Source organism: Amblyomma maculatum, chromosome 6 (genome assembly GCF_055883805.1).
Source record: "Amblyomma maculatum isolate TAMU_Amacu chromosome 6, ASM5588380v1, whole genome shotgun sequence".
Taxonomy (NCBI): Eukaryota; Metazoa; Arthropoda; class Arachnida; order Ixodida; family Ixodidae; genus Amblyomma; species Amblyomma maculatum.
In genome coordinates, this window is record NC_139349.1 from 161853765 (window position 1) to 161997943 (window position 144179).

The 144179-nt window shown below is 46.4% G+C and overlaps 2 protein-coding genes across 2 annotated transcripts; one reads left to right on the forward strand and one right to left on the reverse strand.

Moving 5' to 3' along the window:
* Nucleotides 1-6242: 6242 nt before the first annotated feature.
* LOC146187324 (cytochrome P450 3A24-like) lies at nucleotides 6243-78060 on the reverse strand. The gene is made up of 14 exons (XM_084607639.1): nucleotides 77869-78060; nucleotides 69337-69433; nucleotides 69096-69148; nucleotides 32168-32264; nucleotides 31920-32036; nucleotides 30854-30942; nucleotides 28998-29143; nucleotides 25253-25371; nucleotides 24830-24968; nucleotides 19894-20054; nucleotides 18933-19024; nucleotides 8617-8760; nucleotides 7183-7345; nucleotides 6243-6350 (listed from the first exon to the last, which is right to left on the reverse strand). Exons 1-14 carry the CDS (start codon nucleotides 77931-77933, stop codon nucleotides 6258-6260), a joined length of 1575 nt encoding a protein of 524 aa, XP_084463765.1. The 5' UTR covers nucleotides 77934-78060; the 3' UTR covers nucleotides 6243-6257.
* Nucleotides 9707-15608, forward strand: LOC146187325 (uncharacterized). Its single transcript, XM_084607640.1, has 3 exons — nucleotides 9707-9823; nucleotides 14139-14915; nucleotides 15490-15608. Exon 2 carries the CDS (start codon nucleotides 14185-14187, stop codon nucleotides 14599-14601), a length of 417 nt encoding a protein of 138 aa, XP_084463766.1. The 5' UTR covers nucleotides 9707-9823; nucleotides 14139-14184; the 3' UTR covers nucleotides 14602-14915; nucleotides 15490-15608.
* Nucleotides 78061-144179: the final 66119 nt, after the last annotated feature.

Consider the following 144179-nt stretch of genomic DNA (forward strand, 5'->3'; position numbering starts at 1 on the left):
CTCTTTTGTTTGTTTTGTTGGGGATTTAGTCTTTACCACGAGTCGTTTTATAAGTGGCTGATATGTAAAATTCGTGCCCCGTTAATATGACATCCGTTAATACGGACAACCCGAATTATGGACAGTTTTTCTGGGGGCGAAACTTTTTCAATGTATTTATGCCTCGTTAATATGGAAACTCGCTGTCTGAAAAATGGAAAGATTAAGAATGCACACAGCCCACTCGGCCCATGTATGTTTGTCTCGTTAATATGGACACCGTTTGTAAAAAGCAGGGGAGTCCGAACGCAAGTTAAAGAAGGGTGCGCAGGCCGGGAACCTATGCGACAGCCGATGCGGCCGGATGCCTGAACGAGTCCAGTGCAGTTGGAAAGAAACAAAGCGGGCATGTTGTCGTTTTAGGAGGGGGAGAGGGGGGGGGGGGGCGCAAGAGCAGAAAAAAGCGTAAATAGCAAACCGAGGGTCAGCTGAAAGGAGGGAACCGGCAGATTTCTGGGTGCAACGGCAGCGCCACAATGAGAGGCCGCAGTCGGGAAAACAACAACATGTGCTCGCAATAAATTCTGCTGAAAAAAATTATAGGAAGAAAGACAAGCGCCAGAAGTGGCGGTGGGAACTAAAGTCTTTCTATCTCAGAACACAATGTATGTTCCATGAAGCCGTTCACGTTATTCGGTCAGGGTTAGGACACACTCACGAAGTAAAACGACAAAAAAAAAAGGCGACGAGCACGCAACCAGGATCGGGAGTCCCGTCCTGGACGCCCTTCCTTCTCATGCTCCTGGTTTTCGTCACTGTTACGCTGCCAAACTGCCACATTTTGCACCCCAGGCAGTCCGCATGTCGGCTTTGCTTTGAGTCAAAGATGCGGCCTTGAGAAGGTCTGAGCTCTTCGTAGTCGGCTAGCCATCGTTCTAAACTGTACTTCAGCTTGCAGTGTTTGTTTCATAAGAACGCATACAAACGGCACAGAAAAGGGCTAGTTCGATAGCCCTCTGTATAGTAGCCTGCGAACTTGACTGCCTCGCTTCCCACAGAAACAGTACAAGGCAAAAACGATAGAGTCAGGAGAACGCAAAGGCAGGGAGCTTAACTAGGCAAAAAGAGTGCAAAGAATCAGGAGCCTGTTAGCCTCATCTTTCGCCTCACTTTTGGCATGGCGAGAGTTAAACGCAAAAGAACGGTGCTGAACATAAGCGCGAAGCGGGAAATTTGTGAATACAAGCGGCAAACGCCATCTCAGTAAATCCAAGCTGTGAGGGACTCTACACAAGTTCAACTAGGCCTCAGACTCGCCAGGTCGACGGTAGCATCTATACTACAGGACTCCAATAAATGACTCAACGTCCGCATCGCAGTGTCAGCCACAGACCGACAGCGCCCAGCACAGTTCGAAGAAATGGAGTCAGCCTTGTTAATGTGGTTCGGGAATGTGCATGCGAATGGTGCTGTTGTCAGCAACGAAATGATTCAAGAGAAGGCTCGTTGCCTCGGCAACATTGAGTGCGTACCGTTCTTTCTCCTCCGTCTTGATAGGTTTTACCTGTGATGACTTACGGGATTTTTGTTCAGTAAAATAGGGTGATGTTTACTGAAAAATAATATTCTCCGCTCTCTCTAGGCTTTACTGACTTCAGCTACTCAAGAGGCTGGTTGACAAGGTTTAAAAACAGACATGACGTTTCGGGTCGACGGATTCATAGAGAAAAGGGTAGCATCGACAGTTCGGCTGTTTTTAATTACAAATTTATTTAAGAAAGCCACCATAATTTAGAAATTGTTTCTCACTTTTACTTTTTATACATGACTCGTTAGTATGGCTCGCCTTATGATAAGCTTTGGTCGGAAACCAAAGCGTCCATACTATCGAGGCACGACTGTATTCCTATTTTTTTCATAATTTAATGTATTCGGTCGCAAGACAATGTATAGTGTATTAAAAAAAGCTTGGCAATCAATTTTTTTTTTCGAATTAAAGAAGAGCATATCGTCATTGTTGTCATCGTCACTAGGGTCAACAGTATTTCTATTTTCAGTATATATTAAGAACCTGCTTGTTTTATTTCTAATACGAATCTTAATAATGTGGGTCGGATGGGATAAACTGTTTGTATTGCACTATTGGCCTATGCGTAGTAACGTGGTACCCATGTAGGCCTTAGAATGAAAGCAACCACAAAAAGTTAGGAGAAGGATTGCCACTTTAGTGCAGAGTTGGGCATGCAGTCTCCGGAGTTTTTTTACTTTTATCCGTAATATTAATTGTTGTATAAAATTAAGAGTAAAATGCAGCCTTCATACGACAAAATTCTGGCTTGCCTATATATCCCAAGATTACCTAGAAATGTATATTTGCTTTAAGTTACGGTTTAATTTAATAATTCTTTTTTTTTTTTTGAGGTCGACTGCCAGACCTCAACCTCACATTTTGAGTTTGAGGTGAAGTTGAGTGAGGTCGCCAATGGTCACCTGAAAAGTGAAGTGAGGTCACCTGGCAGACCTCAACCACAATTTATAAGGTTGAGTGAGGTCGCCAATTATTTTTTGAGTTATAGGTGTGGTCGAGGTTTATGGGGCCAAAATTTCTGTATGCAAAGCCCCTATACATAGCATTGATCGATTATGAAAAAGCATTGGGTTCAGTAGAAATCTAGGCAGCTGTGCGGGCACTACGAAATCATATTTATATGAGCCAAATGGGAAAACGCTGGTATATATATATATACCGGGAGTCCCAGCTAACTTGAACCAAGGGATACAAATTAATATATTTGAGATAGGTCAGTGAAACCAATTGCATACAACTGCCAGCCTCCTTGCGCACTACAGGCATTTTTTTGTTTTGAAAATACTTAATTAGCTAATTATGTTTATTTTTCTAATTTATTAAATATCGACTTTAGACCAAAAATGTGAATTGGAAACTTGTAGGACACCTTCAGAAACCCCCATTCCATTAATTTCGATAAAGAAAGTCTCACGTGTATCTTTTTTTTCTGGGCTCAAAGGAAGCCCGCGAAATACAAATAATACCTCGTGTCTAGTGCATTCGTGCGCCGCGATTGTGGTGCTCTCAGTCATGGTTTGAGCGAACGAAATTAGCTGCGGCCGTGTCTCCTTGGCCCCGTTAAAGCGGCAGGCCGATATGCCTGCGATGGCTTCTTCGCCCGCGTCAGACAGTCGGCCCACGTGAAGGTGCAAGTAGCAGAGAGCGGCGAGCCGACACCACCGGGATTCTAACAAACCCTCCATCTCTCCCATCAACGAACTTTACGGCAAACGGATGAGCGATAAAGTATCAGCCACTGAATCTGCGCATACAGGCTTGGCTAAAGGGGCGAGATCACATCATATGACTCGACTAAAATTAGCGCTGCACCTTCATTTGCCGGTTCTTTATCGTCATCCGCCTGTCGTCATCATGTAGGCTGCTGCGGTGCACAGGCCTGGCCAAGATCGCGGTGGCGAAGGGTGAGCTCGAGCTCTCCCGTCGCCACCGCGATCTTGGCCAGGCCTGTTCGAGCTCGCTCCAACCATCGCCAACATTTCTGCCTGCCGCTGCAACGAGACCATCGGGTCACGGCCGCAGCTGATTTTGTTCGCTCAAACCACTGAGAGCACCACAATCGCTGCGCTCATATGCGCTAGTCACGTGGTATTATTTGTATTTCGCGGGCTTTCTTTTGAGCCCGGAAAAAAAGATACAGGTGAGACTTTCGTTATCGCAAATAATGGAGGGGGGGGTTCTAAAGGTGCTCTACAACTTTCCAATTCACATTTTTGGCCTAAGGTGAATATTTATTAAATTAAAAAAATTAACATAATTAGACAATTAACTAATTGTAAAACAAAAAAATGCCTGTAGTGCGCAAGCAGGCTGGTAGTTGTATGCAACTGGTTTCACTGACCTACCTCAAATATATTATTTTGTAACCCTTGGTTCAAGTTAGCTGAGACACCCGGTATATATATATATATATATATATATATACATATATAGTGGTTGCACAAAAAAACATCTTTCTGCACTGCGAAAGTAACAAAATTCGCATAAAGAAAGGTGTTAGACAAGGAGACACGACGTCCCCAGTATTATTCACAACTTGCTTAGACGATGTATTCAGAGACTTGGAATGGGAGCAGTTAGAGATAAGGGTTTATAGAAACTACCTCAGTAATCCACGAGTCGCTGATGAAATTGCCTTGCTGAACAACTACGGAGATGAACTGCAAAGAATGACAGATGACCTAGACAGGAAACGCTGGAATATGGGATTAAAAATTAATATGAAGAAGGGTAAGGTAATGTTCAGCGGTCCCGGGAAGGAACAGCGGTAGCGAACACTGGAAGTTGCATGGGAATATTTCTACTTAGGAGAGGCAGTGATCGTGGATCCGGATTATGAAAATGAAATAAATTGAACAAGATTGGGATGGAGTGCATTTGGCAAGTACTCAAAGAATATGATTAGAGCATCTTAACGTTATCGCTCAAGAGGAAAGCATACAACAGTTGCATTTTACCTGTAATTAACTGTGGGGCGCAAACGTTGAGACTAACGAAAAGGGTTCTAGTTGAGTTGAGGACAACGCAGAGGGCTATAGAATGAAATCTGGTAGGGTTAACGGTAAGATATAGGAAGCGTGCAGAGTGTGTCAGAGAAATAACAGGTCGTAATGACACTCTAGTTAAAACCAAGGAGAAGAATGGGCATGGGCAGGGTATGTAGAGCGAAGAGAGGACAACCTACGGTCGCTTAGGGCACCAAACCGGATTCCAAGGGAAGCAAAGCGTAGCAGATGGCGGCAGAAAGTGAGGTGGGCGGATGAGGTTAAGAAGTTCGCAGCAGTCAAGTGTATCAAACTAGCACGGAACTTGGTTAATTACAGGTGGGCAATGTTTTAGGCCTCCAGTTCACACAGTTCGACTAATGAAAAAGTAACTACTCATTACTATCCACTCTGACACTCCAGTGAGGAAACCATGTGAGCACATTGTAGTGATTTCACTGGCAAATATGTTCATCCGAGACCTGACGGTTTTAAAGATATGACTCATGTGCAATTGTTTTCAAACATTGCGATGCAACACAGGGTCGCGGCCTTTTCACATGGAAAAAAATGCTCCCTTGTGACCGTTTTACTCCATAGTGAAATCGAAAAGAGTGCCACATTGAGCAAATGTGTTAGCAAATACTGGATAAGATGTTACGAGTGGAAATGACGCACCGATGGGTAGCACCAGTCTGAAATCGATGGGCACCGCTTAGCCGCACAACTCAACACTGAACGTAGTCTTCGTTCCTACCCCCAGACACTTCTTTCTTTACTTGCTGAATGCCATTATGGGACACCACATAACATTAGCTCCGCCACAGAAGCACAGTCCCGGTGCGTTGTAGGTAAGCGAAGCAGGGCGTGAATAATATGGCTTGAGTCGTGTCACATGCACAATGTCGGAAGCTTGTGGTGCAGAAGACTTCAGCTTCAAAGGTTCGATTTCGTATGAGACGTCGGTGACTAGGCACAAGATACGGTAGGGGTCTGTGTAGCGTGGTAGAAGTTTTTCGCACAAGCCCACCGGGCGTGATGGGAGCCAGAGCAAAACGAGAGAGCCTGGGGCGCAGTGCACATCGCGATGGCGACTGTTATAACAGGATTGCTTGGCGCCTTGGGAGGCAAAGAGCCTGTCGCGAGCAATGTGGCGAACATCTTAGCGTGGGATATGGCATCACGAGCGTAAGTACTAGTGGCGGCGTCAGTAGAGGGTAGCGATGCATCAAAGGGGAGTAATAATGGGCGTCGGCCAAAGAGCAGATAAAAGGGAGAGTATGCAGCGGTATCATGACGAGCAGAGCTATAGGCAAATGTTACAAAGGGTAGACGGACTGATTATTGCCAGACGGAATAGAGGTTATGCGGGAAGCCATAATCGTTGTATGTGGATTCAAGTGAGATACTTTGGGTACTATAACTAGCATTGCAATCAGATTTTCCGACTAGTTTGCTTCTCAGTTGTGTCCAAATATGGTGGCTTTGGACGAGACCGAGTAGGTATAACGTCTTTCTCAGAAGGAAGGCGGCACAGGTATAATACTGACTTACCACGCAGCTAAATATTTTATAATAATGTGTTTCGAATCATTGTTGCTTCGCGAGAAAAATGTTAATAATGGTGAACATTTTATTTACTTTTTTATATCTGAAATAAATTCCACGACGCATTAAAGTAAATTGTGTGCTTTTGGAAGAACCGTTTATTGACACTTCTGCTCAGGTCTTCTACGTACTCCAACGGTGAAGGCTTCTGCAGTCAGAACACCTAGACCTTTCTTGAATGTCAATGGTGCCTGCACGAAATACATCTAAAAGTTAGATGTGTGCTTCAGGAAACTTCAATCTGTCAAAGGTCGCTTTTGTGGTGCTCTTCAGACGTTTGATCATTTTATTCATCTGGTTTATCATACGTTTTTGTTTGTTTGTTTTTTGTATCGCAGTAAAATTTGATTTTGCCTTCCATGCATGTTGAATTCAGTGAACAAAGTTTGGAACAACACTATTAGTACCTGAAAAGGTGCCACCAAAAAAACTTTTTTACAGCGCAGACAGCTGTAGACACCACAAAAAAAAAAAGCATTATCCGATATCTCGCTCTTATTCAAACGAGTGTTCTTGGTCGACTGGCGAAATTACATGGGCATTAACGTCAGTTATTCATGGCGCTTTTTAACACAAAATTAAGTCCGAAACGTACAGTTATTTGACAAATACACAAACCACGGCTTCGGGAGCAATATCAGTTGTTCGCCGCGCCGCGGAGCAACCGGGCTCTCGCTGCGCACACTGCGTGATAATGTAACCGCCATCACTCGCGCGAAAACGTGGCACACTGGGTAGATTTCATGAGTGGCTGTCACCTCTCCCATCGCTGGCGCTTGCTACGAAGAAAGGCCCAGGGTTCTAGTGCTTTTCTAGGAGTGTCACCTGAGCGCACGGCGCCTATGCATATACGGATGAAAATTGCGCCAAGGCCATGGAGTGCTGCTTTCTCGTGCTCTTCATGCTTTTCGGAACTTTTATTCTGAGATAACGTACAAAGTCACAGTACAGGGTAATCGTTCTGACTTAAGAACTTTTCTTTGTTCATTAAATATTCCCTCCTCCTTCTAATGTTTCTCTTACCTGTGTTTTCTCTGTACGCACAAACTGCACGTTGTGCAGGGAGTGAAGCAGACAGAGCTTGACGGACTGCAGAGCCAGGCGCATTCCGATGCAGTTCCTCGGCCCCGCTCCGAAAGGAAGGTAGGTGAACGGCTTGATGGCCTCAACGTTCTCAGCGCTGAATCTGAATGACGGTTGAAAAAAAAAAGAACACCAAGATTTACCGGAGTAAGCATTTCATAATAACTCTTGGATTCCTTCAATAATGGCGCGCAGGTTAGCAGCTCCTGCAGAAATACAGCCCGTCCGTATATTGAAGTGGTCCAAAAGATGACATCACCGCCAATTGCTATCATATAGAGGGTAAATAATTTACGTATTATTGTGCTTCCTAAAGAACACAGGCGGGAAACGTCCGCAGCGAAAAATACGGTCATCGGTTGAGGTCTCCTTAGCATTGCTGCAGCAGCCGCTCTCACGGACCATCAAACTACTGCATGGGGCTACACGTTAATTCTTGGTCGGTAATACTCAAGCTTTCCGCCTGAACCCTTCAGTTCATGTTTTCCGAGTAGCACATGTTAGTCCACATTGACGACTTCTTGCACTCTTAGTTCTGTGCTAGGCGCTGCGCGGCAATAATGAAAGCAAACCTGTACGACATTTGCACTTACACGATAACCCGAACGTAGAAGGTGCTGCTGTAGACCTCGCAATAAATAAATATTCATTACGTACATTTAAAGATTTATCTTCATTTGAAGGACGCAAAATGAGTCAACCAAGGTTTTCTTAGTGCGCAATCAGCCAAATTCAGAGTTTTCAGTTTTAAGCTATTGCCTAAAAGGCTAGGCTTGCGGCTATAAGCTAGCGTCGCTAATTCCCACTTGACTGTCAATGAATATTTATCTTATTCAGATTAGGCTTCAATAATTGAACATTCTGATTATTAACATATTTCTCCGTACCAGGCAATTAGCAAGAGACATATATGCTGAAGACATTTTTTTCACAAACGTCAGGTTTATTGGTTACGAAGAAAGGTTGATATAAAAAACAATAACCATTAGTCGAAGATAATATAAGCCATTGTAGCGGTAACAGTTAGAACTATCGCCTTTATCAGGACTTCTAATTCCGAACTCCCTTCCAGAAGGCAGATGAAGCCAGTGAATCTAGCTTTAAATAACTGGCTTCTTTTCTTACCCACTACCTTTTAACTCCTTGTTTCTGGATATAAATCAGATTAAGTCTTATCAAATGTGATTTGTCGCGAGTTTTTTCTTTAAATGCGGAGTGTTCACAAAACGTCATAGGGCCCTAATTAGGTTGAGGTTTCAGTATTCAGGGTAGTAGGTGTCTTCCGCTTCTCTTCGATGGTATATTAGAGGATAACTTTCAATCTCGGCTCATTGTCTAAAATCTCTTAGGCGCAATACTTATATTCATGTCTACCTCTCCGGCTTGAAACTGTCGGGGTTGGGAAACACCTCAGGATCACGATGTATTGCGTAGACCGGGATCACAACTGAGCATTTTTTCGGAAGCTTGATGCCTGTGTCACCAAGAACGTAGTCATCGTAGCCGGACCGTTCTAGCCTGGTGGAAAAGAACAGAAGGGAACATGTATTTACAGCACTCTTCTCAAGCCATCAGAATTGTTTACTTTATAAAGATCAATGTTCTGTTGGTATAAAGAAATATTTGCGGAAGTTCTTCAATACGCCACTTTACATACGACAGCAGATTTATTGTATGCAGGGTTATGAAGCACGTAAAGAAGTAAAAAAAACTTAAAAAATTGCAAATATGGATTTGTAATTTTAGAATTAATTGTTTTAGACGGGAAGATAAAACGTTTGTCGTGCAGGTGGCAAACAGTGTGTGGAGCAAAAGATGCGGCTTCAAACATATGGGTAAAGGACTTTATACATTTCATTGTAAGTGAAATTCGCTCAAATATTTCAGCCTTGTATTGGTAACCAGGCATATCTCCTCCACTGGAGAATAAACCGTTGGACTTGTTCGAGCCCCAAGAAAACGACGTGTATATTTCGCCTGTCCTGTTATTTTAGTGTTGCTTCCTTGTCCTCGTCGCTTTCGCGCCGTCTTCATAATCCACTTCAACCATGAACCAATTAGCCCAAAGCAAAGTACTTCTTGTGTATATTTCAACATTAAAATATTTTGGAGTTTTCATTGTAGCCTACTGGCTGGGTACCAAATGGTTCTTAATACCATTATTTAAATCACATTTTCTGAAGGTTTCGAGATTTAAGTAAACTATTTGCCACGCTAAATATTAACTGCGAACTGAACTTTGAAATATACGAGAAAATATTCGGAAGATGAAATCATACTTTTCAGTTGAGCTCCGCAGCCCCTTTAAGAGGTGTAAGCCGCGCGCGCGTTTTCCTATTTGTATTGTGTTTGCGGGGGCAGCACGAGTGTGCATGGGCGATCAGCTAATCTTGGGGGCGGAATGTTAGCGGCGAAGAGACTAGGGTAGATAAACTCGTCGGAAGCAAGACGCGCGATCTTTTGCCCCGGCGGGGCGGCCAGCGAGCGTCACGGGCCAACGGGGTGTGCACAGACGACGGAAAGAAGACCGGCGACACGAAGATGGAAGGAATGCCTGCAGAAACGGCCTAGGAGTGTTCGCGTGAGTTGTTGCCAAGCGAGAAGCAATATCTGTTGTGCCGCTGTTAGTGCATTAGCCCTATCCGTCGCCCTGTTCTCGCCGCAGTGTGGTTTATTTGACGCGGTAAGGCCCCGCCCTAGTTAGGTTTTATCTTTGACAGTGTATCGTCGTGCGAGTCGACAGCATGCCTCCAGTGCAGTGGCGTTTCCTTTATTTGTTGCCCCTTTTATTGAATCATTTTGCGTTTAACCGGTAATAGACCGGTGTTTTTAAAGAATACTGGAATTGTCACAGCGGTGCAGCGGTGGCGTAGCGGTAGAACATCCGCCTCGCATGCAAGAGGACCGGGGTTCAAATCCCGGTGCCGCGCAATTCTCCACCGGATGAAAAAAAAAAATCCGCGTGTTGATGGAATTGCATAAACAGGTTTGGGGTGCGACCTGGTGCCGGTGAACACCTCCGGCAACGCACTCCCTCACCAGAACAGGAGTTGGCCACCCTGGTGCAGTAATTGGCCACTACCTCCTGTGATAAGCTCCATAAAACCCCGGCCCTCAGTCACCAGCGGCTGCGGAACAACTGACCACGGCGGCGGTCAGACCTGTGACGCAGCAGGGGTTGCTAAGAAAGCCTGGCTCCGCTGGACAGGCCGCCATTAGAAACTGACCCTGGCAACGTTTAATGCTAGAACCCTAGCTAGTGAAGCTAGTTTAGCAGTGGTGTTAGAGGAACTAGAGGGTATGAAATGGGATGTCATAGGGCTTAGTGAGGTTATGAGGCCGCATGAGACATATACTGTACTGAAGGATGGGCATGTACTGTGTTATTGAGGTTTACCAGAGAGGCGACAATTAGGAGTAGGTTTCCTTGTCAATAAGTATATAGCGGGTAATATAGATGAATTCTATGGTATTAATGAGAGGGTTGCTGGCATCGTAATTAGGCTTAATAAGCGGTATAAACTGAAGGTTGTACAGGCCTATGCACCTACATGTATTTATGATAACCAGGCAGTTGAAAGCTTCTATGAAGATGTAGAATCGGCAATGCGAAAAGTAAAGACGCAGTATACTGTACTAATGGGCGACTTCAATGCCATGGTAGGGAAAAAAGAGGCAGGAGACAAGGTAGTAGGTGACTATGGCATTGGTTCTAGGAATAGCAGGGGGGAGTTACTAGTTGAGTTTGCAGAGCGCAATAACTTACGAATCATGAATACCTTCTTCAGCAAACGGAAGAACCGGAAATGGACATGGAAAAGTCCTAACGGAGAGACTAAAATGAAATCGACTTCATAATGTGTTCAACCCCCGCCATTGTGCAGGATGTAGAGGTAATCGGGAAAGTGCGATGCAGTGACCACAGGATGGTGAGGTCCCGAATTAGCCTAAATCTGAAGAAGGATCGCAACAGATTAGTAAGAAAGAAACCCATCAACGAATTAGCGGTGAGGGGGAGGGCAGAAGAGTTAGGATCTCGCTACAGAATAGGTATTCAGCTCTAACTGAGGATGGCGACATTACCCTAGAGGCAAGGAACAATAATTTCAGAGATATCATTACTGAGTGCGCGGTAGAAGTAGGCGGTAGGATAGTTAGAGAGGATACCGGTAAGCTGTCTAAGGAGACGAAAGATTTGATTAAGAAACGCCAGAATATGAAAGCTTCCAATCCAACAGACCAGATCGAATTGGCCGAGATATCAAAGCTAATCAATAAGCGCAAGGTGGCCGATATAAGGAAGTATAACATGGAGAAAATTGAGCATGCTGTAAAGAACGGGGAAAGCCTTAAAGCGGTAAAGAAGAAATTGGGCATAGGCAAAAACCAGATGATATGCGATAAGGGACAAGGCGGGCAACGTCATCACTAATATGGACAAGATAGTCAAAGTAGCCGAGGAGTTCTATACAGATCTCTACAGTAGCCAAAGTAGGCAGGACCGTAATGAGATTGGCGGTAGGGAAAAACAGTCAGACGTTCCACCAGTGACGAAGGACGAGGTCAAGAAAGCACTAGAAACTATGAAAAAGGAGAAATCAGCTGGAGAGGATCAGATAACTACAGATTTGCTGAAGGACGGGGGGGATATTGTGCTAGAAAAACTGGCCACCCTGTATACGCAGTGCCTGGTGTCATCGACGGTACCGGAACCATGGAAGAATGCAAACATTATCCTCATTCACAAGAAAGGGGACTCTAAGGACCTTAAAATTACAGACCAATCAGCTTACTGTCTGTTACGTATAAGGTATTTACTAAGGTAATCGCTAATAGAATCAGGACAACCTTAGACTGCAATCAAGCAAAGGATCAAGCAGGGTTTCGGAAACGGTTCTCTACTATCGATCATATCCATACCAGCAACCAGGTAATAGAAAAATGCTCGGAATATAACCAGCCCTTATACATAGCATTCATTGATTACGAAAAAGCATTTGACTCAGTTGAAACCTCGGCGGTGATGCAGGCATTGCGAAATCAGGGGGTAGACGAGCCGTACGTGAAAGTGCTGGAAGATATATATAGTGGCTGCACAGCAACCATAGTTCTGCATAAAGAAAGTAACAAAATTCCCATAAAGAAAGGTGTTAGGCAAGGAGACACAATCTCCCCAGTACTATTCACAGCTTGTTTAGAGGAAGTATTCAGAGACTTCGAATGGGAGCAGTTAGGGATAAGGGTAGATGGAGAATACCTCAGTAATCTGCGATTTGCTGATGACATTGCCTTGCTAAGCAACTCGGGGGATGAACTGCAAATAATGATTGATGACCTAGACAGAAAAAGTAGAAAGGTAGGCTTGAAAATCAATATGCAGAAGACTAATGTAATGTTCAACAGCCTCGGGAAGGAACAGCAGTTTACATTAGGTAGCGAAATACTGGAAGTAGTAGGCGAATATGTCTACTTAGGACAGGTAGTAACCGCAGATCCGGACCATGAAAAGGAAATAACAAGAAGAATAAGATTGGGATGGAGCGCATTTGGCAAGCACTCGCAGATTATGACTAGCAGCTTACCGGTATCGCTCAAGAGGAAAGTATACAACAGTTGCGTCTTGCCTGTACTCACCTATGGGGCTGATACGTGGAGGCTAACCAAGAGAGTTCTACTTAAGTTGAGGGCAACCCAGAGGGCTATGGAACGAAAAATGGTAGGGGTAACATTAAGAGATAGAAAGCGTGCAGAGTGGGCCAGAGAAATAACTCAAGTTACCGACATTCTAGTGGAAATTAAGAAGAAGAAATGGACATGGGCAGGACATGTAGTGCGAAGAGAGGATAACCGATGGTCGCTGAGGGTAACAAACTGGATTCCAAGGGAAGGAAAGCGTAGCAGGGGGCGGCAGAAAGTTAGGTGGGCGGATGAGGTTAAGCAGTTCGCAGGGGTCAAGAGGATGCAGCTAGCACAGAACCGGGTTAGGTGGAGAAATATGGGAGAGGCCTTCGCCCTGCAGTGGGTATAATCAGGCTGCTGCTGCTGCTGCTGATGATGATGATGATGATGATGAATTGTCACTCGTCGGTCGAGACTGTGGCTCGCGGACCCATCTTTTGAAGGCGAGAGCTTCATCTGGCGCCCCACGTGATTCTTGCTCGAGCTTTATTTCGTCCCGCGAGTCTGAAGTGAGGTCGAGGTTTTTGAGGTCAAATGCCCACCTCTGGTGACAACATTCCTCACTTTCGTACGGAGCTATGACGGATTACCTCAGCTTACCTGGCGCAAGTGCCCAGTTGACGACTGAATTTCCGCCTACCACCCATGCCGGTTCTGCGCATAAACAGCTACAAGACCGGAAAACCGATCCGTCGGACTTCGATAGCAGAATGTTGGCCTACTGTCCCAGCTACTTGAATCCAAGGCACAATTCAGGGAAATTGTGGGAAGTGGGCCAGTTTCGTTAGCGCCCACTCCATTGTATCGCGACAACCAGCTGCAGCTTAATTTACCCATGCCGAGGTTTGAATGATACGCAGACAAGAAATCCGCTTGCAATTTTCTTCATGAAATTGACGACTATCAGTTGGCAATGGCAATTTCGGACAGTGCCCTTGTCACGCATGTGATTCCTGTAGGCTTAGTAGCTTCCGCAGCAACCTGGAGGCGTAGACAGCGGCCATTCAAAGCAAAGCAGGATTTTATAGAGCGTTTTCGAGAAGTGCTTTTGCCGCGTACGTCATCCGCATAAAAGATAAGCTTTTCGCTACGACGCAAGGCGAAAATGAGGGTTTGGTCGAGTTTTTGCGCAGTTTTCAAGAGCTGCATAAGCGGCAAGATCCTAGAGCTCCGGAAACAGAGAAGGTGGCTCATGCCATACATCTGTCCCATTAAAGGTACCAGCCATACCTCCGGCGCCGCCTGTTCCTGGACTTCGACGACATGGCCAGGGAAGCATCCCGCATGGTGGTATCTTCACTGGCGGAGCTCCACTACGATCCACCTCCCCCAACGGAGACCTGCCTCGAGCCGTCCTGTACGTGGCTCGGATCATCGGTAGTACACAGGAGGGTAACCCCCAGCTGCCCTACGGAGGCAGGCGACTTCCACGAGGTCGCAGTTCCTGGTGCAGCTCCTCCGGTGGCGAGCCGACTGCACGGCATGGCAGGCCAGAACGCGCCCCCTCCTGCTGACGGAGTTGTGGGTGCAAGTCGTCGTCCGCCCCCTCCTGCTGACGCAGTTGTGGATGCAAGTCATCATCCGCCTCCTCCCGCTGACGGAGTTATGAGTGCAAGTCGTCGTCTGCCCCCTCCTGCTGAGAGCTGCGGGTGCAAGTCGTCGTCCGCCCCCTCCTGCTGACGGAGCTGTGGGTGCAAGTCGTCGTCCCTCCCCCCTCCTGCTGACAGAGTTGTTGGTGCAAGTCGTCATCCGCCCCATTACACTGATGGAGCTGTGGGGGAAAGTCGTCGTCCGCCCCATCCCGCTGACGGAGTTTGGGGTGCAACGCTGGCCGGGACCACACCACGAAGCAGGGTATTTTGGTCGTCGCACCATCCTGCTGCCAAAAATACAACAGCGAACTACCGCCGGTGAAGCAGAGACGGGAACCGCTCACCCGGCCCACATCAACGTGGGAGCCACCAGCATTACTCAAAAAACTTCAGGACCAAACGGTGAGTGCTGTTCCGTCAACCTCTCGTTGTAATAATACCCACCTTGACAGTACGCCGCTGGCTGCAGTGAATGTGGCCAGAATAGAAGTGCCTGCGCTTTTAGACACAGGCTCTACAGTTTCAGTTTTCGGCGATCGAGTCAAAAACGCCTGTGATGCAAAACACCTGCGGTTACTGAGTCTAAGCACCAACCTGCGTATGGCATCTGGCCAAGTAGTGCCTGCAACCTCGGCAGCCCTTTTAACAGTCACTTTCAATAGGCGAAATAATAAACAGCGCTTCCTGCCCCTTCCCGGTCTTTCCTGTCCAGTGATATTGGGCCGTAACTTCATAGCCAAGGCAGGAATCCTGATAGACCTTCGAAACCAAACTGACCAGTACGGTATCAATACTGGGGCATTCAAGTTCGCATCACAACCAGGTGCTTTGCAGTCACAGTTGCTGGCCACAAACAACCATTCGGGCACCGCCACTGGGAGTGGTATTCTCACTGTTTTGAAGTTTTTCAAGGGGTCACTAGCCGAAAGATGCAGAATCGAGAGGACACTGAGGATCTTCGCTACAATGTTCACAGAGGCCCCTGGGAAGGCGAAAGTTCTGACTCAAAGGACCCACACCGGCGGTGCTCTTCCGATCCGGTTCAACCCGAGGCCCTTGAGCGGCCACAAGCGAGCACTGTTGGATGGTGCCCTATACAAAATGCTGGGCAATGGTACGGTGAGACCCTCAAAAAACCCTTGGACATTCCCTGTTGTTCTCGTGCCTAAGAAAGATGGCACAGCACGGTTGTGCGTCGATTATCGGCGGCTGAACGCTGCAAGAGTTCGAGACTCTTACCCTTTCCATCAGTCGACTCGGTCATGTATTCACTTGGATCAGCAAAATTTCTCACTACACTTGAGAGTAGCAGAGGCTTTCTGCAGATCCCGATTGACCGTAATGACATTGAGAAAAACTGCCTTTACTTGCATCGAGGATTGTTCGAGTTTGTACGGCTACCCTTCGGTTTGTGTAAATAACCTGCTTCTTTACAGCGAGTAATGAATATTGTGCTCGTAGACGCTATGTTTAACTACGTTATGGCCTACATGACTGATGTAACAGTGTTCTCGGATAGTCTAGAAGAACACTTATTCATCTAACCAATGTTCTTCAGCGAATGCAGAATGCAGGTATCACCATTAATACTAGCAAAGTCCACTTGGTGACAAACAGAATCAACCTCCTTGGTTTCGTAGTGGAGTCAGGCACAGTCCGCCCAGGTGATGAAAAACTCCAGGCCATACTGAAATTCCCACCTCCGACAGACGTCAAAAGCCTCAAGCGCTTTTTGGGCATAGTAGAATTCTACCGACACTTCATCCCGAACTGCGCCGACCTAGCATGACCCCTCCTTCAGCTCGTTCGGAAAGGTGCCCATTGGTGCTGGACGGACACTGAGGATAGGTCATTTCGAGCATTGTCCGCAGCCATCGCGAATACGGCACGCATAAGGCTTCCCGCCCTAAACCTGTCATTCACGGGGCAAACGGATGCAAGTGAGTGCGGCATAGGTGCGGTACTGCTCCAAGTGCATCAAGGGAAGCTTTGCCCTTTGGCATTTGCAAGTCATACCCTTACGGGGCCAGAGCGCAACTATAGCGTGAGAGAGGAGGCGTGTCTAGCGATAGTGTTCGCTCTGAGGAAATTTGACATGTTTTGGGATAGGGCTGATTTCACCATTCAGACATACCACCAGGCATTGGCATCGCTCTCAAAGTTGCAAAACCCAGCCAGCCCCTTGGCCCGCTGGGCTCTCGCTCTCCAAAAATACCATTGCAGAGTGGAATACCGCAAAGGAACCTTCAATAAAGTAGCGGACGCCCTGTCCAGAGCGCCACTTCCCGAAGAAGGGGAGCAAATACCTGCATTCCTGGCTGTAGCAGCGCCTGCAGATGCCTGGGGAATATTAATTTCTAGGCAACAGCTCCTAGATGCCCAGCGCAATGATGACCAGTGCATCCACATACGTCAGTGGCTGAGCAGGTCCTGCACAGTACCAGCAGACAACTACGACAGCTACATGGAAGCAGCTGATGGCCTACCTTTGCGGTATATACCTGCTGCCGATGCGTACGGTGGTGAGCCCCCCTTTCGGGTCGTTGTCCCTAAGACCCTTCGCAAGGCCTTCCTAGAGTACTGCCACAACATACGCCTAACCGGGCATAGTAATGGTAAGAAAAAGTATGACAAATTGTGTCGTACCGTGACATGGCCCCGCTTTAGAAAAGATGTCCTGTCACACATCCGTACTTGTCCTACATGCCAAACAGCGAAGCCGAAGGGAGGCAAACCATCAGGCCTCTTGCAACCTGTGGAGATTCGTTACCCGTGGGATATTGTAGCCTGTGAGGTAATGGGCCCTTATCCTAGATCAGTAAATGGAAACCGCTACTTGCTAGTGGTCACTGACCATTTTTCAAAATGGGTAAACTTATACCCGCTGCGTAAGCTCGACTCGAAGGTAATCTCGGATAAGCTCCTAGACGCATTCACTAGGTTGGGCTTCCTGGCGCAGCTTATCAGTGACAATGACACGTATTTCACGGGCAGGGTATTTGCTTGCACCTGCAAAGCTCTCGGGGAACAGCACAAAAAGACTACTCCCTACCATCCGAACGCGTCAACCGAAGCCTGAAACCAATGCTTGTGGCTTTCACAGACCGTGACAAAGAGTAGGATTCTCGTTTGCAGGAGATGGCCTTCGCGACAAGGACCGGCTGGTTTTACGCCGGCAGCTATAGTTCCCTGTCGTGAGCTTTGATTTTCTGTTGAACGTGCCCTTACCCATGATTCTGAATTACAGGCTCCCAGTTATTCTAAATTCACCAAGGACCTCTCTAATCGTCTCGATGGAACACTAAAGGAGGCCAGGGAGAATTTGGACCTTGCCCGCATGGAGCACAGCGGCCAGTACAACAAGGGCAGGCGTCCTTTGCAGTTCGAGGTTGGGATAAAGGACTCCGCCACTCGCACCCACTAAGTGATGCCAAAAAAAAAGGGTTTGCCGCCTCTCTAGCTCGTTGGTGGACTGGCCCTTTCGTGGTAATAAAGCGTCTTTCGCGGCTCGCTCACATTTTTTGTCATGTGCAGGTCGGTTGGGAGACCGAACCAGTCAACGTCGCCGACCTCGGAAAGTACTACGAGCGGGCAGAAAGTACGTAGAGGCACTCGGTCTAACAGATGTGAGCCACCTGGAACATCGTCCGAAGAATGTCTATAACCCAGCGAATGCCTTCAAGCGGGCACCTAGTCAGCATCGGAATTGTTTTGTACTCCTCCCCGTCCCCTTGTTTCTTTCTTTCGTTGTTTGACGCCTCGGGAGGTATCCCGTCTTGAGAGGGGCGGTATGTGAGGCTCCGCAGCCCCTTCAAGTGTTTTAAACCGCGCGCGCGTTTTCCTATTTGTATTGTGTTTGCGCGGGCAGCGCTAGTGCGCATGAGTGATCAGATAATCTTGGGGGCGGGATGTTAGCGGCGAAGAGACTAGGGCAGATAAGCTCGATCGGAAGCGAGGCGCGGGGTCTCTTGCCCCGGCGGGGCGGCCAGCGAGCGTCACAGCGTGTGCGCGGACGACGGAAAGACCGGCGACACGAAGATGGAAGGAGTGCCTGCAGAAACGGCCTAGGCGTATTCGCGTGAGTTGCATTCCACGCGATGAGCAATGTCTGTTGTGCCGCAGTTAGTGCATTAGCCCTATTGCTCGCCCTGTTTCCGCCGCAGTGTGTTTGTTTGACGCGGTGAAGCCCTGACCGTAGCTAGGTTTTATCTTTGGCAGTGTGTCGTCGTGCGCGTCGACAGCATGTCTCCAGTGCAGTGGTGTTTCTTTTCTTTGTTGCCCCTTTTATTGAATGATTTTCCGTTTACCCGGAAATAAACCGGTGTTTTTAAAGGAGACTGCAATTATTTTTACTCGTCGGGCGAGACCATGGCTCGCGGACCCCTCTTTTGAGTAAAGATTACCTATTTTGCTACTCACCTCGTTGCGGGGGGAAACAATCGAAGGGTTTCTGATACCACGCAATGCATGTAGGTCAGCCTAGATATGACGTCCAAGTTCGGCTGTGAACCCTGCGGAAATAATACGATATAATGCATTCAAGTTAGTCACCCCATTCCTGCCTCTCATACTGCAATAATCTAATGTTCTTTTTAAATGTGCTTGTAGGCTATAGGTGGCCTCATCCGCTGGTGGCGATTATAAAGCAATGACTATTGTTTTAATTCCAGATATTCGATACAAAAGTAAACACTCATTGAGATGGAGAGATCTCCGCGATGTGCAAAAATGTAGCTTTTTCCTGCTCCTTTTTTCCCCACTGCATGTTTAACGAATATAGGAATATTGCGTTGTTCTCCGACCTCCTAGAAAAAACCATTCGGCGTCATCTGAAAGGCATAACAACGTAACCATGTGTGGGACGCACTCACACAAGTGCAATATCACTTTTTATTCCTGGTGTTCCACAAATTTTGAAGCCGATTATTGCATCTCCCGTGCACGCACGCACACACGCATGCACACACGCACGCACACAAACACACACACACACACACACACACACATCGCATATGAGCCTAAACACAAGTTAGCCTCTGTGCTGAGGAGCCTACAACACCGCAAGCAAATTAATCAAGACGTATTTATTAATTTCGCTTTGAGGCAAACGAAGCATCGAGTGCATGAAAAATGCTACTAGTTTAGCTTTTACTGAGTGTAAGCTAAAAAACAGGCGCGTTCAAGGTCACATTTGCGGCCTGGCACAGGTGTACTTTTCCGGTTGAAGATAAAAGGAACCTGCTGATCTTTTAAAACACTTAGGTCTGAAGAAATCCATCCCCTTGTAGCGTCCTGAGACATCTGTTCACGGTGAAAGAAACAAAAGGAACTCGCTCCTTCGCTAGAACTAATTCAAGCGCAGACAGATGAGGACACTTGCATGTGTGGCAATGCAGTCGTCCACTTCTTTCCGGAGCTTCTCTTGAGTTTCGGGGTGAAGAGCGAGCAGGTAAGCGGCGAACGCCAGCGTTGACGAAGTGGTCTCCAGTCCGGCAAGGAAGAATAAGACGCATTGAGCCAGCGCCTCTAGTTCGGTCAAACCTTGTGTATAGCAACGAGGAGCGAATGGCGGGGAGAATCAGCACATGTTGGTTGCAAAGAGCTTGATGCGCACACATCACAACTGAAAGCAAAAAACCTGCCTCATAAAGTGGCAGTTGGTGTACACTACAAGACCATGAATATTTTGCACTGCACTCTGCTGTCCTGCATACTGTAAAGTTATATTGCATTTAAAGCTGGACCTCTTATAGCTTCAGTTTAGCCCGTTAGCTATAGGAAGTAGTAGGCTGTCATCCGCGCGGTTGGCGGTATATATGTGCATGGTCCATTATACAGTACAAGGGCGCATTCATAACCTGTTCGACGGAGGTATATAGAAACCACGCTCTCAGGGCCGAAGGGAAAACCCGCTGCTGAGAGAGAAAGAGGAATTTTGTTGAAGGCTGTCATCGCATTTACCCTCGTGATTGTTGTTTCTCTTGTTGCAGCATAACACTTTGGGTGCCTTCTGTGCATGAAACTAGGAGCGAAAGTTGAACACTGCAAAGAAGATGGTATCGGCATTGTGAAGATCGAGCACTATATGCGTTACCCTTGAATTATTGAGAAGAAAAGGCAGGGAACTTGAGGGACTTCATTGTTAGGTACATATGAAGGGAGCCAGTGGCCATGGACGCAAAGAAATATATAGGATTTCTTTTTTTTTTTTTGGGGGGGGGGAGTTAATGAATGTGAAGTAATAAATAAACGATCAGATAATTGGCGAGTGCCACGTTTCCTTCGTGACAGTATCACAGGACCTTCCGCGTCCACAGGCTATGCAGGAGAGTTGCACCGGCGAACACTTTAAAGAAAAATTGGAGGGGGCACTTTAGACCACTAAATTACATTGAGGCGAAAGCCTTTATAGCGCGGTTGTGGTTCAGTCCTTTGCGCGATGATTACTCAGCCATGGGTGTCTGCTTATTGACTCTTTAGAGCCTGTTAAATGGTTTGACAAAGTCTTACATTACAGGTTTATAACGCTTATTTATGCATGGGACACGTTCTGCGGAAGAGCTCTCACACACGGACGCACACTCATGAGCCTAAAAAGGCAATCGCTTTGGCGCGCGTTCGTTGCAGTGCAAATTCAAATGTTGTATTGGCGGTATGGCGTCGCTCCTACCGTGCGGCGTTCTCATAGCCACGCGACATTCTGGCACAAGCCTCAAGTGCCTGAATCGGATTCGACGCATATAACCATTCTAAATTTTTTCCCATCGCACCGCCGCCTTCTTCTATTATATCACGTTGTTGCTAGGATGTGTCATGATGTTAGCTGCGGCAGTCTCCAAGTAAACCGCGTTGACATGGCGTTTAACAAGAAAAACGTGCCCGAGGTGATTTGGTATAAATAGTCTAAAGGTTTAAATCAGGTATGGTAAGAGGGCGCAGTTTGGTCCCGGATGTCTGTCAATGAGCTTTTGTGCGTTGTGTGGACTCAATCTGCCGTGGCGTGTAGCAACCAGAATGTCACGGATTACGCAATGTTCAAACACTAATTCAAACCTTGATCATCTAATTTAGCCACTTTTGTTTGAGCAGTAAGGCACAAAATGCAAGTGCTCTTTTGGCTGCGCATAAAATGGCAATCCATCCGTCTTCATATCAAAATAATAGCTACCGCTTATTTCACTCTCCCGTTACGACCATAACGGGCAGATGAGAAGTCAGTTCAATTCTATATAAATGAGCCAGATAAATACACTCTATGCTTGCTTGAGGATCGAAACGAAGATGCAGTTTAAAAGGGCATAAATAGTTAAAATACAACAAGTTTATTCTGCACATAGCAGCTATCACATAACTCCTCCAACACCGGGCCGGCAGAGACAGACGCAAAGTAGCATCTAGCTCTCTGTAATTCTCTGCCCTTTACTCGGATTGCATCATTTCAGTTTAAGTCCATTCATAGCCCTATTTGACGCATAGAGCCGTCTAAATAATCACAACTCCGTGCATTTTTCTCAGTTGGTGCCCGCAGGTACTGAGTCGTTTACTTACAGGGTGAAATTTGAGGAGGTAGTTGCCCTCTTCAAGGCACAAACAGCGTGCTGCACTGCCGCATATCACCAAAGTGGCACAGGCACGGATCGAGAGACATGGAGTAATTGCTTCGCAAAGGCTGTCATTTTGCTTCGGTGCGTATTCGGGGAGATAAACTGGATCTCCGAAAGGATTGAACACGTGCTGTCGTGTTCACCATAAATGCGGACGACCTTGTTCATGATCAATCACTCTTAGTGTGAACGCGAGCAGGCTCTGGCTCTCTTCAAAGCACCATTGTGTTCGACACGGTCGGTCAGAGCAAATTGTCTCAAGAACGGAGGGATTGAACGTGATCGCCATGATCGACTGACCTGCTATTTAGTTTTGGTAGGGTGCTGGGTCAGTCACAATGCCACTCCAAAAAAGCGGCCGCATGCTCGCGTGTTTCCCTTAAAAGTTGACGACTATGTAGTACATTGGCACAACACAATACTGAGTGTGTGAAAGGTTATGAATGGGTTCCTCATAATTTCTCTCGTTCATCACAGCTCATGTTTTGGATGTTTTGTTGTCCTCAGGCAGCTCGGCGCAAATGTTTTATTAGGGACTCTGACCCGCACTTAGGTAGCATCTTCTGATAAAAGAATACTAACAGGAAGGAGGGGGGTCTGAAGGGCCTCACATAAGGTTCATGATAAACTATAATACAGTAGAACGCTGAGCTAGCTGGTCTTCAGACATAATGAAACACACAGCTGAATGTTTGCTTGTGTGCCTCTCCTGTGCATTGTCTATTCAGTTGCGTTTTTCATCATGTAATAATAAACCATATGTTGTGTTTTATTTCGTGTATCCAACTGGTTTTATTTAGTATGAGTATTATTGCCAATCACTACTAAATGAATTTAGTAATTCTGGTAATGGCTGTGAATACCTGCTGGTAAACGTTATTATTTGGCACAATTAAAGTAGCTGAAATTTGTGGTATTCATACCTAAGCATCAACCACGCCGCGATGGCGCAGTAGTTATGGCGCTCTACTACTTCACCCAAAGACGCGGCTTCGAACCCGTCCGCGGCGACCGCGTTGCGATTGAGGCGTAAAACAAGGCCCCTGTATACTGTACGATAACACTTTATGTTGGACGACTTCAATACGGCGTGCCTTATATCCTGAGTCGCTTTGGGGCGTTAAACCGCATGAATCAAACAATCTACATTTGTAAACATCAGTTGTAAATAGTTCTATTACGCGAGAGCCCACTGGGCTCATTGTACCGAGAAGCTGTTACTGTTTCCCATTGCCGGTGGGAAATTTGGCATCATTCCAAACGTGCCGGGGATAATACGCATGTGACTTTTTCCTCAAAATTGTAATTCAACTGTTTTCTATGAAGCGTTCAGAGCAATGATATACTATTTCGCTTTTAGGCATCAAGGTGCTGGTCAAGTTGGTGGCTAGTTTGTGACAGGTATTCGAGCCGATGACATGCCTGCCTCATATTATATGCTGTTAATTGCATGTGCAGGTTTCCATCGAACCTGAGATCCCAACTTAAGAAAAAACAACTTAAACATAAACTATAGCACCAATTCCCGGTATGAAAATGTGGTGTTAAAGGTGTTGTGGTGTCTTCTATTAAGAAGCTTAAGCGTCCTCGTAATTGTTTTATAATAGTGACTAAGTTTAGTTATTAGTTATGAGTTGTACTATTTCCACCGGTGATTGTTGCCGATATATTGTGTTGTTATCGACTACAAATTAGCTGATATTTAATGTTCTTGCAGGCTTTGTGACGCCACCATATATGCCAAACCGCAAGGCCATCTGGCTTCAAAAATTATAAGTTGAACTGCCCTACTGCACTTCAACTTCATCAGGTTACAACAGCTACAGACCACCAATCTAGAAATTGATATCGTCGTCTTCATGAAGTTCCATCTGGCCCGCTACTTAATTTATCGAAGTAAATACGGCATTGACATATGCCATCTTGGCGAGTGCGACGAGGCCCGCAAGCATAGTGTCGGGCGAATCCACCACGCGGCGTAGCGTAAAGTTACTTCCGCTTTACAGAGAACGCGGCAGCTCTAGACAGACTTCCAAAAACCCAAACAACGATAACCTATACCAACGCGTCCATGAAGCATACTAAGCGCTGAAGCCTGCCAAACATGAAGCGGCAGCAGCGACTGCGGATGTTGGTGATGGCTGAGCCTAATGAAACTTGGATCAAGGAGAGTTGAAACACTAAACGCTTTTCCAACATCAAATTTCGATGTCCCAAACTCATGCAGTGATCTCTCTTTAATAAACTATGCGACTCTCACTGCTTGTCAGGGCAAAGACACCAAAACATGCAGCCACTCGCGAGAAACGGTGGCACTTGAATGCCCACTTGTGGAACATAAATACCGTAACCATAGAGCAAATCATTAGCTCCAAAGCCCAGGCTTGTCATACATAACCGCGAGGACTGCATAGACACATTACGTTAGACTTGGTTCAATTGCCTTGCACTTTGCTTATTCAAAGTTATGTAAGGCTACGTTAGGATCAGATGGATAATCTCATGGATACGGATACCCTTGTGGTCCAGTTGCAGCCTGATAAATATACACATGGTGATCATCGATGGGTGATGCATAGATGATAAGTTATATGGGTGAGTTTGAGAGCCCGGCTGCCGTCCGTGTCTGTGCCCCCTCTCACCCGACACAAGCTTCTTTTTCTTAGAATTAAGAAAATTGTAAGAATTCGCCGAAAGTAAAATTATGTATACGTTTTGTTGAAGTGGTCTCTAGCTTTGCCACTGAGTCCACATCGAACAGCTTGCTTTCCAGCTCGGCCGAAGACTCAGTACTCGCAGAGAGGCTGCCGTCTTGGGCGTCCATCATGAGTTGGAGGAAATCATCTTTGCGCTGAAAAAACAAGGCCAATGTTTTGTATATTGTTTCATGCACCAGTGCAGTGAATACCAATCTTGTAACAAATACCAAATATCAATTTTGAATAGCAATTTTTAATGCCACTAAAAAATGATTAATAAAATTTTGATTCTGTTTTGAAATACTGCTGGGCATTGAAGTATTTACTTAACGATAAGTTGCGTTCCAGCTGACCTTTAAGTGCAAACTATTACAATATTCATAATAAAATTTTTCATGGATGAAGGAAACGAATAGAAAATTAAGAGCTGCTATACCTGACCATTCTGACGCCTCTGATTGATGATGCGTTTTGAAACGTTGCTGAAGTATTCAAATGGGTCACTTCCGCTCCCTAACCTGAGACGAAAAGCTTTCGCCAGCCCAGGAAACAGCACTGAAATAAGATCACACACACACACCCTGTTAAAAGCAGAGATTAAAATGCGCTGTTATATAAAGTTTGTCTTTAGATGCTTCTCAGCTGAACAAAAAGCTCGAATATATTTAGGTTTGTTTCCAAACGTAGACCTCAGCGCAAACGCTGTAAAAAAGAAAAACAAAACATCAGACGAACGTTTCACCGCCAGCCTTCATATTTGCGCTGCGTTTTAGCATGAAAATTGACCGACACGACAAACCCTCGGCCTACTCAACAATTGACACTCAGTGTCAAACTGGCTACAAGTAAAGAAGTCCGGTGACAGCTGTTACGCATTATGGTGGTGGGAGACTCATCCAGTGCAAAGGATAATCCGCACATTGTGAGCTGAAGCCTTATTTATTCAGAAAAACAACAGTATTTAGGCGTGGTTATGCTTTTTAGTCTTTAACGTCTCAAATCGCTTCAGGCTATGAGAGACGCCGGACATTTCGGCCATCTGGGGTTTTAATGTGCACTAACATCGCACAGCACACGGGCTCCTCACTTTTCGCCTCCGTCGAAAAGCGGCCGCCGTGGCCAGGATGCTATCCTGCATCCTTGGGAACAGTATTCGAGAGCCTGAACCACTGGACAGCTGCGACGGGTTAGCTATCATTTTAAGTGTACTGAGCTACATTGTCAGTTTCCGCAATAAATCCGTATTCACATCGGCGCTGAAGTTAGTTTCATGATGCCAGCTTGTCACTTCCACAGCTGAGACTTCTGTGCGCTGTGAGAAAGGTGTTTACCTTGACTGCTCTTTACTTCTTATGGCTTCGAGCACGAGAGCAAACCACGCTTAAGGCATCTCCAGAACTCAAGGGTAAGCACACCAGCACTAGGCTTATCTTCTGAAAAACTTTCGTCTACTTTTGTTTATGGTTATTATATACGCAACCTTACCTAGTTTAACGAAGGCTTCTGCATGACCCCGGTGTAGTAGCTCAGTAGATAGGTCTATGAACCACTGCAATGACGGCTGCATTTCGGTGGAGGTAAAATGCATCCGTGTACTGTGCAATGCCAGTGCACGTTAAGGAATGTCAGTAATCGAAACTTCAGGTGCACTCAACTACCGGGAGTGTGAACTGTTTTAAGCCATAAACTCAAACAGAAGGTGTGATCTAGCTCGCGCCAATATTTGGTTTATTCGTATGCATTTAGCGAGCTGAATTTATAGGGCTTATTGCTTTACAATTTAGTACAATAGCTGCGCTAGTGATACAACGTCCGGCAGGACAGCGAGTCGAGTGCCCTAAACCGTTAGCGCGAACTCTGAGTGTTTCTAGCCTATTATTGCGGCATTGTTGCTTGCGCAATTAGTTTTGTTTTTCTATGTTAGCGTTTCTTAAAAAGCAAACAGTTGTATAGTTTATTCCGAGCACGTGTACGCTGTATCCTCCCTCCGCACGAGCATAGGTTGCATACGTTTTCCTAACATGTTTTCTTATCAATTCCTACTTCAGTTGGAAAGGAATCCCTTTTCTTGAGGACTTGTCAGGTGAGGTTCACTTGATCTTTATTATTTTGTTTATTTGTCGATCTATCCTTCTTGTGGGAAGCTTTTGAAAACTGTCCGCCGCCAGATGTATTCTTTATCAGCACCCTCTGGAATGCCTCCCTCCTTTAGAAAGCCGAGTCAGCATCGAACCTGTTTTAGGCGCTCACTCATCATTCAGCCCGCATTGTATTTTTCCTTGTGCTGTCGCTTTTTATTTCCTTTTTCAGGCCACGGGATCACTGGTTCCATGCTCAGAAATATATACCCAAGGAACATCTTTTCGCTCCTTGCCCTACTTATCCCCCCTCCTTCATCCCTCCTCTTCTTCAAAAGTAAAAGCGTATTTCAGCCCCTGCCAGTGATGATCGCACTTCCCAGACGAAAGCTTGTGAACTGAGGCTTCCCCTCTACTTTTTCTCAGTGTCCTCTCATACTGTGTAGCCATCTTCTTTCCCACGTTCTGCCCTGTATCTTATGCTAAATAGTCTTTTTTGGAGCGACGTCTGCGTGGTTTAGGGTGTATGAAACGTGCGTACGTGTGGGCACAGCTGGCGTCTTGCCCATTCTTCGGGCGCTTTCGTTCTCCTGAGATTCGTGAAACAGTATTGATGCTCCCTAGACACCTGTCAAACATACCTTTACCCTGTTGTTTGTTTTCACCCGGTCACCTCTTTTTTGTCGCTTTACCTGCTCTTGATCTTTTATCCGGACAGAGCACCCGCCTACTGACAACACATTCTTGACACAAGAACCTGCCACAAGTTAAACGTTTGCTCCTTTTATTATTTTTTGTTTCTTCTCATACTTTCAAGTGGATGCAGCTAGCACAAAACCGGGTTAAGTGGAGAAATATGGGAGAGGCCTTCGCCCTGCAGTGGGCAGAGTCAGGCTGATGATGATGATGATGATACTTTCACCCTCTTCGTTGCTCTCGTTTGCCTTTTTTTGCCAGTTCATATCTTATTAGCTGCCATTGCTGATGAGATCAGCAAGTGGCGTTTACTGCAGCACCGTTTTGCGCAGCAACTTGATTCTGTTTGTGTTTTTGTGGGGTTACGTTACATAATTCTGAAAAAAATCGCGAGTTGGCAGTGAGCGCCTTTGTTGGGTTTTTGTTTTATCCTGTGTCAGGGCTCTTTTAGAGCATAATATTATATAAGCCAAACTGTTCATCTTCTAGACTTTACAGTATTTCTATAATTAACGTAACAAACTACTTATTTGTGTGATATTGCTACAACATAGTAGCATTCGATATGTTGTCGCCGTACACATGAATCGTAAGAGCAGCTTTCTTCCCAAAATTGTCGCCATACCATTTTATGCCGTAAAGGGAAAAAAATATAATTTTTTAGGGATGTTAAAAAGGTTTTTATTGCATTCTTGCTCACGAAGAATTCTGCCCAAGAAATTGAATTATTCCGCGAGAAGTTGGAGAATGTATTCAATGCGTAACCCTTGATCTAGCTAATTTGTGTAAAATGCTACCTGTTCCTTTCCACGTGGCAGCAACAGCGCCCTGAAATCTAAGCGTTTTCTTTGCATCTCATAAAGAATTTCTAACTGCGGGGATTCCCACTATACATGGTAACCGCTTACATCTTCATTTGGAGCAGATGCGCATTCTATGGGCATGTAGTACATCCCACCACAGAAAAGTACCTCGTGCATGCCGAGAGAAGCGCTATTTTATGCGTCACGGAAGGATCGAAAAGAAAGCGTAGGCTCATCGAATGCGTAAACATGGCACTGGGGGCCACCGGCGTTCTTTCTCAAGATGTTCAATGAACCAATCAATCAATCAATGATTTCTGCAATCAGTGCTGCAAAATAATTGCGGTCTGATATGGTTGTTTTAGAGCATTAAAACTATAGCTGTTCCCAGGTCGCTGCTCATTTGAGATATCACATGCGCTCTGTATGGAAGGATGAACATATTGAATTTCTCTTCCTTTTTCGTTGTTGCAGCACAACTCTGTACGTAGAGCGGTCTTCACGACGTCTTATTCTCACGTACTGGTGCTTTGTTTACAGGCGTCAGTTGTGTCGTCTTTAACGTGGAGGATTGAATGTATAGCGTCCGAACACCGCACTTTACCTGCTACAAGCACCTTCCATGACATCCTAGCCGAAAACGCCTTGTTGGCTTGTGCTACGAACTCGTTGGTAGCGTCCGTGTGCGAGTCGACTTCGGTCCCGAAAGCGCACCTCGCTATCACGTCCAGCGAGTAGTGGCCATAGAACCTGCACGATAGGTGCCTCAATGAGCATGGCACGTAAAAAATTCGCTTTTCTGAAAGCCCGAATTTTCACAGTACCACAACCTCTGTTTTTGTGCCTATGAAAAGCAAATGAACGCTTTGCCATAATAGTGAATAATAAAAAAAAATATTTTCATTCAGTACAAAACGATTCGCTGCAGGCACTTAGACCACCGCTAAGCGTGGTAACGTGAAAGTCTTTCTTACTTACCTTTGCACTCCTGCTTTTTACTCATTTTCTCTTTTGCTTCTCTGGTTTGTGCTCTTCTTTGTTCTTTTTATTTTTTGTTTCTTGCTTTTTTCTTGTTTACTTTCTCTAATAAGGCGGAAAATTGGGCGAGCTGGAAAGCATTGTCCATATGTGTTCTTTCTAATGTCCTTTGTGTCTTAAAAAGCGCTAGCAAATATGATTTCGAATACCCTCTCTAGTTTTTTTTTAGGGGGGGGGGAGGGGGAGGGGTTCATCCTATTGTTTCTTGTTCTTACTATTTTTGTCTTGCACTACCTTTCCCAGAGTTTCGACACAAAGTTTCGATTTCGCACAGTTCCGACTTCATTGGCTGTTTTCACGTCCAATTGATTTCTATTACTTTTTCCTTCTTTACTCTTCGCTGACTGTTTCGATGTTGTTATGCAATGACGAGGCATGCCATTACAACTTTGGAACAACGTTTTTGCACGTATTTTTTACATTTTACACGCCCGTGGCTGTTTTGACGTCTGCTCATTATTTTGGCATCTTTGGCTATGCTTACGTCAAATTATCATTTGTCTCAAAGCAGTTAATTTCTCCACATCAGCCCTGTACCTCATGAAGCCTTTTTTTACTAAGCAAACAATTCATTTCTCGACTATTCCGGCCTGATACACTACGCGTAAGCAGAAATCCTGTACGCACTCAGGAACCTACAAAGGCTTTCGTGTCAAAATTATCTTTTGGGTTAGCGCCCGATGATGCATGGTGTATCTAAATGGATGTGTAATCAAAATCTTAAAGAGCAGAGTTAGCCTTTCGTCATGAGCACCTTTGTGACTGCTTCTGGGTAGTGAGTGGAAGGCTTGTAGCAAACTAAGATGCCCCGCTGACCTTAGGGCAACAAGCTAAATTGTATTCTTTTCGTTGGGATTAAAAGTTGGATCCTAGGGCCGAAATAGCTCAAAGGTGAAAACCCCTAAATTGGTATATCATGATGTTATCAGTCTTAAGGACCCATCTAAAACAGCGCACTTAAAAGAAGAGAACACAGAAGAGCAGGACGAACAAGAGCGCACTAGCAACTGATGTGTTCGAAGAAACACCTCGCACTCGGTGATCATGCGCCAGGAAATTCAGCACGTGTCTAAAACATGTCTTAAGGGCGTAAAGGGGCTAACAGGTCCAAGCGCATGACAGACCGAGCCAATTGCGTGTGAAGGGCGTCTAACCAAACATGTCGCCAGGTCAGTAACTCAAACTTCATTTGCGATAGAAACACTGAAGTAAGGGATGGTAAAATGAACTGTGCAATGACTTTTCAAAGCAGCAAGCTGTACGGGGCCCTTAAAGAACAAATTTCATCTTCCCAGGTTATCTTTTCTGTATCTGTAGTATACTCCATTCTCTCTTTACAAATTCATCATAATGGTAAGTCTAAAAGCTCTGTTTCTCAAAACTACCTGTACCTTTTCGTTTCGAGACTCAGACTTCACTCACCGTTTCACATCAATATCCTCATTTCTTTCAGCGGCAGCCTTGAGATGAGCACACGTGATTCTTGCACAGTCCTGAATCAAAGCGTTCATCTGAAATCAATTCAGCAAGGAGTCATATATATAGAGATACCATTTCTTTCTGAAATCGTTCAAGTCATTGTTCGTCCGCTATATTATTTCTACTCCTCGCTTGGACTCTGGTATTGAGCATCCTACCGATAGGTGTTGAATTTAAGGAACAGAAAACTGTTATTCAGGGAAGAAATGTGTTAAGTAAGGAAATGTTCGTTATGTGTTTTAATGCTGCTCTGAGGTCAAAGCGCTGAAATTTGATCTTCATTGGGGACATTTGTAATTTCTGTCTCATAGCATAGACTACTTACAGAATATGTACGGAAACGATCTCGCATTTTCCGTTAACTACTCATTGTGGCTGTAAAAGAAGGGACTAAATTTATGCTAAGCCGCAAGGGAGATACTGCCGGTATCTTTGTGTCGCCAGAGCGCTTTCACTGTTTCGCTCGCACCTGTGATTGAACATTGTTGTACTATTCGATGTAGGTACACGTTAAAGAATGCCAGGTAGTGGAAACATAATAACCGCCACTACGCCGCCCTCATAATACCTGATGCCACTTTGTAACGTAAGACCTACAAACCAACCTAACATTAAAGAAACTCGTAGCGGTGGGCCTTAAAATGAATTAAGCGAGTATCTTAGACGTTCCTCCTACTGCTTAGGGCGCTTTCTAGACATGGGCTCAGCACATGATGCATGCGCTATGCATTTCTCCAAATCTCTTATGACTGGCTTCTTGTCCACCCGTATGAAATTTCAACCGATCGGTTCCCGTGGGCTTACTGCAGGCGTAACACATTTTAAGCGTATTTTATTTAGCATTACCGCCTTTCCTTATCGGGGCGACAGATAACGCGACATTTCCCGAGCCGCCAGCAGCGAGCGAAACCTTCACCCTGCGGAAGCACCAACCCACCCATAAGCGTACCTCCCCTCTGAGGCCACAGCCACCTACCAGAAAGGGTAGATCAGATTGGAGCATATATACCTTGCGTAACTTCGCTGTTGAAAAAGCCGGACTTGCGGCTGGACGAATTGACCGCCACCGCTCCACGGTTGCCAAAACCATCATGTTGTCGACGATAGGGTGTGAGCTGCGCCGGTGCTGCAAGACAACGCCAACACCAACAAATCTGAGAAGTCTATACGTAAACGATTGCAAAATGGGGTGAAACACGTTTCGAGGCAAATGGTTGGAGGCCTGCCAAGAGGTCACAAGCGCTGAGCTTCACTTACCATTCTGTTTGGCAAAAGCTGGAAATCCTTCACCAGAACCTGCTTTATCAAATCAGGTTCGGCCACTACCAGGGCAGGCTTCCCTCGTTCGTAGATGCTGATGGAAAGCCACAGACAAATTTTTACACTGCGCTGTCACTGTATTTTAAATATATCAATAATATTTATCTAAAGACTCCATTTTTTTAAAACGGAAGTCGTTTCTTGGCTATTTACGCCCAAAAGTTGTATTGGTGCCTACGGTCTAAAGGTCTATTCACACTTGCGACCAGAGGAGCTGAGCTCGCCACTACCGATGTTCACACTTGCGACTGTCGCCTTCTCGTTCTGTCCTCGTTCCGAACGAGAACCACTGGGAATGGCGCCGTCCGCGCACTTTTTCCGACTGCTTCGACGCGAAACGCTTGCGCAATCCTTGCGCTCGTCCCGCATATTTCTAATTTTGCCCGCAAAACACCATGTTTGAAAATTCAAGTGAGGAGGAGGAGGGCGTCGTCGCCGTTTTTATGTGCGCTGCGGCCGCGCGAGCAGTTGCAGCGCGCTCGGCGCAGAAACAACGACGACGACCCTGGAAAAGCTCTTTTTGAGCGCTATCAGCACCACCTGCCTCAGGTTCACCTGGTTCAGTACGTCAGGCACAGTTGGGAGCAGGAGAGCTGCTGGGCGATGACAGCAAACGTCGGTAGCAGCCGCTTGCCAGACACTTCCAGCTTTTTCAGGCGAGCCCGTGCGCATGCCGCGCTCTCGTGTTTCCAGGAGAAGGCCGACGACGAATAGACGGTGTCAATCACAATGGTGTCAATATAAAATGTTGCGCCTGAGTGAAAAACCCATTTCTCAGAAGTTCATGGCACTTACAGGATAGTCCGAATATCTTTGCAATCTCCTCCCTGGCCATATCCTTCTCCCTGCCTTTGAATTCCGAGTGCCGTTTGTTGAAAAGGTAGGGGTATTTAATTGCATTGAGAAGGTGCTCGATCGAGTACTCCGGAACCTCGCTGATCGGTGAAATGGTTTGCGACTAGTGGTCGCGCGACTAGAAATTCGAGCAGTGCCCGATCGGCCCGCGGCAGTCGCTTTTCGACCGACGCGACCATTTGCGACTGTCGCGTTTCGACCAAAACGGTCGCGCGACCGCTGCTAGTCCCAAGTGTGAACGGGCCTTAAAAAGGTAATCTGCTTTAGATTATGTTTTAAAATATGCTTATCAAAGGGTTATGTTTCATTTACAGCATGAAGCTAGTTCTCTGAATTGCATTGCCGTGAAAACATTTCTTAAAAGCTTTGTAGCTGCATGCCATTACGGAGAACGCAAATGCCCCGCTAATATTGACTCCACGCACATTTCCACTAGCACCAAGCGCGTTTTGTGTAGGTCGCTGCGCCTTTCAGCTTTGAGGTCAAAATGCGAGCCAAATTACTACGCGGATTTGGTATACAACGCGGCGGCCATCGGCGAGGCCGCGGGCGAAGCGAAATCGAAAACGAGTCCCCGCGTGTCCGTCCGAATTTCAGGTAACGCAAGTAGCGCGACAAAACATCAGGTCGGGGTTATAGAGAGATAATTATTAAAATCAGATGTTCGGAGTAATCTGGCTGACATAAATGAGTTAGGCTCAGCTTGACCCCCAACGAATGGAGGGCGCAAACAGCGCGCGCGAGCGGGCAGAGGAAAAGTTTGCAAGAGGGTACGGTAGTCTTAGTGGGCGGCGCCTTTTTTTTGTGTGTGTGCGCAGAGAAAGAGAGAGAGAGAAAACTTTATTTCAAAAAGAAAAAGAACAGAGAAAGGAAAAAAGAAAAAAGAAAACAAATGGAGGGGGGCAGTGAGTGGAGTCTTCATTTCAAGACCCCAGTGGCCTGTGCTGCCGCTCTTGCCTGAGTGTTACCAGCCTACGCTGGGTCTCTAGATCATAGCATTGCAGAGTGGCCTCCCACTGCGCATCCGAATGGTGCATGTTTATGTGTGGAGGTTTGGGGCCTGAGCACCCCCATGTGACGTGGTAGGCGGTAGGCTGGTCGTTGCACCAAGGGCCTGTGTAGTGTCTGTGTAGTGTTCTGGGAACATTATGTTGTATTGATGTAGGTTGGGGTAAGTGTTGGTTTGGAGGTGTCTCCATTCCCGCATTTCTTGTGCATTTAGACCCTTGTGTGGAGGGGGATAAATCCTACGTTGTCCCCATAGGTACTTACGTCGCTGGGACAGGAATGCTGGTGGTGAGATCGGGATTAGTGGCCGCTCGGTTTGTGTGACCTCGAGCTAGCCTATCAGCGACCTCATTGCCTTCCAATGCAGAGTGCCCCGGAACCCAAGTGATCTCATGTTTAAGCTGTGAGTTTGTAGCCAATGGGGGTTAGTTGTTAAGCGAGCTAATTTTGTAGGTATTCTGCCTGCAAGAAGGAGCCGACACGCCGCTTGTGAGTCGGTGATTACGTGAAGCTCTCGATTGTTCGCGTCTCCGTAGGTAATGGCAAGCACGATCGCCGCCACTTCCGCTTCTGTGATAGTACAGTGCGGGATGGACGTGCTGGAGACTTCTGTGTATGAAGAGCCCACCACCACGGCTGCTGCTGCGTTCGATGTATGCTCGTATAGAGCGGCATCCACATAGACAGCTCTCAGACTGCGTTCCACTGCACGCTTAAGATAATTCACTCGGGCGTGTCTTCTGCCTTCGTTGTGGACTGGAGACATATTCTTTGGGAGCGGGGACACATATACTCTTGCCCAGTACGGAACAGGAATGTTAGTCGTTGACTGTATAGCTTGTACGTCCGAAGGATAGCCAACGCGCTCGAGAATGAGCCGGCCAGTCTCAGTTGACAGAAGGCGTTCCCTTTGGGACAGGAGGACAGCCTCTTGAATTTCTTCAAATGTGTTGTGCAGTCAAAGAGCTTCCAATTTGACGTTGGAGGTGTATGGTGAGAGGCCTAACGCGTTCCTGTAAGCTGCACGTATCATTGCGTTTACTTTGTTGAGATCTCTTCGGAGCAGGGTGAGGTAAGGTAGTCCATAGGAGAGGGACCAGCGCCTGCACCAGACGGATCGTGTCTCCTTCCCGCATGCCTTTTCTGTTTCTGGCTACCCGGCGGATCATTTTAGAGATCTGCTGTGTTGCATTCTTGAGGAGGTAGAGCACGTGGTCTGCTTTTCTATCGATTTGGAGCCAGAGACCCAGGATTCATATGAGTGGCACTTCCCGGATTGGGACCCCATGCAGGAGGATGCTAAGATTGCCTGGTGATATATAGTGGTACCCACGTATGCGGATGACTTCAGATTTATCTGGGGAGCATTGGAGCCCGCATCGAAAGGCCTCTGTTTCCACGCAGGTTGCGGCTGCTTGAAGTGTTTCTTCTTTCTGGCCTAGAGAGCCGGTGGTTGTCCAGATCGTAATGTTATCAGCATATAGGGTGTATCCAATGTTCGGAACCTATTGCACAGCCCTTGCGATCCTAATCATGGCGATGTTGAAGAGGAGCGGGGAGATGACCGATCCCTGTGGCGTGCCCTTGTTTCATCATCATCAGCCTGGTTATACCCACTGCAGGGCGAAGGCCTCTCCCATATTTCTCCACTTAACCCGGTTCTGTGCTAGCTGCATCCACTTGACCCCTGCGAACTTCTTAATCTCATCCGCCCACCTAACTTTCTGCCGCCCCCTGCTACGCTTTCCTTCCCTTGGAATCCAGTTTGTTACCCTCAGCGACCATCGGTTATCCTCTCTTCGCACTACATGTCCTGCCCATGTCCATTTCTTCCTGTCCATGTCCATGCCCTTGTTTGGCATGTCTTAAAAATCCGATCTCATGTCACCCATTCCTATCGTTGCCGTTCGGTTGGACAAACAATTCTTGACGTATCGGAAGGTGTGTTCGCTGCAGTTTAGGTTATTGATCTCGGATAGGATTGCCTCGTGAGACACGTTATCAAAAGCGCCTTTTAGATCTAGCGCCATAATGAGGTGCTCGCCTCCTCTCGGAATGTTAGAAAGTACCTCCGCCTTAAGGAGAAGAAAAGCGTCTTGAGTGGACAGGCCCGATCTGAAGCCGATCATGGAGGGATGGAAGAGACAGCTATCTTCTATGTAGTGTTGAAGTCACGTCTGGATTACTCGCTTGTAGAACTTGCCCAGGCAAGAGGTGAGTGATATGGGTCGTAGCGTTTTGACCGCCGGCTTCATGCCCGGTTTCGGAATTACGATTATCTCCGAGCGCTTCCACTCAGAGGGAATTGCATTCTTCTCCCACAGCGAGTCGTTCAAATACTTATTGTGGTCGCTGATTTGTGCCTTGCTGAAGTTGCGGATTATGGCGTTGCTGATCTTGTCCGTTCCCGCCGCCTTGTTGCGGGTGCATGATCGAATGCAGAACTCGCATTCTGTACGCCTCTCTTGGTCTTCAAAACGGATCTACTATAGTTTGTCAAGACGCGGCAAGGTAAGGGACGTTTTTTTTTTTGCCCAACTATGGTGCATTTCAAGCGTATATATATATATATATATATATATATATATATATATATATATATATATATATATATATATATATATATATATATATATATATATATATATATATATATATATATATATAATAAGGCTGACCACAGCAATTGCTGCCTTCAATGTCAGAGCTCAGTGCAGGATCTCAATTGCAGGATCTCTTTCCGCGGGATTGCCGACTGAGGGATCGGCGACTTCGGCCTCGCTTGCGTGCTCTATGAAATTCACCCGCGCGAACCAAATGTGTACCTTAACGGGGTCAACTAGATGCCACGAGAACGCAGGGAGGCTCATCGCACCCAGCAGATAGATGGGGTTGTCTTTCCACTTTCCAATGCCAGAAGCATTATGGGTAGAAGGTTCATTTTGGAGTGCATGCTTGGTCGAACGAGTGATGCCTTGGTCGAGAGGCTGCACAAGTGTCTCGGTGTTGGCTGGCGAGAAGAAAAGCTTGACTGCGCCCAAGTTTTCCAATTCAAAATGGAACGTTGCATTGTCAAGCATTAGTAGGATATTGCTTTTTTTTTCTGCCCCAAAACACCGATTCAACAGCCGGACGTACTATTAAAAACTCGGCAGTATTCACGCTTTCTGATTGCTCCTGTAAATACCGCCTTAGGTCAAACGACCACATTTAAAGCATCTTGGCTTGCCGTAGCTTCGAATCACAAGGAGTATAACTGCTGGCTGCCTGCAATGTTGATTGTAAAAGCAACCGATATTCTTTCTTTTGCAAGCTTGCCACTGGTGGTGTTTTCCCCCTTAAATGTCAGCATTCTGTTGGGCAGAAGTCGGTAGAAGAGCGCCGAGTTTAAAACGTCTATCGCGGCGTAGTTGGCTGTTGTTCCATTAGCCTATTCTGCCATTCTACGGCACCCTCCTTGTCCGCGTATTTTGCCGCTCCACTCACCACCCTTGTACTTATATTGTAGCGAGCATTAAGTCTAGCTAAAGCAATCGGTGCTGCAAGAAAAATTTTCGCAATTCAGCTGGGTTGCAAACGCTTCAGCTTTCCAGCAGGATTTCTGATCTAGTTTTTTAAGCCACAACAAAACTTTTTCAGCGTCATGAAAAGCAGACCCCTCAAGCGGCGTCTCTTCATATTCGATGCAGACCCACTTTTGAGCTTCTCCCGAGCATTCCAGATGCCAACAGAATGTTGCCAAGGGCAAGTTCCACGCACGCGCTAGAGCACTCTTCGTGGTTCCATTTTCTATGGAATCAATGACGTCCACTTTTTTCTTAACAGTCAGTATGCTTTACATAGGTCGATTAGGCTTCGACATAGTGCCAACCGTTCACGCACACACTGACGCAACAACCACTCGGCGCTGCGCACAGCACCAACTCTAAACAAAAGCAAGAAAGGTCGCCCACAAAAAGCAAGTTGCCAAAGGTCAGCAACACAACACACGCAGTCGCACTCAAAGCGAAGTCGGCAAGATTAGTCCCGCGGGTAGGGTTGGTAGGCAGTAGGCTTTACGGCGTGGCGGTGATGGTTACTGCAATAGCTCTAGCAATTACCCAGCGACGCGTTCGCATCAATGTTTCTGGTTCTCATGCAAGAACACAGAAGCAGCCGATACTTTCTAGGCTCCCTTTGACATGGACATCGACGCACTCGTCGGAACATGGCCGCGACAGCGAAGCCGGAGGTCCGCACTTTGACAGTGCTTTTCGGAAAGGCGAGGTACGTTTCGCGTCACAGTGCGGTGGAAGCAAACGTGGACGGCAAGCAGGCGTTAAGCGGTAAGCTCTTCATGAGCCACAACGTCCAAGCGGTCAGTCAATAGATGGGGTTTAATGGTGCCTACGCTAGAGAATTCCCACAGGTACGTTTTATAAGCAAATAAGTGCTATGCGGGTACATATTAACGAGGTTTTACTACCTTTACCTCCCATGATTAATCCTACAAACCCCGGCCCTCAGTCACCAACGGCGGACAGACTTGTCACGCAGCGGGCGGTGCTAAGAATCTCTGGCTCCGCAGGACAGGCCGCCATTGGAAACTGACACTGACAATTTTTAACGCTAGGACACTAGCTAGTGAAGCTAGTTTAGCAGTGCTGTTAGAGGAACTAGAGGGCATGAAATGGGATGTCATAGGGCTTAGTGAGGTTAGGAGGCCGAATGAGGCATATACTGTACTGAAGGATGGGCATGTACTGTGTTATCGAGGTTTACCAGAGAGGCGACCACTAGGGGTAGGTTTCCTTGTCAATAAGTATATAGCGGGTAATATAGATGAATTCTATAGTATTAATGAGAGGGTTGCAGGCATCGTAATTAGGCTTAATAAGCGGCATAGACTGAAGGTTGTACAGGCCTATGCACCTACATGTAGTTATGATGACCAGGCAGTTGAAAGCTTCTATGAAGAGGTAGAATCGGCAATGCGAAAAGTAAAGACGCAGTATACTGTACTAATGGGCGACTTCAATGCCAAGGTAGGGAAAAAACAGGCAGGAGACAAGGCAGTAGGTGACTATGGCATTGGTTCTAGGAATAGCAGGGGGGAGTTACTAGTTGAGTTTGCAGAGCGCAATAACTTACGAATCATAAACACCTTCTTCAGCAAACGGAAGAATCGGAAGTTGACGTGGAGAAGCCCCTAACGGTTAGAATAAAAATTAAATTTACTGTGGGTGGCAGGCTGTTGTACGTCTATGTCTGGTGTGCGTGAGCTTCAGTACAGCCTGAGTGAAGCGGGCCCTAAATGCAGCTCCACAGTCGGTAGCGATAGCTGCAGGAGTGTAATGATGCAGGACGATGTCGTGGACACAGAATTCGGCGACTTCAGCAACAGTACCGTTTGCAAGTGACGCTGTTTGAGCGTACGGTGTCAAGTAATCTGTCGCCACCATAATCTACCGTTTTCCAGTGGACGACTTCGCAAAAAGGGCCGAGGAGGTCTATGCCAATTTGCTGAAAAAGGGTCTTTGGAGGTGTTAAAACAGAAGCTTGGGCATGTTGGTAATCCATTGTGTAGAACAGCGCGAAAAAAACGACAGGGACGAAGGAAGACGACAAGACGAGCGCTCACTTTCCACTGACAAGTTCATTGCATGCCTGCATCCATATATATGAACACGTTCACACAATAAAAGAAACAAGAACAACTAAACAAACACCGGAAAGTGTAAGAATGCAATCGCACCATGTGTCATCCAGAAATTTCACAACGCATCATTTTCTCGTGTTCATAAACCTTACTTCACGTTCCGATAAAGCTATAGACGGGCTGCTGATACAAGTTTCCTTTATCTTGTTGATTTCTTTTGCTTCTAAAATCTTCCGAACTGTCTGGTCATTATGCCGATTGATTATTTTTTCTTCCTCTAGAAATGGCTGGCAAGCCTCGCTTTTACAGTCCCTGCAGTGTATGCCCATGGTTTCTTTTACCGTACCAAAAACATTATTGTGATGCTCCATTAGTCTTTCTTTAATACAACCTCTCTGTCCGATATAATGTTTTCCACAAGACAGTGGAACTGAGTATACAACCCCCTTCTGGCAAACCACATAAGCGTCTTTGTGTTTTATGGTACAGCCCTGACCTATGCTTCTCGTACCATTAACTTTTCTGCATATTTTCCCTAATTTATCGGGAGCCGAAAGGACAACTTTCACACCTGCCCGATTTCCTATACGTTTTAGTCTATGCGAGAGGTTATGGATATACGGAATGACCGCTATCATTTCTTTCGTCCGCTGGTTCGTGGATAAGCTCTCCAGGCTCGCCTGAGAAGATTTTATACTTGATAAAATAGTCTCCGCTACCGATACCAACAGCTGCTACATTGCTTGATACATTGATACATTTGCTTGGGATATCAAAACGCAGGATATCCCAAGCAAATGTATCAAACTCGACGGCTTCAAAACGCAAAACGCAGGTAGGATAGGAAACGTTTGTAACCAGAGGCGCCCCCTGGCCAACCGCCCAGAAGGTTCTTTAATGCTGGCTACCCAGCATAGCGAGTGATGATCACTCACAACACGAAACGGTCGCCCGTAGATGTATGGTCGGAACTTACTCAGAGCCCAGATGACGGCAAGAGAGTGTTTTTTTCTGTCGTCGAATAGTTCCTTTCCGAACGAGAAAGTGTACGGCTCGCGTATGCGATGACCCGTTCTGAACCGTTCTGCCACTGTATGAGGATCGCTCCGAGGCCGACATTTCTGGTGTCAGTGTGGATATCTGTGTCTGCATTCTCATCAAAATGAGCTAGTATTGGTGGACTTTGGAGGTGGCGGCGGAGTTCTTTGAACGCTTCTTCTTGGGCACTCTCCCATAAAAAGGTTGTGTCACCTTGAGTCAAGGTTGTAAATGGCTCAGTTAGGCGCGAAAAATCTTTAACAAAGCGGCGGTAATAGGAGCAGAGGCCCAGAAAACGTCGGAGGGCCTTCTCGTCGGTTGGGCATGGGAAACTGGAGACGGCGGAAGTCTTGGCGGGGTCTGAGAGAACACCTTGTGCGCTGACCACATGTCCCAAGAAACGGAGCTCCTCAAAGGGAAAATGACGTTTCTCTGGCTTGATAGTTAGTTGCGCAGACTGGAGAGCTTGAATGACATTGTACAATCGCTGCAATTGTTGCTCGAAGCTAGACGAAAAGATTAGGACGTCATCCAGGTACACAAGGCACGACAGCCACTTCAGATCAGCTAAATCAGTGTCCATCGTGCGTTGAAACGTGGCCGGCGCAGAGCAAAGCCCAAACGGAAGCACCTTAAATTTGTACAGACCGTCGGGTGTCACTAAAGCCGGTTTCTCGCGGTCTCGCTCGTCCACCTCGATCTGCCAATATCGATCTAAGGAAGAGAAGAACCTGGCGTCTCGGATTCTGTAAAGCGCATCGTCGATCCTGGGGAGTGGGTATACGTCCTTTTTAGTAACATTATTCAGTTTCCTGTAATCATCGCAGAATCGTAACGTGTGGTCTTTCTTTTTGACCAGGACGACCAGCAACGCCCACAGACTTGTTTACCGCTGTATAACAACTTCTACCAGCATTTCATCGACCTGTGTTCTAATAGCCTCCCGCTCTTTAGGCGAAACACTGTATAGACGCTGACAAACTCGTGGCGTGGTCGAATCAGTGACGATGCGATGCTTGGCTACCGGCGTACATCCGACCTTGGGGGTCGTCGCGAAGCAATCTTGAAAATCAAGCAGCAGGGACGACACAAGGTTCTTCTGATGAGGTGACAAACCCGCGTTGATTTTAACCTTCTGAAGGGCGTTACATGGTGTAGCATCGTCATGAATATTCACCTCAATGGGGCACAGATTCGGCAACCCGTCCACATTGTGAAGAAAGGCGACAGCCGTTCCCTTGGCGAGGTTATGAATTTCATTGGATAAATTCGTCAGGAAAACTGTCGCACAGCTGTCATTCAGTTTGACAAGACCGCGCGCAATAGCCACTCCCTTCTTCGAGCAAAAGCGAAGGGTCACTGTCCGCAATACCTACGTAGTCGTGAAAACAGTTGTTCTTCACTAATACCAGCACATTGAACCGCGGTGGCAGCGTTACGTCGTCTTCGACAATATGCAGAGCATTGACTCCTGGGTCCTCTGTGTCACTGTGCGCCACGGCTAGCTTTATCGAAAAAGTGACGCGCGCATCGTGTAGGTCGATCACAGCCCCGTTTGCCTGTAGAAAGTCGAGGCCCAGGATCAAATCTCTCGAACACTCGCGCAAGACGACGAATTCACCGACGTAGACGAAACCGCGGATGCCCATTTGTGTTCTGCAACTTCCGGCCGGGGTAACTAGGTGACCTCCAGCCGTTTGAATGCTAGGGCCCAACCATGGCGTCAAACCTTTGCTCACGTCCTGTGCAAGTCGAATAATCTGCACCAGCATCAAATAAAGCGGTAGCGTCAGTACCGCAAATGGTCACACAAAAATCAGAGGTAGCGCGTGGGATGCTGTCGCTACCTTTGAGAAATCAGCGTTTCGGCGTCCGCTGGTGGCGGGTGTGGAGCGCAGATTCCGTTTTCTCCCGGCAGTCTGCGTTGGGGAATGTAGATAGGAGTCAGGTGGACAAGTTGTTCTCGTGGTTCTCGAACCATGTCCTAGCGGAGTCTTCAAGCGCGAAGAAAACATGTTATGGAACTTACGGTCGTCGCTCCAGTCGTTGTAGCTGGCGACCCGCTCAAAGGTATCCAGCCAGTCCTCCGCATCTTCGTATACGTCGCCGTGAAAAGATTGCGGTGTCCGCGGTGTGTAGTAGAGGATGGGCGCCAGGTACCTACTATCTGTGGCCATTTCCTGTGGGACCGTCGGTCGAGGCTGCGTCTTCCTCGTCGGGGTGGCGAGAGGTCCGTATTCAGGGGACTGGCCGCGGAGGCGCTGGCTAGGGCACTGATAGACCGGTGTGAGCTGAGTGGTCTTATTTCGTAGGCGTATTGCCGAGAAACCATCAAAACTGTATTAGTTGTGTTTTAACAGCCGCCGGCCTAAAGGCTTATCAGTCTGATTCTGGATCACGTATCAGTTCCGTAATCTTTGTTTGTTAATGCTCGATGTCGCTAGTCACATCTTTATCAGTTTCGTTGTAGCGTAAGATGCACCGAGATCTATCTCGAAGATTCCGGCCACTCCTGTGTCTTTCCATAATGTTCCAGCCCGTGCTGGTAGCTGTTTGCGACGTCATCCAGATTGTTCTGAGGAGCCTTTAAATTGAGCGTTGAGGAGTGTGACGGGCATTCTTTGTTTGACGATCGACCAGCACGTTTGTTGCTATCGCCGCCGCCGAGGTGCTTAGTTCTTCTGCGGGCGCAAGTCAGCACAATAAAGAGTTAATTTCAGTACCATCAAGCCTGTGTCTTCTTTTGGTGTCAACGGCCTTGTCACCACTACGTGACATCTGGTGGAGGTGCCTTTGATCCTTCAAGCGAAGATCCCAGCCTTGTTCCTGTCGCCCTGGAAAACCAGCCTACGGGTCACCGAGCCAGCCGCCGACTCCAAGGCCTACAACCCGAACACGGTCTGCTGCCTAACTCCATTCGATCTCGGAAGGCATCGACGCTGACAATGGCCCAGCCTACAGCACCGGTTGTTTTCGTCAAACCCCGTGAGCCCCCCTGCTTCCATGGGCGACCGGATGAAGATGCGGGAGAGTGGATGGACCTTTTCGACCATGTGGCAGAATTCAACGGTTGGAACGACGCTGCGAAACTCAGGCAGGTCTACTTTGTTCTTCAAGGACATGCCCGAGTTTGGTTTGAAAATCACGAGATTTCTTTCAGGGAATGGGAGATATTCAAAGCACAGTTCTTGATGGCCTTTGCAAGTTCTGTCCGAAAAGAGGGAGCTCAGGCCCTCCTCGAATCAAGAATTCAACTACCAAACGAGCCCGTCCTGGTCTACGTAGAGGAGATGAAACGCCTGTTTCGCCGCGCCGACCCTAACATGACCGAAGGTGAGAGAGTGAAATTCCTAATTTTAGGCGTTGAAGAGTCGTTTTTTGCGGGGCTTGTCCGGAACCCGCCGAGAACTGTGGAAGAATTTGAAAGTGAAGCATCGACCATCGAGAAGACGTTAATTGGACACCCGGATGTGCCACTACGAGCGACCACTTCAGCGAGACTACTCATGCCACTACCTCAGCGCATCTGCAAGCGGAGGGAGCCTTCGGGACCTCATCCGGGATATCGTGCGAGAGGAGCTCCGCCGAATGCTGCCATCATCGCAACAACCCCAGGTGGCGACGCTCGCGGACGTCGTCCGTGAAGAAGCTCAGCAGGCGATGGGCGTTCCTAAGGCGACGACTCCGACGGCTCCAGAGCATGAATCAGCAGCGATGGACTGTTCTGCTACATTGTGTCGTCCTGCCCCCGGACGCGACCTCCCAAGCCCTCGTCGCTACCATCCTGCTTCCGAAAGCCACCCCTTGGACCCCGCCCGCCAAGTCTACCAACGATCTCCAAGCCCCAGGAAATGCGACGCCCGAAGGATATCTAACAACCGACCGCTCTGTTTAAATTGTGGTGAGGCAGGACACATACTCCGTCACTGCCCGTGCCGGCGGATCGGCCTCCGTGGTTTCGCTGTCGATGCGAGAGGGAGAAGGGGCGCCTCTATGAGTGTACACATTTGCTCTGAGTGCAGGGATTTGTGGCACCTTTGTACTGGTGGGGTGCAGCAAAGAGAGACAGGTGTACGATAAGGCAAATAAAGCCGGTAAAAGCCACACAGGAATTAAAACGGCGGAGAACAAGGAGAAAAAAATCTAAATCTGTAGGGATAAACGAACATATATCACTGTAAATGCGGCCTATACAACTTTATACAACTTCCTGGATGCCTATCACTGCTTTTATCTGCCATATGATACACCTGTGGCTTGTTGCTGCACCCCAGCAGCACACAGGCTCCGCAAATCCCTGCATTCCACGCAAATGTGTACACCCATTGAGACGCCCCGTCACCCTCTTGGGTTGCTGACCATCCACCCTTGGTTGTTGAGAGCTCGTTTCCACCTTTTTGTGCGCGCATCCGCTTCTTTTTTGTGATCGCCCCCTTTTTGAGTTCGCGCGGCGGCGAAAGCCCCTGGGTTTTCTTGTTTCTTTTTCCGCCCCTCTCGTCAATTTTTTCCAGAGATTTCCCTTTCTCTGGCTTCTGTCGCTGTCATTGTAAAACCTTTAAGAAGGCGCCTGAGTGCACTATAAAAACATTCTTGAGAAAGGTCGTGCTAGGATCAAAACGTCGAAATAAATATGTTTTAAATTTGTCAATGGAACTCTGAACATACTGTGTGTGTGTGTGCGTGTGCGTGTGTGTGTGTGTATGTGTATGTGTGCGTGCGTGCGTTTTACTGCTAGGGGCGTCCGAGTACTAAATGGACGAGTTCAGTGATTTCAATTTTATTTACCTAGTTGTGTTAGAGAGCGGCTTGGTTAAGAAAGCATGGCCGGGCTTTCCTTGCGCAGCTTGGATAATGAGGTCCGGCATCCGTCAGCCTAAGTTCTGTTGAATAATTTATCTTGTGCCTTCTTTTACGTTTTCTGTGTTTTGTTAGCGTTCTTTTTTCCTTTGTGGTCGGCTGTTTTTGCCTAAATTGTATAGCGCATGACCACATGTTCAACCACTTGCAACACGTGGCGGTGTTTGTGCTATTTAGTAGCCCATTTATCGAGGCGCGGCTTCAATCAGCCTAATTGCCTATCTCGAAAGTTATTTATTAGCCTCTTTTTCGTTTTGGTGTTTTGTTAGCGCTTTTTTCATTGGTGGTTGCCTGATTTTGTATAAGATATATAGCGTGTGAACGCGTATTCAACCCCGTGTACCACGTTTCGGGTTTTTGTTTTTTACTTTTGCGCTGCGTGGTTATTTTTTTACAAATGAACTTGTGCGTGAGCCGACAATGTCATGGAAAATGATTAAGGTGAAGGGTGAAGGGTGTGGCGATTTTAAGATCAACAGCCAGGCTGATGACTGAGAAGATGAGGACAAATACCTATGTTTGTAAGCAGCGTAAAATTGAGAGTAAAATGGACGTATTGCTCAGCCAGCACAAGATGTTGTCGAAACATTTTCGGCAGCTGGAAAAACGACAGTAGACTGAGAGATATAAGACAGCTGTGGTTTAAATGAGGTAAAAGAAAGGAGAGGACGAGCAATTCTGATACTTTGTTGGGCGAGCTGGTGAACATCCCTTGTTAATAAAAACAGCGCTATCAGGAAGACACAAGACACGATAAAATGAAGCTACATGACAAGCGCTAAGTCACAACTCAGCCTCATCTTTTACTGCAAGGCCCAGACAAAAACAAATGTGATGAAAACGATGCTTTCGCGTGAAACACCGCTGGGCTCATCTGCTATGCAAAAAGTCACTCAAAAAAGAAACCTCTTTGCTTGAAAGAGCAAGAGAAGCTTCTCTTGCTCTTTCTTTTCACCCTTTACGGGTGAGAAGAAGAGGAAGGTTGCGGTGGTACCGTATGTGCATAAGATTTCTCATGGCCTAAAGAATGTTGGCTAGACGTATGGTGTTGATTTTGCATTGACCGCTCAAGATGAAGATGTGGACGGCTATTCAAAGGGAAAGAGAATAAAAGAAGCAGGAATGTGGAATTAGACATAAAGACACATTTGTCAGCTGCAAGACTGGTGTCGTGTACAGGATTCCACTCTCTTGTGGAGCCTGTTATATAGGACAAAAAGGGCGGTGCATTGACAAGAGGCTACAAGAACACAGAAAGAACTAGGAAAATGGCAAGGACAAAACCTTTCTGGTCTCACATTGTCTTTTCTGTGAGACAGTGAAGTTTACTCCCCTATTTGACCGGGCCCTATTCTCGACACACATGGCCGCCGTTCGGAGCTATTTTTTTTATCTGATTGGTTTTCAGAACAGCCACGTGTTTCACTTTGTGGTGCGAAATTTCGGCGTGTCGAAATGGGTTTTTGCGGTGACGTTAAAATGACGTGAGCGTGAAAACGGATTTTTAGCAGCGGTATTCGTGATGCATGGATGGTATTTATAAGTAATTGTGGAGGGAAAAGAGATGTATATATGATAGAAAGGAAAGCACTTACGCTTTTATTACGAATGGGCTGAAATGAACCGCCCACTGTGAATAGCCAACTCCTGAAATCTGATTGGCTGAAGTCAAAATGACTTTTCATTGCGCAGAGGATGTTCTGTCATTGCTGTAAAGGAGCAGAGTTGGGCGCCGCATTGAACCACTTAAGGTGGCCGCTGGCGAATTCAACGTGCAGTGTAGGCGGCTGTTAGCTCATCGAAGTTTGGGTAGAGAGTTTGATGGGTGGTGAAGTAAGCTGACACATCTTGTTGTAATTGCAGAAAGCACTGAAACTACGTCATAAGGGAAGTTTTCAGATGCGTCATTTTTTAGAAGATTAATAATGAAGACGCAAATTTACAGCCGCATGAGGGTCTTAGCTACCCTACCGTTGCAAATGTTTTGCTTTCATAGAGAAACCATTGATTCGTACCGTCGCTGGCAAGCGGAGCAATGCGACCCGCTAACTCTAGCGGTTGATCTGCGCGAGACGAGGCATTTCAGACAGCAACAGATGGGGAAGTTGGGCGAGTTGTAGGTTGTCCATGATAGTTTCGTGGGCGCTCTTTAACACAGAGACAGCGAAAAGAAGAGAAATAAAGGTACCAGTACCGTGTTTTCTTCTCTTTGTCTCTGTGTTAAATAGCGCCCAGCAAACCATCATGAATTTCAAAGAGCACCGCAATGCTTTCTAATTATCTGTTTGATCGCTTCGTGAGTACAACATGAGGGGTCATATGGCTCGATGGCTGTGCAGGAACTTCACGGGACACGAAACGAGGGATCATCAAAGACTTTCTTAAACGTCGGCCCTAAACACTGCAATGTTAATGAATTGAACAGCCTTTCCGCGATGGGCAAAGCAAACAAAATTACTCAAAGCTTTTATTTTATTAAAGGAATGCATGTTTCATGTACATGGCACATGTTTGCTTGCCACATGTGATGTGTTTCATAAATAAAGTTTTCTTTTAATATGCATGCGGGCTCACCATTTGCTTATCTTTTAGAATAAAATAAGTACTCCATGTCACGTTGTGACGGTACTCTCTACTCATATGATGAGTGACATTTTGTGTTGATTGCTTTTTTTTAATACAGTGTGAAAACAATCTCCCTTTATTGATTTGCATTTTGCCGTTTTGACAGTATGGAATACGCGCGCGGCGCCGCCCAAGCTTCATATTGTGATATCTTCAGTCATATTTAGCTTTCTTTCCTTATTCTCCGTTTATCCTCATCTGCACGTGTACGGCAGCCTGCGAATCGCCTAATTAACCTTCCTGCTATTCTGTTCTTCTATTTCGTTCTCTTTCTCGGACATCTTTTGCGTTTCGCAAGAGCTTTTCGCACGCCAGCGCATGAAAATTTAACCGACTCGGTGTAACGCCCAGCGTATGCTTTCCACTTCGTGTGTGTGTGGAAGACTCTCTTTCTCTCTCTCTGTCTCCTTCCATCTCCCACTCTGCGCGTCTTTCCGCGCTCTAAACAACTCATGCCGACAAAATATGTTAGAAACTTTAGCAGACTTGGTGGGCTGACGGTAGCTGGTCATAACGCGGCTTTCCGAAAAAGGTGGGCAGCGCAGCCTGTATCTAATAGTAATTGATACTTTGAGACTGCGAGAGTTGTCCTCAGGGATGGACATTAGCGACGGCCCCGGCGCCGTTTCGTGAGTGCTGGAGCTACTTTGGAAATCTGTCGATTCGTTCTGTTTACGAACAAGTCCTTAGACGTTTCAGTTCCTGTATTTAAAAGCCACTGATATTTAACTTGTGAGGCCATCGGGGCTTATGAACAGCAATGCTACTTTCCGCTCCCATTTTGCACACACCCACTGCGAATATTCCATTGCCATTCTTGCTCTTGAGCTGAAACTCGTGCACCCTTTCCGTGTGTAGTTGATGCCGAATGTTCGGCAGCAAGTATGTCATAACACACTGATACCGCAACGCCACAACATACTTCACTCGCCTCACTGCAACCCGAGGCTTCCGAATCACGGAATGCACCGCAGAGTATCGGTTCCTGCAGGAGCACCGTCGTTTTTTATACTTGGCGCCCATTTATACTAGCAGACGATAGCGCGCTTTTTTCTGTCTCTTTATTTCTCTTCTTCAGAATGCGTAACCCGATTGTGTGCTTACGTAACCTGGCACCGTCCTGACACACACGTCACGCGTACGTCAAAATTTGGACAAAATGGCGAATTGTCGAGATTAGCGCCCCAGGTTTGAATTTTGTATCGACACAAAGAAAAGCTGAAGAGAACTGGTTGAAGCATAATTTATTTCAAGGGACATCAAGTACGTCAGCAAGATTTCTCTTGCTCTTTCAAGCAAAGAGGTTTCTTTTTTGAGTGACTTTTTGCATAGCAGATGAGCCCAGGGGTGCTTCACGCGAAAGCATCGTTTTCATCACATTTGTTTTTGTCTGGGCCTTGCAGTCAAAGCTGAGGCTTAGTTCTGAGTCAGCGCTTGTCATGTAGCTTCATTTTATCGTGTCTTGTGTCTTCCTGATAGCGCTGTTTTTTTTTTTAACAATGGAGCAATTCTGAACAAGCAGGGCAAGGCGATAAAAAACGCGAGTTGAAAAGTTATGCAGGAGTCACGAGGACAAGCCAAGGCGAGGGCGATGACCCACAAAAGAAAGACAAGAATGAGAGCACCTCACAGAGGACGACTCACAGGAGGTAGGTCAGGAGTCAAATGACCACGTTATTGCCGTGGGCTATAACGTGGTCATTTGAAGCACTGCAAAGGAGCAACTGAAAAACGATGCGCGTGTCAAGGTCGCAGCATTATCAGACGGGACCGTAATCATGGTCCATGCATTATGCCACTGCAGAATAAGAAAAGGGCAAGACCATGTAGTTTTCGCAGGGTTAAACAATGTTCTCTGTGGGAAACGAGGCGGGGTGGCAAAGCAGATAACGAGAGAATTGAAGGCCTCTGAGAAATGGCGCCGCGAGTGGAAATCGCCGTATGCACACTACTAAAGGTATGTTTCCAGGCCGTCCGCGTGGAAGACGAGATTTTGGCTGGAAGCTAAAATATTCGGAAGCTGGCATGTGCAATGCTGTTTAGGATGGCAGAAACTAACAAGGAACTAACAAGGAACTGCGAGTAACCGGACGCAAAAAATGCTTCCGATGGGATGGAATTCATTTCAACTATGGCATGGACGGAACAATAGGATGGCGCCTTGCGGGTGGAGCTGTAGCTTTTTTAGAGGGCTCGAAAGCGCCGAAGAAGACGGGCAGCTTCTGTCACCTAATTGCTGCTCTATAGGTCATTTAGCTGAGCAGAACAGATGACCTGAAAAACCATGCAACCAAATTGAGATTGAGACGAGTCGTAAAAAATGATGGAGGAATATTATCACAGTTAACCATATCGCTTACGTAAATATGCGAGGAGGAAGATGAGCTGTAAAATGGCTTTGAATAAAGCCACAGATAGAAGGATGGGGTTTTGAGATATATGGCTTTACAGAAACGCACCTTAGGTATCTCCGCTTGTCCCAGGTAACAGTTGGGAAGGTTGAATATATAGTGTGGAAATAGCAAAGGTTTTGGTATAGGAGTGTTAATTAGACATTGACGTAATTCGCAGCGAGTAATCAAAGGATGCGAGGAGCATGTGTGTGGTACATATAACATGGCAGGCAAGGAAGTACTGTTAGTAGTGTACTTGTGGACAGGAAGCAACAAAAGGTAGCGAAACGAAGCTTTGATGAAATGTCTATCTGAATATATCCGGCTAATTCGAGGCAAACAGGATGTACTCATAATAGGAGATGTGAATGCTCACATAGAAGAAATGGAAAGGTTTGCAGCCTGGCCCGGGAAAATTATGTTGACAATGTGTCAGCAGCATGACCTTATTAATGTAAACAGAAGCAAGAAATTATGGCGTAATCGCGTGGGAATCTGGCTTTTCAGACTTCAGCATTGACTACTGCTTAATGACACGAGCATTAATACCGTTTCTTGGGCTAGTTGGTTCATATTTCTATTGTGAAAAACTGCGCCGAAATAAACACACCACAAGACAGAGGACGGGACAAAGGCGCCTTTGTCCCGTCCTCTGTCTTGTGGTGTGTTTATTTTGGCGCAGTTTTTCACAATAGAAATTAATGACACGAGGTATATATGAAATACTAAATATGTTGAAAATAGACGAGGAAAGCATAAATAGTATTGGGCGCGACCATGAGCGGTTATTGGTAAGGTTTGGGTATAGCGGGAAAGATAACGCCGGACTTCGAAAACCTGACATAAAGTGCAAATTTCTTTATATGAACGACCAACATTTAATGGTTGCTTCAGAAGAGGTAGAGAAGCGCATAAAAAAGGGGGAAATTGGTCATGGCTGTAAATGAAGTAGAAGTCATTTGGACGTAAATAGATTTGTTGCTAAAGAAAAACCAGTGGAGAGGCAAAAGAAGCGAAAATGTTGGCGGGGCGTACATGTTCAAGAGGTAATAGAAAGCCGCCAAGCAGCTTCCAGGGACCGCCGAAAATAAAAAATAAAATAAAATAGGCCCTTACCTCAACTTAAGCAAAACTGAGACGAATGCAAAAAACAAAAGAATGATGCCCATTTTGTGTTACAAAAGAAAATAATGCTAAGTAGACCGGTGGATGACCGATATTTGAGAAACAATAAGCAGGCACCTAGAAAGTCCTGCAACCATCTGACCATCTGTAGCTAATTGGCGAGAAATCAGAACAGACGCGCCACCATATAAAGGACAAACACGATGATGTATTAGAAGCTTAATACGGGTCATTACAAAGAGAAAGAGAGAAAGTTTTTAACAGCGACATTGACAAATTGGATTGGGAAAGAGCGGAGAAGGTGCCTTTGCAAACAGCAACGGGTTTGCCGTTGCCATTGGAACGAAATGCCAATGCGATTAATTGTTGTACTGCGTAAGGAAATGAAAACGACCCTATAATGCATGCAGTTCCATGTACACATAAAGATTTTACATTTTTCGGAAGCGCTACAAAACATGGACGGATAAGAAATAGACAGGGACAAGTACTACTTCCAACTGTTTATTTCGTGAAACCTCAAGTGCTATATACAGTCCACAAAGGCTTCAAGGGCACGGCAAAAGTGTGCACGTGCGCGATAACAATGTAGCTGTTGGAAACCAGAAGACACGCGCAAGATTACGTCGATACACTGAGGAATACAAGTTCTTTTTTTTTTGACAACGAAAACGAAGGTGCGCTATTTTGCTTCTATTTTCTGGGCTTCTACAATCTCTCGGATGAGTTGATCCTCACTACTCCCGATGATATTGCACTAATTTAACAATGGAGCACAGTTATGACACTTACTGCAGTGAATCGCTAGATTGCTTCGGGAAGAATTCCTAACGTTATTGTTGCGTTTAGACAACAATCAGTTTTCCCAACATAATTTTTGCCACCAGATAGAGGGATGCATTACACAACGCAATCTACACAGTCCACGTACGCTGTTTGGTGTTTAATGTCACATGCTTGTTTGAATGAAGGGTAGGGCTGCGTCAGCTCACAAAGCTTGTTTAGCTTATGAGGAGGCGTAAACAAGACTGAAACGTCTTCTTTCTGCGCTATATCTTCAAGTTGTGTGAAACACTAAACACGAAATACACGAAAAGGGGGCACTAAAGGCATGTCATTCGCTTTTTAGGTCAGTGCCATGGGAACGAACTCCGGTTAAACGGAGCACTGAACCTTGTCAACCTCGAAGTCACTCCATCTGGCCTTCCGCGGAGCTCTGGCGGAGGTTGGACGGAGCTCTGAATCCACGACTTAAACGGTGCATAACAAATGAAAGTACGGCAGTTGATATCGAGAAAGTCCGAAGTGACGCTGTGTTCGGCAAGCATACGCCAGTGGCAAGTACGCTTCTTTGCGTATTTGTTTTATCAGTTTTGCCTTCGAAGCGGCAAGTTTTGTTTGCGGCGAGAGATGCACTCAACAGAAGAGACCGAGAGAGAGATAACTTTATTTAAAAAAAAAGGGGGGGGGGGTAGTGAGGGGAGTCCATTTCAAGATCCGTGTGGCCTGGGCTGCCGCTCTTGCCTTTGTTACCAGTGTACGCTGGGTTGCTAGATCAGAGCATAGCAGAGTAACCTTCCACTGCGCCTCCGAATGGTGTGTGTTTATGTCTTCAGGTTAGGGGCCCCTGCATCCCATGTGAAGTTGTGGGTGGTGGGCTGGTCATGGCACCAAAAGCATATGTCTGTGAAGCGCTCTTGGAAAATGATGCTGCATTGATGTAGGTTGGGGAAAATGTTAGTCTGGAGTCCATACCCGCGTTTCCTGTACAATTAGCTCCTTGTGTGGAGAGGGGTATATCCGACGTTGTTCGCGTAGGTGCTTTAGTCGTGCGCCGTAAGCCGCGGGGACAGGAAGGCTGGTTGTGAGATCGGGGATGGTGGCCGCTCGGTTTCTGTTACCTCGAGCTAGCCTATCCGCGACCTCGTCACCTTTCATCCCGGAGTGCCCCGGGACGTAAGTGATCTGATGTTTTGAGCAATGAATTTGTAGCCAATGGCTTATTTGTGAAGTGACATAATTTTGTGTGTATTTTGCCTGCAAGAAGGAGCCAACACGCTGCTTGTGAGTCAGTGATTACGTGATCAAGTGAAGCAACAGCAGACGGCGCAAGCATCGTGTTGCGCTCCGAGCGAGGCTAATAGTGCCGCCGATGCAAGCAACAAGCCTCGTAGGCCTGTCATCTCGAATTGCGCCGCTAAATGGGGCCCGGCCGGCTGCACGGTTTGACTGCGGCTTCTGTTGAAATAGTGAACTAGAATTAAAACTGCGGCCTCTGTTGAAGCAGTTATCGTGAGCGGCGCCATCCTGTTTTCATTTAACGAGTTCAACGTGAAACTGGGAGTGCAAAGACGCCTGCGCGAGTGACGACGAAGATTGTGTTGCACCGGGTAAAGCGGACGCTGTATAGGGGCAGGCCTAAAGTTCTCGAATGCTCAGCGAGCTTCGCTAAGGATACGTGAGCGGCGGCACCTTCGCGTCAGCCTCGAACGGTTTCCAAGTGCTACAGAGAATGAAATGACGCCTGCGAGAGTTGTTCACTTGAGTGGACGTTATGGACGGTGTGTTGGCTTTTGCTTCGCTCTGACACGACGTCGTTGTGCGCGTACCGGTACAAGTTCGCATTTTAGGAAAACGTAGCGCAAAGAAGACAAGGACAAAAAGAGAAGGAAACAAAAATGCGAATGCACCAACTCGCCCAATTTAGCATTCTTGTGCGGTACAAGTTCTGGTTCGTGCTTTGTCGCGCGCCTTACCTGCGGAATATTTCTGCCATGATATGGCAGCTCTGAAGCATGCGCTTAATTCAAACCAAGTCGTAAGTCTTTCTGAACGGAAAATATCATCGTAAGTGTTTTTTCGTTTGTTTGTTTTGGCGGAAAATCTCATTTTATGCTATTTTTTCGTTTTGCGTCTTAATCCCGTCGAGGCGGCAGCTAAGAGCGCTTCAGGGCTCTACAGAAAAAAGGGGCGTTACGAGCAAGTATAGTGGTGTAAGGACTCGTTGCTTTTGTCATTTGCTTGATTATACGTCTGCGTTCGAACGACGCATCGTTAGTGCATTGCCAGTCAAGTACCTGCGTTAAATGTTGCCGAGCCCTGCTGGCGTGCTCTGTCCTAGTCTTCCCATATGTATGCACTGATGTTTTGCTATTGCCAGCGGAGATAGCTATTTGGCATGTTTATTCAACTAGACAATCTCAAGAGGAATTATTATTTTTGTTTCCGTGAATACAAGTAAAATCTACAGCCATTCGCAGCCTTCTTGCCTGATCGCATAACTAGGGGCACGCAATGCTAGTACTTACTGTTTTGAACTAACATTTTTTTTTTTTTTAAGGTGCAGTCTCCGGGGAAAAAAATGTTTCTTCTGTGCGTTACCCGAACTGTTTTTTGTCTCGCAAGGTGCTTCTGAAGCGTGTTTTTGTGGCTTTCAACCAAAAACTGCCATGCACACGGGAGGTGAAATATTCAATTAGCTTTGTATTGACCATAGCTTCCTGTGGCAAATTTCTTGTGGAAAATTGCGTTTAAGAATTACGCATCACTGTCATGAATGAAACTTATCAATGTCTTAATTTTCTGACCAAAACAAAATTGCATTTTTGCAGCCTTGCCGCTTCTTCACGCTGGTTTTCTATATTGACGCATTGTGTTTCGGCATTAGGCGTTGATTTGTTTTTCTGAAATGCAATTCCAGTGTCCCGAGCATAACATTGGGAAACGCGTTTTAGCTATCAAACTGCTGTTGCGCCTTATAGCAAACGAAAATTAGGAAGCATTTTGTATACATTTGTTACCTCGTGACACTTGGGAATTAGCGCGTGAAACTAAAGAACCGTCGTATTTTCAGTGCGGAATATTTGAGAAAGTTTCGAGCGTGGTGCCTAAAATTTTTGCCACAACTTTTCATGTTTGCGTGCACTTGGAGTATCATTTTTTTAATTCGGCGTTCTCATATTATTCTTGTGGTTTATATGCTGTTTGAAATGGACGGAAAATGTGTCTGGTTCAGAAACTTCATACTGAGCCCGACCCTGTACTTATTCTGATTGGTACTTTTTGCTTAACATTTTTTGTGAACACGTTTAAATAAAAGCGCTTTTTACTTAGTTTCTAAAGTTTTTCTTTTTTTCTTTGTATGATTTGTGTAATGTTTCAAAACCAGGCAGTATGCGCGGTAGAGCGGGATCGAAGGTAAGTATGGAATGTTTAGACGGCAGCCATTTCCACTGCTCTTATTTTCGATGGCATTTCGTATTTACAAAGCATAAACTGCCGCCACGGGCCTCGCTTTCTTTTCCCGCTGAATACGGTGATAGGCTGAGCGTGGCTACGACGTGGTGTTTATGTATGGCATCACAATGTAACTAAGCCAGCAGTTATAAGGATGTGTAAGGCAGCTATCCGACGCGCTTTTCTTTTGAAGTCTTTGCTCTGTTCCTTGCAACACTACTTCTGCAAGATGTTGGTTGAATATATCAAGTTGATATACCCCACATTCTAGGTCCTTTTGCATATGAAGTCTTACTAAATGGAGCAGTTCTACCTATAATTTACGAACAGAGTGAGAACGCCAAATGTCAAGCGCATCAGATCGTAGGCTTTACTTATTTGAGGACGTCGGTGCATGGGGCAAGATCGTGGCGCCGTGCACATACATGAAGCCGTCATGCACAGCGTATCCCTTGCTCGACAAAAACGAACCGCTTCACGTGACGGCGACTAGCCCTCTGTAATTGCAAAATTGAATCTGGCCTAATATCATTGGTAAGGGCTGCGGTAAAACAACTCACATTAACCGCAAATGAACGTATTGTTCGCAGTGAGCATCTGCTCCCTATACCAACCGTAAGTGTTCCGCATATTTGGGATTGAAAATCTACTCCGTACAACCTCCCCCTGCATGTCGTGCATGCTTGCTCCGTTCTTGAAGAGTGAAAATCTACCCAAATTGAGCTCCCGCGACCACCCACAAGTGCTCCCTTTTCTTCAGGTAAACTTTTACTCTAATCCAGTGTTCTAAATCGAATCTCGTTTAAGGAGAACGTCAGAGCAGAAGCCATTTACTTCATTTTGGGTGGATTTGTGTTTAGTGTCTCTACGTAAGGAAGCACGGCCACCTTTTTCCTTTCTCTATATTTCTGTGCGTTTTCTGGACGAGAGCTAAGGTTCTTAAAGATGCGTTCTGCTACGGATACTTGCAGCGGGACAGGTAGCCTTAGTGTATCGACGTAATCCTGCCCCCGTCTCTGGTTTCCGTCAGTCGCGGCAGCTATATCCTTTGTTATCGCGCACGCCCAGACGCCTGCCATGCTATCGAAGCGTTTGAGGACTGTATATAGCACTTGTGGTTCTACGAAATAAATCGTTGGAAGTAGTCCCTGTCTGTTTCTTCTCCGTCCATGTTGTTTTAGCGCTTTCAAAAAATGTCAAACCTGCACCAGTTAGCACGATCAACCACCGTTTTGATGAAGAAAGATATTCCAGCAAGCTGGCGAGAGAGTAGAATCAGCCTTGTATACAAAAGAAAATGTGAAAAAGATAACATCAAGTCTTCTAGGCGGTTAACAGCGACAAGGGTATTGTACAGAATGACAATGCAGGCAGTCAAAGATCAATTACAAGGTCGGACTGGGGACGGGGAGGTACTACGAGAACTGCAGAATGGCTTCAGGGAAGGTCATAGATGTCAATTTCTTCGCAGTCACACAATGCATTGAAATCGCAACAATTGAAGAACGACCACTATAAATTGCTTTTTTAGATATCAGATGAGCTTACAATAACGTTAACCACGCTCTGATATGGCAAATTTTAGAAAATGATAGTATGGGCAAGGAAACGATAAGTTTATTTGATTAGTTTTATAAGGAGAATAGCGTATCACTGAAATCGCTTGGGTGGTGCAAAGAGAGTTGCGGCTAAAAGGGGACTTAGGCAGGGATGTCCTTCATCGCCACTTCTATTTATGGTCTTCATCAGAGGGATTGAACGAAAGTTAGCCTTGAGCGGATTGTGTTTTACGATGTCATAGCGGAAGGGGGGGGGGAGAAGGGGTGAATAGAAATTAAAGTAGCTGCATAAAAGGATTGATATATGCAGATGTAGACAGAAAGGCCTCCAAGACTTGGCAGATAGTTGTGGAAGCGAGGCAGAATTTTAGAGATTACGATGTAGCGCAGAAAAATCGGGAGTCGTGGTTTCTAATGATGGGCACGCACAATCACATTACGAAACTAAGAATTATCCAGAGTTAATGCGTACAAATACCCTGAACACTGAAAGTGTGGATAACTGATTGAGTTGGTATAATAATTTCAAGTTTTTGAAGCTGCAGGATCAGAAACAACAGGCACGCAGACGGAAACACACAGGATGAGTACAAGCTGCATAATGCATATCCTTAATGCACAATGCATATGCTTAATTTGTACTCCTCCTGTGTGTTTCTGCGTCCTCGTTGTTTTTTATTCTGCTACTTCAAAATTTTGAAACTACTTTGGTATTTGGATAAAAGATGACTACTTGCGGGATCACAAAGAGGAAAGTGCAAAGAAATAAAGAAACGATGCTGTCATGAAACAATGCGGGCTCTGGGAACAAAACAAACATGAAGTTATTCGAAGGATCTGGAAAGGCGCATTGGCACAAGGGTTAAAGTTTGTAAACGCTATGCTGTGCTTGGGATCTGCCATAACTACGGCGTTTGAAATAAAGCAGAGGGCAGTCAGCAGACTTGCATTGGGGACGCACGGAGCCACTACTAAAGAGGCAGTTGAAGGAAATATGGGATGGTCGATGTTCGAAGCGCGGGAGGCGAAAAGAAAGGTGTACTGTGAAGAACGGTTGAGGCAAATGAGTCCGAGGAGCTGGCGGCAAAGATTTTCAGTTACCTGTATACGCTACAGTATTCATGCGACATGAAAGAGAGCTAGATGCCCAGCAAAAAAAAAATCATGGAGAACCAAAACGATTGAATAACCACCTTGAAACAAAAACTAAAATCCTCAAAAAATTCCCACTGCCACAAGGGAAAGCTGACAAACCGACGATGGAGCATTTATAGGGCGTGTTACGTTTCGCCACCGACAAGTGTGACAGCTGAGGCGGTCACCGCGTAGCAACGGGCAAAGAAGCGAGCGTTTCGGCCATTTTGGCGCCGTCCAGTCGTCCGCCCAACGCTTCCTCCCGCGGGCTCGTCTCGGCATATCTGTGCCCCGCGCCAAATGTGTGTGTGTGCGTGTGTGTGCAAACGCTGGCCAAGCCCGGCGCTCTAGAGAGAGAGCGTCGCCCTCGCCCGTCTGCAGGAGGTGGAGGAGATGTGGTCGCGCCACCGAAGATTGAGCCAGCTCGTCTTGTCTGAACTTGCAGGGCTCTCCATTCCCCTCTGAAATGACAAGCCTATAAAAAGCAGCGGCCGACTCCGCTGCGACAGAGACTACTTTGGAGACGTCGCAGAGGTGACGCTAGACACCAGCTGTGTGAGTGTGTCTGTATTCTCTCTGGGTCAGCTTCTCTGCCCATTCCTTCATGTTGTTGTGGTAAAGGTTGTTTCCTTAGAAGACGGCTCGTCTTTGCTGGGGGCGTTGATGTCGTCCGCCGAGCCACAGAGCCGCCAGGCCAACGCTACCGAGGGGCCGCGAGCAACATTTAACAACTGGCATCAGCAGTTGGATGAGCCACGCGAACCCCGAATGTAATAACAGACGGCAGCGGTGCGATGCTCACGTGAACCCACTTTGTAATAGGCGGCTAAGACCAAAATTCAAAGGGGTATTTATTTTGACAATTTCAAAACAAGCAGTTTACTTTGTGAGGCTAGAGCTGGCGTCACTCGTTAATAATTTTGAGCATTATTAACGATGCTACCTTAACGGTGCGCACACCGCCAGACACCCTTAGAGTGAGTGGGGGTAGCTGTTCCGGTCGCAAAGGAGATGCCCTCGACTTGCGTGGCAAGTTCAGCCGGAATTCAAGTACCTTGTAGTGACAGAAGGGGGTGGCCGCTTGGTACCCAGCTTTCGCCGGTTCAAGTCAGAGTCAGAAGTAACAAACAAAACAAACTTTATACACAGCAAGAGCAGATACAGAGAAATACACACGAGCACTAAATTGCACAGACAAGAGCCTCACAGAAAACAACGCTAAGTATGCAACTAAAGAGGTATTCAATACCACAGAGGCTTTACAACACAGAACAATACACGAGAGAGTCAAATAAACAAACACCAAATAGTTCACCGTGCACTATTGCAGATCGACGCCTCGAGAGTCACGATGTGGCCGCCATGTAAGATGAGCGCCGCTCCCTCGCAGGTCTGTGGGTTTGCCTGTAGCATGTGATCCACGGGAGTCCTGCCGTCGCACTTGCGAACACGCCTCAATGCTAGTTAAGCACTGACAGACTCACTAAAGCGACGCGACCTCCATAAAAAGGGCGCGCCGCGTCTGTCTGTTCCAGCGCGCCAAGGCTAGCGCGCACACACTTAGCTTCGCTTGTTGAAGCGTTCGCTTTCCCTCCCGTTGAGCCGCGCGTCGTCATTGGCTAGTCGCCGTCGAAAAATCTAGATGGGATGAGCACATTCCGGCCGGTTGAGTGACCGTCGTCGCCGAGTGATGAGAAAAAGGGTAGCACCTATACGTACAAGGCTACGCGCGCTCTAGCGCGGAGAGGGAGACTTTTCTCGAAAGACGTCAAACCTTCGAGGCGGCGCCGCGCGGGCTAGACGCCGCACCAGTTTAATAAAAATGTGCGCCGATTTCGTGACAGCTGGGGGCTGGAAGACAAAATGCTACCGGCAAAGATTTGACAGCACAGATAACATTTACTGCAGCTACATGCAAAGCAGAGAAAGGATTGAACATATAGAATGTCAGGCACAGACTGGCTTCCGTAAGAGCGAAGACGGAGACGAGTATCAAAGAGATCGATCAATGCACTGGGACAAGTGTGTCGGCTCTACGGGGAATTTTTGAAAAATTATCGCATGTATCCTTTTGATGTAGGTTTGCACAAAAAATAGCAAGAGCGGACTTCAACCATCGCGAGGACGTCAACTGGGCACTATGAAACAGACGGACTTCATGACGAAAGTAATATGTACAGACGAGGCACGGTTTGCCGGAACTCCTTGCAAACATAAAATTTGGTCATTACTGGTCGCACTTCAGCTCTTTTTGGCTACGACAGCACAACTATCAAGTTACATGGTCGCTAGTGTGCGGCGCCGCATGCATCTTTGGCAGTAAAATACTATAGGCCGTACGTTTGCATAGGAGCACTGACTATAAAATTTGTCGCAGACAATTTTAATGGGAATAATGATTGACTTTTCTTGGTCTTCCACTCAGCGGGGTAAAATACGTCTGTCAGTGGGTTCCGCAGCACATCGATGACTCCAGCTAACTCGCCTTTCGTCTTCCTGATGCAGTTATGCGTGTTGCTTGGCCTGGCTGGTGTTCCGCCTGGCCTGGCCGATGCCGGCCCGAGAGGAATCCTGCCACCTAACCTGCACACTTGGCCTCCCGGAACGTACCGCGTCGAGTCACTGCATGCGGGATTCGGCGCACTGCTGGACGGCTTCTCAACAAGATTTACCCGACCCGACCAACACCCATACCCTTATCTGAAGATAAGATTACCTCGACGTTATCAGGCGACGGGCGTCACAGCTGACCAGTATATAAAGCCAATTCACCCGGAACTGCCTTTCAGTGGGTTCGGCAGCACATCGATGGCTCCAGCTAACTCGCCTTTCGTCTTCTTGATGCAGGTATCTAACCGGCATTGCCTTTTTGCTAAAAAAAAAAAAACAAGTTTTAGAGGTATTGTTATGCTGCCGAGCCCACGCTGTTTGCGCAAAATTGTTTCTGACAGTGCTCGAGTGATAATGAACTTGCTCTTGCTTGCGGGAGACGTCGAGACGAACCCAGGGCCTTTTAACTCGAGTGACTCTTTTTCTCCTGAACGGGTCAAAGTATTACAAGATCTGCAGAGCGGGCAGTCAGAGATACCTGGCGAGTTTAAAACCATTAATGCAAAACTATGTGACCATGACAAAATCTTCGAAGACCTGAAAACCAGACTAGAGAAAATTGAAACAGAGTTCATGTCTCTACCGTCCTTGAAGTCCAAGTTGAGCGATGTGAAGTCGGCAACAAATGAGTGCGTGGCCCAGGTATCTGCCCTGTCCGGCCGCGTTGTAGATGCTGAAAATAGGTAACGCCGCAACAATCTAGTATTTTACGCTTTGACGGATAGCCCAAATGAATCTTGGTCAGTAAGCGAGAAGCTAATCATTGACGACTGTCATCGGTTTCTTGACGTTGACTTGCAGTGACGTGATATTGAACGTGCTCACAGATAGCGCACCTACTCAAATGGCAAACGCAGGCCGATCATTGTCAAGTTTGGCCATTACAAGGACAAAGATCAGGTATTTTCTTTGTGCAAAAATTTTAAGGGAACGAATTACAGTGTCAATGAAGACTTCTCGCCTGAAACACGTCTTGCACGAAAAAAGCTGTATCAGTGTGCAAAGGAACACGACTTTAAATTAAACTACGACAAGACAAACTGATCGCGAACAGCATGACATTCATTTATGATGATATCGATCAAAAAGTGGTTGAAAAATCATAACGCGAAGTGCAAGTACAACGCAAATTTCCCAATGTTAGTCATTCCCCGATAAATTTTTGGTGCACTAATATTCGCAATATTATACCAAAACGTGATGAAATTTGCAGCCTCATATCTTCTTCTTCTTGTGATTTGCTGCTTCTTACAGAGACATGGCTTAATTCATCAATAACTGACCTCGAGATTTTGCCTTCATTTGTTGTAATGCTACCTTTCCGCGCCTGCTAATTGGTGTTTGTCACCGCCCTCCATCTAATGATGAATCCTTTATATCTTTATTTCATGAATCGCTGCAAGCGCTAACGACTATGTATTATATACCCCCGTCGTTATTTTTGTGGATTTTAATTATCCTTCCATAAACTGGATCAATCCCGCTTCTACCATGTCAAAGTGCAACAGTGAAAGTGAATTCGTGAACACGTGCATGGCTTTCGGTCTAACGCAGCTTGTCAATGAGCCCATTCGTATTACACAGCACTCGTCTAATATTCTTGACCTAATTTTAACAACACATGCCGATATCTGTTCTTCGCTTACTTTTCTTCCCTCCCCTAGCGATCACGCTGTAATCAATGGCTCGCTCCACTGCAGCTTGGTCAGGAACAAAAAAACTAAAAAACCCTAACACTCTATGATAAAGGTGACTACACAAGTATGAATTCTGAGCTAGAATCTTTTTGCGACACTTGCAGCCACTTATCAAGAGAGGCATGTCGACGTTAACTGGCAACTTTTTAAAAACTAAATGCTCCGTCTAATCGCAAAGTACATCCCCACTATCACAATAACAGAGAGTGCGCAGTCGCTATTGTTCAACTAGGCACTAAAACGTTTAAACAATAAGAAAAAAAAAAGACTTTTCCGATATGCTAAGCGCTCAAGCAATGCCTCTGCATGGGATAAGTATTTCTGCGCCGCTAAAGAGTACGAAAGACAAATACACTCCTCTAAACAAAATGTTTTCAATAACAGTCTGCAATCAATGCTGCGCAATGACCCCAAAAGGTTTTGGAAGGCAATCAGTCCTTCCATCTCAACCAACATTTCTTTGCTTCGTAGTGACGGCAGCAGCGCACAAGATCACGAAGTTGCTGACATGCTGAATAACACTTTCTGTGCTGTTTTCATTAAAGAGACCTCTGTCGACCTCCCTTCGCCACCAGAACATGCTCATCCCCAAATGTATCCTCTAACTATTGACCCAAACGGAATTTCTAATATCATTGACAAACTAAAGAATTCATCCTCGGCGGGAACCGACGGCATTAATTATAAGGTGCTTAAGAACACTAAACATGTCAGTAGCCTTGTTTTATCGCTCATTTTTCAGCAGTCGCTAAGCACTGGTACCATTCCCATGGACTGGAGGATCGGGAAGGTCGTTCCTCTCTTCAAGAAAGGTAATTGCTCGTCACCCAGCAACTACAGACCAATATCCCTCACCAGTGTTTGTTCAAAAATTATGGAGCATGTTATTTATTCCCAGGTCGCAACACTCCTTTCATCCGTTGGCTATTTCCATCCTAATCAACACGGCTTCCGTCAAGGCTACTCTTGTGAATCTCAGCTTGCTCTTTTCCTTCACGATATTCACACGAACCTCGACCGTAACATACCCACACACTCCTTTTTTTTAGATTTCGAAAAACCTTCGATAAAGTCCCACATCGCCATTTGCTGCTTAAACTATCTACCCTTAATTTAGACCCTTGTGTAATTTTCTCACAAATCGTCTCCAGTTTGTTGTCGCCAATTCTTATTCATCTACCCTTTCCCAAGTCCACTCAGGCGTTCCTCAAGGTACTGTATTTGGCCCCTTACTTTTTCTAATTTATATTAATGACTTGCCAAATTGCATAATATCTAACATACGGCTGTTTGCCGATGACTGTGTAATATACCGCACCATAAATAACCAATGTGACATCGCTATCCTACAGAATGATCTGCTTAACGTGCAAGAATTGTGCGACACCTGGCTTATGAAATTAAATGTTAATAAAACGTTTCATGTCTCTTTACACCGTCGGTGTAACTACTTACCTTCTACCTATCATCTTTACGATTTTCCTATAACTCAAACTGACACTATCAAATATCTAGGTATTCATATCTCCAGTGACCTATCCTGGTCCAGTCATATTTCTCATAAAACCAACTCGGCTTGTCGCGTTCTTGGCTACTTACGCCGCAACATTTCATTAGCTCCCCCTTCTGTCAAACTAATTGCTTACACTTCGCTTGTCAGACCCAAACTTGAGTACGCTTAAGGTATATTCGATCCTCACCAAACTAATCTGATCAATTTACAGGAATCTACTCAAAATCGAGCTTCACGTTTCATTCTTTCAGATTACTCCTATCGCACCAGTGTTACCGTACTAAAATCCAAACTTGAACTTCACAATCTAGCTTTACGCCGGAAACTAGCTCGCCTTTCTCTTTATCATAAGTTTTATCACAGCTTGCCACCTAACAACGTGTTCATCCGTCCAGCCCATTGGTCATCTCGTCATCTCCACTCCAATGCCGTCTACCCCCAGCGCGCCCATACGACAACATTCCAAAAGTCATTTTTCCTCCGCACTGCCCTAGATTGGAACGACCTTCCCGACCACATCGCCTCACTAACCGACATTCATCATTTCAAGACTGCCATCGAAAGACATTTTTTTATTGTAACCGCCGTACTCCAAGCCCAGCCCTCATGTAATACCCCTTAAATGGGGCCCTTGAGGATTCAATAAATAAAAAAAAATATGACGGGGGCATCAGCGCATGTATCATCACGTGTTGTGAGCAATGAAAACCTTCGTCACCAGTCAACTGGGCGCAGTGGCCCCGTTCTCTGGCTGCCAATGTGTCCAGATATCAGACCCTAAAGGTTTTTGAAATGAAAGCTTTTATGGCCGATGTGTGTCGTAGAGAGTGACGCAAAGATGTTAAGCACCATAAATATGTTGTGGTAGTGGTGACAGTGCTAGAAGGAATGATTACGATTGCGATAGCTAATGATAGTGATAGTAAATATAATGATTATACCTAGTGGCACTGGTAATGAGGGTGGGGATAGCTAGAAACGTAAAGGGTTTGACTTCTCAACTGTTGTTGGTTTCCACTTTTCTTATCTGTTTACATATGTAAACAGATAAGAAAAGCAGAAAAAAGGAGAAAAAAGGCACATAAAGGGGAAAGGGTGAACGAGAAAGCAAAAAAAGCATGAAAGGGGAAATATAAGAAATGACAGATACAGAGAAGAGTAAAACAAAAAAAAATAGGAGTAGAAATGCAAATACTTTCGCACTAAACTTTCGTATGCGCGATCCTATATATTTTTTTACTTTCAGAATTGTATGAAGAACAAAATATACGAGACAAAACCGGAGGACTTGTAGACGTCAATCATGACGACGTCAATCATGTAGACGTCATCATCGCTGCGTGCATTGAAAAGCTACCGCAGATCCTAACCTGGATGCTCGATTCTATGCGGCAACGCCTCATGATGCGTGTTGGTACGGAAGTTATATCGCGCAGAACGCGCTGCAGACACTCAAAGTAACAGAACAGACTGCGCCAAACCTCGATGTTGTGTCTGTTGCCATCTTTCTTTCTTTGTGACGCACAGCCTGGCATGATTCTGGGAAGCACAAGTAAAGTTTAGGTGCATAACCTGCTCCATGTCGCATCTAAAATGACGTTGTAATCAGATTTCTTTGTTTAGGTCAACAATTATATTTTATACTTTGTCATATTTGTTTCTGAACAAATCATGTAATATCAATGTACCCTAATTAAATATCAACAAAAAATTTACAAGGAACCATCGGAGAGAAGAGTAACTGCCGGTCTTAAAACAGGAGCGCATCGTCATGTAGCACCCTCGTGCTGTGCGGCATGGTGCGGAACTTCAGAGAGAGGGTCAGTTGCTTTTGTCCTCTATAGTTCACACTGAAATTAACTTCTATAAAATCGTAAGCCAGCTCAACTAAAGCCGCATATTGAGCGAGTAGTCTTCAAGGATGATGAGATGCCAAAGGCGTGAATTGAGCAATTAAATATAGCTAAACTAATAAATGTCTCATACACCTTCAAGCTGATAATATTTATCGCATACCTGCAAAAGGAGCTACATTTTGTCACTTAAATTTGGCGCTTCATGCAAACTATGACAGACATATATTTATGCGCAATGCACGTTTAACTGATGGATACGATTTCTCAACAAAAATGAAGTTCCTGGAAGAAAGCGCTTGGAATATGATGCCGTTGTTATTTCACTTTCCATTTTCCACATTATCAGCACTTAACGTATCGCTTTGTCATGATTTAGTTACAATGTTGCACATATGTTTATGATGAACCGTAACTATTTCTAGCAATAATATGTAATGGTTTAGTGCTATCATGTTACATTATGGCACTCACCAAAGAGTTACATTGTGTCCAGAAAACGTGCTACATCCAGATGAAATTTTTGGTGCCCGACTTTTGAAATTAGTGCATTTGTCCCCACCTGGTATTCCAGTTCGGAATTTACTACCTACATTTTGAAAGAGACCTGAGCAGTGTGTAAGGGACAATTAAAGGTATAAAGCGAAACCACCTAACAGAACTGTCTTCGCAACACTCCAGGCACGCGTTACACGTGGGTTCCTCCGCGCCTAGAACGTATATAACCCACACAGGAATGCTGCTCGTTTTGTATTGCCGCTCGCGCACAACCAACTCGCCGCTCGCTGAACGAAGCGTGTGTAGCCGGTCGCGATCACCCTCCTGAGTCCCCGCGCGCGGCTACCGTCAGCAGCATCGCGAAAGGAAAGGCAGAGTCATTGACGTCGCGGGCGCTCTTTGTCCACAGAGTTTCGGTTTGTAAATGTTCAGACACGCGAAGTTCAGCTCCTTGCTGTCGGCACTATTGCTTCTTCTAGCCGTATTTATCAGTGCCATTGCTCTATACTGAGGCCACACTTCAATTCTGCGAATACTATGGACCCTTGTACAAAATGGTTTAAAAGGTAAGTTAACCAGTTTTAAATTTAAAAACTAGAGATATTGCGATATATATTGGTGACTGCCGATTTCTCGAACTACGCCAAAAGAAACATCCTGGATATGGCAGCGTCTCCTAAACATTTTGGTACACTTTCGCTGAAACGCGCTGCATAATACTAAACAACCATCACACCATGATACTTTATGCCCCATGTAATGCTAGGGTACGAATGGAACAGATATATCTAAGAGCATGGAAGGCGCAGGCTCCTTTCTCACGTTTTGAGCCCTAGTAAGCCGAGCACGAAGCCGCGCGATAGCATGTATCAATTTAAAAAAAAAAAATACGGTGGGTGACCGGCCCCACCACCTCCTGAGGCAGAGGCGTTGCCACTGTCAAGCCTTCTAACTGGCTCTTAGCTCAAGTCTATCTTCAACCTTTTACTGCTGTTAAAAAATGCTGAATAAATGAATTGAGAGGAAAATGTTTAGAACATTATTACTGCACACTGCTAGTAGTCCATGATGAAGATTAATTATTGGGCCGAAACGTCATCATCAATCTGCGTAACATGAGTATGACATGAAGGTATTTTTTTTTTGCCCTTAACCGAGCAAGATAGCGTTTACGTCCGGACGCTGCAATCGTAACCTAAGGAACAGGTGCAGCGTTGTTATTTTACAGCGAAATTGCTATAGCTTCGTTTTAATGGTCGAGGCTAAGAGAGCACACGCGCCATCCTTGCCGCATCCTCAGCCTCACTGGCCTGACCCCTTCGAGAGTAGCACGAGAGGAGGAGAACGGGAAATGGCGACAGGTTCGTAACTGCACCTGCAATATTGCGAACGGGAAAAAGTTCGGGAATTTGTAACCATGTGTGGACATTCCTTTTCAATGTATTGTGGAGTCGGAAAGCCGACTTTTAGCTACTAGTTAGGCATGGATTGTGTACGGAGGATAGAAAAAGTGCGGCATTTGTGAGACGACGACTTATGTATCGTGCGGTGCGACGCGCTCATATTATATGTATACAGTCCGCGCTGAGAAGCGATCAGGAACTGGTTCGAATGAAACACTGCCGGCGGAATAAGGTTGATTATGCATGCGAGGTGTATGTTTTTCGCGGTCAATTCAAGAAGGGAAGATAGTCTCAAAGTTTTCTGCAGAACATTCCATACATGCACGAAGAGAGGTCATGCGAAAAAAAAGGCTTCACATCTTTTAAAGTTACTTCAGGACTCGCATCTGTACTCTAAATGACGACAGCGTGAATTTAATATTTACTATTGCGCACGGTTGTATGTATGGCCATCTAGATTAGCCAGTGTTCAGGTATATATGCCACACTTATGGACCTGCGGTTGCTTCAGCAACTATCAAGCAGAATTCCCAAGGCTAATTCCACCAGTATCTTGTAACTTATGAATCTCCTAGCAAGTGTTTGAAAGAAACTTTGGCAAATTAATTATGCATCGTGCGCACAGTTATGTGCATTACCAGTGGAGCGATCAAATCGAGAACTACAGCGACCAAAGCTTGTGTGGTAAGTTAAAAGTAGCTTATTGAATGGGCAATCAGGAGTTTAGAATTGAAGCATTTAGCGAAAAATCAAATGAAAATTTTATATATGAATTTGAAACTCGTGACGTGGTCATAAATATTGAGTAATAAATAATCCTCACCCGAATAACCGGCCAAATGTCTGATATCTTTTCTGATCGCTGAGGCAGAGAGGCTGAAAAGGAACATGAGTGTTTAGAATTATCAGTACCCTAATTATTCTAAGTTCTGTACGTTAAATCCATGCCTGTCAGTTTACTTCTAGCTACAATTCGTCTAAAGCGTAAGAATAATAAATAACGCCATTATTACACTCCTATAAAAATACGAACAAATAATTCGCTGTAGTAGGCAAAATGTTACCTTCGATAACAGACGCTTGGAAGGGCCAAGTATCAATGAAAACTCCTCGTGAGGCACATTCTGCTTCTTCCAGTAGTTTCGGTGTCTTGCGGCATACCTGAAAGCAACCATAGTTCAGCACCGTCACTTTCCATAAGTGCCTTGAAGGTCGAAATCTGCAGCCGTCAGTTCCCTCGTTCTAACAAAAACTTTTGCGCGTGCATGCATGGAGCTATGATTATGCTAAGTTTAAATACTTTACCTTGGCTTTGATTTGATAGTGTAGCAATTCAGAAATATGGAGTCAAATTATCATGTTTTAATGGACAGAGGCAACATTACATTTAAGACATAGCATGCAGTTCTTCCAAGAGTTTGTTTTTAACACTTTATGAAAAACAGGAATGGGCCAGACACAAAACGGAAAACTATCTGTGCTATTTCTATTCATCTTAACACTGATCGACCTATACCGTTCAATATAACCACATTCCATGTTTCTTGGTAAGCCTACCTTATTATTTGTGTACACCATAGAAATTTGCACTCTGCAGGTGACAAAAGCATATATATCTTACTTCGGTTGATGCCGACATCAAAAACGACGTGTGTGTCTTATGGAATAAGGTGTGTATAAGCGCAAGTGCAATTCGTACTGGCAGGTTTATATGTTTAGCCAACGAGCGCAGTGAATGTCCCCTTATTTCTGGATGTTGACTATTCAAGTGAAGCTGAAACATATATTGAGACATCCATGAAATAAGTACTCTATTCGAGATACATTTTCTTCACAGGTGGAGATGACATATTTCCTAATACCCTAACAATGCTAAAAAAAAAAAACTGCAATATGCACGGCGTTTCAAGACATTGCCATTCACCAGTTTCTAAATTATTATGCCGATGAGGAACTAGCTAAGACAAAATCTGAAATTCATTTGAGACGGACATTTATTCAATTGCCTACGGCAGCGCGTTGTGAATGAGGCAGGAAAATGAGGCGAACGCTGCCTAAAAAAGTCGAACCTGAAAAAGAAAATTAAGCATGAACACTAGAAAGTTTTATTGGCCCCTCAACCTGCAGTACTATGGCGTGCTTGGCCAAAATGAATCCTGTGACATTGGGCTATGAGTTCACGTTTCGTAAATTCTGCTTAAAGCTTTAAGCTTCTTTTGTTAATACCTGCATATGAACGTGAGCTCCGCTTTAATTAGATGCAGCGCGCATGATTCCTGTCAATCACGGCAAATTTAGTTCTCATCATTCATGCTTAGGCAGCCCACGCATATGGGAATAACCGGTCAAGAATAACGACGTCTGAGTTTCTGTTCATACTATTTGAAGAGCGCAGCTCTTTAGTATCCGCCCCTGCATCAGCGGCGTCCCTGCCGTCGTAACCGGTGGTTAGCTAAGGGTGACCCAGGCGACAATCTCATCGGAGTTGGCACTAGCCAACCTGGGGCAAATGATTCTGCTCTTCCACATGCATCCCGCCATGCACAAGATAAAATTCTTCGCGGTCTGATACAATCTATCATGGTCACAGTAAACTTCGACGCCTAAGACAGTTTTGTGAATGGCACCGTAAAGATCCCGAGGGACCATTTCAATGCTATCGCGTCCAGACTTTAAATGCGAAGCTTATGTGCCTCTCTATATTTTGATGTAAGTTCAGAATAATATCTGGTAGGGTAATACCCAAAAAACAACAACAAAGACAAGCACATTTGAACTAACAATTTTTCGTTCAACCCCCCCCCCCCCCCCACACTAATAATAATGCTTCCATAAAACCATTTAGAAGGAGGGATTCATTGCGGTCTATTTAAATATTAATTTAGCTTTTCTTGATCGTTAGTGGAGCAACATAGGAACAAGGTGAAGCAGAAGTTGAATTATACTCATGAATGTGTATTAAAGAAAATGACGAAGTTTGCCGATTTGTAACCACATTAAAGAACAAAAAGCAACAAAATGACGAGATGAAGCCTCACTTCAGTTCAGGCGTTCAGTCGTGTCCGACTCTTCGTGACCCTATGGACCATGTCACGCCACGCTTTCCGGTCTCTCACTATCTTCTTAACATCACATAGCTTCATCTGCAATGCCTCGAGAATGCCATCTAACCATCGCGTTCGCTGCCTACCCCTTCTCCGGCGACCCTCAACCTTTCCCAACATCAAATCTTTCTCCAGCGACTCCTCTCTTCTCATCATATGACCAAAGTAGCTGAGCTTTAACTTTAAAATTTGACCCTCCAATGAGCAGTCAGGGTTTATGGTCGACAATATCGACTGATTTGATCTTCTGGCAGTCCAAGGAACTCTTAAGAGTCTTCGCCAGCACCACAATTCAAACGCATCAATTCTTCGGCGGTCAGCCTTTTTCACAGTCCAACTCTCGCATCCATACATCACAACTGGAAAGACCATAGCACGAGTTATACGGATCTTGGTTGGCAGACTAATGTCTCTGCTCTTTACTAGGCGGTCAAGGCTAACCATTGCTCTCTTTCCCAGAAGCAGGCGTCTCCTAATTTCATGGCTGCAGTCTCCTTCCGAGGTAATCTTGGCGCCCAAGAACAGAAAATCTGTCACAGCTTCCACTTCTTGTCCATCGATGCTCCAGGACTTGATAGGGCAAGACGCCATGATCTTCGTCTTTTTAATGTTCAGTTTAAGCCCAAACTTCTCACTCTCTTCTTGTACGCGCATCAGAAGTCTCTTGAGATCCACTTCACTTTCTGCCATTAAAGTGGTATCATCCGCATATCTAAGATTGTTGATGCGTTTTCCAGCGATCTTCACTCCAGCTGAAGACTCTTCCAGACCGGCCTTCCTCATGATGCACTCTGCATATAGGTTAAATAGGCAGGGCGACAGTATGCAGCCTTGCCTCACCCCTTTCTCAATCGGAAACCAATCAGTAAGACCATGCCCAGTTCTGACTGTGGCCTCTTGCCCTTCATAAAGGTTCCTGAGGAGACAGATGAGGTGAATTGGAACTCCCATCTCTTGGAGAGCTTGCCACAATCTGCTGTGATCTACGCAGTCAAACGCTTTCGCATAATCAATAAAGCAGAAGTAAATGGGTTTCTGGAACTCTCTTGCTTTTTCCATGATCCAGCGAAGGTTGGCAATTTGGTCTCTAGTTCCTCTGCCCTTGCGAAACCCAGCTTGCACGTCCGGAAGCTCCCGATCCACATACTGCTGCAGCCTACCTTGCAGGATTTTTAACATCACCTTGCTAGCATGCGAAATAAGCGCGATCGTGCGGTAGTTGGAACAATCTTTGGCACTGCCTTTCGTTGGAATGGGGATGTAAACTGACCTCCTCCAATCCTGTGGCCACTGCAGGGTTGTCCAAATCTTTTGACATAATGTATGCAGTGTGTTAACAGCGTCGTGGTTGAGGTTTTGAAGCAACTCAGCTGGAATACCACCAATTCCGCTAGCTTTGTTCTTAGCAAGGCTGGCTAAGGCCCATTCAACTTCACTCTTCAGGATGCCCGGCTCGAGATCAGTAATCACAACCGTCCTATGTTGGGTTTGCACATCCGGGTCCTTCTTGTACAGTTCTTCTGTGTATTCCTAGATGCTCCTATACTCCATCTATTGCTGAAATCACTTCAAACTTTCGTGATAAAATTTATCCAAGCGGCTACAGGTGACGTTCTTACACCGGAAGCACTTTGAAAATGGGAGACTGCGCCCCTGACAGAACGAATGCGCGCTACTCGATCGTGCCGGCTGCGACGAAGACGGCGCGTTTTCTGCACATAGAGAGTAGCGCAAATTTTGTACATGGAGCATAGTAATCGTGTGTGTTAATTTTATTGAGTAACTTTTACTGGTTAATAACTTGGAGATTTGTCTGTTCACACATGCACGACTTGTGCTAAATACAGATTTTTAGGTTCGCACCTATCACCCAGTTTTCTGTGAAGCTTTTATATATCTGTTTAACAAAATGATTTTGGAATATAAACTCAATGTTTTAAAGAAATGACCATCTTCACACACGACTTTCCCCCTCTTCTCGTTTATCGAAACAAACAAAACTACACATCACCAACATCTCAACTATTTCTTCTCAACTCTTTTTTCCTCTCGGCATCACATAGCTAAATGTGGAAAGCAAACTGAGGGACGCCCAGCCCAATTCGCAACACTGCTGCTGGTGGCAAGACAGTATTTTGAGCTGACCACGCAGTTATGCCCTGGCTGCAACGCCGAGCCGATCACCCGCACTCGAGTTGTTTACGAACAGAGCGCGGTATTGAACTTTCACCTACATCAGGTGTAATCTTTAAGTGGCTGGGTTGTTGCTTATCCATTGCAAAAACCATGCATGGCCTTGCTACAGAACGTCTGCGACTCTCGCCTACGTCGTATTCACCCGATCATTGCGCAGGACGATGGTTGCATGAGCATGTCCGATCCGATGTAGTACTTATTTTATTTTGAAATGAAATAATCAGCCATCAGTCATGAAGGAAACTGGGGCTGAAAATCGCTAGTGAACGAAAACACGCGACTCAAGCCCGCTGCAATTAGAGCACGCGTCAACAGCCCGGCCCTAATCGCTGAACTGAATACCTCCTGCCTGAGAACCACGGCTAAGTTCGCGTGAGCGACCTCGTTTATTTGAACTGGCTTCACGGGATGACGGGCTAGTTTTATAGCATGTATGATTATGTTGGAGTCACAGGCATTCTATCAACTGCAAAATAATTTTATGTCCTGTTAGAGAAAAGCCGGAAGCGTTTGTTCGCCGTTATGGACAAATGGTTGCAAATCTCCTCGCGATTATTACGGCATAAAGCAAATGTGTGGCGCTTACGGCAAGTTAAGCATCCACTATGCATTCCTGGATGCAACCAGACCCACCCGTGTCATAGGCCACCGGTACTTCCGATCCAACACATGTTTGTCTGCGCATACTCGTCACTTCCTGAGCTCCACGTGGCGCCAGATTTCTGGACATTGTGTAGGCAAGTGTAGCGGGCGTCCGTTTCTTTCTGTGTGTTCACTTTTCTAATGGCCATTCCTCTTATTTTATGGCCAAGGGGGGTGAGGTCCTTATTTGTGTGAGAGTCCCTGTGCGGGAGGGGCCTGATGCAGTGTGGCCAATTTCGAGGAAGCGACCTTGGCTCGGACGCGGGACGGCTCCCACCCCGACGTTTCTCGGAAGAGGACATTTGCACGTGTGCGTCCCTTCCCTCTATGTTTCTGTGTTTTTGGGGAGTGTTTGTATTTCTTTCAGCTTTTAAGTGCGAGGCTGTCAACTTTGACGAAGAGCAGAGCACCCTCTTTGTGCGGAGAGAGGAGTGCGGAAAACGGGCGAAACGGGGGGTGTGTGTCCAAGCGTGTCGCGAGCGGTTCGTTGTGTGAAATCGTGCCTAGTATTTCATCCTTGTACAGTGTGTGTATTTAGATATTAAACTTCAATAACTGTAACTTGTAGTCCATCCTTCTATCCTTTTGTACATTCTTTTCCGCGTTAGCAACTATAAAAGCTAACAATTGGTATCGAAATATGAGGCAATAGTTTGTCGTAATGATCTGCAGGTTGTTTCAAAGATACCGCTCTGCATAAAGCATGCATGTGCAGGTTGCGTGGAGGCTACTTTTTGATTACATTTATGCACTCGAAAATAAAGCAGTCGTTATTCTCTGCCAAATTTCTCGCGGTGATTGAAAAGATCTTAGAAAAAATACTACTCAAGTTTATCGAAAGGAACTCTCCTTCAAAAATTATGCAGTATTCCTAGGGTATAACTTGGGCCTTACCGTGGGCAATAAAGGAATATTTTCCAAGAATTGGAGAACTTCCTGCAGATCTTCATCATTAGCGGTATAATAATGGAGACATATGCCGAGAAAAAGAACTTGTGAAATCTCTTTGGAGCGTTGTAAAAAACATACAAAAACAATTAATGCCGCGGAGGCATGATGTTTTCAGAACAAAATAAGCCACATTTTTGGTAAAATACTTCTGCCTTTTGATTTGCCTTTTCAACGAATAAGTATTGAATGAGCTAAAGCAAGTCTCCATATGGCTAAACCTCCTGAGCTACTTCAGCGATAAAATAAATCCTAAAAGCATTTGAAGTGGTGTAGAGTTCGCACTTAACAAAGCTCTGAAGAAGAAATTTTTATTTTTCGAACGAGCAATTAGGCATGAACCTATGCCTGCTTTTTTACAGAACTGCTCCTTTAGATCCTGCAGTTTTGTAATGGCCTTGCACCTTCAAATGCTTAGACCTGTCGTGCTTCAAAAATTTGTAACACCTTCCAGGAATGGATGTCTCTATACACCGTACTCAGAGTATCAGACCTCAGTCAGTCCCGTTCTCTGGGCGATGGCTAGCATTGAAAAGTTAAACTCAAGAACTTGACTTTGTTTCCTTCAGGAAAGGTTTGCACACTTCACAAAGTATGCCTGACCTACAGGCATGCCAGATATGTATGCATTTATTCAATTCGTAGTCGAAATTCTAATTTTGGTAAATCCTGTCATTTTTGTACTTTTTATTATACTGCTTCTGAATAGCTAGCCTTTCCTGATTTGAGTTCTCAACATATTGCACCTTTTTTCTTATGGACACAAAGTAGTTCTAATTTAGATACAGTCATTTCTCAGAATAATTTTTGAAATGGAGGTGAAATATTGCATATCGACGAAACAGCGAAAGCGATGGAAACTAAGGGCGAAATAGAAAAAAGAATCTCGCGGACAGTATTCTATCACCATGACGAGCCAGCTAGCCCGTTAAGTCGCTCTCCTAAATAAAGTTTGAAATAGAAGTGCTGTTTACACATTTTGTATTTTGTTCGCTTTCACGTAATAAATTTGAATAACAGTGCAAAGCAAAAAAAAAAAGAAATACATTGTTTTTTTATTGAGCTTATACTTGTTTGTCTTTTGGAAGTGGGAGCTCAACCGCCTCGGAACAAAGAGAGTGATAAATGACCAGTGGCCGGCGCGGGACCACTTCCCTTGCTTGCTAGCTTTTATTTTTTTTTTTAACGTGACACGGGCAGTGACTAGCAGTCTGGCGAAACATGAAGCAATGCGTACCATTCATCAACATTCAGTAAAATTAGTATCAGAGGTTACAATTCTGGCTGCGCTAAAATATTTATGATTGCAAGGGCGTAAACCTTCGGCAGCGCCCTTCCTAGCTTGAGTGATGCCGCCATCGGTGTAACCGGTGGGTAACTATAAGGTTGCCCAGCGGGTCACCAATAACTGTAACAGGGTGGTGAAGGAATCACCTTATGAGAGTTGGTACAGGCCAACATTGAGTGCAAGATTTCTCGGCCTCCCGCAGTTTGCTGAGTGGGAGTGGTGGGATCCGGCGGAAACCGTGAAACGAAATAACATCTGCGCTCAAAATAAGTATTAGCTACCAGCTTAACCATCTGGCACATTTTTTTATCATTGTGTAGGAAGCTTCCTTGGCATACATAACTAGTTATTCTTAGTAGCCTCTATTAGAGGCCCCTGATATCAAGAGCTTTAGAACCAGTTCAACGATGCAATCAGCTACTCCTCTTGCCCATTCTGTGTTCTTGAATTCATAAAACCAAAAGTTGGCCAATCACGCAATGGCGTACATATCAACATATGTTGCCTCGAAACTTGTAACTAGAGATTTTCATTCAGCTATGTAATTTACGTTTTTTAATTGGTCAGCATTAAGATTTCCAATATTGGCAAAAAATATGCGGTGTTGGCATGTGACGCCTCGAATCCCGGAAGATGCATGTCCCATTCGTGAGCGACCATGAACCGCCCACGTACCAACCCTAATTTCTGAAGGACCCTACACCTCCATCGTATCTCAAGGCGCTTCTTCACGCTCTCCCCAACAGCTCGAAAAGCCACTCGATACCGCATACCTCAAATGGCAAGCACGATACCGAAAATGTCACGGCTAGCAGTTCAAGCTGTTTACAACTGACGCAACTGGTAGGCATACTGTAATCCTGATGTACTACAAACCAACACATGAATCTTGTCCATCGCCTGTAGTTAGTTTCTTTGTTATTCTATCTCTATAAATGTAGGGGTTACTGCCGGCGACTTGATTTCTTATAAGAAGAAATTGTCTCTCAGCTCCTCTGGCAGAGGTACAGAAACTAGGATAAAGTACGATTTTATTCATCTCCCTTTTATCGCAGTCATACGCTGGTGTGTGACGCTCACATACCGACATGTTTGTTGCGCAATCAAAGCCGGACAATGTTCGAAGAAGACTCTGAATAAAGCATCTTAAGATAATCTTTAGCGACTTCCTTCAAACACCCAGTGAAAGTCTCCATTTATAGAAGTATTTTTTTTTCTTCTCATACCATTTTGACTATGCGTGAATGGTGGAAAGGGCTTCAAAACATCGGCCAATCTACGACTGAGGTGCTATATTAGCGCTTACTACTACACGACTATTTTCAGAACAGCTCCAACGTAGTCGAAGTCAAAAATTATTGTGCAAGAAAGTGAAATGATCGCTGAGGGCGGCAAAGGAATCACTTCATTCTACTCACAAGTAAATGAGGACGCCAACCGTAACAGCAACAACGACGAAGTCTACAGCGCTGAGTGGAATCATCGGGGTGCAGGTCTTCGTCTTCAAAACTGGGACAACCTTTGAGTTCTGTCACACTTGCGAAAAGTGTGTACGCAAAAGATAATTGCTCTAAATCAGCTATAAACCAAACCACCATCCGGTAGATTCACCGAGCTCAGCCTTCCACTCCAAAAGGAGTGACGCAGAAGAGTGGCTCTTATGCCAGAGGTGTTTGGGAGACGCGAAATCTTATCTAGAAGAGCAAGCCACATACAAAGAACAAAAGCCTGATATCTGTCCGCTCAAATATCTGTCTGAGCACTAAGATATGACCGATAAGGTGAGACGAGAGAGCTATACCGTGCACCCATACGAGCTGCGACGATGGTTGAGCGCTGTGCTAGCCACCATGTAATCAAACAAAGTACGGTTATGCTATTTTAGGAAAGAGAGTTCTCACAGTTCGCGGCCTATAGCTTAACACAACGCGAAATGTAAGACTTGTTCATTGCACGCACTGAAGGACTCGACGTGCTGCCAATAGACCTCTCCTGGCCTTTATGTCACGAATGACGTATCGGAGGAGGGGCGCAGGGGGCGGTCACCACGTTGCTTGACTTGGTGGTAAAAACATTCCAGTGCTGGGGGCGTGGTGCGGAGGATTTGGTCTTGTCTGGTGACAACTCGCTGCGTCGCTGCGTTTTTATCAATACCGGGAAGCTCTCGCGTGGTATGATGCAATATTGGATCGAAGATGATCAACGGCACGTGTTTCGTCTATTGTACGAATAGCCCAAATGTGTTGTTCGGCTGTACAAAGAGCGAATCGACAAACGTCATGCGCTGGCACCGAAAGGCCTTGATATGGTTCTTGTCTGGTATTAACTGGTATTGTCTGGTATACTGGTGTGTTCGCGTAACTCTGGGAGAACGAACAAGCACTTATTAGTTTGCTTTATTGCCCTTCCGAACGAATCGTACTGCACGCTGATCGATCGCGCCCTAAAAGGCCCGAACATCATGTGATCAATGGCAGCACTTTTAGAGTTTTGCTCGGCATTGAATTTATTCCAGTTCAGCAGACCATGTTGAAGCAGCTGGCTCACTCACAAGACGGCTCCAAAGGTCATGCCAGCGGCATGACCGCACAAGTACAACCGCATCCCTAGACTGAATCGTTATATAGCGTGTTTAAATGCTGTCATGTCCCAAGCAAAAAGTGGTTTATTGGACTCATTTAAGGGCACTGATGAATATTTTTACGCCTTGCATGAATATAATTATGTGGTACATACCGCGGGACTCATTCGCGTAGGTGGAATTACTAGCTTCCTTGTAATGAAATTTAGGTGGCTGGATTACACGACTAGGCGGAAAAATTTTTTTCTTTGTCTTGTAGAACATAACGCAAACTAAAAAAGCCTGTACTTGGGAGGGAAATCATCCAGCGAAGCAAGAAGTTCGCGCGTACGCTGCTGTTTTCGCCCACAACTGTCCACGCTTCGTGGGGCTCAGCAATCGATTTTGTGAACATTAAAAAAAAAACGGAAATGATGCCTAAACATGCCTGCGTTGACCTGTTTTCCAGCATCCTTATGTCCTATGAATGTCAAGCGTTTGGTAGGACTTCAGGTTGTCCGCAACCCGGCATGCCAGTTCATGGAACAAAAATAATTGCATGCTTGCCGAGACTGTGATCTTCTTTAGGTAAAAATTGATAATGGGTAATGGGATAAGGAGGGCTGCATATTGTGCTCTATCTGAATATGGCTAACACACGATATGAAATAAAAGTGCACAGCAGCCGGCCCCTTCCCGCCGCTCCTTGCAGTAGGGAGACCCGGCTTGAAAAGGACGCTTTTACCCACCAAGCCGGTTTTCCTTCGGCGCGCCCCCGTCATCACGTGGCTCCCTGATGTGAAATTGTCGGCAAACAGGGAGAGGTCTAGGTAACTGCAGTGGGCAAACACGAAAACTGCAGCGAAGTGTTCTTAGCTCGTTGTCTTGTTTTTTTTGTGTACGGTTTCCAAGCACTGGCGGGCTAAATCAGTAGCAGTGTACTACGCCGAGCCAGATTTGTGTATTCACGCACTCAAAACTATCTAATTGTTTACGCTTCTTAATCCTCTGATGTGTGTCACTTCACAAGTTGGGCTCCATGCAGTATGTTTCACCTCATCATGGCAACCAGGGAGCGGGTGTAGGTATAGGGCGCATTCGGTGGTAGATCCTTTTCACGGCGATTTTCAAAGTGTTAATTAACCAGATACAATTTTACCCATGCGACGTCGACTCCTTCGTGTCACTAGTCTATGACTGATGGGAGAATCTCAGTTCGCAAAGTTAGGCTCCCACTCTACGTTTGTTCACAGCTCTTCCATACTGTATACCCAGTCGTCAACCTTGTATACCCATTTTATTTCTCTTATTCTACCATGGTTATTTAACCGTATAGGTTGTTCTATTCACTAAAAATGGCCCTGAACTTTTCCAATCATTAGCTTAACAACACCTAGAGCACAGGTCACATCAGATAAAGTATAGTCATGAATGAGAAACATCAACCCTATGCTGTGTCAACAATCAAGCTATAAATCATTACCCAGGCTGGCACTCACATTTATCTGCTCTTTACGACGAGTTATACTACTTAGCAAAATTTGTAAACAAACAAACCGAGGCAGAGATAAATATGGAACACAGCTTGCCTTTCAAGTTCAACAATTCTACGTGTTTCGTATACCTGCATCCATATAAACATAAGCAGAACATACGTGCAAGCATGTGCAAGCTGCTTAGTTTAGGAGTTGATTCTGCCACAAATTCGGGGAGGTGGGCCGGGATTTAGCTTTGGCGTGGTAACTACTCATAATGAATTGGTAATACCTTTAGGCGTTAATTTTAGGAAATATCGAAAGCGTTGTAAATATCATTGTAACAATATGACGAAGTAAATCCTTGGTGGACGTTTCCGTCGGTGGTCCGTATCCGAAAGCAGGTCAACCGGCCGATCCCTTTCTGACATTTCGACGGCGATGCTTGACTGTTTGTCCCAACCACTGTCTGTCGCCCTCCACTTCGCACCATCCCGAGTCAAGCCGTGACATTGCTCTGGTTTCGGTGACTGTTAATTTCGATATCTAGTGTTTTGCTTTCCTCATTTTTTTTATTATCAAACCATCTATATATTTGTTGAATGAATGCTTTCAGAAAATAACTTAGAGTCCTTAGTTTAGCATGACCAGCCCATGTCCTCTGTATTGCGCCATTGCAATTTTGTCGAGCAAACTTGGGCTCTGATTAACCCTCCTGTTAAATTCTAATTCTTAAAGTATGGGCATGGAAGTAAGGCAATAGTGAAAATGCATCAAACACCGTTTATTTTCTTGGTGCAGATCTTGATCCTGCTTTTCTCGTGGGATCATAACCTCGGCGCCATAACAGCACTGTTACAGCCATTGATCCTCACGCCAGATGACAATTTCTAGCTCTTGGATTCAACATCAGCCGGACCATTTTGCTGTGAAGGAGAGGCCACCTTTTTTGAACACTGTTTTCCGCAGGCCACCTTGACCCTCTCATCGGAGTTAGAAGATGCATCATTTTCAGGTCAGTATTTAAGAAGTCGGCGCCCTTGAAATCCTGACGCCGACGAACTTGCGTCGGTAGCCCCAGGAACAAAGCAGCGGCAGCCTAACCAAGTCCGAGACCAGCGCCGGACCCATTGATGACGTCCCATCACGTTGAAGGCTTAATAGGCAAGCTTGACACATGTGATTAGTGAGAATTCACGGACAAGGGGTGCGTGAACTGCCTGCCCCTAAACTCGAATCCCGTTGCGTTGATGTCACTGGATGCACTTCGTTTTTCCTGGGCGATTCAAAAGAGGCCTCTTGGCAGCACGAGGTGGCTGCTCCTAGCCCTACGGGGCTGGGAATGGTAGGTCCCCGCCATTTGCGGCGGGGGCTAGCCTGCCACTGGCCATTGCACCCGCCACCGCTTCTAGGGTGGACGACGGCTGTTGCGACGCGCCTCTTTCTCTCCCCTCTTTTTCTTCCCTTCTCTATTTTCTCATCTGTCCGCACGAGGCAGTGGAGGTGGCTCAGCTACTGAGCCAGTAGCAGGCCCGTGCATTTTCTTTTCCTTTTTTTTTCATACTTGGTTAAAAATGCATACAGTGTTTTACCCTACTGACAACAAAAAATAAAGATGTAAAACGTCCCTGCATGACGCAAGATAAGTGCGCGCAGACGCATCCTACAGCAGCAGTTCAACGTGCGTTATATGACTTACTTCGTCATGCGAGCTCTTCCGAGAGGTGGCACTACGCTATGTCCTCGCGGCGAATAGAATGCCGCTATTCTAACAAACAGACGAAGTCATCCCTCATTGAAGGCCGGTGGCAGGCAAAATATATCCATCTATAAACGAATCTCGTTGAGCCCTCAAGCACGTAAAATATTAGAGCACATTATTTGCAAACACATTATGGAATACCTTGAGTCACATTATTCACTTATAAATGTCCACCACATAACCAAATATGCCTTCAGTACTTTGACTCAGCTCAGTGAATTCATTTACGACATTTGCATACCCTCGACGTGGGGAATCAAATTGAAGCAATATTATTTTATTTTCCAAGACATTCTATAAGCTGTTGTACCCGAAATTGTTGCATAAACTTGACGCCATCCTTAAAAATCCTTGTCTTATTTAATCAACTTCAAGTTGTCTTTCTCATCGGTCTGAATTTCGATCTCTTAATACAGCTAATTGCATGCCTAAAAACGTGCCCTCAGGAGTTCCGCAGGATTCTGTTCTAGTGCCGTTGCTTTTATTCATTTTTATCAATACTTTTCATGTAACATCACCTCTAACATATGTTTGTATGCTGATGCCTGTGTACTATATAACAAAACTTCCTGCTTTGAAGGCCATTAATTGCTTCAAAAACCAGTCTCTCCGTTTAGCTGTTGGTGGGCTACATGGAAAATGACAATTAACGTCCGTAAAACTACTGTTATAAATTTCAATAATAAAACGTTACTTTCGGGGTATCCCAGGTAGCACAGAATGTGGAGCCCCAGTAGGTCCGTTGTAGGCAATTGGGTCTAGGGCAACCATCATAAAACCTGCATCGGTCCCCGATGGAGCATATGTGGGCAAGCCCCATTTGGTGCTTGCCCTTGTTCCTGCTTCATGGGTCCCATAGCAGCATTGCTCGGGCTAATGCAGAGCACATTACTGCATCCAGAACACAAGGGTTCCTTGTCGGATATTTAAGGGCGATCCAATCTAAATGTGGGCTCTTTATGGGAAAGCCCTCATAGATTCGAAATGAGGCCGCCCGCATTAAATCTTTGTGGGACCTACATCGGCCGTAGTGGGGTAAAAAAACGGACATGCTCCCATGCTACCCAAATCGGCCCCTTGTAGGTTACTTGAGGGCAGGCGAAATATGAATAAGAGCTCTATTTGGGAAAGCCCTCGGAAGCCCAAATGAGGTAGCCTGAGCTAAACTGCTTTAGGTCCCACATCGGCTCTAATAGGGCTGGTAGGCGGGCGTGCCCGCATGGTACCAAAATCGGTTCCTTGTGGGGAATTTGAAGGCACGTGCCACAGCAGGTGGGCTCTGGGTTCAAAAACAACACACAGTTTAATTGGGGCTACCCACACAAAACCGCTGTAGGTCCCACATCGGCCGTAATAGGGCTAGAAGGCGTGCATGCAATTGTGCAGTCATTCTTTCCAACCTTTATGTGCATTAGTTGTTGCCCTAAATTACTATTACAGATCCTTTGCATAACAGTTGTTGCCTGTGTTAGCCGGTTAGAGATATTACAAGACTATAATTCTCTCGCTCATGCAAATTGCGCTAAAAATACTAAAACATACTGAATGCTAACTGTTGCTCCTAATGCTGTTTCTGTGGACAGCCTGCCACTCTCAGCACAATATTACTGTTCAGAACACACATCTCCATAGCCTGACAAGATGTATATGAAGTCATTTAGGCTAGAATTATGTTATGAATTATTGTAAACCTTAATACTGTGGCTGTTTAGGAAGGACAGGCATAAATAAAACATTTACTTAATTATGTGCATAAATATTGATTGGGAGAACTTGGACTAGGGCTTCCCATCAATTACCTGCGTCGGACCCCTATGAAAATAATGTGGGCACGCCCAAGTGCGGCTTGCGCTATAGAACCCGCATCGGTCCTATGTCATTATCTGAGGGGCTAACCGCAATAAACAATGAATGTTCATGCAGAGCGGCTGCCGAATCTGTCCAATGTAGGACGATCGAGTGGAGTTGGCGGGATGTGCCCTTTTGGGCAATGTGGGAAAAATGTGGGCAGCCCCGCAAGGGTTGCCTCCATCGGTCCCTAGTGTGCCCATCGGGGCTTTGTCGACAGCCCCTTTCAGGCCTACGTCGGCCCGTCTTGCCGCACCCACATTGAGCCCACCGGAGTTAATCGGCATTGCCTATATCGGTCCCATCGCGTAAACAATGTGAAATTAACCAACTCTACGCAATCCAGAAGAAAACCATTCGTTTCATATGCAGCAGGTTCGACAATGATTTTTCGCCCTGCACAGCGCTTTCATCACTAGGCTTGCAATTCACTCTTGGCTCACCGGAGGACTTATTTTTATTTTAGTTTATACATTACATTAGCTGCTTTTGTTGGACATTCAATTCATTACCTAATTCCTGTGATTCCCTCTAACATAAGAAATTACCACACTACAAACACACACTATTTTCTCCGCACGAACACATTTATGTACAGTTTCTTTCCGGGTATAATTGAATTTTGGCATTTATTGCCTGTCATACTCGGTGTCTTCTATTAGACCTGTTTTATTGGCTATTGAATAGCCTTTTCTCTTGCGTTTAGTCGTTTCGCTCTTTTCGTCTCGGCTACTTGTCCCTGTTATGTAACCATTTTGGTCATCCACTCCTGTGATAAATAGTCCATAATTAAGTTTGTAGTATTTATAAAAAAGACATAAATATACAAAAATTACAAATGATAATTTCAAACATGTGTTGGTATCACTAACACGTAAAAACAGACGGGCTCAAAACAAAGTGGTTCTCAAAACATACGAAGCCAATGTGCTTGAGGTCTTCCAGTTGAACAAAACTTTGCAAGTTTGGACGAAACAACTTAAAAATTTCTCCTGTGGTGACATCATTGTTGAGACTGGTATAGACCGCATATTAGCATTACAACTAGCAAGCCCCGTACCCTAAGCCAATAGCAACAACCGCCCTGCCGCTGTGGTGCAACGATTAAGATTTCCCCACTACTGTGCCGGAGTACGTTCGATCCAGACCGCCGGCGGCTGTGTTTCGATGGAGGTGAAACGGAATGGTGTCAGTGTGCTGTGCGATGTCAGTTCGCGTTAAATAACCTCGGGTGATAAAAATGTTCGGGGCCCTCCACTACGGCGTTTCTCATAGCCTGGCGTCAGTGTGCTGTGCGATGTCAGTTCGCGTTAAATAACCTCGGGTGATAAAAATGTTCGCGGCCCTCCACTACGGCGTTTCTCATAGCCTGATTCGTTTTTGAAGTTAAACCATACAAACCAAACCAAACCAGAACAACAACCAGACCAGAAACAAATCTCCAGTCACATTAGGCCGAAAACCCGAAGAAACACACTCCAGATGAAATGTTCCTTTCTTCAAGGGGCTTAAATTTCTGCCCAAACACGCGCAGCTATAACGAATATTATTTATTCAAAGATAAAGACCACATTTCCCTAACTCTTATGCTACGGGAATATTTCTTTGACAAATCAAATCGAAAAATTAAACGTTACCCTCAATGGCAGGAATAATGGACATCCGACACTGGCAGAGATAAATATCGACCTATGAATAAATGCAGCCCAAAAGAACATTCTGAGCGCCTTCCGGACATGAAAATTGGGCACATGTTAACTTAAGACGTGTACTTGATTTTGTTTTGTTTTACTACTCCCACTCCCTCTGTAATGCGCAAGCCCTGAGGGTACAACAAATGAAATGAAATGAAGTGAAATGAAAGAAGAAAGAGCTTAACACTCTAGAATCATTTCGCAAGCCATATGAGATTTTCATCAAGCCGGCAGACAAAGGAGGATAGTCATATTAGGTAACGATAAATATATTCACGATGGCAACTATTAACTTAATAACCATAAACTTTATAACGAACTCTTATCAGAGTCCTCCGCTGAATACTACGATATCATAGTAAACTTCTCAATAAACAACTCGATCAGGCGAATTTCCACGAAGTCAAAAAGGCGCTCAAAAATTCCATCTCAAGGACGCTTTTTCATGCTCCCGAAAATACACAGTAACAATCATCAATTGTCAGCTATTGCTTCTGGCAAACTCACTGAGCCATTCTCGGTTTACCTCGATTCCCACATCAAACGTATACCTCCGAAACACCCGTGTTACATACAAAACACTAATCATTTCCTAAAGGATTTATCCAATATACACTTCCCTCATATAGCTATTATTGTTGCCTTGAACCTGGTGTCGCTTTACGCAAATATTCCTCATAATGACGGAGTACAGGCCATGATCCGATCATATACAAAGCTCTAAATTCTCCTATTCCAAGTGCCATAGCGACACTTGCAATTTTTACCTCAATCCCTGTACTTTTGAAAATAACGATTCATATCTTCAAACAAGCCGTACAGCCATTCGCATAAAAACGGAGCCAAATTGCGCGAACACCTTCACGAACAAAATTAAAATTGTACCATACTTCCTTTGCTCCCACATCTATTAAAACCAGTTCATAACAAAAGCCTTAGACTACGTATTCGTAATTTGGGCAAGAACAGAGGACGGACTGATTAAGTTTATCACTTCATTAAAGAATGTCTACTCAAATATGTCTTTCACACACATCACAGAAACGAAAAAATAACTTCTTAGGTGTTTTAATTCGTTTGCACCAATATTAAAAAAAAACCGCAAGCAGACAACAGCATCTACATTTACAGAATCTACATTTTTTGGCAGCCAGGGTTGCGACAGTGAACAAGCCCTCACTTTCTTGTGCTTCTCGCTCAGGTATTTCACCCTAAGAAGCCATCTATTGCGGCGCACACGTGTGACGTTCAAAGTGACACAGCGTCAAGAAAAGCATCTTTCATTCATCGACCATCGTCAGCCGCCAGCGCCACCGACGTACAACGTGATCTCCCGCCCACCGGAAAGACTACATAAGGACCGATACCGGATAGCATCGACCATTTGGCAGCCAGGGTTGCGGCAATGCACAAGGCCTGACTATCTTGTGCTCTTCACGTAGGTTAGTTGGTTCTCATCGATTCCTTTTCGTACATTTTTTGTCGCAATGACAATTGCCAGTAGTTTCACTGCCAATCGTTTCACTGTCAAAATGCCTACCAACGCGGAATTGGCAAAAGATGTTGACGAACTGAAATAAGAAGTGTGCGAATTACGGAGCAGCCTTACCATGTTCAATGAACACTATGAGGAAATGATAAGGTTTTGGCGTGGACAGTGCACAATGCCGACAGCAATGTGCAGTGGTAAACAAAAATTCTACGCCCGTAATGGAGTCTAAGATATCAAAAAATTGGGTAAATATCAAAAAGGAGATAGTCTATGCAACTCTCTTAGATTTGAAATCAGTTGATTCAAATGCACTCACGGTATCCAAAAAAATAGTATATTAATGCATCATAATTGATATCATCAAGAAGGAAGCAAAAAAAAAGGAACATCACAAGAAAATTGTCTTTTCAAAAAGTTATGCACTACTAATACCGAAACAAAATGTTCTTAAGCTGTAAAATGTCGGTATTATTAGACAAATAGGAATTTAAAAGCGATGGGAAACAGTATTTTAGTGTTTGCGCACTGGAAGTTGTTCTGCTGAAATCAACTTTCCAGATTTCGGGTTTCCGCGTGAAATGTCCAGACGAAAATTTGGGAGTTAAGTTCCTAAAATTGTTTGGATATTAATATGCTGCTTAGTTTCTTTCATCAATTTGAGACACAGATTGTAATTGTACATGTTCTTCACACGCAAGAGACCCAGGTTTTGAAACAATGGTTGCACATTAGTGTCGTACATAGAGTGTGTAATGATTCTGACCACCTTTCTCTGAAGCCTACTGATTTTCTGCATATTAGTGACTGTGGTAGTTCCCCACATGAGATTGCAATACTTTATAAAAGACAAACACAGACAGTTTTATAAAAACATCATAGCATTCTTAGGTAAGAAAAACTTATTTCTGTGCAGAATACCAATTGTTTCCGCAAGCCTTGACGATATGTAATAAATATGTGTCGGTCCCAAGACATAGAATCTGTAAAAAATGACTCCTAATGTTCTAAATTCGCGCATGATTTTTATGTCCCAGCTATTTAACTTAAGTGTAAACTCTGACGGTAGCAGTTTTGTTTTCGCACGGCAAACGATCGTTTTTGTGTTATCGTTGTTGATTATTATATCATTCTCTTTTGCCCAATCACCTACTTTAGTTAACACCAAGTTTGCAATGTTAAACAGTTCTGTACAGTTTTCCGAGACACAGAAAATGCTAGTGTCGTCAGCGCAGATGACGAACGTAGCATGCGCTTACACGCTGATGATGCTGTTTAAGTATACATTAAATAGGAATGGTCGTAAAATGCTTCCTTGTGGGACCCCCGACTCTATGCGAAGTAGACTTAAGGAATAGCCATTGAGCTCAACATATTGCACGCGATGTGAAAGGCATGATTTGATTAGCTCTAATGATACCCCCCGAACAGCGTACTTCTTTAGTTTTTCGAAAAGCAAGTTACGATTCAGATAGTCAAATTCTTTGGTGAAATGTAGGCATATCCCTAGTATATAGTATTTGTTGTCTGTTTCATAGAATGTATTCTATTTGGTCTAGAAACGCAAGTTGTGTAGATCTAAAGTTCCTAAAGTCGTACTTCATTGATGAATGCGCTCAAAATGCATTAGAAATGGATTTCTTAAACCTATTTGTGAATATTTGAACTATATTTTTAATATATCCAAAATACAATATTTGAAAGTACACTTCCAGCATGTTTGAATAGGTGAAAAAATACACATGCATTTCCGCACACTGACAATGAATTAAATATGCACTTTTGTAAATATAAACTTATTTCGTCTGACATACATTTTATGTACTGCTCAATATTGTAAATGCATTTTTAAAATGTGTCAAACATTCTAGGCCTGCAAGTACGCTTTGGGCATATTTTTAATACGTGAAAAACATAAAAGCGTTTTTAACACGTTGCTCATGTATTCGTTATGTAATTTTGTAAATGTGAAATTAATTCTTTCGAAGTACACTTCGAGTATGGCTCGACACTGAGCCTGATCTTCTAAACGCGCACTTATCCTTCAGCTCTAATCTCTTTAGCGTATACGTTAACTAAGGGCTGTATGGTACTTTTACCTCGTAATCGTATGGCAGCACTAGGAACGCTGCCCAAAGAGTGGTCTCGAACATATCTGATACGAAATTTCTCGTGACTGGTGTCACATTAACGTCCCTATTGCCCATTGTGTGTCATTAAAGTTTCATACTCACGCTCAGAGACACATTTATCGCTTAATGGGGCTAGTAATTAGGGCTTAAGACATACGGTTTAAAATGGATGGCATGTAAGGAGCATGATAATGCAGACAAAGGTCATTTATTCGGACATTCGGGAATACTAGCCTCTTTGTTTCTTATTATCCATCTCCGAAAACGCTTGGTGTATTTTTATTTTCTTGCAGCATTGATAAATGTATTCGTGATGCATATTTCATATATTTTTCCGTTTCTAAGACCGCATGGTTGTTTTGACGCATTTTGAGTGTATACGAAGGATGCTAAAAATCTATACTTTTGACTAACTATTCGCACGTTTTCTACCAGCATGAAAAAAATGGTCATCAGAACATTAGTAATTCTTCGAAAGTAAACTGTCACTCTATAGGTGAAATCTTTTTCATTCCTGCTCAACGAGTTGAAATGAGTAAAGTACATTTTTAATATGTTGAAATATACTAAGCGGGCAAAAAAAATGTGTTTTAACATAATTGGAAAATATGCAGGGCTGTACATTTATATCTTTAAAATGTATTTATTCTGCATTTAGATTAGAAGCAAAATAATACAAAATCGTACAAAATATACATCTAAAGTAGATTCTTAGCACAGCCTTTTTTCTTAGAAAAACATTTATCAAGGCACATCGACACCGTTGAGCGAATCTGGATTACACAGCGTTCCTAATCTAATCGTGACCGCGTTCCTAGTCGTGATCGCTGTGGATGAAGCCATTATCTGACTCATAGTTTCTCGGTAAACCCCGCCGTGGCAAGAAGCTTTGGATGAGGGACGGTAACCGCCATGGTACAACCGGCTGTCTGGTGGTACCTACTGTACGGTACAACTCTACGGCCATGTTGTTCATGTGCGCTTTTGTTCAGCGAACTCGTCTGAAGTGGAAAAAAACGCCTCGAACGGCGCGTTCACTGACATCACGGCTGGCGTCCACCAATCAGCGTGCAGTCACATGTCATTTTGGTTTTTTGGTTTGCCAATAGACGGCTCTGCTCTCCACGCATCTCGGCTCAACCTTTCTGACGGAACTTCCATGGAACTTCGTTTACTCAGCAGAGCTGGTGCATGCGTCCAAGGGGTCACGTGCATTCACGCATCATGTTCGTTCGCGTGTAGTGTTCGGCCCTAATCACCGAAGTGGAAAAGCGTCGCGTCTTGTGGAACGTACGCGAACAAAACTATAAAAACAACATAACCCACAAAACGCTGCGCGATAGCGCCGCTCCATTTTTCTGTGTGGGTGCTCGCGCGTCACCGGCAAAGTGGCCGTTCTCCGCGCGTCGCGATTTTCGCTCGCGAAAAACGCTCCATGCGGCTCCGGCTTAACGCGATGGTCCGCCTACCAAACTTTCTGCTTTTATTGCGTAAGTAATACTACGCCACGTTTCAGCCCGTCCCGTAAACCAAGCCGGTAGCCACGTTTGACCTTTAACAACCCAGCCGGTAGCCACGCCGTGCCGCAGATGACGCGTCGTTGCCTTAGCAACTAGGGAGCCTACATGTTTCGCCACGGCGCCAGTCTTAGGGTGGTTCCATCTTTTATGGTGGGGGGGGGGGGGCACTTGCCGCCGCCCGCTACAGACCAGTGTTGCCAGATGAGCTAGCGGCGCCATTTTGGTCCCCAACTGAACCGGCGCGGCCGGGCGCTCTGCATGAAGGAGAGCGTTGGCGCTCGTACATTGCAGTCGTCTGATTTTTATTCACTGCTATCCGCATGAAATATTTGCGCACTGAGGTAAATACTAAGTGATGCATTATACAGTTCATTCGGTAGAAAAGCCGTCGGCATAGTAGAAATAGTAGTAGTTGCTGTTGTAGTCTGAACCATGTGCTGGAAATTATCGGGAGCCACGTAAAAAATCGTATCATGGTAATTTGTGGTTCCAGTCATTGATGATTGATTGATGTATGATAGGCTATGACGAGTTAATAAATTGTAATTAATTAATTCAGAAAGAAAAGAAAAAAGAAAAATGTGGTTCGACGGTGCCAAAATACTCAAAATGTAAAGCCACTGCTTGATGTTAATTAAAAAATTTAGGGTGCGAAATTGATCACTTATTGAATTGCAATAATTCAAAGGAAATGAAAAATTGGAAAAGGGGGCTTCAATGGTGTCAAAATGCTCAGAGTGTAAAGCCAATGCTTGATGATGCTAAATAAAAAATGTAGAGCACGCAAATACTGAAATAAATAATTGAATTGAAAAAAATGAGACACCAGAAAAGGGGTTTCAAAGGTTTGAAAATGTTCATAATGACAACCCAATGCTTGATGGGGCTAATTAAGAAAGTCTAGACTTTGTAACTGAACAATTAGGTAATTGAAATAATTGGAAAAATGAAAACTTGGAAAAGGGGGTCAAAGGTGTGGAAGTGCTCCGAAAGAAAAGCCAGTGTTTGGTGAGGCTAATATAAGGAAAGATAATTATTACATTTAACGAATTTATTTATTTTCATTATTGATTGAAATATTCTCAAATAAAAATTATTAAATGCGGTTTAAAAGGTGTCAAAACGCACATAATGAAAATCGGATGCTTGCTGATGCTGAATAATAAATGTATGGTGTGTAACTGATCAATTATTTGTATTACTTTGAAAAATAAAACTTGAAAAAAAGGAGGTTCAAAGGAGTGAAATTGCTCAGAATGGAGAGCCAATGCTTGCTGATGCTAAGTATCGATTTAGAAAAGATAAAAACGAGAAATGCACTCAACGAATTTTATTAGTTTCAATTTACTTTCTGGCCGGTTATAGACCAAGGCCTCCAATGAGCATTCTGCATTCATACTTGATATAAGATACCCCACGAGATTACTTGATAGTCAAAAGTACAAACGTTAATCACAATTAACTAGCATATAACATGTAGACTCCCTAATAGCAACGTGACCGCAGATGGGGCCCCTCTTCAAGCCATCGGGTAAACACGGTTGTTAACCACGCCGCGCCGCAGCTACAGCGGCGCTCCCGAGTGGAGGATGCTCTCGCCAGATGTTTCTCAATGTGAAGAGGAGATGGAAACGGAGTACTATACAAAATGCGTGTTCGCTCGCTTTGCCCTGACATGCTGTCTGATAAACAGAAAGATAAGTTACGTCAGCTTGCTGCAGCTAGGAAGCAACAACGAGCTCAAGGGACTGATGAAGAACGGCAATATAATAATGGATATATGCAGGGTTGCTTACGCAACCTATTGGGTTTATCTAAAGCTTAAGCCAAGCTAATTGCTTGCACATAACTCTCGTCCAGCAGCCTGTTACTCCTTTTCTGCTCTCGGTGCCTCTTGACGGTGTACGACGGACTCTGCACGAACCTTGACAAATGCTTCCCCAATCAACAACTCGTTCACCTGCGCTTAGAGATGAGCTACTTGCCTTAGCCATCCTCGCCAGCAGCCTGGAGGAGGACCTCAAGGTGACAATGTGCTGGTCAATTGTGTGCGCGTGTGGAGAGTTAGCCCTGAAGTGGTGGGCTCGTTACAGTGCCCGGCCAACGGTGACCCACTGCTGGAAGGCGATTTCGACCGCGAAACTCTGAAGTTAGATTCAATCTAGGCCACCCGATAATGTACGATGTCTCAACGCTACGCCATCGCACTCTTAGTTCGTAAACTTTCATACTCACACTTGTACCGACGCGGTCAAAAATAGGCGGCGCATGGCTCTGATCGGCGGAGTGGCTGTAAGCACACCGCTGGGCTCGCGCTAGCGCGAGCTCGGCGGAGTGGCTGTTGTTACGACCAAGCATCCGCATTTGCGCGCTCTATTGTTCGCCTGTGGGCATGGATAAGTGCTATGAATATGTGGTGATGGTCCAATGGCTCTAAGTGAGCCTGTTTCCAGGAATCCTGTTTTGTAAGCCTGTTTTGCTTTGTGGACACTCTGCAAATGCCAAATTGACCCTGCCAAGAGAACGTCTGGAAAAACACAAAGAAACGTCCCCCTGCGGGGAAATGCAGGAAGTGCTTTCTTTCTTTTGTTCACCCTTCCAGTCGATAAGCCCTATCGTCCAGTGAGGAATGCCTACTTTCCAAAGGAGACGACAGAGTGACATGTCCGCTGACGTGCAGGACAAGAAAGGAGCATGACGCATACAGCCATTAAGTGATTTCCCAGGAATGCAGGAAAGATTTGCAATTGTCGAAAACGGACAATGCTGGGAGCGGATGCGGCGCCACGTGCACTCGGGTTTCTGAGAAGTAAAACCACTTGTCAGAACCAGCCTGTGGTTTCTTTGCTGAAGAATAGAAATGTACCTCCTCTCCTCGCCGTTCCCAAGCTTTTCCCGCCAACAAGTGATCACGCCCAACGAATGAATACCGGACCAATCAGTGCTTCAGACCATCAGTGCAGTGATGTGTTCGATTGGATGCCGATACCTGAGGGGCGTGCCCTGGATTTGGTTGGTCAGCATCTTCAGAGAGGGGCTGGACATAGGGGGTTTTAAGGACGCTGCAGAGCACGAAATGTCGCTCTGGGCCCTGGGTAAACGGCTCATCCAGTCGCTTCTCGCTATGAACTCTTAACGCTTGCCATTTTGCTGATGTACCCTTCTTTTTCGTGTAAATAATCTTGTAAATAAGTTTCTCAAAGTGCCATTAAACCTGCTTGTACATATTTCACCAACTTCGAAGATTCAATCCTTCAAGAACCCGGAGTCTCTGCACGCTACCAAGTGAAGGCCGGGTCGACGTAGCCCCAGCGTCACGACAACTGGTGACCAGCGTTGGGATCTGAATCTACAAGCCACAACATCTGATGACTGGAGGTGGGATCTGGATCTACAAGCTACAACATCTGGTGATTCGAGGTGGATCAGAATCTACAAGCCACATCTTGTGATCGGAGGTGGCATCTCAAGCAACAAGCAGGCGCAACAATCGGCCAACAAGAGAGCAGCTCGGAACATCGATCGCATGTGTGGGTGAGTGCTTGGCTTTTCTTCTGATGTGGACCAGGTTCTAGAACAGGGTTAGATTTTAGAACTGGTAAAAAGTGTTGAAACGCCTTTAGGTTTGGTAGTTTGCACTGTTGTTTTGGAAGTAGCCGACACTCGGAGCGATCATGGACCTACAAAAGCTGCAGAAACCGGAACTGTTGCAATTGTGTGAGAAATTGGGAATTGATACAAGAGGTTTGGCACGAAAACCTTTGATTATAAAGGCAATCACAGATTTGGGAGCCGATGATGAGGAGCTCAGTGAAGCATGGAACCTCATCGCCCAAAAAAAGGAGGAGCAGCTCAGACAGCAGAAAGAGCGGGAAAAAGAGGAAAAGAGGCGTGAGCGTGAACTTGAGAGGGAAAAAGAGGAAAGGGAGCGCGAACGTCAGAGGGAAAAAGAGGAAAGGGAGCGCGAACGTCAGAGGGAAAAAGAGGAAAGGGAGCGCGAACGTCAGAGGGAAAAAGAGGAAAGGGAGCGTGAACTTGAGAGGGAAAAAGAGGAAAGGGAGCACGAACGTGAGAAGCTTGAAAGAGAAGCAAAAAAGCTGGACCAAGAAATTGAGCTCCGGAAATTAGAACTAGAGTTGAGCAAGAGGTCGGGCGATTGTCCCCAGCTAGCGGTACCTCGTCTCAACAAGGAGGCAGATTTCAAGATGTCAAAGTACATGCAGCCATATGTGATATCAGGGGATATCGGTCTGTATCTGGCTAACTTTGAGCGAACCTGCGAAAAACTGTCCTTCCAGCGAGACACTTGGTCTCAGAGATTATTGACGGTTCTGCCCTGCGAGGCAGCGGAGGTTGTCGCGCGGCTAAGCAAGGAGGACGCGGACAACTACGAGAAGGTCAAAGCTTCCCTTCTGAGAAAGTATAGGCTTAGCGCCGAGGCGTTCAGACAACGTTTTCGGAACGCTACTAAGTCCAGGGACGAGAGTTACCCTGAATTCCTGTACAATTTAAGAGTAAATTTGGGCGAGTGGCTAAAGAGCACAGATTCCTACAGTGATAGGGACGCTGTAGTCGAGCGAATTCTTTTGGAGCAGTTTTATAACTGCCTCCCAGAAAAAGAAAGAAATTGGTTACAGGACCGAGGCGAAATTAAGTCGGCAACTGAAGCTGCCGAACTTATTGAGGAGTATGCTTCGCGCCGACAATTCAGCAACCCAGCAGTGGATAGGCCCCGCAATCCCAAGTTCAGTGTGAAAAACCGTCAGGAAAGGCACTTTGCTAGAGTTGGAAACGAAGAAATGAAGGTTTCTTCAGGCAAATTCCCTAGAAAGGACGGCAGTGAGAAAAGTGGGGAAGTGACCAACGTGCAGAACACAAAGAATAAGCTTGAGGCTAGGAAGCCGCTCACATGCTTTAGGTGTAATGAGCAGGGTCACATTGCCGTCAACTGCCGGAAAGAAAAGTTTGCTTTCTCGTATGTCAGTGACTGCGATGAAAATATGCAGCTTTTGGAACCCTACCTGCATGACCTAGTAGTCAACGGGAAGCCTTGCAAGGTACTGCGCGATTCGGCCGCAACGATGGATGTTGTCCATCCGGCGTATGTGTCGCCTTCCGACTATACAGGACAGTGTGCATGGATCCGCCAGGTAGTGGAGGAACAGAGTGTGTGCTTGCCAATCGCGAACGTGGTCATCGAGGGCCCTTTCGGCAAGTTAACAACCGAGGCTGCCGTTTCAGGAAAGCTTCCTAAGTGCTATCCGTATTTGTTCTCTAACAAATCGGACATGCTACTGCGAAAGAGGGGCATCCTTTTCGGAGACAGAGTGGTGCAAGCCTTAACACGTTCAAAGGCGCGAGAACTAGCTACACTGCTCATTTCAGAAAAATCAACAGCGGAGGAAACGGCAGTTAAAACAGTGGTAAATGCGGAAAATAGCGGGTCAGAAAAGTTTGAGAGCGAGGCATCTCAGATAAGTCAACTTGAAAGTGAGCTTGATGAGACGCGGAATGAGGACGTTCTTGAGAGTAACATCTTGCCGCCAGTGTCTAGTAATCTCACGAGACTTTTAAGTGGAACCCGAGAGGACTTAGCTATGGAGCAAGCCGTGGTAAATCTAACGTTAAATCTTCCCGAGGAGATGGGGGTCAACTTGATTTGCATCAGCGAAAAAGGAAGCAACGCTCAGGAGCTTCTCAAAAGGACGGAGCAAAGAGGAGAACTAAAGAAATCCCAGCTGTCCGATCTGGGCGAAATAATAACAGAGTTTGAGGCCTGTTTCGTGGACAGGCCAGGCAGGACTGATTTGACTGAGCACGATATTGAGCTGACTTCAGACGTGCCAGTGCGATCAAGGTGCTACCGATTCTCTCCAAGGCAAAGAGAAATTCTGGATAGGGAAGTAACTCGCATGCTGGAATTGGAAGTAATAAAACCCTCGGAAAGCGATTATGCTTCGCCTATGATCTTAGTAGAAGCTCCAGGTAAAGACCCTAGGCCTGTGGTAGACTACCGAAAGCTAAATTCTCTCACCAGGGATCAAGTGTATCCTATTCCGAATATTGAGGAGAGAGTAGAACAGGTCAGTAGAGCGGCATATGTGACTACGCTGGACCTTACTCGAGGATACTGGCAAGTACCGCTCACTGAACGCGCCAGCAGATACGCGGCTTTCGTCACTCCGACGGGCAGCTACCAGCCAACAATGATGAGTTTCGGGCTCAAAAATGCTCCATTTTGTTTTTCCCGACTCATGGATAGGGTTTTAAAGGGGTGTGAAACATTCACAGTGCCTTACTTAGATGACATTGCGGTTTTTTCCGACTCATGGGCGGACCATATGGTACATCTAAGAGCTGTACTGAGCCTTTTGCGTCAAGCTGGACTAACCGTAAAGGCCGAGAAATGTTGCCTGGCAAGGGCGACCGTGGACTACTTGGGTCACAATGTAGGTCAAGGTTTCAGGAAACCCAGCGAGATTAAGATTTCTGCGGTAGCAGACTACCCGCGGCCGAGCACGAAGACGGAAATTCGAGCATTCCTGGGTCTGACTGGGTACTACAATCACTACATCCCTAACTATTCAGCTTTGGCTAGCCCTCTGACCGACGCTCTCCGCAAGACAGAACCGACAAATGTAGTCTGGGACGAACAAAAGGAAGCCTCCTTCGTAAACCTGAAGGCTGTGCTGATTAGCCGTCCGGTATTGCGAGCTCCAGACTATGGCCGAGAATTCACGGTCCAGTGTGATGCCAGTGATCGAGGGTTAGGTGCTGTTCTCTGCCAGAGAGATGACGACGGTAATGAGCACCCCGTGCTCTACTTGAGCAGAAAACTGAGTACTAGAGAGAGGGCTTATTGCGCGTCAGAGAAAGAATGCGCTTGCATTGTATGGGCCATTCAAAAATTGCAGTGCTATCTTGGAGGGGCCAAATTCACCCTAGAGACGGACCATTGTCCCCTGGCTTGGCTGCAAACTGCGACATCGAAGAACAGTCGCCTTCTTAGGTGGAGCTTGATTTTACAGCAGTACAATTTTGAAATAAGATACAAAAAGGGGAAGTTAAATGGGAATGCGGACGCGCTTAGCCGCTCTTTCTAAGCGGTCCGAGATGTTCCTCACCATGTATCCAAATTGATAATCAGGTTTTTTTTTTTTCGTGCGCTTGTATATGTGTGGCTATGTAAAGCAGCACGTTTGGTTTTCTAGGAATACGTGGGTCCTGAACGTCTTGAGAGTGGGCTTTTCTCGAACAACAATGGCAGTTTTCTTTTAACCTGGTCTCTTCAGACGGGAGCTGAGTGCTTGCTTCGACATGTGGTTGAGTTTCAGACAGCTCGAGCAATTTGGCCTACAACAATCAAGACAACGCGACAAGCAACAGCGAGCTTCAAGCGTTCACGTGCAGGCCATTAAGTCGTCTCTTCATGCAGCAGCTGGGACTGCTGCCCTCCGAGACTCTTCTGGCGGGGGAGGAGGCTGTTACGACCAAGCATCCGCATTTGCGCGCTCTATTGTTCGCCTGTGGGCATGGATAAGTGCTGTGAATATGTGGTGATGGTCCAATGGCTCTAAGTGAGCCTGTTTCCAGGAATCCTGTTTTGTAAGCCTGTTTTGCTTTGTGGACACTCTGCAAATGCCAAATTGACCCTGCCAAGAGAACGTCTGGAAAAACACAAAGAAACGTCCCCCTGCGGGAAATGCAGGAAGTGCTTTCTTTCTTTTGTTCACCCTTCCAGTCGATAAGCCCTATCGTCCAGTGAGGAATGCCTACTTTCCAAAGGAGACGACAGAGTGACATGTCCGCTGACGTGCAGGACAAGAAAGGAGCATGACGCATACAGCCATTAAGTGATTTCCCAGGAATGCAGGAAAGATTTGCAATTGTCGAAAACGGACAATGCTGGGAGCGGATGCGGCGCCACGTGCACTCGGGTTTCTGAGAAGTAAAACCACTTGTCAGAACCAGCCTGTGGTTTCTTTGCTGAAGAATAGAAATGTACCTCCTCTCCTCGCCGTTCCCAAGCTTTTCCCGCCAACAAGTGATCACGCCCAACGAATGAATGCCGGACCAGTCAGTGCTTCAGACCATCAGTGCAGTGATGTGTTCGATTGGATGCCGATACCTGAGGGGCGTGCCCTGGATTTGGTTGGTCAGCATCTTCAGAGAGGGGCTGGACATAGGGGGTTTTAAGGACGCTGCAGAGCACGAAATGTCGCTCTGAGCCCTGGGTAAACGGCTCATCCAGTCGCTCCTCGCTATGAACTCTTAACGCTTGCCATTTTGCTGATGTACCCTTCTTTTTCGTGTAAATAACCATGTAAATAAGTTTTCTCAAAGTGCCATTAAACCTGCTTGTATATATTTTACCAACTTCGAAGATTCAGTCCTTCTTCAACCCCGAGTCTCTGCACGCTACCAAGTGAAGGCCGGGTCGACGTAGCCCCAGCGTCACGACACTGTATGTACACCGCTGGGCTCGCGCTAGCGCTGCAAAAGTACACATTGTGAAGACAGATTTCTCCCTCGCTTTTTAGCGGACATGTCACACGGTTGGTAAAGTTGAAGTGCGATCTTCAGCTGTTTCGCAGCCTGCGGTCAGGGCGAAAGAGGGCTTCCATTTGCACGACGAATCGCCGTGTCGCCTTATCTCGTCTCCTGCGTGTGAGGACCGGCGGCGGCTCGCGGGCTCTCAGCCGTTCGCTTGGCAAACGGCGCCCGTCTTTTTAGCATAGTACGTGCATCGGCAAATGAGGCATGTAACCGCCGTAGTTGCCTAGCGGCTAAGGTACTCGGCTGCTGATCCGAAGAACGCGGGTTCGATCCCGGCAGCGACGGTTTCTGCATTTCGGCTGTGCAGAAATGCTAGAGACCCACCTACTATGCGATGTCAGCGCACAGAGAATACCAGATGGTCGAATTTTCTGGAGCCCTCCACTTCGGCGTCTCTCATGGCCTGAGACACTTTCAGACGTTAAACTCTACTAACCGAATTTCATGCTTACGCGCTTCGCGCGTGCTCAAGGCTTGGGTGTAGCTTACATGCATCACGTTCTGAAATAATATGTCAGGGTCGTTCGCTGCCTTATAGTGGCAACATGCAAAGAGTCACCGCATTTGTAGAATCAATAGAGTAGCAGTAAAACCACATGTGGAAGAAAAACAGCCTGTATGCTACGTAAATACAAGAGGTTAATTATTGTAATAGATAAATAGGCGGCATTACGTGTCCAAAGAAGAATACGAGTTTTTGCTCGAGCCGCGTGGTCTCCCCCTGTTCGCGCGCCTATCTGGTCTCGCGATATCTGACTGCTGCTACGCCTTCTTCAATTCTTCCAGTTCCACGGAGGGGGGCCTTGTATGTTTGGTCTTGCTTGATAGGGTTTTCCACGTGGCTGTTGAAGGAAGATGATATCTCTTGAATTTTGCCTGGTCAAGGGTTTCGTTCTTTGTACCATCATGTGACATAATTTTTGTATAAGAATCCGCCTCTTCCTAATAAAAAATTAGTTACGAGTCAGCGCTCGTCTGTTGTGCGTCTCTTCTTGTGTTTCGTCTTTTCGCGCTGTTCCACCCACTATGCTTCCAGTTCACTTCAGTTCTTCCAGAAATAAATCCCCACCTTAGAGATGCAAAAGCTTAGTGGACAGTAATATATGGACGGCGGACAGAGAAATGTATGTCTTCGTGAAATAATGGTTGCTTACGATTTCAAGAAAAAGGTAACCAGGATTTAAAGTCCGAATTCAAAAATGACTGCGTAAAATTAATTCAAAACTTCGGGGGTTGGTAGCGTACGGATGAAGAGAGCGAAAGCGATTTTTAAAACTGTTAGGATTTGGTGAAAATGTATATGTCACGAAATGACACAATTTATTATTAGTGCATTGACTAGCAAAGCTCATCAGTGTTAACTGTTACGGCTGCCAGGCATCACTGTCATCAAGATCAAGTGTGAATAATACGAAGAAAAAATTATTGAGATACATGTGTACCGGGAGCGAATATTATGGTTTTATGATAGTGCACAGGCAACATACAATGATAATAGGATATTTGCTTTTTAAAGGTAAATCTGGCATATTTTGAGGGCCCGGTAGAGAGTGCCGCAGAGTTTCCAGACGCTTGCACCTACTTCTTTCTATAGAAAATATTTCAATATACGTTTGCCTACCCTTTTATTCGCGAGCATTTTTGCTCATATGGTAAGAAAATGCGTGCTTTTCCTGGTCGCTTGTATTTAAGTATTGCTGTCTATAAATTTACACAATTATTGTTCTCGTGTCATCGTATTGCAATAGCGCATTCAGAGTACAAGAGCGTCGAGCGAAACCGTCGTCTCGCTGCTCATGCTGTTCTACGTGAAGTGTGCGAGGACGATAAGGAAGCGAAAAAGCGTTCATTTATTGCAAGCGTTCTTTACTGCAAGTATCTTGAATATTCAATATCGGTGGGCAGCTCTCTACGAGCGCTAAAAACGTCACTGTCGCTTCATCAATGAGCGCTTTTTTCGCTACCTCGCCCATATTCAGCACTAAAAACCGAGTAAACCTACAATTCTGGTACGCCCACAAGCACAAACGCACAAAAAGCGATGCACTGCTACAAAAACAGAGCGAACGATGCAGCGCATGCACAACAAACAATACCCGCTGGAACTGAATACAAGACGAAAAGCGCGGCGTAGCAACGCGGAGATAACAGCGATAAAACAAAAAGAGCGAAAACAATCTCGGTTTGCGGCGGACGCTCGGTCCGCGCGGACTGAAAAAGGCGCTTGGCATATCCAGTCCGCTCCGCCGATCCGGGGCCCCGGATGGCCACGCTAGCCACGCCGCTCTTTCGCCGTCGCTCAGAGCAGTGACGTCGGTGTCACGTGGGCCGTGGGTAGCGATGACGCCTCTCGTCTTAACCCACCAGGCCACGGAGCAAGAAACCAATTAGGAGGTGAAACTTCCTCGGGTCAAGGTCACAAGGTCACAATGGAGGGTTTACAAAAGTAAGTCTGGCAACCATGAGCGGCACGCTGATCCAGGCGAGCAGATTGCCCCTGCATACCGAGAAGTAGGAGACAAAGATGGAGGGAGGAAGGGCAGGACGAAGGCACGGAGGAGGAAAAAGAAACAACCCGTAAATTTGGCCTTCATTAATATGCAAGGGGGTAGAAGTAGAATTAAATGGGATGAAATTCAGGAGCAGCTGCAAACTGGAAATTTTGAAGTATATGGTGTAGCAGAAACCCACCTTAGAGACAGTGAAGCAGAAACCCACCTTAGAGACAGTGAAGCACCTCCACACATTGAAGGATACTCATGGCTGGGGTGCAATAGAAAAGGGAAGGACCGAAAAGGAGGTGGCCTGGGGGCGCTAATCAAAGGCCAAGATTGGAAAAGGATAACAGAAAGCTGCAGAGAACATATATGGCTCCAGGGTAGAGTGGGAAACCTAGATACAGTACTAGGGTTTTTTACCTAAAAACAGGAAATGACTCGAATGAGGAAAATTCAGAACATTTCAGATGTTTAGCTAAAGACATAGAGGAATTTGGCCAGAATAAGGAAGTGATAATTTTAGGGGATATGAATGCCCATATGAAATTTTTTGATGGAGCTACCAATACGACAGGCAAAATGTTAGGAACATTTTGTGAAACCCAGGATCTCACAATAGTTAATTCAGAGATAAAGTGTGAGGAAAAAATAACATAGGAAAGAAATAACTCTCATTCCACAATCGACTATTGTCTGATGTCCCACAAGCTGTATGACAGGTTAGTAGGTATGGAAATTGATGAAGAAGGGGCGAAGAGCTTAGGAAGCGATCACAAAAGAATTAAACTCCAATTTGGCGGGACAGCGGCCGCAACAAAAATGCAGGTATGTGAAAGCAACCAGAAACTCAATGATATGCAGTTGGAAAAAGGGTCAAAGCGCATTGAGGACATAGTAAACCAACAACCAAATAGAGAATGGACATACGATGACCTAGTAGAAGTATTTAAAAGAGAGCTAGAGGTCTCTGGTATTCTTCGAAACTCTCTGCAGTCCAACCTAGGCTTAGACGGTGTCGGATGGGATGGCATTAAGGCAGATGTGCGTGACTGTTTCAAGGCAGCGGGAATGAGGCGGGCACGTGAGGAACGGCAGGAGATCACCATTGTCTCTGACGTCATCCTCCTGCTTTCTAAGCCTCTTTCTGCTGGCCAAGGGGTCACTGAAGCACTCGCCTCGCAGCGCATCCGGCTCCGAAAATTGCTCCAGCAACGCTGGGATAGTCTTAGGGCTATAGCGCGAGCTGAGCGGTGGGAGAAGGAACATTGGTGCAGCAGACACCTCCTCCGACGCCGCTTAGCGCGCACAGAGACTTCCCTCACTGAATTGGTAGACCCGGTTACGGGGTCCATCTCCAACACTCCGGATGCTGTTCTTAAAGCAGCACGGCAGTTTTATTCCGTCCTATATCAGGCTCCAGCTCCAACCACAGCTACTTTTCCACTTGAATCCCCCTCCAAACCAGTTCACCTATCAGGAGCTCCCTTGGATGAGACAGAATTAGAAGCGGCGCTCAAATCGTTCCACAGAAATCGTAGCCCAGGTTCGGACGGCCTGACTGTTGAGTTTTATGTCAAGTTCTGGAAGCAGCTCGGGAAGCCTTTCACCGCTCTTGTAAACAGGCTCCTGGGTGAGGGGACGCTCTCAGGTACTCAGAGGGAAGGGCGGATCACTCTCCTTTGTAAGGATGAGTCGAGACGCACTGACCTACGAGCCTGGCGTCCCATCACGCTCCTGAACGTCGACTACAAGCTCATAGCCAAGTGCCTGTCCTCTCGATTAACTTCTTTTCTTCCAGACATTATAGGTCCATATCAGGCTTGTAGTGTTCCTGGTCGTTCCACTCAGCTGCACGGTTTTGCCCTTAGGGACCTTTTCCTCTGGGCTCAACATAGAAATCTTCAGGGTATTCTTTGTTCGTTTGATCAGGAGAAGGCTTTTGATGTTGTTAGTCATTCCTACTTATTCCAAGTCCTGGAAGAAGCTGGTATAGACTCTGACTTCCAGCGCATGGTCAGAGCTCTATATACCAGGCCAGTTTCAGCCGTTACTGTGCTAGGACGCACCTCCGAAGTTTTTGACGTGGGCCGTGGAGTCAGGCAGGGATGTCCCCTATCTCCTGCCCTCTACGTGCTCGCATTTGAACCCTTGTTACAAAGGCTCTCTCGAGACAGTCACATAGCTCGCTTTCCGCTCCCGCCAGGTTCTCCACCAGCTCCCATCTTTGCCTATGCAGATGACCTAACCATTGTCGTCCCGGATGAGGCTTCTGTCTCCTCCGTTCTGGATGTCATGGAGGTGTACTGTAAGGCGAGTGGGGCTAAGGTTAATAGGTCGAAGAGTGCCACCCTCTATTTTGGGTGTGCACCATCCAGTCCTCAGCCCGCTCATGGTCTTCCCGTGAAGGCTGAAGTCCGTCTCCTTGGTTTTTATTTCAATTCACAAGGCCTTTCAGATAGGAATTGGTCCTCTGCTCAAGAGAAAATTGAATCGAGGGCAAGAGAGTATGAGAAGCTCTTGTGTCCGCTTACGGCTCGAGCCACTATCACTCGGTCCCTCCTGTTCTCGGTGCTGACCTATGTCGCTGGCGTAACACCTTTGTCAGCACGGACGAAGCTTCACCTGGAGCGGATCCTTTTCCGTTTCTTGTGGAGTGGAGCTCCTGACAAGGTCAAAAGACTTGTGGTGAAGCTGCCTAGGGAGAGGGGAGGCCTCGGCATCTCCGACCTTGGCATCGTAGCCTCAGCCTTGCACGTCAGGTGGACCCAAGTGGCATTGAACTCGGACATGCCTCTGACTCAAAGCCTGACTTCGTTTTTTCTGAGTACTCGACTCCGCCTTTTCGCCCAGAGCACGTATTCTCATTGCGTGCCACGATCGGGCTCTCCTTCCCCTTTTTATGCTCAGGCAGCTACCTGCCTTGAGCGTCTGCGTAAGGAGGAGGCGGACATTGATGTGGTTTCGGTTCCCCTAAAGGAACTAGTTAGGCTTTTGACTCCTAGTCTTCCCCCTCACCTCCGTCTTTACGACCTCGCTAATGTTAAGCCCAGTTGGCGGTATATCACAGCGGATTTTTTGGAAGCAAGCAGAGCGTCCTTTATGTACCGCTTCGCCAGGGGAGTCCTCCCCATTAAGGCGCCGGCGTTTACACGGACCAGCCTGCGACCAACTTGTCCGACTTGTGGTGGTAGAGAGGACACTGTGCACATATTCTCGCAGTGTCTCCTTCCTGAAGCGCTTCTCCGTCGTGTAGCTAACCTCTTCCAGCTTCCGGGTATACCGTACCAGACCGTGCAATACCTGAACCCGTTGCCAGGCGTGGCCGTTAACCAGTTCGTCCTCTTGCTCGTGGAGTGCGCGTACCAAGTATGGCTGGCACGCTGCGCGGCCGCATACAACAGCAGAGTTCCAGGCCTCCATGAAGTAATTGCAAAAGTACGGAAAGAGGTCTGGTTCTGCCTGCAGCGGGAACGTCGCATTCTTGGCGAGCAGAGGTTCTCGAAGATTTGGTGCGGACCGTCTGTGATTTTTTCGGTTAAGGGTGGAACACTCTCTGTGTCATTATGATTTTCTCACAGGGATTGGTTGTCCTTAGTGACACTTGTGCTGTCATGAAGGTTCGCCTCGTCGGCTCGATGCCACGATGGCGCTGCAGGCCGTCTTTGCGTTTGATGACACTCACTCCTGTGAGGGCATCGCGCGGCGGCCCCCTTGTCCGGGTAGGACCCTCACCTCGAACTAAAAAACTCTCCCAGACCCCACTTGGCCCTGGGGGGGACTTTGCCGGAGGTGTTGAATGGATGATGATGGGCTGATGAGTTATGTGTGACTCTGGGGCACGGCACCTCCGGGTGTCAATCCCCCTCCCCATCTGACAACGGCAAAAAGGGCAAGATTAGAAGAGGAAAGAGAAAATATAAACCAAAAAACTGGTGGGATGCTGAAGTTAAAGCAGCCATAACGAGGCGTCAAGAGGCATCCAGAGAGCACAGATTAGCAAAGAAGAGGGGAGCCACACCAAGGGAAGTAGAATCCAAATGGGAGGAGTACCTTGAGAGAAAAAGGGAGGCGTCAACCTTAATCAATATCAAAATAGGAAAAGCTGGGGTCCAGTGGATGATGGACATAAGTAAAAATGATAAAAATGCTGCAAAGAGGTTTTGAAACCACATAAGGCTACAAGCAAAAAAGACGGAAGGGGTCCAACACTCACTGACCACACAGGAAGGAAAAAGAGTGGAGGGAGAGGAAGCACAGGAATATGTTAGGCGCACAATAGAAACAGCCTTTGCCAGTCTGGAAGTGAATGCCGCAGAAGAAATGGAGAATAATGAGGACCACAGGGACGAGGAGCAAGAATACAAGGAGATGACAGCAAGAGAATGGGAAAGAATAGAACGGAAGGTCCCCTTGGGAACAGTGACAGGACCAGATAGCATACCCATGGGATTGATTACCAGATCAGGACAAAAAAGCAAAGTAAAATTGCGACAGTTGATTGAACAAACAATAAAGGGCGGTCAAGTACCAAAAGATTGGAAATTAAGCAGGATGAGACTAATATACAAAGGCAAGGGAAGCAGACATAACAAAGTCCTATCGGCCAATCACAGTTACATCAGTTATATACAGGGTAGCAATGCAGTTAGTAAAAGTAATGATGGAGGAATGGGCAGAAGGAGGGAATATCCTCGGAGAACTACAAAATGGTTTCCGCAAGGACAGAAGACTAGAGGATAATTTATTAGTTGTTACCCAGTGTATAGAAACAGCAGCTGCAAGTCAGAGACCATTATGGATAGCGTTTTTAGATATTAAAGGGGCATACGACAGTGTAGATCAGAAAAAACTGTGGGACCAGTTGAAGGAATATGGCCTGAATAAAAACCTGGTTCAGTTCATACAAGAAGTGTATGCAGATAATGAGGCAGTGATAGTATGGGAGACGGAAACAACAAAACCAGCAAAAATAAAAAGGGGGCTTAGGCAAGGGTGCCCACTGTCACCGCTGCTTTCCATGATATACATGAGCCAAATGGAAAGGCGCCTGGAGGAAAGTAATATGGGATTCGATGCAAGCTATATGCAGGGAGGACAGAAAGTAACACAAGTTCTACCAGGATTGATGTACGCAGATGACATTGTACTGCTGGCAGATAAGAGGGATGGGTTGCAGGAGCTGCTTAAGATCTGTGGAGAAGAGGGCGAAAAGCTGGGACTGCAATTTAGCAGCGAAAAATCAGGAATAATGGTATTTAATGATGAAAGGGGGGACGTGCAGGAAATACAAGGCACCAAGGTTGAACATGTGGAGAGCTATAAATACCTAGGCATATGGATCAACGAAGGAAAAAATTACCTAGAAAAGCATGAAAGAATTACGATAGACAAAGGGAAAAGGAGTTCGGATATTATGAAACACAGGGCCCTCTGGAATTATACCAGGTATGAGGTTGTTAGAGGGGTATGGAAGGGTGTTATGGTACCAGGACTCACTTTTGGAAATGCAGTCCTGTGCATGAAATCAGAAGTACAGTCAGGCCTTGAAATCAGACAGAGAAAGGTAGGTAGATTGGCATTGGGAGCACATGGCAACACACCTAATGAAGGAGTCCAGGGAGATATGGGCTGGACATCATTTGAGGTTAGAGAGGCAATTAGCAAACTAAAATATGATCAGAGACTAACCGAAATGGAGGAATCAAGGTGGGCACGAAAAATGTACAAGCACCTCTTCATGAAAAGCCTGAATACGAAATGGACTAACAGAACCCGAAAGCTCAGATTTAAGTACCTAGAGTTTGGAGATACACCGCAGCAAAACAGCAGCATTGAAAAGCAGGTAAAAGAGGTAGAAAGGAAAATGTGGGAGGAAAGAAAGCAAGGAAAATCAGCATTGGGTATGTATAGAACTCGAAAACAGGATATAAAGAAAGAAAGTTTATTCGACAACTCACGAGGGAGCTCATTGCTGTTTGAGGCTAGGACAGGGACCCTCAGAACAAAAAAGTACAGGAAAAAATTTCAGGAAGTAGATATATTATGCGCGGCGTGCGGAACTGAGGAGGAAACAACGGAACATGTTGTTCTAAGGTGCCAAAAACTTCGTCCTGCCCTTCCCGCGGAAAAAGCGGCAGATCTGGAGAGAGCGCTGGGATTTGCTGGGGAAGATGGACGAATGGATGAGGAACGCGTTCTGATAACAAAAGAGAGGTTAGAGGATTGGTGGAAAAAGTCAAGAGAATAAAGAGAGGAAAAAAAGGGAGGGGGGCAGATACGGGCGAATTAGAAGCTAAAAATGGGGAAGAGATAAATATATTTCTTTTAATTTTTTGGCTAGGCGGCGCAAGCTGCCGTCCGATACAAAGGGCAGAGCCACTATCATCCATCCATCCATCCATCCCACGCTGGCAGCCATATTTTGATCGCTCCATCCGTTCGCTTTGGTTCGCTTCGTGTTCGTCCGTCAGCGCCCGCCGTTGTGTCCGCGCTTTTCACATTGTAACCTAGTGTGCTGTGCTTGGACCTCTCTTCTGTCCCTGGCGGTGTCTGTTAGCGACGCCAAGAAGCGTATTTTGACAGCCGAGGCGTAGCGGAGCCCACCGGCCGCGCTGCCGAGCGCAGTTACAAACTGCTCTACGAGTCGTGCATGGGCCCCTCATCGATCCGCGCAGCGTTATCCCTATACAGGTACAGTATCCAGAGTTTTGTAATGTGCAGATTTTTTTTGTCTGTGTGCCTTTGTTATTTACTTGAACGACTATGAGAGATGATCGCGAGTTTGTTTGCTTGGTTTGCGCAGCACCGTCGTTCATCCCACTGGTAGATACTTCTTGGTGAAATGAGCGAGGATGCAATTTATTTTGAGATGAAAGAATTATGCGTAATTTGACGTAAGTTGGAATGACGCTTAGCACTTTCCTGTTTATGCCGTCGACGCAATAGTTAGCATGGGTGTCGGAAATAATCGGCGGCTACGTAAAAAAAAAAATGTCATGGTAATTTCGGCTTTCAGTGAGTGAAGATTGATCGGTATGCGATAGGCGATGTTGAGTTATTGAAATATTTGTATTTAATTAATAAATTGATGAAATAAATCAACGAAAAAGAAAAAAATGAAAATTGATGGTTTAAAGGTGTCAAAATGCTCAGAATGAATAACTAGTGCTTGGTGATGCTAATGAAGAAAGTTTAGAATGTGTAAATAATTAATTGAAATATTTGAAGAATGTGCTCAAAGGTGTCAAATTGCTCAGAATAGAAAGGCGATTGTTTCGGACCCTGGGTGTGGGTGTATAAAAATATAAAACAATAAATAAAATAAAGAAGCATATGATAGAAATATAAAATAAACAAAAGCTAAACATTTAAAACGTGAAAAAGAATGAAAACATCATGTGTTTGAGAGAGATACGCTATCGCGTCATACCCTTAACGGCGGAGCTTAAGTGTCCCCCTAATTTTTTATCATCATTATCATCATCATTAGCCTGACTATACCCACTGCAGGGCGAAGGCCTTTCCCATATTTCTCCACTTAACCCGGTTCTGTGCAAGCTGCATCCACTTGACCCCCGCGAACGTCTTAACCTCATCCGCCCAGCTAACTTTCTGCTGCCTCCTGCTACGCTTTCCTTCGCTTGGAATCCAGTTTGTTACCCTAATTGGCCTTAAGTTATCCTCTCTTCGCACTATGTCCTGCCCATGCCCATTTCTTCTCAATTTCCACTTGAATGTCGGTAATTTGAGTTATTTCTCTTACCCGCTCTGCACGCTTCCTGTCTATTAATGTTACCACTACCATTTTTCGTTCCATAGCCCTCTGGGTTGCCCTCAACTTAAGTAGAACTCCCTTAGTTAGCCTCCACGTTTCAGCCCCATAGGTGAGTACAGGATTCTTTCCTCTTCAGCGTTACCTGTAAGCTGCTAGTCATAATCTGCCAGTGCTTGCCATATGGGCTCCATCCCATCTTATTCTTCTTGTTATTTCCTTTTCATGGTCCGGATCTGCGGTTGCTACCTGTCCTAAGTAGACATAATCGCCAACTACTTCCAGTACTTCGCTACCTAATGTGAACTGCTGTTCCTTCCCGAGGCTGTTGAACGTTACCTTAGTCTTCTGCTTATTGATTTTCAAGCCTACCTTTCTACTTTTCCTGTCTAGGTCATCAATCATTACTTGCAGTTCATCCCCCGAGTTGCTTATCAAGGCAATGTCATCAGCAAATCGCAGATTACTGAGGGCTTGTTATATTCCGAGAATTTTTCTATCACCTGATTGATGGTATGAATATGATCGATAGTAGAGTACCGTTTCCGAAAACCTGCTTGATCCTTTGCTTGAATGCAGTCTAAGGTTGTCCTGATTCTTTTAGCGATTTCCTTAGTAAATACCTTATACGTAACAGACAGTAAGCTGATTGGTCTGTAATTTTTAAGGTCCTTAGAGTCCCCTTTCTTATGAATGAGGATAATGTTTGCATTCTTCCGTGGTCCCGGTACCGTCCATGACACCAGGCACTGCGTATGCAGAGTGGCCAGTTTTTCTAGCATGATTTCCCCCCCCCCCTCGTCCTTTAGCAAACCTGTAGTTATCTCATCCTCTCCAGCTTATTTCCCCCTTTTCATAGTTTCTAATGCTTTCTTGACCTCGTCCTTCGTCACTGGTGGAACGTCTGACTGTTTTTCCCTACCGCCAATCTCGTTACGGTCCTGACTACTTCAGATGCTGTAGGGATATAGAGCTCCTCGGCTACCTTGACTATCTTGTCCATATTCGTGATGACGTTGCCCGCCTTGTCCCTCATCGCATACATCTGGTTTTCGCCTATGCTCAATTTCTTCTTTACCACTTTAAGGCTTCCCCCGTTCTTTACAGCATGCTCAATTTTCTTCACGTATACTTACTTATGTCAGCCGCCTTGCGCTTATTAATTAGGTTTGATGTCTCGGCCAATTCGGTCTGGTCTGTTGGATTAGAAGCTTTCATACTCTGCCGTTTCTTAATGTAATCTTTCGTCTCCTTGGACAGCTTGCCGCTATCCTCTCTAACTATTCTACCGCCTACTTCTACCGCACACTCAGTAATGATATCTCTGAAATTATTGTTCATTGCGTCTAGGGTAATGTCGCCATCCTCGGTTAGAGCTGAATATCTATTATATAGCGAGATCCTGAATTCTTCTGCACTCCCCCTCACCGCTAATTCGTTGATGGGTTTCTTTCTTACTAATCTGTTGTGTGCCTTCTTCAGATTTAGGCTAATTCGGGACCTCGCCATCCTGTGGTCACTGCATCGCATTTTCCCGATTACCTCTACACCTTGCACAATGGCGGGGGTTCCACGCATTATGAAGTTAATTAATTTTTAGTCTCCCCGTTAGGACGTTTCCATGTCCATTTTCCATGACCATAACTCGAAGTGGATGGTGATCAATTGGTACTGATAAACTTCGAGTTATTGATGAATTCGCTTTCGGCTTTTCATTTCATCAGATGACCGTCGTGGTTAGCTAATTACTCCTCATTACCAATCTCTCCACGTTGGGGGATTCCCCTTCATATTCGCCAATTTATTGCCTTCTTTCCGGGGCCAATTTGTGCTCCTTACAGGAAACAAAATAGTGATTACTCAAGGAAAAATACTCTCGGTAAATATACTTGGAAAAAACCTTTTTTTACAATTGCCAACATGCCCGTTTTTTTTCCCACTAGAATTGACGACAGTCGCTTTTGGAGCCTGGAACGTTTTTCATATAATTCCCAATGACAATTTAGGTTCCTCAATAAGTTGGTATAAATTATCATATTGGCATTTAACACAACGCGAACCAGCGGAAAAATTTTGTAAGGTGAGCAAATGGTTAGCTGAGTAAAAAAACAAAAAAACGCAGAGACGAGAGACAAAGAAGGGAGACAAGACTGGCGCGGACTTTCAACTAAAGGTTTATTAGAAACACGCGAAATATACTCTTTCACAACCAGCAGCGCATGTGAAACATCAGACGCCATGCTTGTAACTCAATATTTTAAGTGAAGATATTTTAATTCACCAATATGAAGCAGTTCCAGAAGGAATGCGTACGAAGGAGTCATGGCTTTTGTGCAAATTAAACGCTTCAGTGATTTATCTTGTTAGTTTATGTTTGTGTTCTTACAAAATTCTAGTATAATTAAAAAGGGGAACATATCATTTTTTCAGAGGGTTTATATGGTTTGTTATGCAGACAGTTCCTGTAATGCGGAGCAAGATGTGAAAGCAGTGCTGCGGTCACGTAGGCAGGTATTCAGGCACTTTACCGTTTGACCTGTGTAGGTCTTCGCGCATGTGAAACACCTTCAGCACAATGGACGAATATCAATTCATGCTTTATCCGGCACCCTCCTTTTCTTTTTTGCTTCGTTTCGTTCGCTCTTGCGTTTTTATAAACCATGGCGCATATTTTGCCCAGCTTATTACGTGCGGAAAAGAGAACGTCTACGCCATATTTGCTACCTACTTGCTTCAAACGGTGGGATATTTGGTGAATGTACGGATGGACAGCAATTTTCTTTTTCTGCTTTTTTTTCAGATTGTCTGAGGACTAGTGTGAACAGCAAAATTATACGCACTTCTTTCAAATTCGTAGTACCGCTTGGCATCTCTTACTCTTCATTTTCAAACTTGCAAAAAACGCCCCCGAAACATACATATCCTCTTTTGAAACCATCAGCAAATGTTATCCACAAACAATACCACTCCCTAGTAAAACTGTCGCACGTGATTACTGCATAATACCGCAATCAGGAAGCGTATGCAACAGCAGTTTCAAACGAAAACTCGCTATACACACGAGCCTCATCCGGCACAGCGTTAAGCACCCTTTCGAAAAAGAGGAGACGACAGTTGCCTAAGCGGCTGAACGTAATAAAGCCAATTATATTCTATTTGCCTGCGAGGCATCCTTACGAAATATTGCCACGAAGTGCATTCCCACCCCTTCGCAACGTATGCTACACAATTACCCCCACGGCGTGCTAGAAATCACCATTACCTGCGTTACACTTCACTGCGGCCATTCGGGCAAGACAACAGCCCACGACCTAGCTCAAGCACTCGTGAGCTGCATCAAGGGCTGCTACCCACTCGCTCGAAGCACAAATGTGTATATGCTCATCTACCAAGAAATCCTCATTCACTACCGGCCGTCGCGCCTTGTATGTTCTCGTCTTCACCATACTATAAATAAGGCAGAGTAGGTCACTTGGCATGAATTGCAAACTGAAAGTCTTACTACGCACTACCTCCACTCATTTTGCTTATTAACAGAGGACCTGCGCAAAAACAAACCCGGGCGACCATGCGGGAACTTCTGGACAGTTAGAAGACTGGATGTTCAGCTCACAGCCAGAGCCTCGAATTGGTCTCCGCAGTAATTGCTGGGGCCGAAGAGGCCACAAGGCCACCTAGTACGACTGCGAGTGCTTACCTTTCACCTTCCTCCCCTTCCATATAACCCAGCCAATACTTAATATCCCACAGCCTCCACTCGCCTACCCTTTTTTAAAGTTTACGGTAATGTTTCATGGGCTTAAATGCGGAGCATATGCGTGCTTTGTAATTGGTTTGCAATTTATCAAAGTTAAAACAAAAAAAAATTGCAAAACGAAGTATATGGAGGCGAGGGGCCATATGTGAGCTTCGGCTGACTTTGCGCAGGTTTCTGGCACTGCTCATTCGGGTGTTACTTCTGGATGTTCTGTCTAGACCTCAAGTAACTCTGATTTATAGGGTAAATAGGGTATTGCCTCAGGTCGCAGATGAGCCAACGTTTCGACAAGTGGACTTGTCTTCGTCTGGGCATAGAGATCATCACTGGCAGGTGCTTGATTACGCTTTTGCTTCCGAAGAAGAAAAGCTGGGAGGGGAAAGTGGGTGTGAAAGAGAGGGGAGGAGAGGATGGGTGAGAAGAAGTGGGTCATGAAGTGGGAAAAAAACAACTTCCGTATGTACTTATCAGCCATGGAACCAGGAATTATGTAGCCTGGAATAGAAGTAAACGTGGCAGTATCAGGAAAAAGTACAATGCCGGTTAGGTGATTAGTCACCACTAAAGACGGTTTGGTGAAGATACACCTTACAAAGGGATCCTATGCAAAGGGCCCTGATAAGGCATATATCTAGGGGGACAATTCTTAAAAGGAGGGGGTAGGGGGGAGTACCTATGGATGCTATGCAAAGGGCCCTGATAAGGCATATATCTAGGGGGACAATTCTTAAAAGGAGGGGGTAGGGGGGAGTACCTATGTACTCACCCCCTACCGCCTCCTTTTAAGAATTGTCCCCCTAGATATATGCCTTATCAGTGCCCTTTGCATAGCATATCATAGGTATTGGCGCGGTTCTCTTGCAACGCAACGCAGTGTCTGAAGAGCAAGTCGTCGCATAGGCCAGTCGTACGCTTACTGCAGCTGAGCGTAACTATACTATTACCGAGCAAGAGTGCCTCGCCGTTGTTTGTATGACCTTATTTGTATGGCCGCAACTTTACCATTGTCACAGACCATCACGCACTCTGTTGGCTGTCATCGCTGAAGAGCTTATCGGGTCGACTAGGTCGCTGGGTACTACGTCTTCAAGAATACACCTTCACGATCACTTATAAATCTGGGCGAAAACACCTCGACGCTGACGCCCTCTCTCGCTGCCCATTGATACCTACTGACGCGGCCCCACATAGGTCTCCTCTCACTCCTGCCATCCGAGTCAGCCTTCTGCTTGTTGTTTTTTCTTCTACTTTGTGTTTAATTCTCTTACCCCTGAACAGATTACATTACTAATTTATGCGATTATCGAAGTAAAATAAAAAAAGACAAAGTACAATCCCCAATGCTTTCCTTGGCCTCGCCGACTGTTCGCTTCTTTCCTTCATGTATTATAACAAGCACCCTCATTTCGCCTTCATTTATCCGCTTGTAGCTTACGGGAGTCTCGTTTCTGGCAGTCTTGAATCCATAGGTAGCGTAAGAAGGTTCTGGCACAGCTTTCGCCCTCGCTCTTCATCACGTTCTACGTGACGCTGGTGGTAACAGAGGACTTTCCACGTCCACCGCTATGGCTGAGGGTGGCGCTGGTGAACACTCTCAAGATTCGTATACAGACAACAATAATACCCAAGAAAGTAGCAGGAGGGACAGCAGCCGATGTAGTTCGTTGGAAGAGCACCGGACGCGATATTCGGAGGTCATGGGTTCGGTTCCCACCATCGGCACGTTGTTTTTTCTTCTACTTTTTGTTTAATTCTCTTACTCCTAAACAGATTAAATTACTAATTTACGTGATTATCGATGCAAAATAGAACAAAGACAAAGTACAAATTCCCAATGCTTTCCTTGGCCTCGCCGACTGTTGGCTTCTTTGCTTCATGTATTATAACGAGCACCCTCATTTCCCCTTCATTTATCTGCTTGTAGCTTACGGGGGTCTCGCCTCTGGCAGTCTTGAAGCCATAGGTAGCGTAAGAGGGTTCTAGCACAGCTTTCGCCCTCGCTCTTGATCATGTTCTAAGTGACGCTGGCGGTAACACAGGACGTTCCACGTCCACCGCTATGGCTGAGGGTGGCGCTGGTGAACACTCTCAAGGTTCGTATACAGACAACATTAATACCCAAGAAAGTAGTAGGGGGGACAGCGGCCGATGTAGCTCAGTTGGAAGAGCACCGGACGCGAAATTCGGAGGTCGTGGCTTCGGTTCCCACCATCAGCACGTTGCGTTTTCTTCTACTTTGTGTTTAATTCTTTTACCCTAAACAGATTACATTACTAATTTATGTGATTATCGAAGTAAAATAAAAGAAAGACACAGTACAATCCCCAATGGTTTCCTTGGCCTCGCCGACTGTTGGGTTCTCTCCTCCAGTTAACCTGGTTTGTGCTAGCTGTATCCACTTGACCCCTGCGAACTTCCTAACTTCATCCTCCCATCTAACTTTCTGCCGCCTTCTGCTACGCTTTCCTAACCTTGGAATTAATTTTGTTACCCTAAGCGAATCAGTTTTCCTCTCTTCGCACTACCCTCTTCGCACTTGAATTCCACTAGAATGTCAGTAACGTGAGTTATTTCTCTGACTCACACTGCACGCTTCCTATCTCTTAATGTTACCCCTGCCATTTTTTGTTCTATAGCCCTCTGCGTTGTCCTCAACAAGTAGAACCTTCTTGGTTAGCCTCCACGTTTCATCCCCATATGTGAGTACAGGTAAGATGCAACTGTTGTATCTAACGCTAAAGTTGTATTCTCGCCTAACGACTCAGCCCTAACGTGGTGCGACTTCCACTAGGACACTTTCACCAACTGGGACCGCTTTAAGGGAGATAAAAAATTGTTGGTGGCTTAGCTTGTTTAAGCCTGAATATCAGAAGCGAAAAGCGAATACTACGCTGGGTTTAACCGCTCATAGCTGTGTGGCGTGTCCGTGACCATGGTCCCCTGGAAGGAGCTGTCAACTTGGGTCTCTCGTTTCACATGGGACGGTTATGTCAGACTCAGTCTGCCAGGACTCTTCCATTCACGTTACCCCTATAGGCCACTAAGTCACGTTCATACGGCTTGGTTAAACCGGGGATTTATATGTGTTTATAACGACGAAGCACACGCGAGACTGGGAGTTGACTTGCCTAGTGAATCATTTCGCTTCAAAAGTGCTTTGGAGATTCTGACGCGAAGAAGCGAGCTGAACAAGCGCTCTTTCAAAGAGCCCAGCTTCCTGGGGAAAAAATTACATTGAAGTATTGAAGCTGTGCAAGCTGTGCAAGCTTGTCTCTGCACACATGACTGAAGATGACAAAGTTGGTCATCTCTTAAAGGGTTTGCCACAGACATCTATTATTTCCTTATCGACAAGTCAAGCCTTGATTCAGTGGCTGCCGTGATGCAGCATTGCCGCACGATAGAGATGCTGAAGATGCGCCTAATAACACCCAAGTTCGGACATATGGCTGGCGTGACGTTGGTGGCCGCTGTTAACGCTGCCGACGTAACATCGTCTGGCGATCTGGCCTCCACGATCCTTCAGATCGTTCGGAAGAAGTGAGCCGGTCGCTAGAGCTAGCTTGGGGCTCCTCAGCGCTGCTCCCGACACGTGCGTCTCCTAGAAACGCTTATAATTCAGCGGACTTGGTTAATTCAGCGGACGTCAATTGATACCAGGGACCGCAGCAGCTTCGTCAGAGCAATATACCGAGGGCACCCCCAAGGCAACGGATGCGCCTTGGGGTGGATCCGTTGTGATGGACCAGCCGACACATAACCGGTATGACAACAGTCGACGCGACACACTCAGTGGCGACTACTTGCCCGCGCCACCTTTTCCTAGACTCTTGTGTTCTATCGCTGCGGCCAACATGGCCGCCTCTCAAGATCATTTTCTCGCCCTCAAGAAATACGTTACGGCTACGACTTCATGAACTACCCTGAGCAACAGGATTCCAACCCTGACTCTTCTCGTCTTTCGCGCTCCCCCTTGACTCCGGAAACCCATGGCAAGCACCTTTGCTGGATATTTCCCCGGCATCAAAGAAGTATGGCACCACCTCCAGCTTCCAGCGCGCGCCGTTCTCCATCGCCCCAGCAACGCTCAAAGCCGCCGGAAAACTAGTCGGCGCGACTGATAACGGTGAGGTCGCTGGACGTTCGCTGCTACAAGGGATATCCCGCCTGTGCTGATGTTACGGAACCAAATCCACGTTTTGTTGATGGCGCTCCTGTGATTGTTTTCGTTCATACCGGGGCCACCATATCCGTAATGAGTGCTATATTTAAGCGTCGCCTCGAAAGCATAGTGTTATTTAAGTGGGCTAAATGTGTTCCGTTTTGTGGTGGAAGCGGCGAAACATTGCTTGCTGTTGGAGTATGCAGTGTTGAAGTTTCTTTGGGTGGTGAAGTGTTCCGTGCAGAAATAGCAGTGCTCGACCGAATGCACGACATCATCTTGGGGCTCGACTTATCGAAAATGTGTGGCGACAATGTAGACTGCTAAACTGGTGAGCTTAGCGCCGGCAAATGTGTTACCCCTGGTCTGACGGAAGGCTCGCGTAGTGATATGAGTGTGTTTTGTGTTTCTGAAGATACCGTTGTGCCTCTATCGTCGGCTGTATGTGCATAGGTTTCCTGCCGCGACGCCACCCTCGACATGTCGGAAGCGACTTTAGAACCGGTGCACCTAGCCTCCATCAAGAAAAATGTCTCGATTCCTTATGTCATGGTGTCTTTTGCCAAAGGCCGCACTGCACTCTGGGCAGTGAATTGCTTTACGGAAGCTGTCGGTCTTCCCACGGGTTTGAAATTTGTTTCCTGCAGGATTGACGCGCCAAAATAATTTGACTTGATTACCGACGCCATACAAAAAACAGTGACTGATATTCAAAATGAATCGCGATTGCTTCGTATGATTTACTCCTCGCTCTCAAAGGAGGAGCGCCGTGCACTGCTGGTCATTCTAGGGCGACACTCATCCTTTTTTTACTTTTCCGAACCAGGCGGCCTATCTTTAATTCCTGATTCACGTATTCTACCCAGCATTGGCACTGGCCCCACGCATCCGATTCAACAAAAACCCGAATTTCAACCTCTGAACGAAAGCTGATAAATGAACAAGTGAAGGAGATTTTAACGAAGGGTGTTATCCGAGAGTCGTCGAGTCCTTGGGCTGTCCCCGTTATTCTTGTCAGGAAGAAGGGTGGCGCGTGGCGGTTTTGCGTTGACAACCGCTGTCTAAATGCGATCCCTAGAAAAGACGTGTACCGTCCCCCTTGTATAGACGACACCATTGGCGGTCGTTTTTCTGCCTCCTACTTTTCCACCGTTGAATTCAGATCGGGCTATTGGCAAATACCTGTCCATGCGGCCGACAAAGAGAAAACTGCATTAATCACATCCAATGGAATTTACTTATTCAATGTGATGCTATTTGACCTCTGTAAGGCACCCGCCACCTTCGAACGATTCATGTACACGATACTCTGCGGTTTAAAATGGAAGATGTGTATGTGTTACTTGGACGATGTCGTGATTTTCGGAAAGACGTTCAGAGAGCAGAATGACCGTTTAGCTCTTGCGCTGGGCTGTATACGCAAAGCTAGCCTCTAGTTTTGGAGCACGCCAAGCGCTAGTTCTCGGATATCTCGTCGTTAAAGACGGGCTCAAAACCTGATCCCGCAAGACAAGAGCGGTCGTCAATTTCAAGCCACCCAATCCGCCAAAGACCTGTGAAGTTTCCTGGGTTTATGCCCATATGTTTTCCGCTTTATTTACCGTTTTACTGATATCACACACCCCTGACAAGCCTGCTTCATAAAGATGTACTTTCGTGTGGACATCTGAGTGCGGCTACGCCGTCCGCCACCTGAAATTTTTGCTCACGTCGCAACCTGTGCTCTGCCACTTCAATCCTTCAGCGCCCACAGAAGTACGTACCGATGCAAGTGGTGTTGGAATTGGCGCGGTTCTTGTCGAGCGATGCAACAGCAAGGAGCACGTCTTGGCGTATGCGAGTCGCTACCTTAGTAAGTTCAGTTCAGTTCAGTCATTCAGTCGTGTCCGACTCTTTATGACCCTAAGGACTATATCATGCCACGCTTTCCGGTCTCTCACTATCTTCCTAACATCACATAGCTTCATCTGCAGCGCCTCGAGGATGCCATCTAACCACCGCGTTCGCTGCCTACCCCTTTTCCGGTGACCCTCAACCTTTCCCAACATCAAATCTTTCTCCAGCGACTCCTCTCTTCTCATCAGGTGACCAAAGCAGCTGAGCTTTAACTTTAGAATTTGACCCTCCAATGAGCAGTCAGGGTTTATGGTCAACAATATCGACTGATTTGATCTTCTGGCCTTATAAGCCGGAGCGCAATTATACTGTCACGAAACAGCAATGCCTCGCTGTTGTTTTTGCCACTCAGCGCTTTCGCTCATATCTTTATGGACACCCGAATTACCGTTGTCACAGATCGCCATGCCCTATGCTGGTTAGTTAATCTTAGGGACCCGTGTGACCGCCTTGGACGATTGGCCGTACTGTTGCAGGAGTATGACTTTACAGTCACATACAAAGCAGGCCGAGAGCACGCTGACGCAGACTGTCTTTCGCGCCTACCTCTACCTACAACGGCGTCTGACGCCGATGATTTCGAGAACTACGTCGCATCGGTATCACCTGCTTTTCCTGACATCCCCACGTTTATAAAAAAACAGCGGAGGGATCCCACTTTGGAACCTTTCTTCGCAGCAGCTCAAGATCGATCAGGTGGACACCGATTTTGCATGTGTGATCGTCTGCTCTCGAAAAAAAAAACATTGCTCTGCGGCCGCCGTCTCCTCCTGGTTGTTCCCCGAGAAGCCTATACAATTCAATATTATAGGCCATGCACGAAGACCGTAGTTCCGGGCATCTTGGAACTGCGATAACGCTTCACTGCACCCAGGGGCGCTTCTATTAGCCAAAAATGCGAGCAACTACTCAGTGGTACACCGCCAGCTGCACCAAGTGTGAGCGCTACAAACGTCCCAAAAGCGTGGCAGTGGGGATACTTCAACCCACCACAGCACCCCGTGCTCCATTTGAGCAAGTGGGCGTTGATCTCCTTGACCCCTTTCCGCTATCCCTTAATAGGAACCGCCTAATCATTGATTACGTGGACTACCTCACTCGATACTGTGGGATGGCAGCAATACCCGCTGCCAACGCGCATCGTCTCCAGCTTTATGTTGCGGGAAATAGTTCGTCACGAACCACCATGAGTTATCAGCGACCGTGGTCGCCAATTTGCCGCAGACGTCGTGCAGGAGATTCTCCGTTTATTAGCCTGTCATCTTCGCCATTCACCGCCTTATCATTTCCAAACCAAACGATAACTAACATGATGTCCATGTATGTCGACGCAGATCATGAAAACTGCGACAGTGTACTACCATTCATTACCTACACTTTCAACACCGCCCGTCATGAGACAGGTTGCTTTAGTCCATTCGCCCTATGCTCGCCACCCACGATATATCCTGGACACCATCCTACCGTGTTCAGCCACTAGTGATGAAGGTACCTCGGTAGCCGAGACCTTCTGCTTTGCTGAAGAAGCCCGGCTTGCCCTCATTCGCATCTTAGGGTACCAGGATCGCTGGAAAACATGATACGATGCCCACTACCGTAATGTTATTTACCAGCTTGGAGGTTTGGTCTTGCTGTGGAGGCCTATAAGGAAGCGGGGTCTGTCACAAAAGCTGCTTTGCCACCACGATGGACCATTTGTTGTTCTTGGCCAACTTAGCGACCTTAATTATCCTATCGCTCGCCTCACCAAAAGCGGAAGTCGCTCTGCGAAACGTGGAGTCGCCCACGTCATCCGTTTTACGCCTTATCGATCACGCAGTGATGTATATGTCGCACAGCGGGCTTCGGCTGCGTCGGGGGAATTGCGACGCCCAGAAATGGAGACAAGAGAAGATGAGGTCGACGAAGAAGCTGCTCGTACTGGGACTAGCAAGTGGACACAGCTGGGTCTTTGACATTCTCCCTGAGTGAATTGAAACCTCGTTCGTAACCATATTCTGCGAGCACTTTCCAAAGGCGCTCCATTCCAATCTTATTCTTGTTATTTCCGTTTCAAGGTCCGGATCTGCAGTTACTACCTGTCCTAAGTATACATACTCGCCTCCTACTTTCACTGCTTCACTGACTAAAGTAAACTGCCGTTCCTTCTCGAGGCTGTTGAACATTACTTCAGTCTTCAGCATGTCAATGTTGAAAACTACCTGTCTGCTTTCCTGGTCTAGGTCATCAGTATTAGTTTGCAGTTCACCCCTGAGTTACTTAGCAAGGCAATGTCATCAGCGAATCGTAGATTGAGGTATTCTCCATCTACCCTTATACCCTAACTGCTCCCATTCTTTGTCTCTAAATACTTTTTTTTCAGCAAGCTGAGAATAATACTGGGGAGATCGTGTCTCCTTTCCTAACATTTATTATATAGAAATTTTGTTTCTTTTTGCAGAACTATCATTTCTGTGCAACCACTATCTTCCAGTACCTTCCAGTCTTCCGGTACTTTCACGTACGGCTCGTCTACACCCTGATTTCGTAATTCCTGCATGACCGCCGATGTTTTTACTGAGTCAAATACTTTTTTTTCGTAATTAATTATTCCTCTGTGTAAGGGCTGGTTATATTCCGAGCATTTTTCAATCAGCTGGTTGATGGTCGGGATACGATCGATATAGTAGACTACCCTTTCCGAAAACCTGCTTGATCTTTTGCTTGATTGAAGTCTAAGGTTGTCCGTCTTCTATTACTCATTATCTTAGTCATTACCTTATACGTAACAGATAGTGATCTGATTAGTCTGTAATATTCTCTTTCTCGTTTCTTATGAATTAATATAATGTTTGTGTTCTTCCATGTTTCCGGTACGGTCGATGACACCAGGCATTGCGTATACAGGTTGGCCAGTTTTCCTAGTATGACTGTATCAGTGCCAAAAGATTCGTTTCTCCTCGCCAATAGCGAGCTTGATGGCAGAGATATCTTTACAAAGAGCGCAAAATGCATCACAATTGGGCCTTTGCTTAGAATATAGCGTCAAGTCTGCTCTCACACTGATGTTTGTGGAAAAAAAAACATTTGTGCTACAATACTATAAATGCGTAATTTGTTGCACTGGTTACATTCAGGTTACCCCCGTACACCCTAATACTCCAAATGTGAACACGAACTATGAGAGGCATCATGAAGAAAACGTTGGTGAAATTTCCAGAGGCGTCTTTAACCTCACTTTTCGTTTAATACCCCAGAGGTTAACTTCACCTAACAGACTCCATAAAGGAGGACACTGGAACAATTTCTCGAGTTCTCTTTCACTTCACTATCCACTTATTAGCGTAAAAATGAACATGAGCAACTATAAACGACACCGTGGAGGACATCTCAAGAATAATTCTGTTATCTTTCGCCACGTTCCAATCTGTGTGTGCACTAGTACACAAAATTATGGGAAAATTTTCATTTTCCTACATATTGTTACGGGGATGCACTTAATGTAACAGCACTGCGATGGGCTGAACTCTACGTTGAGACTTCAGTAGCCGTGCAGTGTCCACTCTGTGAGCGTCGTCCTCTTTCTCAAGGCTTTATCGTCGTCGTCTTCGTCAGTGAGCACATCACTTTGGTACCGCGTTTCCAGGTAACACTACCCCCCTCGGCAAAAGGCAACGTCCCGGTGCGTATTAGGCGTGCGATGTGGAGGGGGAGTAATATGGATTTAGGCGGGCGACATGTACGATTTCGGAAGTGGGTGTAGCAGTCGGTGACTTTGGGTGGACGGTGAAATCCCATAGGTCACGTCGGTCATTGGGCGTAGTACACGGTAAGGACCTGTGTAGTGGGGCAGAAGTTTTTGACACAACCCCACACGGCGGCACGGAAGCCAGAACAACACCAGAGATCCGGGAGGATAGTGCACATCGCGGTGGTGAGCGTCGTAGCGGCGTTTTTGAGTATCTTGAGAGATGGTGAGATTCTGACGAGCAATCTGGCGAGCAGCGTCGGCTCGGGCGATGGTATCGCGGCCATAGGTTGTGACGGGGCTAGCGGCGGAGAGCAAAGTGTCGAAGGGCAGTAAGGGGTCTCTTCCAAAGAGAAGATAGAATGGAGAGTACCCAGCAGTGTCATGACGCGAAGAGTTATATGCAAAGGTGACAAATGGCAGACTAATATCCCAGTCGCGATGACTGTCGGATACATACATTGCGAGCATGTCAGTGAGTGTGCGGTTAAGACGCTCCGTAAGGCCGTTCGTCTGAGGGTGATACGCAGTGGTGAACTTGTGCCGAACGGAGCAAGAACGTAGTATTTCCTCAAAAACTCGGGAAAGGAAACAGCGGCCACGGTCGGTAAGGAGTTGACGGGGAGCACCATGGTGTAGTATGACGTCGTACAAAAGGAAGTCAGCAACGTCTGTGGCGCAGCTGGTTGGAATGGCGCGAGTCATCACGTACCGCGTGGCATAATCGGTGGCCACAGCGATCCATTTGTTTCCCGACAAGGACTCGGGGAAGGGCCCTAGGAGGTTAATGCCAACACGAGAAAATGGCTCAGTCGGGATAGCAATCGGCTGCAGGTGTCCAGGTGGTAGCACAGAGCGTTTCTTCCGGCGTTGACAGAGGTCGCAAGCGGCTACATAACGTTGGACAGAGCGGTACAGTCCAGGCCAGAAGAAACGCCGGCGCACGCGGTCGTATGTGCGTGAGAGGCCAAGATGACCAGCTGTAGGAGCGTCGTGCATTTGTTCGAGAACGGCGGAGCGTAGGTGTTGGGGAACTACCAGCAAGTGCTCAGCACCATCAGGGCGCATGTTGCGGCGGTATAGCGTATTCCCATGAAGGAAGAACAGGGCGAGGGAAGAGTCCCGGCTGTGTGTGCGGAGGCGGTCGATAAGAGAACTGAGGGTTGGGTCCAACCGCTGTTCGTCGGCTATGTGGGAAAAGTCCGATATAGAGAAGACACAGGGGTCCGACTCATGGTCAGTAGAGGAAGGGGGATCGACGGGATAACGGGACAGACAGTCTGCATCCTGGTGAAGCCGACCAGATTTGTATACAACGGAAAAGGTATACTCCTGCAAGCGCAGTGCCCAGCGGCCGAGGCGGCCAGCAGGATCCTTGAGGGAAGAGAGCCAATATAAGGCGTGGTGATCGGTAATTACAGTGAAAGGTCGGCCAAACAAGTAGGGTCTGAATTTTCCAACGGCCCAAACGAGAGCCAGGCACTCCCGTTCCGTAATAGAATAGTTCTGTTCTGCTGATGACAGGAGACGACTGGCGTAGGCAATAACGCAATGTTGGCCGCGTTGTCGCTGTGCAAGAATGGCACCAATCCCGTGGCCACTGGCGTCGGTGCGAAGTTCCGTCGGGGCAGACGGGTTGAAATGGGCCAACACAGGAGGATTGGTGAGAATAGCGATGGGGGTGGAGAATGCGTTAGCCTGTTCTGGTCCCCATGAGAAAGGAACGCCTTTCTTCAGCATATTGGTGAGAGGACGAGCAACAGCGGCAAAGTTTGGGACAAACCGGCGAAAATAAGAACACAGTCCTATAAAGCTGCGGACATCACGGGGTGAACGGGGACATGGAAACGCACTGACAGCGCTAACTTTGTCGGGATCGGGTTGCACGCCGGTGGCATTCACCAAATGGCCAAGCACTTTAAGTTCGCGGCGACCAAAACTGCACTTCTTTGAGTTCAGTTGAAGTCCGCCACGGCGGAAAAGTGCCAAGATGAAAGAAAGGAGACTAAGATGGCTTTCGAACGAGGGCGAGAAGACAATCACGTCATCCAAGTAACATAGACAAGTCGTCCATTTGAAGCCGCGGAGTAAGGAGTCCATCATGCGTTCAAACGTAGCAGGGGCGTTGCAAAGTCCAAAAGGCATAACCTTAAATTTATAAAGTCCATCGGGTGTGACAAAGCTGTCTTCTCGCGGTCTTGTTCGTCAACAGAGATCTGCCAGTAGCCGCTACGAAGGTCGATGGAGGAAAAGTAGCGGGCTCCATGTAAACAGTCCAAGGCATCGTCTATTCGCAGCAGCGGGTAAACATCTTTCCTTGTAATCTTGTTCAGATGTCGATAATCGACACAAAAGCGCCAACTGTCGTCTTTCTTTCTAACGAGCACGACAGGAGATGCCCAGGGGCTGTTCGAAGGATCGATGATATCGTTTCCCAACATCTTGTCGACCTCCTGCTGGATGCCTTGGGGCTCAGAAAGGGACACGCGATAAGGCCTCCGATGTGCAGGCTTTGCATCGCCGGTGTCAATGCGGTGAGTCACAACTGATGTTTGGCCCAGAGAACCGGCAGCAAAGTCAAAAATGTCGGAGAAGGAAAACAAAAGGTTGCGCAGGTCCTGAGCGTGTTCGGGGCTGAGGTGAGAGGCAATCATTGCGGAAATAGGGTCGGTAATTGTGGTGGAGAGTACGGGTGTTGGAAGGACGCTTGAATGTGGGCCAGGAGTGAGTGCACAAATGGTACAGTCTGTGAGAGGGGACAAGGTAGCAAGAGATATTCCTTCGGGAAGAACTTGGGGTGACAGACTGAAGTTCAGGATAGGAAGGTAGGTGCTGTTCTGTGTAAAGCGTACGATGAGATGAGGAAGAACGACGTTGCGGTCAAGAAAGACCTCGGTGATAGGGCAAGCAAGATAGTCACCGTCAGGCACAGGCGGTAAAGGTGACAGAGGTAGGTAAACAGCAGAGTCAGGGGCAGGCGAGCGAACTCAGTGGAGCGAAGGCGGGGTGCAGATGGAGGATGTTCTGAGCAGACAGGTAGGTCCAAAGAAGGCCGCTGGAGCAGTCGATAAGGGCAGAGTGGGCCGTTAAAAAGTCAAGGCCGAGGATCACATTGTGAGGGCACTAGTTGAGGACAGTGAACAAAAATGGGATGTGATGACCGGCAAGGGTGACTCGGGCAGTGCACTGCCCAGTGACGGCAGCAGTACTGCCATCGGCAACACGAACGGTGGGCGAAGCGGCGGGGGTCTCTACTTTCTTGAGGCGGCGGCAAAACGATGAGCTCATGATCGAGACTTGGGCACCAGTGTCAATGAGGGCAGAGACGGGAACACCATCCACGAACAGGGACAGGAGGTTACAGGGCGAAGAAATGGGCAGTAGAGGATTTCCAGGTCGGGGTACCAATGCAGCGTCACCTCCGGGAACTGCTTTGGCTAGTTTCCCGTGAAGCGGCCGGCAGAGGACGGCGAGGAACTGCGGCCAGGAAGAGGTGAACGGGAACGGCGGGCTGGCGGGGAAGGAGACCGACTGGACACAGGAGGAGGCGGAGTAGTATCGGTGCGGGGCGGCTCGTAACGAGGCGTGAAACGGGGTAATTGGAGTAGCGGTCAACGTAAGGAAAACGTCGAGGTGGTGATGTCCAGCGGCTGCGCAAGTGGCGAGCGATGTGGCCAATACGCGAGCACGTGAAACAGATAGGCCTGTCGTCAGGGGTGCGCCACTCATCAGGATTGCGGTATCGGTAGCGTGGCGCGTAGGTGTTGCGGGGTGTCGCGGTGGCGACCATGGGAAGGACGGAGCTCGAACTGTGTTGTTCTACGGTGTGGCTACAGGTGACGCCCAAGTTGGCAACCTCTTGACGAACGACGGCTTGAATGAGGGATATCGTTGCTAGGTTGCTGTCCGAGGAGGGCTGGTTGGATGCAGCAGGGGCGAGCGCTTCTAGTTCACGACGCACAATGCGTGTCACATTTTCAGTGTTGGAAGGTTGCCTTAGGGTCGGCAGATCCTCGCACGTGGAGGTAGGGGCAGTGTTGGGGAGCCGATCGAAGCGATGTGCAATGCCTGTGTTTGGCCTGCTCGAAATGTCGACAAACCTGCAAAACGGAGTCAACCGTAGCACAGTCCCGACAGAGTAGAAGATTGAAGGCATCGTCGGCTATGCCTTTGAGGATGTGCCCCACCTTATCAGGTTCTGGCATGTCTTTATCAACTTTTCGGCAGAGGGCCAGAACGTCTTGTCGGGACTGTGCTCGGTAGATGTCTGGGCACGTTTGGCGAGGTCCCTCTTAGCGGCGAGTTGACGGCCAACCGGTTTTCCGAACAGGTCACGGAGTTTTTGTTTGTAAATATCCCAGGAAGGTATTTCTGCTTCATGCGTTTCGAACCAAACGCGTGCCGTGCCAGTAAGGTAGAAGGTGACATTGGCCAGCATCAGCGTGGCGTCCCACCTGTTGTGCTGGCTAACACGCTCATAAAGCGAAAGCCAGTCCTCGACGTCGACCTCATCTGTACCGCAGAATGAGCCAGGGTCACGTGGGTGGGCTACGACGACAGTTGGGGTTGCGGAGGTAGAAGGAGCCGCGTCGGTTGTCATCGTGACGGTTCCGAGGTGACGGCCACTGCGGAGATCCAGCGTCAGATTGTGTCGAACCCGCGACCTCCACCAAGATGTTACGGGGATGCACTTAATGTAACAGCACTGCGATGGGCTGAACTCGACGCTGAGACTTCAGTAGCCCTGCTGTGTCCACTCTGTGAGCGTCGTCCTCTTTCTCAACGCTTTATCGTCGTCGTCTTCGTCAGTGAGCACATCACTTTGGTACCGCGTTTCCAGGTAACAATATAAAGGCAACTACCGCAGTAACTATGCAGTTTCGGGCTAGACAGATGATGTGCTACACATGAACAATGAAGTCCTCAGCGATTGCTTCAACAGCACTCTTCCTAGGCATTGTCGCACATTATTTCGGCACAACGAACATCAACGCTTAAATGAGCCATTATTTCTGGAGCAGTATATAGAGGGCTTTGTGTAAGGTAAAAGGTGCCCAAATTTATCGAAGCATGTCTTAATCAAACATCTTCATGCATTAAAGGAAGAGAGTAGGAACACCACATCTGTAATTACTCATTGGCATCCACTCAAGAGCCGTGATACGGGCACAAATTAAAGCAATAAAGCTTTCTCAGAAAATTTGTAGGTAAAAAAAATTCTTCTTGTCCCGGCGATCGAACCCGGTATCACTGCCTTTTCGGGGCTGTCGCCCTACCTGAGCTGCCTGGTATGATCAGCAGGTGAGATGGTAGGGTGGGGTCTGATTCATCAATAACTCCAAGAGGGCATGGCGTCGACAAAACATATTGGGGAGTCCATTTGATCTGGTAGCGTCCAGTGCATGATACCATGACTACGGCTGGTTGTTAGATAAAAAGGAGTATCGCTTCGCTTCCGGACAATTCCCAATATTGTACTTAACGTTAAAGGTTCAATACAATATATACGTTACTTGCTTCGTATGCGGATTTCGAAATGCCCTGTATGTACCATGTTAAGCTCGATATCTCTGCAATGCCGCGAGGCATTGTTTCATACAATTATACTGGGCTCCGCGCAGATTACGACGGCGGTTTTGTTCGCCAACCTTACTCTTATGTTCAGATTATTTTTGCTTGTTCTCGCAGACTACACTTAAGAAGCAAATTATTTCATTAGCACCAAACATACAATCAATGCTTTCCGACTAACCAGAGATGGAAGTAAGGCATCGGGTATTAAAAGCGAGAACAATACTCTACACATTAGTATTCTTATTAGCGAGGATACAACATTGTGACTTCTAAATCACCATATGATTGTGTCATCCCAACAGTACTTGTTTTCACGTATAAAACGTCTTGAGCAGTTGATACCTATGTAAGGAGGAACAAATACTTAGCGGTCATACTTCTTGCTTGAGGAAGTGATCACAAGCTTCTCGAAAATTTCAAGTTTATTTCCTGCCATTTCGCAATGATAGTTTTTCCGCGTGTCTCCAATGCGCTATCCGCGGCGAGCGCGCATGCATGGAAGTGGGTAGTCGGCACCATACAATACATGCGGTCTGCACCTGCAGCCAGGAGAACATTCTTCACCTACTACGTGGAATGGAGCGCACTGTAAAAAGAGAAAATGAGCGTTTAGGCGACGGAAATATAAAAACAATGTAGGAATGTACTCTGCCTAAGCTAGGCTGAAACAAGTTAGTCTGGCGTTACCACAATGTTATTCGGCTTGCGTAATTTAATGTTGCATTTTGGATTCAGCTGTTCGAATCCTGTTCATTTATATATAACAGGACATTACAGCCTGATGCTCTTTTTGTTTTAAATTATCAAATTAGGTTATTCAATAATATCTACAAACGTGCTATACAATCGTGCCCGATATAAGCTTTCATCAATGCACGACAATGGGTTTGGTGAAAGTAACGTTTTAAACAGTCACTATTTTTGCAAATATTTAAACTTATATTTAATCCACTGCAATCTAATCGAGAAGAGCTTTGATAGCAGATACCTCTTCATGCTCTAGCACAAGGTATAATTTATATTCACACTTAAATTGCTACTGGAGATCAAGATCCAGACTTTGTCATGTGCATATACACTTTACGTGAGTAATAAGACAACATATGTTTTAAATATGGAGCGTAAAGTTAAATGCAATTCACAAAAGTAATAATAAGAAATAACCGACCTATATTACACTGCCTGAATAATAAACCGATACGTTATTTAGGTGTTCATGTACCACATATATAAAATCAGCAAATATGACTACCAAGACAGGCTAAGTCGTAGTTTGAATATGAAGTCTGAAGATCATGCCGGATGGAGAAAGTTCTATACCTTAAAATTAAGTAGAGCTAACACTGTAATTGGGAGGACGTACGGTTTAGCTTCGCTTTAAGTGTAGAAGTTATGGCGCCTTTTACAAAGCCTTTTTATTCCGAATAATACTGGCCTCGAGACCGCGGTACAGTTCGGCAAAGCGTTTTTTGGCCTACCCTCTTCAATATAAAGGACCTCAACAAATCTAAATCAGCGCCACTAACCGTCTCATAAGCAGACCCCCTGGGCCCTACACTTTCATAAAAACTGTATATATGTCATTGGTTTTAATCCCTGTGGCAAATGTTTCTCGAACTTAAGTAGCCAACAGGTACTAAATGGGAAGAGAAAATTTATGACAACACTGTGACCTCTTCACACAGAATTGTTGCTTCGCATTTGTGATAAAAATGTCACGTGCGTATTTTGTTCAACATATATTGTTTAATGCCGACTGACGGCGACGACTACGCCTTTATATTCAATTAATAGTATTTGTTATCTAGAAATAAACAAACTTCCACGATTTCGGGAGCATCTGTTTATTCTTCAATGCCTGCGTAACAATAACAAGTGACAAAGGCAAATAGGTAGAATCTGAATTTTAATTACCACGGCTTAAAAGCTTTTAACAGGTACAAAGGAAGTCAGTGCCGAAACCTGACTGGAACGCATGTTGCAATTAATTCTCAAGCAACAATAAATACCTTAAAAATATAACTACTCTGATGATCATAATATCTATGTGTTCTAAAATGTGCCACTACGCAAACACATATAATGACATTACTCACTGCTGTCGTTCAGGCTAGAAAAGTATTGGGGGCGAGGAAATACCGTAACGCTACCTATCGGAAGCGCCCGCATGACGAAGTTAGTGGGAAATCGCACGTTGACCTGCTGCCGTAGGATGCTTTCCTAGGCATTTCAGTTGCGCGTTAGCATTGCGTTCATTTATTTATTTAATATACGCCTGTCTGGGCCTGTATAACCTTATTTTGAGGTGTGAGACCCACTCATTCGGCAGAAAAGCACTTCACCGAATCAGTGTTATCGAAGTTGGCGAGTTTTATGCTACGACGACGCGAACAGGCGGCAGCATTTCTGCTGGTATGAAAAAAACAAACTGACGTTACCACAAAAACAGTCAAATGTAAGCAGTTAGTGCATAGGTAACGAGATTCCTCTGCAAAAGCAGATAACTGTCAGGAGCCTGACAGATGCTGAGCGCCGTAGCATAGCGCCGGCGAAAGCGGCACCGTTCGCCTGCTGCCTAGAACGACTGTGGGGAGGACATTGATTAATGTTTTAGCAAGTGTGAAGACGTGCGTTCCACACAGCGAATTCTTGCACAATGACTACCGTCAGCGGCACTCTTGGTTAAAGCAAATATTTGTTTTCCCTATGCATAGTAGGTTTCGTTTTTTTTTTACGCGCCCATATATCGATCAGCACATGACAACATGCAATGCGATCCTCTATTTTTTATTTATTCATGGACTCAGTAATTTGAAACTAATAGACTACTGGAGACTATGCCTGAGACAATTCACCATGCATACCACTGCCCGAGGTAGCAGAATCTTCTAGTTCATTTCAGTGAAACGTCCGTGTCAACGCGTTCATTTAGAATAATTTGAGACCTCCTGGTCTTCGCAGCATCCCTCCTTTTTTGCGAGGGTACTGCTCCGTGAAGAATGCAGCATCTTTTCCAACTTTCTAGCAATAGCATCGCTAGCTTCACATGTGATAAGCACAAATTAAAACGCACGCGCCGCTTTTTCTGGCGCTCACCGAACATCTAGCGCAAGCTCTATGGACGAAATCTTGCTCGCTGAATTGCCTGCTGCACACATCATGAGAATGATCACTCGCTCATTTCCCTATTTAAATTTCGTTTAAGGCAGATTCTGTGAGCTTATGTATGCTTCGGGTAGCAATGTGAGCTTGCACCGTGTTCCCTCGCTTACGTCCGAGTAAAGAGCAGTAACGGACCGTAGCAACCGCTTTTATATACTTCAGCAGCCTCAGTAACAAAGGAAGATCGAAACCTGCAAGGCTGGGACTCTATATCAACCAAACCTACAGACATAAACGCGACTATTGGCTTTTAAAACGCACAAACTCAATCCAGCGTCTGCTTCAGCAGCAGTAAGAGGAGTCACGTGATCCCTCTTACTCCCCTACGTCGACACTAGCGCCGTTTGCTCCAGTGGTGGCGCTCGCGCCCAATATTCATCCAAGTTGTTCAAGCTTATGCGAACTAAATAGTGTAGTCCTTTTGTAGTGTTAGACGCTGATAGAAACTAGTGAGTAGCACTATTCGTCATAATCCACTCGAACTAAAGAAAGTGCTCCCCGTACATTCAATAATATTTCTAAACGCAGATGTCACCGTACGTATAAGAGGTTTAAGCACGCACACAATGTTTTTGCAAGGTTTGGTTCATGCTTCGAGTGTTCTTCGTATTCGGAATGAAAATGTTCTGTTTCAGCTGCTCCAGCATACAGAACCTCGTGAAATTTTGAGTGTTTACGCCGCGCGTTTTGGTACATACTGATGAAAATCAACACCAGATTATGCTACTGATATCCATGTGTGACCGTTCTTCCTCCCACACAGTGCAAAATTGCCAAACACTCCTTTTCCGTAACTGAGAAGTTGCATTCAGCTTTGGAGAGGACACGACTTGCGTACGCGACGGCGTATTCGTGAAAGCCGTTTATCCGTTGAGACAAGACAGCTCCGAGGCCAACGCCACTCGCATGAGTATGGATCTCGTTCGGTGCTGACGGGTCGTAGTTAGCGAAGGATTGGTGGCGATGTTAAAAGGTAGCGCAATGCGGTGAACGCTTCGTCGCACTCGGTCAACCAGGCAGTCAGGTCACTGCTTCCCTCGAGTAGCTTCGTCAGGGGTGATATAATAGAAGCAAAATTCCGTATGAAGCGCCGAAAATACGAGAACAGACCTATGAAACTTCGAAGTTGCTTGAGTGAGACCGGTTTAGGGAACTCCGCCACTGCGCGCAGCTTGACCGGATCAGGGCGAACACCTTCCTTAGAGACTATGTGACCCACAGTTGTCAACTTCCGGGCACCGAAGTGACACTTCTTTGAATTTAGTTGTAAGCCAGCGTCAGTAAGACAAACCAAAACTTGCCGCAAGCGCTCTAGGGGCGTGGCGAAGTCGGTGGAAAAGACAACAATGTCGTCCAAGTAGCAGAGGCAGATGTGCCACGTGAACTTCCGCACGATGTTATCCATCATCCTCTCGAATGTGGCGGGCGCATTGCACAAACCTAAGGGCATCACAATAAATTCATAGAGGCCATCCGGTGTCACAAATGCGGTCTTTTCTCTGTTAAAGGCGGCCATTCGCACTTGCCAAAATCCAGAACGTAAATCAAGAGACGAAAAGTATTCGACACCTTGGAGGCAATCAAGAGCGTCGTCTATACGCGGAAAGGAGTATTTGTCCTTGTGGGTAATTTTGTTGAGGCGCAGGGAACCGAAACAAAGGCGAAACGAACCATCTTTCGTCTTTACTAGCACCACTGGTGAAGACGAGGGGCTTTGAGATGGACGGATTACACCACGTTGTAGCATGTCCTCATCTTGCTCATTGATCACACAACGCTCGGCCGCTGACACACGATAAGGGCGCTGTCGAAACGGTGAGTTAGAGCCGGTCTGAATGTGATGCGCGACTGTGGAAGTGCGGATGAGAGGTGTTTGGGCGGCGTCGAATGCGAAGCGAAACGTCTTCAAAAGGGCGACAAGCTGCGTCCGGTAGGTGAAGGAAGAGCGTCATCGATGGCGGTTTGGAAGAAGTCGTCTGGCAACGAATCAGGCGTCAGATCGCACTACGGAGCATCGATGTAGTTACTACGGTAGGTCACGGAGGCATCTAGGTCAGAGAGAAGGTGGGCTGGCTGAATAGAACACAGAGAATCCCCACGTAGCAGAGTAATCGGTTGCGGAGACGGATTGTAGATGAGTAGCATCGTGAAGCCACCGTAGACATCGAGAACAGCAGATGGCAGCGGCAGGTGCTTGCGATGCACGAAGGATGCAGACGGCGTAAACAAAACACTAACGGCTGACACGACAAGACACGATAGAGGCACAAGGGCACAAGTCTCTGGTGCTACGTTGACATATTCAGCGATGGTGAGCTTTTGAGGACACACTTAACTGTTGTCGTCGGGCAGTGCGTCGCACAGTGCCAAAAGTTCTACTTCAGCTCGGGCGCAAACGATCACGGCGTTATTTTTAGATAAGAAGCCCCATCTGAGGATCACCTCGTGTGAGCAAGACGACAAAAATACGAATTCAACCCTGTACAAAACTCCTTCAATGTCGACACGTACTGTACATGCTGCTAAAGGTGCAATCCTCTTTTCACTGGCAGTGCGGAGAGACAAACCGTTAAATGACTTCGTAATTTTCGTAATCGTCGGCAAAGTCGCTCATGAATCACAGACACTGCAGCACCCGTATCGACCAGCGCATATACAGACAGACCATCGATAGAGATCACTATAACGTTCGCGGGCAAAATATGAGGCCTTGAGCTTTTCGCAGGGCGCGCAGTTCTCGCCTCAGGAACCGCGGAACTTAGTTTCCCTCGTCAGCAGGTGGTGACAGGCCGGCGCATTGGCGATAATGACCGGCGACGTGGAGTAGAAGAACGTTGGGTCGTATACGGACGCTGTTCGGCGGCGTACGCAGGCGAAGAGGGAGTAGAACGAAGCGGCGGTGGGGAGTAAATAAAGACGCGGGCTCGGGAGGCGTGGCCCTGACGGGCCACGTGTCCAGCAAAACCACAGTAGTAGCAAACTGGACGATTGGCCTAAGTACGCCAAGGGCTGTAATAGCGTGGAGTCGGAGTATGAAGCGGAGTCGTTGGAGGAAGCGGGGCGTATGACAGGCTGCATGGTTGGTAACGACTCAGGCGGAGGCCGCGCAGCCACAGCCGCGTAGGTCAAAGGGGCTGCAACAGAAGGTTGGCTGTACTGCACTGGTGCTCCGACGTATGTCAAAGGAGCAACAGAAGGAGCTTCAGGATGCGTGGGAAGTGCTTCTGCGACTTGTTCGCGGATGACTTGCTGCAACTTCGGCACCAAAGGAGAGGGAGCTTCAGGACGATGGTGAACGAGTGATAGTTGACGAGCAACTTCTCGAACAAACTGCTTTAATTGTGGCAGCAAGGACGGATGGTCTGCGTCAGGTGTTAAAGCTGCAAGAGGCTACGGGTGTGAGAGCGAAGAACGAGTGATGTCGCGGCGCTTGCGTAATTCATAAAAGTTTTGGCATACATTGATAACATCGACGACTGTTGCTGGATTTCTGGCCAGAAGCATCTGGAACGCGTCATCATCAATTCCTTGCATAATGTGATCAATCTTGGCATGCTCTGGCATTGAAGCGTCCACGCCCTTGCACAGGTCTACAACATCTTCAATATAACTGGTAAAATTCTCTCCAGTAAGCTGTGCACGGCCGCGCAGGCGTTGCTCAGAGCACAGCTTGCGCACTGCAGGCCGCCCGAAGATATCGGCAAAACTAGTCTTGAAAGTAGACCATGATGTGATATCGGCCTCGTGGTTGCGGAACCGCATGTTTGCTACGTCCGTTAGGTAGAATATGATTATACTGGGCCAATTCTGATGCTGCTCTAGCAGTGTGCGAATGTTGGACAAATATGTGATCAACTAAACATTATCATATGTGAGCACGGCGTTCAAAAACCTCCATCTTCTCATTGAGCAAGCGTAAGCCTTCGTTGCAGATATTCAGTCGGGCATGAAAAGACTAACAAAAGAATACTTCCTTCGTTCGAATTCAGAAGTTCACATGCATCATTGCACAGCCGGGTCAGAAAAGCTCGTTGAATGACTCGTTTCCTTTTGATACGGTCCAAGGTGTCTCAATGAAGCCCTCTTCGTACCTCTCCGGTGGGGTTCGCTTGAAGAGCGCCTGGTATCTCCCTGGACTGTCGTTGGCGTTCCTCTTGCAACCTCCTCGAATGATCGATAAAGGAGCTCATATTACCCACTCGGGTTTCGGCAGCAAAATTATAGCAGGAGGGTAGACAGCAGGACTCATCTGTATGCGTTTAATTGCCGGCTATTCCCGGCTATCGATATGCCAACATGGCGCTTAGTCTTTACCTCGCGCTTCCATTGCAAACCTCTTCTTTGTCCTCTTGGTTTCGCTTCCAGATGCGTTTGCGAATTTGGAAAACACGAAACCTGATGTGAAGAGCGGAGACGAATATCATATTGACTTTTTGGGCCAAACGGCGCAGGCAGAAAAAAGGCTGCTAAAACTCAGGGCCGGCCTTACATCATTCGGCAACATGTGCGAACTGCTGCCAAAGCGCACCCCCCCCCCCCTCCCTTCGGCCATCAAACGCATTTTTTTCTTTATATATGTCTTTGCTTGGTTCATTTTTTGATTATCTGTGGGACGCCTTATAATTAAACAAAATGGTCCTCACAGTTCAGTTATGTGGCCTGTATATTTCGATGGCTATGAAGCCTGAAGGAGACCACGAATCAATGGAGCCAGTCAGATGTCGTCGCCATGACTCCGCCGCACGTATGGGTCCCAGCGGGTCACAGACCGCTAATGTAGCAAATAGCTGATTCGGTCTAAAAACACGTACGTAAAGAGGTTTACCAGAGAAAATAATTTAGTTGCATTCCCAGTTGCAGTCATATATTGTAATATGTCTCAGCAGCTAGGATATTTGCGGATAAAGTACGAAGTTGTATTTGGCGTTCCAAAACAGTTTCGGACGTCTGCAATTTGGAGCACGCCGCTGAGATGACTATGCTGAGGGAGAGGTTGGTGCCATGTGTGCACATGCACTAGATACGTCTCACGAACGGAAGCTTGCACACAATTCCTTTTACTCGCCATCAAGCTGGCCACACCGTGAAATAGTCACTGCAGATAAAATCCAGAATTATTTCCGGTGCCAGAAGTTGATTTCCTCGGCGGTGCATGAGAGTGCAAAAATGTTCCCGGGCAGAGGACTGGAGCCCCATAATCCCCCCCCCCCTCTCCACTCCTACGCCCCTGCCTGCAAATATTCTTTTTTTTTTCTCTTTATTTCACATCTCCGTGCAAGATTCACAAAGCTCGCCCATCAGTGTGCTTGCGTAGGTGCCCCCAGGCTGCCTAGTAGACAATCAGATTCGTTTTCGAGCTTACAATAGTGTTTTTATTTTTAAGCTGCGCGTTCTAACGATATGTTTCCATCGTAGCACATGCAGAAAGGAAAGAAGCAGTCATCATTCAAAGGACGCGTTGAAAGAATCTTTAAGTGACAGAACAAAAACTCATAAGTGACAGACGGAGCAGTAATGTTTCTTCACCCCTCCCTCCTCGCGTCCCTCCTACTTTAGGAGCTATGGAGCGCCACGAAGACGTTCTAGCGTACCACGAAAGAAGGCAACCACGTACCGTCCCAGGCCGCCCGAGGCGGTTTCTGAAAGGGGCTGTTTTACCTTAGCGGCCCTCGTGTTGGGGCTCCTCCAAACAAATATATTGCTTCCCTCACCTTAAAAAGCACACGGCTAATGTCTCTTGTGAAAGACGACAGACAAGGTGAACTCTCAGCGCAGATCGGCGCCCCCTTCATGCTGGCGCCCTGTTCGACAGCACTGCTCGTCAACCCCAAAAGCCAGCGCTGCTGAAACCCTTAACTGAACGCAAATGCAGTCAGAATGGTCGACACACTGCGAAGGTGTGTGTTGCCTAGAATCGGCTTTACAAACGGACAGTCGCACGCCGAATGTTTGGCTAACTAAAATGAAGTAAACAGTTTCTTTTCGAGACTGAAAGTGCCTAAGTCAGCATTTTGAACTCAATAAAGAAAGCAGTGCTTTTTCAACTTTAATTTAGGCCTGCAGAAGGAAAGCAGGATATCCGTGTGAATGAAAGTGTTCGTAATGCAAATTTCAACCCAAAAACATAAACTGCATTTTATGTTGTGGCTTCAAATTTCGTAGCCCGAAATGTATTCCTAATACGAACTTTAGAATTTTGCAGACACGATAACAAAACAAAATGCGTAAAACGTAGCGTATTGGGGCAAGTATTGAGTTTAGTTGTTTTTAGTGGGTTTGGGACTCCCTTTGGCTGTTTCTATCCCTTTTTGACTTGGCAACAATGCATGGCATAGGGGCGCCATTCGCTTCATTGCTGTCAGGATATATTCATGCAAAGTTGCAAAGTCAAATATTCATTAAAACGATGTCCAGATAAAATGAAATGAAAATTGCAAATGCTAGATTCTACCCAGCTGACCGTAGGTCACAGAGCGGAAAATCGATAAAGCAAGGTGAGACAAGGTTTTCTATGGTTAACTTCCCCATGGCTGCTTGCGAACCTCAAGGACACCAAAGCCGAGTCGACCTTGCAGGTCGACTTTGCAAAAGCATTCTACTATGTTTGCCACTAATTTCTCTTTCCGCGTCCAGAATGGGTAACTGTTGGGTCTAGTTTGCTAAAGTGTGTGCAATTTCGCTATAGGAATTGTCCGACTCACTTCCACCAATCCACTCTTCTGAGATGTTGATTGGTTGGTTTTTGGTGTTTAACATCTCTAAAAGACTCAGTGTATAAGAGACGCTGTAAGGGAAAACTAGAGAGTTCGACAGCCTGGCGTTCCTTAACGGTGACGTACATCACACACCAAAACAGGACGGCTTTTTGCCTCCACCAAAAAGCAGCCGACGCGGACGGGATTAGATACCACATTTTTGGCACAGAAATCAAGGCTGTAAAAAGTTCATTTGTAGAATTCACGACTAAATTTTGCCTTTACGCTGAGCCACTTTGCCTTCTACCTGATAGTAATATCGATGGCATCGCTTCTCTTGAGAGAACAAAATGCTTTCATACGTTGATGATCTTGTTCTCTGCAGCGAAAGCTGCCCTAGACTCGCATAAGCGCATATCGCGGTCCCAAGCCGGAGCGGCAACTGCGCGCGCGCCACTACCATCACCGAAGGCTGCGAGGTGCTTTGCCCGCCTTCTCGCGGTATCTGCGCGTGAGCTTACGCCCCGCTACGCTAAGCATTGTCTTCTTTGTTATCATCACGAGCGATTATGGTGAACATGATGATCACACTCCGAGTGACCATCTGCTTAGCGCGAAGCCTAGGATAGGCTTCATTGTCCCTAACACTTGTGTTTAGATCTCTCTTGGGCTGAGAACGTTTTTCACCATGAGAGCATAAGTCGCGGTGCATGCTCTCGCTAGTTAGATGCGCAATGGATGAAGAGGCAGGCGACGAAGGCACGTACTGTGGACGGCACCAGCGGAGGCCTACGCGAAAAAACGATTCAGAAGTCACCGCATTGCATAAGACCACCCAATAACATGCGAGTGAAGCAAGGTAGCCTAAGCGAGTGTCGAAGATGCCTGAAGAGAGGGAAGAACGTCTCAATAAGCGACGGAATCTCGGATCGGCCTTGACGCCGAATCGCGGCTGAACTCAGAGACAAGGCCGTTCAGCAGTGTAGGAAGAAGGCGAATCTGAGCGACAGTATGAAGGTGAAGTTTGTTTTTTATTTGGCATTGGGTTCTTACGTACAGACTACCCGATGGGAATTGCATTTGAAAATGTGTACTAAGGAGAGACCATCACATCTAGATAATATGCATCCAAAATTGAAACGGTGTCAGACAATTTTACAGACCACCCATCCGTGCTCGAATGTATAAATGTAAGAGTTAATAAACATGTGCTTGCATACATTACAAACTGGGACAGGGTCTCAAGTGCTTAAGCGGTGCAGCCTAACATGCCTCATTAGCAAGTTCAACCAAGCCAAACCATAACCTTTCGCTAAATATATCCTGGTCTAGCTGAACCAGGTCACTGCAACGTTTTGCTACAATGTTAAGCTCAGCATCAACAAAAATGTGCCTACATAGAACAATCGTCCTTTTACGGGACGCGACTGCGCGTGCGCCCAACCCCTAGCGGCCTAGTCGCGAAGCGGACAGGTGGGTTCGTGGCCGCCGCGATCGGCTTCGGCGATGGAGTAAACAATTCGGCGCCTGCCCGCGGCGCCTGCATTTCTGCGGTTGTTTCAGTGGTCGTTGTTGGATAGTGCGACGCTCCTGACGATTCCGACTATTTGTGTAGCGTTTGATTGTGATAAACAATGTTTAAAGGGAAGCGGCCTCGCCTTTTTTCGATTTCCAAGTGCTTCACGAGACCGTCTTCACCCGGCAGCTTGAATAAAAGCCGTTCGTCGGCAGGATGATTAAGAGCGCCCTTGGGAGCCGTCGAGCGCGTCAAGACTGTGCGGGAACCACTTTTTAACAGGTACGAACTAGGTACTGAGGTTAAATATTGTTACCTGGAAACGCGGGACCAAAGGGATGTGCTCACTGACGAAGACGACGACCGAGGAAAACGGCCACGACAAAGCGTTGAGAAAGAGGACGACGCTGACAGAGTGGACACTGCTCGGCTACTGAAGTCGCAGCGCCGAGTTCAGCCCATCGCAGTGCTGTTACATTAAGTACATCCCCGTAACATCTTGGTGGAGGTCGCGGGTTCGACACAATCAGACGCTGGATCTCCGCAGTGGCCGTCACCTCGGAACCGTCACGATGACAACCGACGCGGCTCCATCTACCTCCGCAACTCCAATTGTCGTCGTAGCCCACCCCCGTGACCCTGGCCCATTCTGCGGTACAGATGAGGTCGATGTCGAGGACTGGCTTTCGCTTTATGAGCGTGTTAGCCAGCGCAACAGGTGGCACGCCACGCTGATGCTGGCCAATGTCATCTTCTACCTTACTGGCACGGCAGGCGTTTGGTTCGAAACGCATGAAGCAGAAATACCCTCCTGGGATATTTGCAAACAAAAACTCCGTGACCTGTTCGGAAAACCGGTTGGCCGTCAACTCGCCGCCAAGAGGGACCTCGCCAAACGTGCCCAGACATCTACCGAGCCTTATATTACGTATATACAAGACGTTCTGGCTCTCTGCCGAAAAGTTGATAAAGACATGCCAGAACCTGGTAAGGTGGGGCACATCCTCAAAGGCATAGCCGACGATGTCTTCAATCTTCTACTCTGTCGGAACTGTGCTACGGTTGACTCCGTTTTGCAGGTTTGTCGACATTTCGAGCAGGCCAAAGACAGACGCATTGCACATCGCTTCGATCAGCTCCCCAACACTGCCCCTACCTCCACGTGCGAGGATCTGCCGACCATAAGGCAACCTTCCAACACTGAAAATGTGACACGCATCGTGCGTCGTGAAATGGAAGCGCTCGCTGCTGCTGCATCCAACCCGCCCTCCTCGGACAGCAACCTAGCGACGATATCCCTCATTCAAGCCGTCGTTGGTCAAGAGGTGGCCAACTTCGGCGTCCCCTATAACCACACCGTGGAACACCACAGTTCGAGCCCCGTCCCTCCCATGGTCGCCACCGCTACACCCCGCAACACCTACGCGCCAGCTACCAATACCGCAATCCTGATGAGTGGCGCACCCCTGACGACAGGCCGATCTGTTTCACGTGCTCGCGTATTGGCCACATCACTCGCCACTGCCGCAGCCGCTGGACATCACCACCTCGACGTTTTCCTTACGTTGACCGCTACTCCAATTACGGTCACCCCCGTCACGCCTCGTTATGAGCCGCCCCGCCCCAATACTAGTTCGCCTCCTCCTGTGTCCAGTCGGTCTCCTTCCCCGCCAGCCCGCCGTTCCCGTTCACCTCTCCCAGGCCGCAGTTCCTCGCCGTCCTCTGCCGGCCGCTTCACGGGAAACTAGCCAAAGCAGTTCCCGGAGGTGACGCTGCATTGGTACCCCGACCTGGAAATCCTCTACTGCCCATTTCTTCGCCCTGTAACCTCCTGTCCCTGTTCGTGGATGGTGTTCCCGTCTCTGCCCTCATTGACACTGGTGCCCAAGTCTCGATCATGAGCTCATCGTTTTGCCGCCGCCTCAATAAAGACCCCCGCCGCTTCGCCCACCGTTCGTGTTGCCGATGGCAGTACTGCTGCCGTCACTGGGCAATGCACTGCCCGAGTCACCTTTGCCGGTCATCACATCCCTGTTTTGTTCACCGCCCTCAACCAGTGCCCTCACAATGTGATCCTCGGCCTTGACTTTTTAACGGCCCACTCTGCCCTTATCGACTGCTCCAGCGGCCTTCTTCGTTTGGACCTACCTGTCTGCTTAGAACATCCTCCATCTGCACCCCGCCTTCGCTCCACTGAGTTCGCTCGCCTGCCCCCTGACTCTGCTGTTTACCTACCTCTGTCACCTTTCCCGCCTGTGCCTGATGGTGACTATCTTGCTTGCCCTATCACCGAGGTCTTTCTTGACCGCAACGTCGTTCTTCCTCATCTCATCGTACGCGTTACACAGAACAGCACCTACCTTCCTAGCTGAACTTCAATCTGCCACCCCAAGTTCTCCCCGAAGGAATATCCCTTGCTACCTTGTCCCCTCTCACAGACTGCACCATTTGTGCACTAACTCCTGGCCCACATTCAAGCGTCCTTCCAAAACCCGTACTCTCCACCACAATTACCGACCCCATTTCCGCAATGATGGCCTCTGACCTCAGCCCCGAACACGCTCAGGACCTGCACAACCTTTTGTTATCCTTCTCCGACATTTTTGACTTTGCTGCCGGTTCTCTGGGCCAAACATCAGTCGTGACTCACCGCATTGACACCGGAGATGCAAAGCCTGTACATCGGAGGCCTTATCGTGTGTCCCTTTCTGAGCGCCAAGTCATCCAGCAGGTGGTCGACAAGATGTTGGGCAACGATATCACCGAACCTTCGAACAGCCCCTGGGCATTTCCTGTCGTGCTCGTTAGAAAGAAAGACAACAGTTGGCGCTTTTGTGTCGACTATCGACATCTGAACAAGATTACAAGCAAAGATGTTTACCCGCTTCCGCGAATAGACGATGCCTTGGACTGTTTACATAGAGCCCGCTACTTTTCCTCCATCGACCTTCGTAGCGGCTACTGGCAGATCTCTGTTGACGAACAAGACCGCGAGAAGACAGCTTTTGTCACACCCGATGGACTTTACCAATTTAAGGTTATGCCTTTTGGACTTTGCGACGCCCCTGCTACGTTTGAACGAATGATGGACTCCTTACTCCGCGGCTTCAAATGGACGACTTGTCTATGTTACTTGGATGACGTGATTGTCTTCTCGCCCTCGTTCGAAAGCAATCTTCGTCGCCTTTCTTCCATCTTGGCACTTCTCCGCCGTGCCCGACTTCAACTGAACTCAAAGAAGTGCAGTTTTGGTCGCCGCGAACTAAAGTGCTTGCCATTTGGTGAATGCCACCGGCGTGCTACCCGATCCCGACAAAGTTTGCGCTGTCAGTGCGTTTCCATGTCCCCGTTCAACCCGTGATGTCCGCAGCTTTATAGGACTGTGTTCTTATTTTCGCCGGTTCGTCTCAAATGTTGCCGCTGTAGCTCGTCCTCTCACCAATCTGCTGAAAAAAGGCGTTTCTTTCTCATGGGGATCAGAGCAGGCTAACGCATTCTCCCCCCTCGTCGCTATTCTCACCAATCCTCCTGTGTTGGCCCATTTCAACCCGTCTGCCCCAACGGAACTTCGCACCGACGCCAGTGGCCACGGGATTGGTGCCATTCTTGGACAGCGACAACGTGGCCAACATTGCGTTATTGCCTACGCCAGTCGTCTCCTGTCATCAGCAAAACAGAACTATTCTATTACGGAACGGGAGTGTCTGGCTCTCGTTTGGGCCGTTGGAAAATTCAGACCCTACTTGTTTGGCCGACCCTTCACTGTAATTACCGATCACCACGCCTTATGTTGGCTCTCTTCCCTCAAGGATCATGCTGGCCGCCTCGGCCGCTGGGCACTGCGCTTGCAGGAGTATACCTTTTCCGTTGTATACAAATCCGGTCGGCTTCACCAGGATGCAGACCGTCTGTCCCGTTATCCCGTCGATCCCCCT

Bases quoted from the DNA above. Each gene is read 5' to 3' on its own strand.
- LOC146187325 (XM_084607640.1), top strand. From the start codon at position 14,185: ATGGCCAGGGAAGCATCCCGCATGGTGGTATCTTCACTGGCGGAGCTC.
- LOC146187324 (XM_084607639.1), bottom strand. From the start codon at position 77,933: ATGATTCCACTCAGCGCTGTAGACTTCGTCGTTGTTGCTGTTACGGTT. The intron at 19,025-19,893 runs GCAAGTGTCCTC...TTATTTCCGCAG, and splicing joins ACGACTGCATTGCCACACAT to GGTTCACAGCCGAACTTGGA. The intron at 8,761-18,932 runs GTGAGTAGCAAA...CTTTTCCACCAG, and splicing joins TTGTTTCCCCCCGCAACGAG to GCTAGAACGGTCCGGCTACG.